The 144,179-nt window shown below is 38.1% G+C and overlaps 1 long non-coding RNA gene and 2 pseudogenes across 1 annotated transcript; 2 read left to right on the top strand and 1 right to left on the bottom strand.

Moving 5' to 3' along the window:
• Positions 1-37,467: 37,467 nt before the first annotated feature.
• LOC138838554 (U6 spliceosomal RNA) lies at positions 37,468-37,564 on the bottom strand (annotated as a pseudogene).
• Positions 37,565-72,926: 35,362 nt separating this feature from the next.
• On the top strand, positions 72,927-115,837 carry LOC138838551 (uncharacterized). Its single transcript, XR_011375657.1, has 3 exons — positions 72,927-73,231; positions 114,854-115,124; positions 115,774-115,837. It is a non-coding gene; the product is annotated as an uncharacterized lncRNA (long non-coding RNA).
• LOC138838553 (U6 spliceosomal RNA) lies at positions 90,577-90,676 on the top strand (annotated as a pseudogene).
• Positions 115,838-144,179: the final 28,342 nt, after the last annotated feature.

Genomic DNA, 144,179 nt, shown 5'->3' with positions numbered 1-144,179 from the left:
AGGGGCCTTATGAGATGTTTCACTGATGGCGATGATGGGCCTATGACATCTCTTCTAGGTTTGCAGAAGCTTGAGAAATCCAAGTGTATGTCAGATATCACAACGCTCCCTGTCATATGGGGTTGGTGAAGGTCATCAGGTTTTGAAATCTTTGACATCTCCTACTTGGGCCCTGGGTGGCTAGGTTTTGGGTTGAACACAGGGCCTGGTTGCTGAGCATGAGCTCAGTGCAGAATCCCAGTGCTTTACCATTTTGTGTCATAGCTTCACTTCTGGTCTGCTTGTGTGTGTGTGTGTGTGTCCATGTGTGTGCACACTTACACCAGTCCTGGAGCTTGAACTCAACACCTGAGTACTGTACCTAGTTTCTGTTGTACAAGGATAGCCCTCTCCCACTTGAGCCACAGAGATACTTCAGGCTTTTTTTTTTCTAGTGATGTGGTCCTGAGAAATCATGCCCATTGTTTCATATATGAAAAGCACTCAGGCACATTCCCAGCCCTCTACTTCAGGTTTGTTAGTTAGTTTCTTTCTTTTTTGTTGTTATCAGTTGCAGGAGTTGAAGTCTAGGCCGGGTGGTGTCCCTGAGCTCTTCAGCTCAAGTCTTGTGCTTTACCACTTGAGCCACAGAGCCACTTCAAGTTTTCTGGTGGTTCATTGAGCTAAGTGTCACAATGACTTTCCTGCCCAGGCTAGCTTTGAACCATGATCCTCAGATCTCATCCTCCTGAGTAGCTAGGATGACCAACATGAGCCTCTAGCACCCAGCTTCCACTTCAGGTTTCTTAGTGATGAATTGGGATATAATCTCATGGGACCTTTTGTGTCAGGGATAGTTTGGAACCCAGATCCTCAGATTTCAGTTTCCTGCGTAGGCAGGATGACATACATTGGCTATAGAACCCTAGGCCATGGCATTCTGCTGCAAGGGGCTCCTTGGCTCCACATGGTGGAGTCCTAGCCATGAGCCCAAGAGGTAAGGGTCAGTGCCTAGGCCCCGAGTTCAAGATTCATGACTGAGGAAAACAAAACAAAACAATTGTCTGCAGGAGAAAACTCACCCACTCTTTAGTAATACATAATTTCGTCCCTGCCATCGGGACATATCTGAGCCTCAATATTCTTGTCTGCATAATCATCTCATTTCAAAGAGACTCACTTACTTCCTGTTAGGGCTGGGTTTTATAGCCCCCGAGCAGCTTGGATGATGCGTGTAAGCCAGCAGCCTCTGGTTCCATGTAGCTGGGTTGCAGCGGCTTACATCTGGCTAAGTCAGGTTAAGTGGCAGTTGTCAGCGCCAGACTCCTAGCTTGCTTTGTGATGAGTTGTTTGAAGTCCTGCCCTTCTGTAGTTGCAGTTAGAACATTCGACCTTTTTTTGCGGCAGTCCTGGGCCTTGAGTAAGGGCTTAGACACTGTCCTTAAGCGTTTGTGCTCCAGGATAATGCTCAATTGATTGAAAGACAGCAGAACTTCTGGGTTTTCTGTTTATATGGCACTGAGGAATCTAACCCAGGGCTTCATGCTTACTAGGTGAGCACTCAACCACCGAGCCCCAGGAGGTATAGAAATTGCATATGAAGAGAGATGTCTGTATATTATTAATTTATAGATAATTACTACCATTTAATACGTATTAAGTTATGTCTCCTTAATGATTTGCCTCTGTAGAACAACTAATAAAACATTAATTAATAATTACTTAATATCCTGTTATTGTTTATAATATATGTATATACATTCATACATATAATTATATTTTATATTTTATAGAATGAGACAGATGTTTATATATAATTAAATTTTGCATCATGTGTTAAAACCAATTATTAGGTATTTAATTATGTCTGCATGTAATTTTTATTCTGTTAATACTTAATAAAATAGTAATTTTACTTAATTCACGTTCTATAACTATTGTGTCTAATTTTATCCCAGAATGATTCACTACTAATTCAATGTGTTTTTCATTTATTGTAGTGACAATCCTTCCGCCTATGACATTTCTTACCTTTATGACATTCTCTTACATAGCATATAGATGTGCATCCAAATTATACATCCTACCTGACACTGAGCACTTTAAAAGAAAAGTAAAACATGTGTCATGCTTGGCTTCTTACTCCAAGATTACATTTTTGGCAGTGCTGGGATCTAAACTCAGGGCCTAGAAGGCTCAATTCATGAATTAGTGACTGCCAGCACAGCAGCCTCTAGCCATATTGCACTTAGTGTACTTATTCATTTTATTTTTATTCATTTATTTACCATTATTTTATTGAATGTTATTACACATGGAATATTTACTACATTCATTGTATAGGATATAAATTTGCCTATGTATGAAACTTCACACCTGACACCCAGGCTTTTCACAGAAAAGGAAAACATGTCACCCTAGTCTTCTTACTCCACGATTCAATTTTTGTGAGTGCTGGCATTTGAACTCACAGCATACATGGATCAATTCATGAGTAGGTGAGTGTCAGCACTCCAGCATGGGGCATATGGAGCTGACAAGCAGGTCCCAGCATCTGAGATCCAGCCCCAGGTATTGACAAAACAAGAACAGATTCACATGCTGATGGTAGTACACAAATAAATATATATCCTTAAAATGTGGCAGAGATGTCTACACATTATTCAGTTATATAGGCTACATTACTACCAATTCTTGGGTATTTATTATGCCTCCATGTAATTATTGTTGTTTTCATCCTTAGTGAATTATTAATTAAATCAACCGCGGTCTCGAAACTATTGCATCCATGTAATTAATAGTACTCTTTGAATGTGTCAAAAAGTATTCATTAAAATCCATTGGCCTCCTAATATCACTCTCTAATTTTATACTAGTATCATTCAACCTTGATATTCATAACCTTCCATCCGTATTCCTATGAATAGGAATGAGACTCTTAGGACCTCCCTCCATTGGTAGGGGTCAGGACCGGGCTTCAAACACAGGTCCTATGTTGCTGTGTTGGTCTATGGCTTCCCTGGCAGCCTGCCAGCCTTCAGCAATGCCAGGTAACAAACAGTTTTCAGCCATGTCATTCAGACCCAGTATGGACAACTTGAAAAAAAAATGTAAAACTGGCAGCCATCTTCAAGTTGCTGGGATTTTTTCTGTGTCATTTTATTTATTTATTTATGTCCTGTCAGCCTTTGAGGCTCAGGAACCCAGGTTTGGATGTGGATCCCATGGCTTCAACACAGCCTAGAGTGATCAAAGGTGAGGCAGCGTTGCCATGCCCTGAGTTGAAGCCCTGTGCTTGACAAAATAAAAATACATACATACAAACATACAAACAAACATACATACATACATACATACATACATACATTTAAAATATTTAAAAAATTATTTGGCTCCTTGGCTTGGAATTCATGCCATTTTCTTCTGCCGGACTTGGGGTTTGAACTCAGGGTTTGAGTAAATCTGCAGCACTGTTGGCGAAGGGAAAGCTCACCATGCTAAAAGACAAGAAAGTCAGGCCTGTTCCCAGGGGCTGAATTCAAGCCCTAGCATCCGAAAAAATAATATTCATATGCATTTTAAATACATGATTTATATTTACATACACATGTTTACTACATATTACAATTAGTGTAGTTATTCATTTTATTTTGTGTTTTACTTATTTCTTATGTATTTTAAAGAGTATGATTAAATGTATAACATTTTTTACATTCTATTACATAGGACATAGATTTGAGTATGTATTATACATCATCCTCAGACCAAGGACTTTCAGTGATAAGGAAAACAAGTGGGACAATTGGTTTCTACCACAAGGATTAAGTTTTTGGTAGTTCTGTGATTTGAACTCTGGGCCTCGAAGGCCCACTTCATGAATGGGTCAATGTTAACACACCAGTCTGATGCAAGTAAAGTTGGCAGGCAAATTTGATGACCTGAGATCAAGCCCTAGGAGTGGCTAATATATAAACAAATAGATGTGTAGATTGCAGTGTGTGTGTGTGTGTGTGTGTGTGTGTGTGTGTGTGTGTGTGTGTATTTACGTATGTATATACATGTATAAATAAATGTATACAGAGACAGATGAACATTTAAGTAGATTCTAGTGTATAACTCTACATGAAGTGATGTTTTATATGTTCTATTACTATAAATTATTTGGTCTAAAATTATGCCTCCATCAATTAATCATGGTAGAAAACTTACAAAGAATTAATTAAATTAATCATTGACCCATATTTATTGCATACAATCTTATTTTAGAATTATTAGCTAATTAATAATTCAATTAGTACATGTCAAACATACTATTAGTTCCTATAGAGAGGAAAGAGTTTTCTAGGATCTTCAGACATGTGTAGGTGGCAGTCCCAGGATCAAACTAAGGGCCTAGGTGTCTGGGTTGGGCTCAGGGTTCACCGACAGACTGGGAGCCTTCGGCCATGTAACTTCACATACAATTTTCGAGCCGAATCATTAAGACCCAGGATGGTCACAGTGCAAACGAAACAAAGGTAAAATGGTTGTGCAAAACTTACTGATTTTTTCCTCCTCCATTTTTGTTGGTTTGATGCATTTTTGCCAGTGTTGGGAGTTGAACTCAGGTCCTAGGAAGCCTGGATCATATGTGGGTGTAAATGCTGCACCCCAGCCTAAGGTAATCATAAGTTAAGACACAATACAGTGCTTCCTTGTGCGAAAGTAGCTCATGGACAGTGCCTAAGCTCACAGTTCAAGCCTCAGAACCTGCCACAAAAAAAGAGCCAGTAAATCCATGTGTCTGTGTATGTATGCATGTATTTTTATCAGTGAACATCTAGAGTTGTTATGAAGAAAGGTTTGAATAGAATGATTTCATAGCACAAAGAGTGCTTTCAAGACAGTGTATGTTCCGGGGCTCCCTTCACTTTTCCCAGTGTAGTCTGAGGGTTTCTGCACACCCAAGGCTGCTGGACGAAGTCTGCCTCATTGTTGTAACAAGCAGACAAAAGGCCTCACTCCTGTACAACAGTATAACAAACAATTCATCCAGGGCAATTAGTGAGGATGAGTGTGGGCAGATTCTGAAGGCCAGGAGAAAAAGGCCTCTTTGTACCCCAAGCTATCTCTCTCCCCAGTGCTCTCTTTTGACAGGAAGCCTTCATTTGTGCCACCTCCTGTGGCAGGTCAAGTTCCCTGGACTTATCCTGTCTTTGTTAGACTATGTTCCTGTGTTGAAACAAATTGCTACAATTAATTCAAGGGTCTTTCTGGCAGACAACAAGTTAGCTGAACCTAATGAAAAGATTCCTAATTGGCAAAGCTGCCTCCCTAGGTTTCCTGAAGCTTGTTAATTCTAAGCACTTGTGCAAAATCAAAACGCTTCCTGTCATCTATGGCTGGTGAAGCTCATCAGGTTTTGAAACCTTTGACCTCTCCTAGTTGGGCCATGGGTGGCTAGGTTTTGTGGTTGAACACAGGGCCATTGTGCTGACCATGAGCTCAGAGCAGAAGCTCTTCGCTTTACCACCATTTGGTGTCACAGTTCCACTTTTGGTATCTGTTTTGTGTTTGTGTGTGTGTGTGTGTCTGTGTGTGTGCGCGCGCGCGTGCACGTGTGCAAACACCAGCCCTGGAGCTTGAACTCAGTACCTGAGCACTGTACCTGAGTTTATCCTGTATAAAGATAGTGCACTACCACATGAGCCACAGAGCCACTTCAGGCTTTTTTTCTAGGAATGTGGTACTGAGGATTCAAACCAAGGGTTTCATACATGCAAAACACTCTATCCCTAAGACACATTACCAGCACTCCACTTCAGGTTTCTTTCTTTTCTTGTAAGTTGGAGGAATTGAAGACTGGGACTGGGTGCTCAAGTCTAGCACTCTACCACTTGAGCTACAGTGCCTCCTCAGGCTTTCTGGTGGTTCACTGGAGAAAGCATCTCAAGGAATCTCCTGCCCAGGCTGGCTTTGAACTGTGATCCTCAGCTCTCAGGTTCCTGAGTAGCTAGGATGACAGGCATGAGTCACCAGTGCCCAGCTTCCACTTCAAGTTTCTAAGTGGTGAATAGAAGATAATAGTCTCATGGGACTTTTGTGTCTGGGATAGTTTGGAACCCAGATCATCAGATTCCTGACCAGGCAGGATGACAGGCCTCAGCTAAAGACACCTAAACTGTGACACTTTGCTGCAAGGGGGTGCTTGGCTCCACGTGGTAGAGCACTAGCCATGAGCACAAGAGGAAAGTCAGCGCCTAGACTCTTAGTTGAAGGTTCATGATGGAGAAAATTAAACCAAAATAATTGTCTATAGGAGACAAGTCACTAGAGTTCAGTACATACATAAATTTGGCTCTTCTTTTGGGGACATATCTGAACCTCAACTTTCTCACCAGCACAATCATCTTACTTGTTGAGCTGTAACAAGGAACAGATGAAAGAAAACCCCCCTTGAAGGACTCAGCACATAGCACCCTGTGAAGGACTCCGCACACAGCATCCCAGGAAGGACTTGTAAACTTCAAATTGAGAAATTGTAATAAAGTGGATTGAAAACTACACGTAAATATTTTCTGAGTCTACACATATAAAAGCACACAAGAAGAAGGGTCTAGTGTGGGCTAGGATGAGATTAAATAGGTTTCCTGTCATAGTTCTACCTTGCCTGAATTGCCTTGTGTTTCCCTTTGTTTCTTACTATAATAAGGCCTGGGACATTGGTTTCGTAGTTTAGCACTGATCCAATGTCTGCAGCATTGAGTGAGGCACTCACACCTCTCATGCCTGAGACCTGAGTCTCTTGAACTTTGAAAACAACACAGGAACATCTTTCTTGTTCCTGAGCCACAGGCCAAGTGAGCTGGCTTGAGCTGTCAGTTACAGTTCCTTGGCGCTCAGAATTGCATTATGAGGGAGGTAGTGTCATCTCTCAGAGCCCAATGTTCTAAGCTGCTTTCTCACATAAGACCATCCCAAAGACAAACTGGAGGCTGAAATCTCCCCTCCCACATCACTTTATACACATATGGACATTGTTAAATCCCAACATCCTCAGCTTGGACTAGATACAGGCATTGTCTCAGTCTCAAAGAGCCCTTTCTAGGTCAGATTCAGGCCTTATTTGTCACTATTCTTCACATCCTGCACAAATCATTTTGCTTCTCAGGGCCCTATCAGCCTGCCATGTGCTTCTTGCCTGTATTCCTAGGACATTGTTAGGTTTTTGTTTCCTAATCTTCTGTTTGCTCTTGAAGCACCTGTGTGCTGTCACTTGGAAAAAAGATAATTACTTAGATGTGGGAAAAATCAAAAAAGTATTGAAAACAAACATTACACATATAGTCAGACATTTTTACAGTTGTACAGTCTTGTAAGACAAGAGTACTTTTGATACTTTTATCATATTTTATGACAGATGGGAAGGGGAGAAGGCAAGAGGTGCTGCATTCTATTCTCATAATTCAATGACTATTATTTTAAAATACTATATTTGAAGGAATGTAATATTTAAAGATAAAAACTGTGCTCCTGTTCTTTTTATAAGCTAGTCGTTTATAAAGCATTCCTCACTAAAGTCTTGTCATCTTTGTCCCATGAACTATCCTCCTCCTTCAAAATAATCAAGGAAAACCCTTCACAAATAAGTGGATTGTTGTCCAATCTCTGGATAAGAATTTAAGATACAACATTGCCTGTGATTTTGTGCGTGTACATGTGTACGGGAGTGTGTGTGTATGTAGGTGAAGGTGTGTCTGTGCATATGGGTGTTTTAGGACTTGAACAGGGACTATATGACAATCCCGAGCATCTTTACCTTGACTGTAGTGCTGTACCAATTGCGCCACAGTTCCAATGCAAGCTTTCCATAGTGAACAGGAGAGGAGAGACTCATAAAAATTCCTGATCAAGCTATCTGAACTAAATCTCACGTCTCAACCTCCTGATTAGGTAGAGTTATAATTATGAGTCTCCAGAACCTGGTGATAAAGCACTGTTACTGGAGAGAGTGGGATTACATGTTTCAGTCCAGCTTCACAACACTCTATATCATGAAACAACAACAGCAAAACCCTATATCAAAATACAATAATAAGATGTAATTAGAATACAATTTAGTGATATAGTCTGCTAGCATAACTTTCAGGAAAAGTTGGTCTTAATGATTTAGCAACACAAAACTAACCAAAATGAGATAAATTCAGTAGATTCTATGAATTTTTTTAAATTCCATCTTAATAATTTCAAAACATTATAAGGAACAAGAAAACATTCATACTTCTAAGGAGAATGTTAAAAAGATAAAAGATGGAAGATTATGAAATGGAATATTCTACACTGCAGGAATATTATTGTCATGGTGAATATATGGTGGTATTGTTATGGTGAATATATGATAATGTTCTTCAGAGGAGCAATAGATAAATATATACTTACTGCACACAGTTTAACTTGTCTATCTCTATCAACTTCCAGTCTTCTAGTGCACATTATCAATGTATTCATGTTTATGGTGTATTCCAAAAAATAACTATCAGAGGCAGGAGTTACCAAAATACATTAGCTTCAATGTTTTAGGAGATAAACGTGTTAATCATATTGACTATTTTATATAAATTAAACATGTAATGTGTTATCATTGTATCTCTAAGTATGTAAAACACTACTTCAAAGTGAAATGAAATACAACAAGGTTTTGAAGGCATATGCCTATAAAGCTAGCTATTTGGGACATCAGTTCATGACCAGTGTAGTTTTACATGCAATGGTCCCCAACCCCTGGCTCTGTGTGATGGGATACATCTATCATCACAGGTCCATGGGGAGCTGAGAGCAGGAGGATTTGAATTTCATGCCATACTTGGCAAGAATTTCCACATGGCTCCATCTCAACCAAAGAAGGTTCAACACTCCCCCACCTAAGTGAAAATAAAAATTAGAGAATCATAGTATAAGAAACAAACAATATTAAAACATTTCAATACAAACCATCATGAACAACACAGATCTAGTGTTTGTTTCTCATACCTGTAATCATAACTATAGCTAGGATTATATATGTGAGCCAGAAGAACTAAGCAGTTCATTATTTTAAAAATGACTATTTGAGCGTCTGCTTTGACTTCGAGTTCTTTGATCTATTTGGAGTTGATTCTGGTGCAGGGGGATATATAAGGATATAGTTTTAGTTTTATACAAGTGATTAACCAATTTTGCCAGCACCATTAACTGAAGAGCCTGTCTTTCTTCCATTGTATTTTTTACCTCCCTTATCGAAGATTAATGACTGTGTCTATAGGTTCATTTCTGGGATATTAATTCTATTCCATTAGTCCTAAAATCTGTTCTTGTGCCAGAACCAAGCTCTTTTGATTACTATGGCTTTGTAGTAGAGATTGAAATTTGGTATTGATATTCCTCCAGCACCATTCTTTCTATTAAGGATCATTTCTGCTATTCGAGGTCTTTTATTGTTCCATATGAATTTTTGGACTGCTTCTTCTATTTTCTTGAAGAATGAGGTTGGAATATGGATATCCCATTGAAATTGTAGATACCCTTGGGAAATATTGACATTTTCGCGATGTTGATCCTTACAATACAGGAGCACGGGAGGTTTTTCCACTTTCTAAGTTCTGTGTTGATTTCCTTTTTCAGTTGTAAAACTTTCATCCTAGACGTCCTTCACTTCTTTGTTTAAGTAAATTCCTAGGTATTTTAATTTTGTGGGGCTATTACAAATGGAGTTGCTTTAATGATTTCAGCCACACTTTTCTCATTGTTGGCATACAGAAAAGCCATTGCTTTTTGAGGGTTAATTTTATACCCTGCCACTTTGCCAAAGATTTCAATCAGCTGAATAATTTGTGAGTGGAGTCCGTGAATAGGAGAAACCTAGGTCTCCTTGGCACAAGCAGAAATTTTCTTAATAGAAACTCAGAAACACAACCATTCAAAGAAAGGTTGGACAAACGGGATTGCATGAAATTGCAGAGATTCTGCATGGCAAAGGGCATATGTAGCAAGATCAATAGAAAGCCCACTACTGGGAGATCTTCACTAGCCATACAACGGACAATGGTCTCATATCTAAAATATACTTGGAACTCAAAAAATTAAATCCCCCAACAACAAGTTCTCAAAGAAACAACTTCCCAATAAATAAGTAGGCTAAGACTTAAAGATAAACTTCTCTGAAGAGGAAAAAAGGATGGCCAATAGACACATGAAGAAATGCTCAACCTCCCTAGCCATCAAAGAAAATCAAATCAAAACAACACTGATACATCCTCCTCACCCCAGTTAGAATGGCTATAATCAAGAGCTCTAATAACAACAGATGCTGGAGTGGATGTGGACAGAAGGGAACCTTACTGCACTGTTGGTGGGAGTGTAAACTTGTTCAACCACTTTGGAAAGTAATATGGAGGTTCCTCAAAAGACTCCACATAGAGCTCACCTATGACTCAACAATCCCACTTATGGGCATTTACCCAAATTTTTACAAACAAGACCACACTAAAGCTACCAGCACAGCTATGTTTATTGCAGTATTATTTACTATAGCTAAGATATAGAACCAACCCAGATGCCCCTTAAAAGATGAATGGATCTAGAGAATGTGGTATATATACACAATGGAATTCTATGCCTCCATCAGAAAGAATGACATTGCCCCATTTTTTAGGAAATATAAAGACTTGGAAAAAATCATATTAAGTGAAGTAAGCCAAGCTAAAGAAACATAGGTCCCAGGGTTTCCCTTATTTGCAATATCTAGTATATGTATGAGTCAAGCAGAAAAGGTCAGATAAGGTGATGCTAGGAAAATGAGCCCTAAGTTATGTATTCAAATGTTTTTTTTTCCTTTCATGCATTCGTTTGTAACACATTTATAAGATTATTTCTTTATTGCTTTGTATGTCCCTCCCCCACAGTATAACCCCTGCTTTCACTATATTTGATGTCGGTATAATTTGTGGAGGGGAAGAGGAAAAACAAGTCGTTTAAATAAGAAAATCTATTCCCTATTTTAAAACATATATCAATTTAGTGGATGTTAGTGTTATCAGTATAAATTATGCATGCATAATATATGTAATGCATTATATTACATAACATATAAATGATATATTTATAATGTATGTATAATTACTGATATTCTATAAATACTATATTTTTAAAACTGGTTTTAGTATTATATTGTGAAGGATACAAAGAATGACAACTTTATTTGAATAAATATATTTGTATGCTTTAGTCACATTATTTTTTTCTGTGTCAGTACTGAGGCTTGAACTATGGTCTGGGTGTTGTCCCTGAGCCATTTAACTCAAACTGGCTTCATATAGCTATATGTAGATTTCAGCCCCTAAGTAGCTGGGATTACAATCATGAGTCATATTATGTTTTTTTTTTAAATTCCATCCTTGGCATGTTCTTACATAATTATTTTTGAATGTTCAATTATATTATGATATTTCATTTCTAAACCAATTCAGAATAAATAACTACTTATTGGGTAAAACTATTTGTTGCAATAGAAATTGTTAGGACCCTACTTTACTATCAATTTTCAAAGATATTGCTAGTTTAATACCTGGACAGACGAGTAGAAAAATTAAATTAAGTGTTCATAATAAATGTACTATATTATATTACATAACATGTAAATGATATATTTATAATATATGCATAATTAAGGATATTCTATAATTACTATAAACATATATGTATAATACTGGTTTTAATATTATACTGTGAAGGATACAAGGAAAGAAAACATCCCTATCTTAACTGTCTCATTTTCATCGGTAGACAAACTATGATATAAAAATATATCTTCAAGAAAGCACACCTCTGAAATCACGTGTTCATCTTCATCGCTATGAACATCTTCTAAGATTGGCTACACTTATCCACTAGCGTCAGTTTACAATCACAAACACTTTGTGATACTTTCTGGATAAAGTTGCTTGTCCTCATTCTCATGAACCTTTCAGTAACTTCAGTGCAGAACATTTTCTCCTGCTTAGCCTGTAGATGATATCATCCTTTGTTATTTCCCATCAAAGAAATTGTGGCTAGCAGGCTTGAGTATTGGTATATTCAGAAGTTCTTTGGTTGTGAATTTTTCCTTTCCTTTCTTGGCAAGTGAGCTGGAATAATGAAAAACATTTAAGGCAATGTGTTTTACTGTAAATAAAAACATACTGATTTGAAAATACTACAAATATTCATTCTTTAAATTTATTTTTAATTCAAACATAATAGGGATGGTTTTAGTGTTGCATGCCTTTAAATCTAGCTATTTAGATGACTGAAAACAGAGGATCATAGTTTCAAGCTAGAATAGGTTAATAGACCATGAGTCACTTATCTTCAACTAAGAACCAAAAAGCTAAAAGTGGAGCTGTGGTTCAAATAGAAGACTGCAAGCCTGAACAAAAAGAAGAGAAAAAGAACCTAGGCCCTAAATTTAAGTCATAGTACTAGCACACATATACCATATAGATATATGGTTCCTAATATATTTGAAACCCGGTCATAGATTAAATATGAAGTGTGAAAAAGTATGTAAGTCGGAAATGACTCCGAGGTATTTTCACAAGACAACTGGAATAGTTATCACTTAATCAAATAGTAATGAGGGATTAGTTTGTAGATAAAGATCAAAGCTCACTTTGGAAACTGTTGAGTTTGTTAAAATCAGTAGCTAGGAGTTGTCAGTAAACAGGATGCTATTAAGCACTGTAATTAAAGAAAGAACAAAGCTGGAGAAAAAACAGAAATAACTACATGTACTCAGTGGTAACAACCATGATAAGGAATATTATAGAACTAAGATAGAAGTAATCCCTGTGATACAATATGTAAAACATGACAAATGAAGATAAACAGTAATAAGTATGCAATGCAGACTTATATGGATAGGTATTTTTAATGTTTAAGGCCTATGAAGTGATTGTGTGATGACCTAAAATTTAAGAAATTGGTAAGGTCAACTATCCCTTGTGCCAACCATAGCTGATAGTTTAAGTAAAACAGGGCCACAATAGTATGTCTTGATTTACCAAAGTGAAAAGAGGCCAATATTTGGAAAACCAATTTTTGGATATGTGGTTGGAGTGACAATTACTGCAGTTTGTTCAAGTATCAGTAGAAGGGTACAGTTTCAGCACAATGACAGAAATCTTTCAGGGATCTGGTAGATTTCCCTCGGTCTTCAATTTTCCTTTTTTTTCTGAGTACCAAAATATCATTACTGGAAGCCAGTCCCAAATTTTGCCTTTGGCAATTTATCAGATATTCAGTCTATCACATGTCCAAATAATAGAGAATGGGAACAGGTCTACATTGAGCACTCACAGGAGACAGACTCTGGAAGTTCTCAGGAAGAGCCTTCTGCAATCGTGGGTTGGATAGAGCTGATTATATACAAAATAGACATCATAGATTGAAAGTATTCTGCTAAATTGACACTTGAGATATTGGATGTTTTAACTGCATTGTATTGATTTTTATGAATCAATTAATTAGATACTTTATACCATGTGATATTTACTAGACAATGAATTGCATGCTTATTGCATTTCCTTTGTATAACATATACTATGTTTTGAAATTTGGTAAAAAAAAAAAAAAAAAAAAGATTAGTCTTTTTATTTTTTTTAATAAGGATTACTCCTAGTTCTCAAGAATGGGGAAATTCTCTGGAACATTGTAACTTCAAGTCATATGATGCCATGTGTCATATCCTATTTTCCTTGTACAGACTTGGTAATAAATTATATGTAATTTATTTTTTCTTTTTATTTATTTTCTATTGCAGCACCTTGATATGTGTAATTAAAACCGTAGTTTTCTTCAAGTATTTCATCTTACACTCAAGTTTTTTTTCTTCGAAGCTTTCTAATAAATATGTAATCTATTCAATTTTGAAAAGTACTGCTGTACCTCCCACTTATTTGTGGCATTTCTGAAACCCTGTGTGTCAGGGTAGATACCTTTGCCTGTAACAAGTATTGTTGAATACATAACATTTGGCTACTTAGAGAACAAAGGATGTGAAGCTACACTAGCCAGATAAAGATCTTCCAGGACAATTCAAGGGCAACTCATGTACTCTCTATGTAGGTGAATAGGGAGCATAGAAAAGAAATTCTTACACTTGAAAATGATTGAGTGTGTGTGCACATAGGTGTTCACTTATTTATCTGTTGCTAGAGTTTTACACTTTCACAGTTTCCAAAATCCAGAGAACCACATCCATGGGCATTGCTTTCCTATGTTGCTCTTTGGGTAATAAGAATGAACCGTGGTATTGTCCTGTGGTAGAGAAATTACTCAGAGATTCAAGTTTTTTTCTTTCAATATGTTGCTTGTTCCTACCTCTAAAATTAGGAAGTCTGTTAATACAAAATATATTTTAAATTATTACATATTTAATACATAACACAATATATAATATATTATATATAATATTCTGACAGTATTATATATTCATAAGGTTAAATATGGCAAACGTATCATTGTCCATACTTTCCTAGCCATGATTAGGTTCAGTAGAGTTAGGTGCATTACATCTCCACAGGGAAAGTCTACTGAAGTTATGATGACCTTGACCTAGATAAGGAGAATTCCTGTAAAAGGAGCCTCTCCTCAATTATGAGAAAAGATAAGTTTGGAAGTTTTTTTTTTGTTTGTTTGTTTGTTTTTATTTTGGCCGGTCAAAAGGCCTGAACTTTGGGACTCGGTACTGCCTTTCACCTCTTCAGCTCAAGGCTAGTGCTCTACCACTCAATCCATAGTACCACTTCTGGCTTTTTCTACTTATGTGGCACTGAAGAATCGAACCCAGGGCCTCATGCATACAAGGCAAGCACTCTACCACTGAGCCACCTTCCCAGCCCAAGTATGGAAGTTTTTGAGAAGAGGGATTTGGCATTTGCTTTGCATCCTTGATTATTAATGAATAGGTATTATTTTACTCCAAATTTCATCTCCTTTTACGTTCGATAAACAGTTACACATGATCATCATTCCATCGCATATCTTTTTTTTTTTTTTTTTTTTTTTTTTTTTTTTTTTTTTTTTTTTTTGTCGGTCGTGGAGCTTGAAATCTGGGCCTGGGCGCTGTCCCTCAGCTCTTCAGCTCAAGGCGAGCGCTCTACCACTTGAGCTACTGTGCCACTTCCGTTTTTCTGGTGGTTTAAGGGAGATAGGAGTCTCACGGTCTCTCCTGCCCGGGCTGGCTTTGAACCGCGATCCTCATATCTCAGCCTCCTTAGTAGCTAGGATTACAGGCGTGAGCCACCAGCGCCCGGCTCCATCGCATATCTTTAAGTCCTTCTTTCATTTCTTTTATCATTATTATTTTGTTGTTGTAGTTTTGCTGATCCTGAAGCTTGAACTCAGGTCCTAGGCAGTGTCCCTGAGCTCAAGGCTAGTACTCTGACACTTGAGCCACAGCACAAATTTTGGGTTTTTCAGCCTTGGCTTGCTTTGAAGCATAATACTCAGATCTCAGCCTCCTGGGTAGCTAGGATTACAGGTGTGAGCCACCAGTGCCCAGCAAGTCCCTCTCTTTTAGATATTATTCTAAAAGCCTCCTGTCCAAGGTCACTCCTAAGAGAGTAAATGGATCTATACCAATAGTTCCTTCAAACTCTTATCTCCTGTTATGTCTATGGTGTGTCTTTTGCCTCGTATCCTAGACCTAATTCACTGTTCTCTTTCCAATCCATGATTCTTGGTGTGTTACTAATAATTACCTAAATTTTGTGTCTATAAACCCTAAATCACTCAACTATTAATTTCATTTAAATTTTTTTCAATATGATTGTTCTTCAGTACAAATCTGAGCTTATACTCACCTCTTCCATCTACCTCTTGGCATGAGCAGAGCCTGGGCCTATTCTACCTCAAATGCAAGAGGTTATCCAAAGACTAGCCTACAGTAATCCTGCCTAGGAGTCCGGACAATGAGTTGAGTGCCTGAAAGAAGCAATGCATTCCTGGCATGGGAAGGGGTGAGAGAGACAACAGCCTAGAGAGCAAACTGACAGTCACAACATTTAACAACTTCTCTTTTGGAGAAACTTACCTCCTGCAAATTGGCAGTGAGAAAACTCACCTAGCGAATTTTCGTATATGAAGGAAGTTGTCATGTTTCACTACACAACTCACTTGTATTCAAAGAGAGGGTCATTCTTTTGTGTCCTCCTTAGGCCCAGTCTCATTTTATCTCCATCTTAGACTTTGCTCATAGTCTGTTCCTTCCAGAAGGTCCTTGATGAAGAAAGTGTGATCTTTTGGCTTCTGACTGGCCCTGTGGGAACTGAGGCCACTTTTAGTTTTGAACCTGTTCTTTCTGACATTGGGAAAGCTCATTCTCTGAATTTTGCCTGAGGGAGTGAGTTTCTCCAATTCCAAAGAGGTCAATAAATATCTGATTCCAAGACCCAAGTCGAAGTCCTTCACCAGATCCTCCAAGCTGGAGTGGATGTTAGCTCAGACTCCAGGACATCCTCATATTTCTCCAGCTCTTTCTCATGAACCAAAAGGTTACAGGAGTTCAGTTCAGAAACAAAGATAAATGAGAATAGCAGAAGAATCATTGGCAGGGGGAGGAATTAAAAACATTGGGGGAAACAAGGGCTCAGAAAATCTAGGATCACTCACATCATTTGGGAATGACATCATAAGATTAGGAAATAAAAGTAATATATTACTACCTAAATTAGTAACTCGTCTATTGTACATCACAACTGTTCTTTCAAAAGGTAGCTGTCCTAGTATTTTGATGAGGGAAATGGAGCACATTCTTTCCTAACTGAGTTCTACTGAGTATCTTCATCCATACCCCAGGTTGTTCTCACTCTCTACTTCTCTGTTACTTTCCTTTGCTGGATTCAATCAATGACACTTGAAAGTGTTATCATCTTCAGACATGTAATTACATTTTCTTCTAATCCATTTGTTATCAAATACAACAAATTATGTGGAAATATATGTCTATGGTAAATTTTCTCCATGGCATATTTATTTGATGATATTAAGTATTATTTTTATAGTTTCAACTTTAAAACTTGAGGAAAATGTTTTGTTACTATTAGCACTAACTATTTGCAATTTTTTTGTATTTTTCCATGTCTGTGTATTTGGTATTAACCTTCTAACATTGTCTTTTTCCCCAACTGTTGCCTTCTTAAAATTTCAAGTTACAAGCTATATATGATGGTCCTGTATGTGTGCAGTGATATATTTAAATTTTGATCTGATATCCACATATTATAGGATATCATCAACCTATTGTAACTGCTCTGAAAATAAATAGGGAGGTCCTCAACTGCATGGATCAACTAGATTTAACAAACATTTACCAAATATTTTGGCCAGCACCCTCAGAATACACGTTTTTCTCAGAAGCACATGGGATATTTTTCAAAGTAGACCACATTTTAGGTCACAAAGCAAACTTCTCTAAATTCAGAAACATTGTACTTTTACCTTGTGTTCTCTCAGACAACAAGGGAATAAAATTAGAACTCAACACCAAAAGCCACCAAAGAAAGTCCTGTAACACATGGAGGCTGAACAACACACTGTTGAATCACCAGTGGGTCATGCAAGTGATTAGAAAGGAAATTCAAATATTCATGATATTCAACAAAAATTAACACACAATTACCAGCTCCTCTGGGAAACATCAAATATAGTACTCAGTGGCAGTTTAGAGCTCTGAGTTCCTACACCAACAAATTGGAGAGATCTGAAGCCAACAATTTAATGAGACATCTGAACGTCCTAGAAAAAGAGCAAAAAGATAAATCCCAGTCCAGGAGACAGAAAGAAATAATTAAAATTACATCAGAATTAAACGAATGAGTTTTAAAAATGATAAAAATAATCAACAAAACAAAAAGTTGGTTCTTTGAAAAAACTAACAAAACTGACAGACCCTTAGCAAAACTTATCAGAAAAAGGAGAGAACACACCCCGGTAAATAAACTCAGAGATGAGAATGGAAACTTCACCACAGAAACAACCAAGATTCAGAACATTATAAGGGAATACTTCTCAAAACTTTACGTTAATAAGTTTGAAAACGTGGCAGAAATGAACCTTTTCCTGGCAGATATCGACATGCCGAAAGTCAACCACAATGAGTTAAGCCAACTTAACAGGCTCATACCAAACATTGAAATAGAAACAGCAGTAAGAGACCTTCCATCTAAGAAAAGCCCAGGACTAGATGGATTTACAGTGGAATTCTACAAGGCCTTCAAAGCAGAGGCCACACCAATAGTCCCTCCAATTCTTCAATGAAATTAAAAGAGAATGTTACCTACCTAACTCATTCTATGAAGCCATGATAACCCTCATCCCCAAACCAGGCAGGGACTCATCAAAGAAAAAGAACTATAAGCCCATTTCTTTGATGAACATTGATGCAAAAGTTCTCAACAAAATTTTGGCCAATCGATTTCAACATTTCATCCAAAAAATCATAAACTGCGATCAAACAATACTCATTTCAGGGATGGAAAGCTGGTTCAATAGAGCAAATTAATTAATATGACTCGTCACATCAACAAACATCAAGGATTAGAACCATATGATTATTTCAATAGATGCAGAAAAAGCATTTGAAAAGATCCAACCAACCCTTTATGATGAAGTTTCTGGAAAAATTAGGAATTTATGGAACATTCCTCAACACAATAAAGGCTGTATATGACAAACCTACAGCAAGCATTACAATTAATGGTGAAAAACTAAAGCGATTTCCTCTTATCTCAGGAATGAAACAAGGATGTCCACTCTCCACTTCTGTTCAATTTAGCATTAGAATGCCTTGCTACAGCAATAAGACAAGATGCAAACATCAAAGGGATCCATATTGGGAAAGATGAAGTAAAAGTCTCCCTCTTTGTAGATGACATGATTTGCTATTTAAAGTATCCCACGGACTCCACTACCAAATTACTGAAGCTGATTCAAAATTTGGCAAAGTAGCAGGGTATAAAATAAACCCTCAATAATCAATGGCTTTTCTGTATGACAACAATGTGAATATCATGGCTGAAATCAGGAAGGCAACTCCATTCATAATAGCCCCACAACAAATAAAAATCCTAGGAATTAACTTAACCAAAAAAGTGAAAGACCTCTATGATGAAAACTTTAAAAACCTTAAAAAGGAAATCAAAAGAGAACTTCGGAAGCAGAAAAACCTCCCATGCTCCTGGATTGGAAGGATCAACATCGTGAAAATGGCAATACTTCCCAAAGCTATCTACAAATTCAATGTGATACATATCAGTATTCCAACCTTATTCGTCAAGGAAATAGAAGAGGCAATCCAAAAATTCATATAGAACAATAAAAAACCCAAATAGCAAAAACAATCCTTAACAGAAAGAACAGTGCTGGAGGAATATCAAAACCAAATTTCAAACTACACTACAAAGCCATAGTAATCAAAACAGCCTGCTACTGGCACAAGAACAGACCTCAGGACCAATGGAATAGAATTGAAAACCCAGAAATGAACCCACACCTAATCTTCGATGAGGGAGCTAAAAAATAGAATGGAAGAAAGACAGCCTCTTCTGTAAAGGGTGCTGGTTAAATTGGTTGATCACTTGTAGAAAACTAAAGCTAGAGCCTTATATAGCATCCTGAACAAGAATCAACACCAAATGTATCAAAGAACTCAGAGTCAAAGCAGACACCCTGAAAACAGTACAGAATGGAATACAAGATGCCCTAGGTCTCCTTGGCACAGGCAGAAATTTTCTTAATAGAAACCCAGAAACACAACAAATCAAAGAAAGCTTGGACAAACGGGATTGCATGAAATCACAGAGCTTCTGCTGGCAAAGGACATAGCTATCCAGATCAATAGAAATCCCAAGGATTTGGAGAAGATCTTCACTAGCCATACAATGGACAAGGGTCTCACATCTAAAATATACCTGAAACTCAAATAATTAAAATGCCCAAATACAAACCCTCAAAGAAACAACTGCCCAATGAATAAGTGAGCTAAAGACTTAAAGAGAAACTTCTCTGAAGAGGAAAGAAGGGTGGCCAATAGACACATGAAGAAATGCACAACCTCCATAGCCGTAAAAGTAATGCAAATCAAAACACCATTGAGATACCACCTCATTCCATTTAGAATGTTTATATTCAAGAATTGTAATAAAAACAGATGCTGGAGGAGATGTGGACAAAAGGCAACCTTACTGCATTGTTGGTGGGAGTGTAAACTTGTTCAACCACTTTGGAAGGTAGTATGGAGGTTCCTCAAAAGACTCCACTTACAGCTCCCCTATGACCCGGCAATCCCACTTTTGTGCATTTACCCAAATGATCACAAACAAAGCTGTCAGCACAACTATGTTTATTGCAGCATTATTTACTGCAGCTAAGATGTGGAACCAACCCAGATACCCCTCAGCAAATGAATGGATCAATAAAATGTGGTATATATACACAATGGAATTCTATGCCTCCATCAGAAAAGATTGTATTGTCCCATTTGTTATGAAATGGAATGACTTGGAAAAAATTATATTAAGTGAAGTAAACCAGGCCCAAAGAAACGTAGGTCCCATGGTTTCCCTTATTTGCAATAACTAATATATGTCTGAGACAAGCAGAAACTGTCAGATAAGTTGATGTTAGGAGAAATTAACTCCAAGATAAGGACTCAAATGTATTTTTTTTCTTGTGATTGTTTTTAACATATGTATAAGGTGATTTCTTTGTTTCTTTGTATGTCCTTCCCCCACGGTAAGGCCTTGATTTCACTGTATTTGATGTTTGTATAATTTCTGGAGGGGAGGGAAAAAACATGTTTAAATAGGGATACAGGTGGACCCATTCCAGCAATGAGATGTACAAGACTTTATGTCGAAAAACAAAATGTACAACTTTGGCTGGGAGGTGGTGTGGGGGAAGATGGGAAGGGATGGAAAGGGGAAACAAACGAGGAGGCAACAACGCTTGATAAGAAATGAACTCATTACATTGCCCATGTAATTGTAACCCCTCTGAAAGGTACGTTCACAATTTTTAAAAAAAGAGGCAAAATATTACCTCTATGGTTTCTTGTGAAAAGACAGAAGAATACAATCAGTTTCTCAAGGAAATTGACCCATAACTCTAGTATTGTCAGTTTCATAAATGATGTAAGAAGACAAGAACAAATTTCAACTCAAAGTGTATGATATAAAATTTACTTTGTCTCCTGTAAACAACCTTTCAATTCTATCTATGTCTTCTTCCCAAAGTGATTGGTATTTTATTCTAATCATAGTTTTAAATTAACTTTAAGTAGCTGTATAGAAATTGCTGTTTGACAAAGTAGTTTATGTATAGTATTTAATGTGGTTTTTTTCTTTACTTTTTTCTTTCCTGGGGTTTGAAATCTGGGTCTGGGCGCTGTCCCTGAGCTCCTTTGGATGAACGCTAGAACTCTTTCACTTGAGGCACAGCAGCACTTTCAGATTTTTCTGAGATTTAATTGGAGATAAGAATATCATGGACTTTCCTGCCAGGGCTGGCTTCAAAACTCATTCCTCAGCCTCCTGAGCATCTAGGATAACAGGCGTGAGCCTCTAGTGCCAGGCTTAATAAAATGCATCATGTTTATTTTTGGCTAATCCTGGGAGTTGAACTCAGGGTCTTGGCAATGTTCTTGAGCTACTTTTCCTCATGCTAGCACTCTATGACTTGTCATAGTGCCAATTACAGATTGTTTTGCTTATGTAGTACTGAGGAATCAAACCCAGGGCTTCACACATGCAAGGCAAACATTGCATGATCTAGAAGTCAGAGAAAAAAAAATGTGTTACCAGGATGAAACAGGTTTGGGATGGGACAAGGGGAAGTAGTGGGTTTAATTATAAAAAGGAAGCATGAGACAGACTCATTTTTGGTAATGAAATGTGTCTGTAAATATGGTATATTCATATAGAGTTGATAAAATTATGTTAGACTTAATATGTGTGCAAAATAATTAAAACTAATGAAGTCTGCATAAAGTACTTGTGAAATATTAATGTCCTACTTGTGATGTCATGCTATAAATATTTAAAGAAACCAGGAAAATTATTCCAGGGATATTTCTGTGTTCTTCTTATAACTTCATAAAGATCCATACTAACCTCAATAGAGTTTAATGATAACTAGAAAACAGAAGTCAATATGGAATGTTTACATTGAAAAATAGTCTGAGTCCAAGCTTGAGCTGAAATATACCCTGCTAATTAGAAGGAAGAGATTTAGAAGACATATCAGGGCCAGTTTTGACAAAAAATAGTGAGAAATTACAAAACCAAAGTAAGTTAGATATAGTGTAATTTCCCTGTTATCTCACGTTTGTGGAAGTCATAGGGAATAGATCATTGCTCACAAGAGGCTTGGCCAGAAAAATAATCTAATGTGGTTAGAGTCTTAGCAACTTCAAGCACCAGTAGTTCCAAAGGAAAAAAAGAAAAAGAAGAAAACAGAAAAGGAAAGGAAAGGACAGAAAAGGAAAATATTTCCATTTCATTCTTAGTTTTATGTCAATGGGTACAAGAATTGAAAATATTTTGTTTAGTTTTTGAGGATTCAGGCCTCTCTATTATGAAAGTATTTATTTCAAGTAACTATTGTATTACTACTACTTATGAAATTATTATTAGGCCTTCTTGGAGATTTAACCCATGGCTTTGTAGATATTAATCTGTTTCTACAACTGAACTGTACCCCAGCTCTCTTGTAAAGTTTAGAAATTGTTTATGAATTTTTGAATAGTATTCTACTTTTCATCTTATCTTTTCTCTCCCACCTTTTCCACTGTGTATTTTAGTTTGTGTTGAAAACTTTCCTCAATTTTATCTTCTAAACTTAGAATGTTGCTGTTGAATTTATAAAGAAGTCGGTTGTTTCTATGACATCTTTTAAAATTATATGCAGATATATGTTCTTCACATGTATGATTGATTATTAAAGTTCATTGCAATAATCAACATTTTATATGGTCACATGCACATACATATTGAGCCATTGTGATCCACTCCTAAGAATAGCTTCCCATCTTCTTGCCATGTGAATGCTTAGAGTGCAGTTAGTTAATCATGTCCAAGAGGAATTATTTGTTGTTTACTATCTATTGGATTAACTTGTAGATTTATGCACATAGTGTAGTTATTTCAAATGAGGAAAACTTTGCAGCATGTATTTAATTGGATCTGGCTTATTTCACTTAATATCGTTTTCCAGTCTTTCCATTTCCTTAGGAATGGGTAATGCCATCTTTCCAAAGGAAGCACAGAATTTCATCAATACAACAGAATTGAAGGCCCAGAAATGAAGCCACTCCTATAGGAACATAATCTTTGATAAGTATGTCAGAAACCCAGGATGGAACAAAGACAGCATCTTCAAAAAATTGTGCTGAGGGGCTGGGAAGGTAGCTCAGTGGTAGAGCGCTTGCCTTGCATGCCTAAGGCCCTGGGTTCGATTCTTCAGCACCACATAAGCAAAAAGAAAAAAGCCAGAAGTGGGGCTGTGGCTCAAGTGGTAGAGCGCTAGCCTTGATCTGAAGAGCTGAGGGATAGCGCCCAGGTCGAGAGTTCAGGCCCCACGACTAGACCCCCAAAAAATTGTGCTGAAAGAATTGTCTGTACACAGAAAACTTTAGTTAGATCCTTATATATTCCCCTGCACCAGAATTGATCCCAAATGGATCGAAGACCTCAATGTAAGTCCGGATAACTTGAGAATATTACAGGAAAGGTTAGGGGAAACACGAGGGCCCCTTGTCACAGGTCAAAACTTGCAAAGTAATTTTGGATAAATGAGATTACATCAAACCAAATCAATCATTTGTCAGACTCAATAGCCATGAAGAAAAAAGAGATAGTGTAGCACAGATTTATTAGAAAGCAAACCTACAGATGAGAGCTTCAGCCAATGCTAAACCCTTACTTCCTTATCTACCTAGGTTATTTGTAATCTGTTTACATGAATATAAGTGTTTTCTTGTGGAGAATAGGAAGACAATGCTAAAATATTGATAGCATGTGAAATGAGCTGTAGCTGACAAAACGGAGGGATTTAGGCAGGGGGTCTAGTTCAAAGCCTTGGCTTGGTGCCAGCTAAATAAGTTATAGCTGCACAAAGGAAGAGGGATAAAATAGGAGTGGTTATAAACAAAAGCACTGGTCTGAAGCCTCAAAATAAGGACCCCAGTCTGTGTGGACCAGTTGCTAACGAGGATGTTTAAAAAAAAAATTAACAAGCACTATTTTAGATTTTTGCAGAGTGGGATAGTGCATAGTCACAGGCAATGTCTGCACTGTCAGGTAGTCCAGTCTGCTCTTTCACATGTTACCCAATAGCCAAGTTTCAACACAAATGACTACAATGAGATTGTACAAATCATACTGTGACTTTTCCCTCTCATGAATCAAAATTCTGTCAAATGATTTCTGTCTGCAAGATGTTTGCACATTTCTCATGATCTTTCCTATTTTGTCTTCATTATTGATGCTCATACTACTTTTTTGTTGTTGTCTTGTGTGTACGTGCCATTTTTAGGGCTTGAACTCAATGTTTAATGGTCTCCTTCATATTTTTTGCTCATGGATGATGACACTCTATTCCTTGAGCCACATTCTCACCTTCTGCTTCTTGTTGGATAATTGGACATAATTTTTTCACATTTTTGTCTGTTTGCACTGACATTGAACTAAAATATTCAGGTCTTAACCTGCTGAGTTTCTAGGATTCTACACACGAACAGCTAACACCAAGCTTTGCTATATTGTTATTTTAATTATGTGTTAGAAGAAAGTGGAAGTATATTTGTGTTAAGTGTGCAATTTTCAAATACAAGTTTGAATCAACTTGATATAATGTAACTTATCAATTTTAACAGTGAAATATATGAATGTTACACATCCTCAAAGAAATATAATTGAAAACAAAAGGCATAATTGTTTTCTTAGAACAAGTAATGGAACCATGAATTTCATTCATATTATAATTCATGTTTTATATAACTTTAATTAGCACCCTTCCATGACTAGGTTCAATTCCTCTGTACCACAGAAAAAGAAAAAGCCAAAAGTGACACTGTGACTTAAGTGATAGAGTGCTAGCCTTGAGCAAAAGAAGCTCAGGAACATGCCCAGAACTTGAGTTCAAACCCCAAGATTTGCAAAAAAAAAAAAAAAAAAAGTGAGCCTGATGAGACGTATTCTTCTGGGAATCAGAGGAGGGCCGAGTTTATAGGTAAGAGGTAGGGTAGAGGGTAGGTGATGGTGGTTAACCTCTGTAAGCTACTCAGGAGGCTGAGATCTGAGGATCCCAACTGCAAGCAGGAAAGTATATATGAGACACTTTTCTCTAATTAAACACACAAAAAGCCAGAAGTAGAGCTGTGGTTTAAGTACTAGAGTGCTAGCCTTGAGCACAAAAGCTCAGGGATCAGGGACTGGGAAGGTGGCTCAGTGGTAGAGCGCTTGCCTTGCATGCCTGAGGCCCTGGGTTCGATTCCTCAGCACCACATAAGAAAAAAGAAAAAAAGCCGGAAGTGGCGCTGTGACTCAAATGGTAGAGTGCTAGCCATGAGCTGAAGAGCTGAGGGACAGCACCCAGGCCTAGAGTTCAGGCCCCACAACTGGACCCCCCCCAAAAAAAGCTCAGGGATCAGATACCATCCAGGCCATGAAATCAAACCCCACAAGCATGCACATGCACACAAACACACACACACACACACACACACACACACACACACACACACACACACACACACACACACACACACACACAAGATAGAGCATTTGCCAGTCAGCCTGCACAAGTTCCATCTCTAGCAACTCAATACTAAAAAAAAAAAGAGGGAGAAGGGAAGGCAAGACTTGCTCCAGGAGGTGATATAAGCAGTGCCATAATTCCACAGGAGTTCTAATGTGTGGATTCAGGACAGAGGGCCTCAGGAAGAAGGTACAGCATGGGCAAAGGTCCTGAGGTGTGGTGTAGAGCAGATGGTATGGGTGGAATGAAGGTTCTATGGCTTCAGGCAAGTATGGCAGGACATTCAAGGCTGAGTCACAGGTAGGGCAGAGGGTGGGGTCCCAGAATGGGGCCCAGAGTGAAGATTAGCTCAGATTTTAACAGGGACCCCATCCATTTCCTGTGGCTGGGAGCTTATTTTTAACAGCTCCTGACACTCAGACCTCCTTTGCACCTTGGATTCAGGGCAAATGCAGGGAATAATGCTTGCTTAAGAAAAGCTTCTAGACCAATGCCACTAGTGGCTCAACCCCTGTAAATCTTAGCTACTCAGGAGACTGAAATAGATATCTTGTGTCAAGCCAGCTCAGGGGAGGAAAGTTAGTGAGACTCTTCTTGCCGATGAAATACCAAAAGCCAGAAATGGAGCTGTGGCTCAAGTGGTAAAGTGCTAACCTTGAGTGAAAAAGTTAAGAGACCAGTGCCCAGACCCTGTGTTCAAGCCCCAGTACTGGCACAGAAAAATAAAGAAAAGCTTTCAGGAGCTCCTAGCCCACTTTGGTGAAAGGTCATATCAGCTGGACACTGGTGGCTCACACCTGTCCTCCTAGTCCTCAGAATTCTGAGATGTGAGGACCACGGTTCAAAGCCAGCCCAAGCAGGAAAGTCCGGGAGACTCTGATCTCCAAGGAACCTCCATAAAACCGGAAGTGGCTCTGTAGCCTAAGTGATAAGCTGAAGAGTTTGGGGACAGTGCCCAGGCCCAGAGTTCAAGCCCCATGACCAACCCCTGGCCTGCTTGTACCTCTCTCTGTGGCTCTAGGCCCACTTTCCAGTGGGCCCCTAAGGGTCTCCCAATTCTAGGTGCCCTACAAGTCTTGAGAGCAGCCTGTTTGGAGGCCATTCCCTACAGAGCAAGACACAGTACCAGAGAAGGGTGGAGCCTTGGGACATGGAGATAATCAGAATGGCATCTGTCATGGATGTAATGTGGATCTGAACAGTAAATTGAAGTCTCAGACCACAGTTCTGAGCCAGGAGGGGCATAAGCTGCAAGATGTCACACCAGGTAATGCCCACTCATGCGGGTATCACAAGAGTGTGAATTTGTCAGGCACACCTTGGGCAGGTGTTGAGTTGGGCTCATGAAAGACTTGTAGTCTCAGGAATCCACAGCCAGCTGGCTGATGCTTGTAGCAGTCGCTGTCTCTGGAGTCCCAGGGCTCAGAGGCCTCCTTTCCTCACCAGTGCTCGTGGGCCGACTACAAATGAGCATCCATTTGGTCCTGTGGCCCAGTGCACAGATGGAGGGACAGGTTCCATGGAACTTACTGCTATGGCCCAGACCCCTCAGCCCAAGAAGGATTTAGGGAGAAACCATTTGATATGCCTGTAGAGTTTACTGTAACAATGCCTCAGGACTGCCCCCAGTTCTAGCTCAGCTCATCATTACCACCTTCCTGTGTATGTGTTGTGTGTGTGTGTGTGTGTGTGTGTGTGTGTGTGTGTGTGTGTGTGTGTGTGTGTGAATGTGTGTCTGCGTGTCTGTGTGTCTGTGTGTGTCTGTGTGTGCACACATAAGCACCTTGGTACTAGGGTTTGACCTCAGGGCCTGGGCTCTGTCCCTCACTTTTTTCATTCAGGACTAGCACTCTACCACTTAAGCCACAAATTTTCTTCCAGGTTTTGGGTGGTTATTTGCAGAAGAGAGTCTCACAGACTTTTCTATCTAGGCTGCCTCTGAATGGCACTCCTCAGGTCTCAGACTCCTGAAGAGCTAGGAGTATGAGAGCATGAGCTATTAGTATCTGGGCACACTTCCTTTCTTGGCTAAAACATACTACCTCTCTCCCAGCTGAGCACCCATCTACAGCTACCCCTCTTACCCCAGGCTTCAGATGAAACATAACCTCCTCCCCTGAGGAAAAAGAATGGGATCAGGTTTGAGTTATATGTTCTTCACACAGTCAGAGGCTGGTGGAAGCTGATGTGGAGGTCAGAGATCTAGGCCAGGGCAAGTAGACAGCTGTTAGAACAGAAGAGATTGGGAAAAGACATCCATGCAGCTGGATGCCAGTGTCTCATGCCTATAATCCTAGCTACTCAAGGCTGAGACCTATGGATCAATCAAGATTCAAAGGTAGCCTGGGCAACTCTTATCTCCAAAGAATCATGAAAAAGATGGGAAGTGGAGCTACTGTAGTTCATGTAGTACAGCACCAACCCTGTGCAAACAAGTTAAAGATACCTAGGATACCACCTAAGCTCTGAGTTTAAGCCCTGGTAAACACACACAGACACACACACACACACACACACACACACACACACACACACACACACACACACACACACACACACACACACACACGCATCCTTAGAAGTTGCCAGTGGCTCATACCAGAAATCCTAACTACTCAAGTGGTTGAGCTCTTAGGGCAGCAACTTGAAGCCAGCCAAGGCAGGAAAGTATGTGAGACTCTTCTGTCTACTCAGCTACTAAAAAAGATGAAAGGTGAGCTGTGGTTCAAGTGTTAGAGTGTTAGCTTTGAACAAAGGAAGCTCAGGGACAGTGCCAAGCTCTGAGTTCCAGCTGTAAGATTTTTTTAAAGACACCCTACACCCCATTCAGGCAATAAATCCCGATTTTGGTCATCCTAGATCTCACCTCTGCTCCTACCACTTCCACAGCACAAGTGGCCGGTGTGTGGCTAGCACTGGGTTAAGAACTTACACAAGGGGGACATAGCCAGATCAAGGATAATGCCCCAGAACATTGAGGCACTGGCCATACCAGTCTCTCATCCCCTAGTTCTCTGGCCCTGGAGCTCAAAGTCTGTGCCTCTGTATTCTGACATTTGGAATTGTCTAGAGGCCCTGCTAGGGTTGGAAGATAGACTTACCTGTGAAAAGATATGTTGACATTTCCTAGACATCGACCAATACTTCCAAGCCACCTTGGCCTCACCTCCCATGTAAACCCTGATCATCCTTTCTGGGTTAGCCTTCAGTCAGCTATCAAGCTCGAGTTGGTCGGAGCCACTGGCAACCACCCTTCCCCCACTCCACTGCCAGACTGCTGAGAGTGGGACGTACAGCCAGAGGCCCAGCTGAGGAAAATGACAGGACATCGCATGACTGACCCTGCCCCCCCAGAGGCAGGGGAGAACATATGCCAGCTGGCCCTGCTGACCCAGAATCCTCTGGAGGTGTACAAAGATATGGACATCCGAATTTGGGCTCCAAAGGAAAAGTGGAATTTTCAGGTCTCTGACAATTTAAGACTCATTACAGATCCTGATCGAGGCTAAAGGCAAGTATGCAATGGAAAAGGGGCACTATCCGAGATTAGGAATAGGCAGACAGGCACTCACAAAGTGGACAAGGGAAAATGAGGCAAACACACACACACACACACACACACACACACACACACACACGCACACACACACACACCAACGGGTAGCCCAAGGCCTCAGGGAGTCCTTGAGCACATGAATATTCCAACCACCGAGAAGATGGCACTATTGTTATAAGAACAACTGTAGACAAAACTCAGAGCCTCTACACATCTGGAATGGCTCCTAACACAGCAGGTCATTTCCTACTGTACACACAGCTTTTTCCAGAATTTATCTTTTATTTGAGTTTTCTCAAGGCTAGCATTATATTGCTTGTACCACAGCTCCATTTCTAGTTTTTGCTGGTTACTTTCAAATCAGAATCTAATGAACTTTTTTTTCTTGGTCTGTTTTCAAACACAATACTCAGATTTCATCTTTCTGATTAACTCGTATTAATGACATGAGCCACTAGTGTGGCTTCTACTTTTTTCTCTATAACTATCTAATGCACATACTTAGATAGTAATGTAAAACTGAGAGTATAGAAGCAAGATGTACAGTGATGATACTGTCCTGTCAGAAATTCATGTTAGTTATGTAAATTTCTTAAGACCATAAACAAAAAATACCATGATACAGTGTAAGAGAACTCACTATTGAACATATGAGCTTTAAGAGCCTTCTAATAGATCCATTATTTATTGTTACCCAACATTATAAAAACTGTATGAGGCATTGGTAAAATAGCAGTCCTATGCATGACTACATAAATTCTTTGTTTTTTAAAAGACACTTGTTTTCATCTAAAAAAGTAGGCCTGTCTATTTTCTTCATATGATTTTGATGAATGAAGGTGCTTAGTGAGAAGGTCAAAATGTATTAGTAGTCCTAAACTATCAATTATCATTTTTTCTTCTTGGAGAATATAATGATCAAAGCAATAGTTCAGAATCAGCAAGCAATAGTTCAGAATCATGCTTCCAGTGCAAGTGGATCACCAGTGAGAAATCCTCAATACCATTTTCCACAAAGTTTTCTCACAGATAAAATCTTCCTGCCTTCTCTAGCTGCTTTACTAGCTTGGACCTATTTCTTCATTGTGCAGGAAAAGTGTGATTCAACTGATTTCAGTCAAATTTTGCTAGAATTACCAAGGATTTACTAAATTACCAAGGATTTCGATTCTTGTCTGTAATTTGGTCAAAGCTATGTCTCTTTATGTAGGCTACTAAAATGTATTTACTAATTCCAAGTAAATATATAAATTCTATTTCCATCTTTTTTAAAAAATAAAATTTTGTTTGCTCTATCAATTGATCAGAGGCATTAATTTAGTGGCTAGCTAGGTCATTGCACATCTGTATCTCTCTTCCTTTCTCTATTTCATGGTTCTCATAGATAATATGATTGCTCCATAATTATCCTAATTTATTTTGCTTTTATATTTTTGGTTGCATCATTTCACTTTTTGCTCTGCCATTTCCCAAACCATTTATATAGAGGGCATTATTTCATATTTTCTCATTCCTAGAATAAGCTGCACTTGAAGACATCACTGGTCCTCATTTTCAGTCTGTACCTTTGAATACGGAGGAACATCTTTCCTCTGTTCTCCATCAATTCCCTACTCTCCAGTTAGAATAATTTCGAATAGTTAAATTGGAAAAAGGATATAAATCAGATATGCAGAAAATTCACTAGATTTTTCTGACCAGTTCAACCTATGTGAACTATTAGGGAAATACATGGAAACTTCATTCCCACTGGCACTCAAAGTCTCTGGTTAGGCAATTCTTAGGAAGATGAGGAACAAGATGAAAAAATAAGGAATGGTATCAATTGCAAGACAAAAATTGGAGAAGGATCCAAGTAAATTTCTTCATTGGGCTGCTGAAAATATTCAGCTTACTACAATGCGGAGACTACTTTCCAAAAAGGCCACTCATGTGAATACTAGGGATGATGATGAGTATACCCCTCTTCATCAGGAAGCCTGCAGTGGACACTTAGACATTGTCCATGAGTTGGTGGCTCAAGTGGCAAATGCAATAACTGTAGATGGCTGTACAACCCTGCACAGTGTATATATGCAGAATAATACCAGAGTGGCTTCTTTCTTACTTCATCATGATACAGATACCAATGCCCAAACTAAAGGCCTCTTGCTGCTGAGAATTGAGATATCAAAGATACAATGGACCTCTGCCGCTGACTGGCTCTGTTGGGACGATGGAGGACACGTAGTGGAGGAACTGGAACAGGTGGGGAGATGGCAAACAGACAACTCACACAGAAGAGGAGTGAATGCTGAGTGTGATTTATTGCAGAGGATAACACGCTTTTATAGCAAAAGTCTCCATGAGAAAGGGCAAAAAGTTACACAATCTTGCTGCAAGGCTTCATTTTTGGGTGTTCACCAGCTGGTCGCCTGATCTTGTTTTTTGGATGACGAGCTATGACAATAGGCACTTGTTTTCGGCTTTACCTCTATTTTTAAGAAATACAATTGGTATTGATGTTTATCACCTATTAACCATTAACCAGAGCACATGGGCAAGGTGCTGGACAGAAAGGCATGAACTCTAGTACTTTATAATTACTTTTGTTTAGTTTTGTACTTTATATGTTTCAAATCTTTTTTAAGCAATTGTACTTCTTTGCCATTCTTTAGAGGGTCCCCAATTTGTGGCCAAAATCATATTTAGTATACTTAGTTAAATCTGGCCATATATCAAATTTAAGCTCATAGTGTCTTTTCTGTAACCCTTTCACATAATCGTTTACTCTTCTCCATAGAGGCCTTAACTGTATCATAAGATCTTTCTTGTTCCTTCTTTGATAGTAAGTACCAAGGAGAGAGACCTAGATCTAGCAAGTCTCTCAGTAAATGAAAGAGAGTAATAGGAAGTTCTTTCTTCGAAGTAGTTTTCCCAACGGTTGCCATCCTTATCATACACACCTGTAAAAGGCTATGGATCTGGGGGAAGTCTTTGGGGTTCTCTAGATAATGGAGGATCGCACCATTTTCCTCTGATAAGCCATTGCCACCTTCCATCTACCAACTTTTTAAGAATCTTATTTAGCTTTTGGTCTAAATATCCCTCTACATCTTTCTTATCTACAGGATATCTATATGAGTCTATTGTATATGCTTTAGGATTAAAGGGAAGTCTCCAGTAGCCATACACTCTTTCTGCTCTAGCCATGCCTACAGCTTCCTGTAAATCTCTTACAAACAATTCCTTCTGCTGAAGTGATGTCATGAAACCCCCAATACTTTTATATTTACTTATGACTTGTCTGATAGCTTCCATAAGAGGGGCTTTTATGGTAGCACTTAACTCTGGTGAGTTATGTTCTCAGGACACTCATCAGATGTTGGAGTCATCAACACTTTTAAGAAAGAGCCTTGAATAAGGGAACATTGAGCATAAGTAAGTAGAACAAGCAGCAGGAACAGTAAAAGATTAATAGGCACTCCTATACAGCAAAGAAAAGAAAACAGGAACAGAAACACATCTTTCCCAGGGGCTTGCCAGCCTTTCCAGGAGGTAGGCCTCTTTGAAGCCCCATTCTCTGAGGTAGAATTCAGTGAAGTCCCATTCTCAGAGATAGGCCTCTTTGAAGCCCCATTCTCTGAGGTAGATTTCGGTGAAGTCCCATTCTAAGAGATAGGCCTCTTTGAAGCCCCATTCTCTGAGGTAGACTTCGGTGAAGTCACATTCTCAGAGATAGGCTTCTGTGAAGCCCCATTCTCAGGTCTGAATGCAGGTGTTCCATGCTAAGCAGACTCCACCGGAGTAGGCATGACATTTGACCCTTTTTTATGTATTAGATGTGCCAGAGAAATTTCTTCTCATATAGAGAAGATGGAGCAGAAGACTAGTTTGAAGAGAACTGGAAAGACAACAAGAATACATATAACAATTAGTATTATGACTCCAAATGTAACCAAGTAGTGCCACCAATCTAAAGGATTAAGACTTTTTAACACTCTCTGTAAGTCTGCTGCCAAAGAATTTATCCCCACGGTTTCCAAATGAGCTTGACTAAGGGCTGAGATGTCTTCCTGTAGCTGTCCTATCTCATGAATTAAGCTATTGTCCTTCCAGATTGTTTGTAAATGCACTTTGGTAACTTCCCAATCTAAGCTCTCATTATAAGGTAATGGGTAACATATTTAAATGACTGATGACATCTAGTTGTCAGCTGGGTTTTTAGATTATTGACTTCAGTCCCTAACTTTAAAACTACTTTTTCCAAAGCCTCTATTTTGTTTTTTGTTTTTTCTTTTTAATTTTGGATCAATAATTTGTTGCTCTGTTAATGTTAGAGAAACATCCTTATTTAACTCATTAACAAAATGTGCCGGGCCTTTTCAACCAGCTTCTACATCTTTCCCCATATAGGTGGTGTTGCGGTTTTTGTTGAATTAGCCTGTGGTGGTGATAGAGAGAGAGTCTTTATCTTCTGCTCCAGTTTTCTCTCCTGATGTATTTTGATTTTCTTCCTGTCTCTTTTTTGGGCCCGAGAAAGGCCTGATGAGTCTGTTTGGGACCCAAATGGGGGATTCCGCATTCTGTGGGAAAACATAAGCATAGCCTCGCCCGGATGTTAACAGGATGTCTGGCCCACGCCAGGTTCCAGTAAGTAGATCCTTCCATTTTAGTAAAGGAAAAGTTGTAGTTTTTTCCATGCCCCAATGTCTCATCATTGGGGTTATTCCTTGCTCATCAGCGTTGAAATGATTAAGAACCAGTAAAGCATGGTTAAAAGTGTAATGGGGGAAGTATTGCTTCTCTCCTCCCTGTCTAATTCTTGACAATTGACTTTTTAAGGACTGATGAGCTCGTTTTATGTTTGCTTGGCCTTGTGGATTATATGGAATCCCTGTTTTGTGCACGATTTTCCATTGTGCACAAAATTTAGCAAAAGCATTGGAGGTGTATGCTGGTCCATTGTCAATTTTTATTCCCTAGGAATTCCTAGGTCTACAAAGGCTTAAACCAAATGTCAAAGAACATCTTTCACAGCCTCTCCAGAATGGGCTGTAGCAACCATAGCATGAGAATAAGTATTTACAGTAACATGGACAAAGGAGAGTTTCCCAAATTTTGTAACATCCATTTGCCACAGAACTCTAGGCTTTAAGCCTCTAGGATTAACTCCCATTTTTTGTGGATGAAAAACTTCCGGGCATGCCTCATATTCCCTTACAATTTGTCTTGCCTGTTCTCAGGACACTTGAAACATCTTTCTTAAGGCATTAGCATTCTGATGGTGTAGTCTATGACTTTCCTGAGCTTCTTCTAAAGCTGACATTACATGACTTTCCTTAGTTAATAAGTCTGCTAACTTGTTCCCTTGAGACAAAGGTACAGGGAGATTACTATGCCCCCTGATGTGTCCCACAAATGCCTTTGTCGTTCTTTGTTGTAATAGCTGTTGTAATTTTATTAATTAGTCTTTTACTTTAGAATGACCAGTAACTAGGGCTGTTTCAATGGCAGGAAACAAGGAAACCACATAGCGGGAATCTGTGTAAAGGTTAAACTCCTCTGAATAATTTTGAAAGGCTAGCAGAACTGCAATAATCTGTTGGGCAGATACAGTTGGGTCAGAAGATATTAATGGTGGTTTTGTACTGCAATAAACCACAGACTTTCCGCTAGAAGATCCATCTGTAAAAATAGTTAATGCCCTGCCCAAAGGTTCTGTAACCAAAACCTTTGGAAATATCACAGGGGTTTCAGTATAAAAATGTAACAAAGGATGTTGGGGCATATGAAAGCTTATTTTACTTGTGTAAGTTAATACAGCAATTTTCCAATCATCATCAAATCGTATCAAATGATCTAACTGTTTCTTATTATAAGGGATAATAATGTTAGGTATTTCTTGGCCAAATAATTCTCTAACTCTTAATCTAGCCTTTAAAATCAAATTCGCACATAAAAAGGGATATGAAGCAACTATTTTTCCCGGGTTATGGGAATAATGGATCCATTCTAGTATCCCATCCTGCCAAAAACATCCTGTGGGAGTATAGCTTGTAGCCAGAATTATAAAGGACCATGATTGTGCAATATTAATTTGCTGTATTTTAGCTGTATTCAATGCTTTTTCTACCAATTTTATACAGGATAAGGCAGCAGGAGTTATTTTCCTGGTAGATTTAGGATTAGGGTCTCCGTCCAACATTTTCATCAAAGGATCTAATTGTCCTGAAGTTATTTTTAAACTAGGCCAAATCCAATTAATATTCCCTAATAATTTTTGGAAATCATTTAATGTTTTTTAGTTTATCTATTCTAATTTGTGTCTTTTGAGACATAATATAATCATGTCCAATCACTTTTCCCAGATAATTTAAAGGTCATTCATGTTGAACTTTATCAGGAGCTATTATCAAACCGAATTTTGTTAATTGTTCTACCATATCTTGTAATATTTTTTCTGTCTTTTCTCTAGTTTCATGGGCCATAAGTATATCATCCATATAATGAATAATATATGCCCCTGGATATTTTTTTCTAATTTGATCTATAGCCCTTTTCACATATTGTTGACATAAGGTAGGGCTGTTTTTCATGCCCTGAGGTAGCACTTTCCATTGGTACCTATTATAATGTTGTTTAAAATTAGCCTAAGGGACACTGAAAGCAAATCTCTTGGAATCTTCTGGTTGTAATTTTATTGTATAAAAGCAATCCTGTACGTATATTATTATTATGTATCTACCATGTGGGACTGCAACAGGAGAGGGTAGACATGGTTGAAGGGCTCCCATGTCATGCATGGCCTCATTAATTGCCCTTAGATCTTGTAATAATCTCCATTTTCCTGACTTCTTTTTTAATTACAAAAAATGGAGTATTCCATGAACTGGTAGTCTTTTCTATTCTTCCCTTGACTCAATTGTTCTTGAACTAAGTCCTGTATGGCTTGAATCTTTTCTTGAGTTAGGGGCCACTGATTAATCCATACAGGATCATCACTTTTCCATATTATTTTGTCAGCATAAAGCTGTTCATCAGTGGCCCCTATGAAAAATTTTGCTCCTTTGATGAGGAGTCTATTTGTCCTATTTTATTTCATGTCTTGCATGATGTCTCTGCCCCATAAAGAAAAGAGCAAGCTGGGGATAACATAAGGTTTGAAGTGGCCTTGCTGCCCTTCACATACCCATTTGAGTCTCTGAGCTGACTAAGCTACATTAGAAGCCCTCCCTAATCCAATTAAGGAAGAAGTCTCTTGCACTGGCCAGGCCATAGGACAATCTTTTACAGCTATACAGGATCTGTCAGCTCCTGTGTCTAAGTGTCCTGTCATTTGTTTTCCATTGACTTTAACGGCCTTGTAAGGCCTTTTATCTGTAATTTCCTGAACCCAGGCTACAGTATCTGTGGTGCCAAACCCTCCTTTTCTGTTTTGAGTCAGTGTGGGATTAGGCAAGTTTAGATATGAGAGTAAAAGTATTTGGGCAATCCTCTGACCTATATTAACTTGAATAGTCTCTTTAGAGACTTTTTCATGACCTTTATAGTGGTAGGACTGTCTGAGTCTATTACACCTGGTAATACCTCAAAATTCTTTTTATAGTTTGAGCCACCAGCGTCTGGCAACACCAATTCTAACTGTAAAAATTCATGAATTCCGTGGAATTCTTCCAATTGAATTGCCTGCATTGGATGTCAAAATGTATTGAAGACTTTTTGTATACATGTATAATGATTTCTGCAGAGTTTGTGAAATTTTATTCAGAAATAATTTTAACTTATCTGTTTAAATGAATAGTACAGAAACTAAAGTATTTCTGGTGATTGTCTGAAAAAGAATATTTTAAAGTATTCTATGTTTGTATAATGTGTCCTTTCAGATTGTATTCCATATAGAAAGTTTTAGATTCCTTTTTTTCCTAGGTCCTAATATTATTTTTCTTTGGGATAAAATGACAATGTTGTTTAATTTCAAAAGTTTTGTAAAGTTTATGTTATGTAAACGCCTTTCTGAGGTGAAGATTTAATACATTGATGTGAAACTAAATTTAATTATATGAATTACGTGTGTTGTTACACTTGTTATTTTGTAATCAACTTTTTAATAACTGTTTTTCATTTCTTGCATCTGAAGAATGAAAAATACAGAATATTTCACAAATTTTCATATCATCCTTGTGCAATTGTCATGTTAATCTCTGTATTGTAATTTGGGAATACATGCTGCTGAAGCATGTAATATCTTCTAAATTTAAGTAGTTAATGATGCAATCTTTATACAGACTTATATCCACGGTTGCCTACTTGTAATAAGGAAACTATATTGTTCCTGACAATGCTACTGATCTTATTTTCCTAAAATTCTGTGAATAGTGGAAAAAATATATTGTTCATCTTAATGCTCACATTTGCAAATTTTTTGTCAATGACAATTTTAAGTCTTTTTCATTTGGAATTTGATCATACTTTCAATAATTTATTGCTAGGTCCAAAGGTGATGGCTTTTTCATGTACTAATTGATCCAACTGAATTAGCTTTGTGGAGCTAATGGATTCAAAGTAAGCCTTGCTTAAGAGCTACTTCTAACCTTCTGCAGTTGACATTTTCCCAAGTGAGGTCTTACTGGCACAAATGGCTACCTGACCCTTTATTCTTCTTTCATGTAGGAAGAGACCAATCAGAATATCTTACCCTGACAGCATAGATTGTTTTACTTGAACAACACTAATCTTAGTTACCAGGGATCATAGAGAGATGAACAGTTCAGTCATAACTGTTCAGACTAGAAGGGATTTTATCAAAATATAATTGTTTATTATATCTAACATTTCAAAAGTAACTAAAGCCAAGAAGGTGAAAAAATTGATCATATTCATGATTACTTAGTATCCTGGCCTGTCTACCATCCTACCAGGCAGGAAGTTACACTACTGCATTTCTATCACCAAATATTTTCATAGTTGCAGGAGAAGTCCAGATGTTTCTTCTCATTATTAGGCCTTAAATTGGTAATGTTTTAATCACAGTGTTTTCTCTTGCCTACAGGCTGTAAATCTACAAATAGTAAAGCTTTAGGTCCAAATCTATCAAACACTGAGGTAGAGATAATGTAATAACACTTTAAAACAGAGTTGCCTTTGATACTGTAACCACAATAGAACAATGCAAAACATGTGTCTTTTTTCTTATATTATATATAGTTATATATTTTATACTTATATGTGCTGATTTTATATTTCACACAATGAAACTTACTAGAATTAGTTGATAATTTCACAAATAAATTAAAATTTATTTATTCAAATAAATAGAATTGGAATATAAATAATTAGGTTTAAAATATATATTAGAATATAAAAAATATCAACGCAGTGTCTTTGGTATAAACTTGTGATACATTCTAACTGTTCTTGGTCTTCTGAATTCACATGGTAAAAAAACAATTTTGTTTTCCCCTAATCTATAAGGGATTTTACTCTGCTTCTCTGTTTATTGTTTTAATTCACTGATCCAAAACTCTTTTTCTCCATATTTCTGAAGCATTCCTACTGATTATGCCCAAATTTTTCTGATAAGATGTCTAACAAATATTATTCTTCTGCACGACCCAATGATTCCTAGGATCCCAGGTACCAGTTACCTGCATCATCAGATAACAACGGCAAGACTTCTCACATAGGCCCATGCAACATGCAACAAAGTAATTGAAGACCCATTTCAATTTCTCATTTCCTATATTTCAGGGCCCCAATTCCTTGAGATGCAGGATTTAGCATTAAGCAATTGTGAAATGCAAGGCAACTTAAAATGAAAGATGAGATCACAAAATTTGAGAGTATGTACTATGATTCAAACATTCAACTTACAGATGGCCAGCCCATATCAGTGAACAAGTTCACAAGGTGTCATAAGATTATTTTTAATACCCCTCCCCTATGATTAATGAAAGATTTTAGTCCAGCATAAGTGGGCCAAAAAATAGTTCCTGGAAGGATAGATCCATAATTTGTCTACCAAGGCCCAGAAAAATTTACTTAGAGTTCAAATATAATTCAGGAAAACATTGAGAAGATCCTTAGTGCTGCAAAACACTGGGACTTCAGTACAACATGGTTCAGTGGTATAAAATGTCACTCTCAAACCAATGATAATCTACATTTAATCGCCTGAAAGTTATTCCTTTACAAATTAACTTTTTAAAATCACATTCGCCAAAATAACATTTGAGAAGTAGATGATACTTAGTGACATTACAAGTTTTTCAAGTGTAGGGAGCAAGTTACAATAGAGTTGAATTATTTACCCAGCACAAATGCCAAACACGTTCAACCATTCATTAAAGTCTAGAAATAGTACCAACCATAATTTGTGTTTTTCAGTAGGAGCCTTCCAGAAATGTGTTAAATAGATCAGCCTGCCAAATTTCAAACCAAAACGTTTGCTAATAAAGTAAATGTCATCATTTAATAAGGTACATTTTAAAACGTCACAAATAGTTGTCCTATCATATGCAATATTATGTTTTCCCTGTCTGTGTAACATAGGGAGAAATATGACTTTAAGTCTTGAATATGGGTACTCATCAGAGATATGACAAACATAAAATCTGTCTTCTATTTCTATCACATTCCTATATAGGAATAAATTTTAGTTTTCTTCTTTTTCCAAAACTTATAGGTAGTAAAAAATAATATACCATGTAAAATAAAACAATCACACCACTGTACAAAGCTATTTATAAAAATTTGTAGCTAGGAGTACATTCTATGCATTTTTAACTTTCTTTTTGACTGAGATTAATCTTCCAAATGGATGAGAATAAAATCATGTTTAGATGCTTCACGTCTCCAGTCTTGCAAATTGTTACTGCAGATGAATGAATTATGGAAATATAAGCTGACATCAGTTCAAGCATATGCAGAATGTAAACTCCATGAAATGTATATAAACCTTTCAATATATTAATAGACAGTTTAACAGGATGAATATCAGGAAGTTGAAAACAGAAAGAAATTATAGTAAAGACATAGAATGAATGAAAAATGAACAAGGGGCAAGTACAGCTAGAATACTCAATGTACACATATGATAAAGGAAGTGGTAAATCTGAAATAAATATTGGAGAAGCATTTGGTTGAGAATGATGGAAGGAGTGACTCTGATCCAAGGGAAATGGACAATTAGATGGATATATTTAATTGTAACATACTTGCACAACCTTTTGAAATTCAGTTTAAAAACACAACAAAAAACAAAAACACACAACAATCACAACCAACCAGAAATCTCTAGAGAGTATGAATATTTCCTCCCAAAATTTTAAGCAGTTAATGAAGGGTAGTCTTGGGAAAAGCAAAGAACGCTGTCCAAAGAGAGAAGTTTGGGATAGGAGAGAATTTTGAACAGATTTAAATAGATTGTCTAAGGTTATGAATCACCTACATCTGCTGCAAAAAGTATCTTTCTTCTAGGAGTTATCTGTCTGAACTGGATAATCCAGTCGTGAGACACACTTGATAGCTTGTGAAGATAGAATAGAAGAAACAAGATCAAGAACGCATTACTCCACTGGAGAGAAAACAATCCTCCATATTTTCTCTAATCTTTCTTCACTACTCTTTCTTCATACTTTTAAGTCAATTGATTTTGAATTATATTTTTCCTTCTTTCTTCTGGCAAAGTAATTGGTCAAAGTAATTCATTAAATATTATTTGCCATTTTCTTCTTTCATGCTGATTAATTGGCCAGGCGAGTCTATTAAACTTCCCTCTTGCATTTGGTTGCCATGAAACAACATCTATGTCAATGAGAAGAAATCTAATGTAAAACTTTGTCTCCAGAAAACAGTCCAAGAAGCTGTAATCACAAACATTTGGCTGTATTTTTTCTTTTTTCTTTTACCTTGAAAGTCTTCTTGTGTCTAAAGTGCCCACAAACATAAGTACTCCATCACTTTTTGGTCCAATCAATTCTAACCTAAAAGATATATTTTGCTAAGAAGATGGTTAGAGGAAACTGAAAAATACTGCACTTTTATCTTCTATCGTAAGACTCTCCTTAGATACCATATCAGGAACAATGAAGTTATTCTATGCAAAATTATTTCAATAGATTATTTTTCTCTTGGTCTTGCATTTGTTCACCAAGATGTATGGAGGAGAGTAGAGTTAAATCACCTATACCTAGAAAGACAGTGTCTGTTACAAAAGGTAAATGCTTCTATGTCCTCCTCTTAGCTCTTGCATGATTTACAATTAATCACAGCATCTTAGCTTCAAGTCTAGTGAAGCTGAAGGATTATATGGGCTCCACCACTGTTACATCTTCATGATTTGTCTTTGAAAACTCTTTAAGTTGCCTCATTTGGATGTGGAATGTATTTTCATGTCTCCATTCAATCTGTTCGGCATTGTAGTGAGCCAAATAGGCTCTGTAAAATCACTTTAGTTAGTAAAAATATTAACACAAGTTAGGGCTGGGAAGTTGGCTCTTTGGTAGAGTGCTTGCCTTGAATGCCTGAGACCCTGGGTTTGATTCCTCAGCACGACATAAGCAAAAAGAAAAAAAGCCGAAAGTGGTGCTGTGGCTCAAGTGGTAGAGCGCTAGCCTTGACCTGAAGACCTGAGGGACCCAGGCCCAGAGTTCAGGCCCCACGACCGGACCCTCCAAAAACTATTAATACAATTTGTATAAAAAGTTTGGATTCCCTTCACTGCTAAAGCCAATATGCTTAGCTAGGGCTTCTAAGAACTATGTTTTCTTACCTTTTCCATTTGCTCAATTCTATTCTGAACCCAAAACATTTTGGCTTATGTAATAAGAGAAGTCTTCACTATCTCATGGTATTAAAGATATTATTTTTCGTGAGCCACTTAGAAATGTGAAATCATTGGTTTGAATTATATAATCAGATTTTTTTCTGTTTCACTGCTTCAAATGCAAAGACATTGTAGAAATTGTTACAAACAGAAATGTGTAAACCCAACACCTTCTTGCATTTTGGAGGGCACTTTCTCCCTGAATATTTTGACTCAAATTATCTTTTTTAGAGAATTACTGTTTGGTAATTAAAGGCAAATTCACAAATTTTGATGTCTTATTTTTTAAGAACTTGAATTTAAATTCCAATACAACCTTGTTTCACACAGTAAGAATATATTTCCTGGTTAAGGATAATTCCAAGGGAACCAACCAGATTTACAGCAACGTTTCTGAGGTTTGTTTAGTGTGAAAAAGAGCCATCTTCACCCACATTGCTTCTTCTCTCCTAAGTGTCCATGGATTTCTTTGCATGAAAGCCTATTGTCCCAGGAAATTTTAAATTTTCTTAATAGGCTAAGTTTTTAAAAATTTTGAACAATTCAAATTTATCTGTCATAACTTTAAAACTCTTGAAATCCCTTTATCAGAACCACGAATTCACCAATCCTAATTCCACCTTTACCATCCAAAAGTTCACATGCTCTTTTCATGATATAGTGTCCATGCAACTATTATTTTCCAGTAGCTTTGTACGGCGTATATATAGCCATATAAGCTGATGCTAAGCAAAATGAATTCCAAGATAGGGAACCAGATTTTTTCATTTGTGGTTGTTGTTTTTGATGAACTATGTGATTTGTTTTCTTTGAGTTTTTCCCCTATAGTTCATTCCTGCTGTATTTGATTTTGTATTGTGTATGCATTCACCTTAAATAGGTAAGGGAAGAGGAAAAGCAAAATGTTGAGACAAAAGACAAAGGGAAAACCAATGTAATAGCAGCACTCACAAGACAATATGTTGGAAATGTACCTTATAACTTGTGAGGGGTGAAGGGGTGAAGGAAAACTGTGAGAAAAATGAAGGAGGGGTAACAAGTTTGAAATGTTTTTTATTCACTACCTTACAATTACTGTAACCTCACTGTATATCAATTTGATAATAATATTGAAAAAATAAGCTGCGTAAAATGTAATTTTACTGTATTGGCACAGTAAATATTATTCTTTATGTATCAATATTTTAAAAATCAATTCTATTTGACATCTAATTAAAATTGATTACCTCTTTTTTATCAGAGGGTCATCAACGTGATTGTTATGCAACTAGAAAATATTTTCATAATATACTTGCCGAATTTTTCAAAAAAGAATGAATTTATTAGTTTCTCATTCTAAAACATCAAAAAACTTTAATGCTATGTAAACCCATAACTTTTAAAATTAAATAATTTGTTAAGAAGACAGAGTATATATTTTCTTCAAAATTCATATGACAAATAACTACTCATAATTACTCATTTTTAAATTCTCAACATTCCATATGTTAGAGATTCATAATAGTACTTTTTTGCATGTTATAAAATTCTGCAATAGATGCAGTTTCCAATGGAGTGTACAGATTGAGAAGTCAATAGAAAAATAGCCACATTCTGGTAGAGAATAAAACTATAAAGCATCTGTAATAATTCGTCAAGAGTAAGCATTATTTTTTATCAGAGTAAGCTGTTATTTCTATGACTATCGATCCCAAGATTTATGCCATGAAGTCGTTCTAGCCCAATAGTTTCCAACTTGTAAGGGGCACCCTAAAATTCCTTAATTCATATCATGAATAGCTTATCTCTATTGTGAAAAATACTACACCTCTGCTAATGTGATGCCCTCCGTGTTCTGGAAAGAACATCACAATAACCTGAGATGCATAATTTTTTCTCCACTGGTATTCTTGAGATCAGATCACTTGCAATTATTATTTATATTTATACTTTTTAAATTATCATAGATATTCAGGAAGCTAAGATTGGAAAATTATGGTTCAAAGCCCACCCTGGCAGGAAGGTTTCATAGAATCTTATATCCAATATACTTCTCCACAAAAGCCAGACACAAGTGGCACTGAGGTTGAAGTGGTAGGGCATGAGCCTTGAGCATAAACAGACTCAGAGACACTGCCCAGGCCAAGAGTTCAAGCTCTAGGCAAACCAATAAAACAAAAACAAAGTTGAGTACAAACCCCAAACCTAGCATTTTTCTCAATGTATACAGAGGCATGTAAATAAGGAAATGGCTTCCTGTGTTACTTAGAGGTTGAAAAAAAGAAGATGTCACACAACTACTCTCTTCATACCATTTTAAACCAAACCCTCAAAAATTGCTGTTTTTCTTTTTTTGCAGGTAAGGGGTAGGTTTATTCAGTAGGCCTGCTGGGACCAGGCAAGGTTGGCACTCCACGTGGCTGGGAATGAGAAAGAGCTGGTAAAGAGAGGAAAGAGCTAGAGCAGAGAGAGCTAGAAAAGAACAGAGAGAGAGAGGTAAAAACAGAGAGAGAGAGCTAGAATAGAACAGAGAAAGAGAGAGCTAGAAATGAACAGAGAGAGCAGAGAGCTAGAAACGAACAGAGAGAGTGCCTGGGCCTGTGCTAGGCCTTATCTAGGATATGGGCGGGGAAAGGTGTGGCCACATCAAATTCAGATGTGACCTCTTCCAGGTGTCACAGATGCCTATGTAACGCAGGTACAGGGTGGAGACTTTGCTGTGAGGAGGGTGGATTCTGCTAGCCATCCAGGAGCAGACCTTACATTCCAGCCTTTTAATAATCTTGAAATAGGGCTACGATTCTCTCTGGCTACTTCCTGCTGATAAGGGGCGTGGACAATAGGGGTAAAAGGCTGGAATTTGGTCCCCTCCCAGAAGGCAGTGAGCAGTAGCTGTCCTTTGGTGGATTGAGTCCTTGGGTGAAGACTGGAGAAGTCTTATGAGCATTGAGCGGCTGGAAAAATAAATACTAAACAGCAAATAAATGGCAAGAGGAAGGACTTGGGGCTGAAAATGTTGGTAGAAATGTCCCTAGCTACTTCTGATATCTGGCGACTAAATAGAGAAGTCAGGTGACAAAGGCAAGAATATAAATTCCTGTTCAGTTAATAGGTAGACAGGTATAAGCATTGGCTGGGTAAGCTTCTTACTTCCACTGACCTCCTGGCTCTGGTTAATTTTAAAAGGGCAGGCACAAAGTAGCTGATGTGATATTATCTCCTCTTAGTCCTCTCCATGTTTCCTTGTTCCCCAGACTGGCTGAGTCTAGGTGCTCGTTGCTGGGATGGCTTCTCCCAGTTGGTATTCAAGATTTGAACTCCATGCCTGGGCACAGTCCCTGAGCACTTCTTCTCAAGGCTAGCACTGAACCATTTGAGTTATAGTATCACTTGCAGAGTTTAGCTGGGAGATGGAGTCTTAGGGATTTTTCAGCCCGAGCTGGCTTTGAACTGAAATCTTTGCCACAAAAGCCCTTTATTATTTCCAATTAAAGCAACAAGGAGATCAAGTAGAATAAGTAGAGCTTACCTGCTCCTATCAAGAACTGACCAACAAATATTCTGCAATGACAAAACTCATTAGATGTGATGAGAATTTTAGCATAGATATGCCCAGTATTTTAGAACCATGTAGTCAGTAGTAGAATACACAACACAAAACAAAAAAGGCAAAACTCAAAACCTAAAATTTTGACAACATTTAGACATCTTTGCTAACAAAGCACATCAGATGGTTGGGGCTCAGTTACCAGGGCCAGAGTAGAGAAGTGGTGTGGACATGGATGTGAAGGCCAGCAATGGTATCGATGCGCTGTTTCCACCACAGACAGACTGGTTCGCAAAAGGCCGTCAGAACTGTGGGTATTCCTCAGAGCTAAAAGGGAAAAAACAAACAAAAAAAAGAAAAAAGAGGGAAAAAAACAGAGAGAAATCCCAGCTATCCTGATTTTAAGCTCTTTATCCGAGTCACGGCACCATTTTAAAAAGAGGTAGCCGAGTAAGAACAGCACCAGCACGCATGTGGTATTCAGGTAAGGGGTAGGTTTATTCAGTAGGCCTGCTGGGACCAGGCAAGGTTGGCACTCCACGTGGCTGGGAATGAGAGAGAGCTGGAAAAGAGAGGAAAGAGCTAGAGCAGAGAGAGCTAGAAAAGAACAGAGAGAGAGAGGTAAGAACAGAGAGAGAGAGCTAGAATAGAACAGAGAGAGAGAGAGAGCTAGAAATGAACAGAGAGAGCAGAGAGCTAGAAATGAACAGAGAGGAAATTGCTGTTTTTCTAAATTTATAAATTGATATCATCCATTTGTTAGCAACTCTGTCTAGATTATTCACATTAACATGGTATACATCAACTGTGGGAATTATCTATTAACTATGTTCTAATTATAACTCTCTTGAAAGAATATTCTAGGAAAATAGAATGCAAGAATCATTTGTGAATTTGTCCATTAATCCCTCTACTTAAAAAGAATTTTGTAGCATCCTATAGAATATAAAATTACAAACAAAACAAAAATACATACTTTAAATCTAAATTCTAATTTAACAAAGTCTACAAAGTACTAAATTAGATGAACTTTGCTATTTCTCCAGACTTAAGCTTTTGTAATCCTTCAACATTTCTTTGGCAGCCAACAGAATAGTGCTTACTTAGTTTTGCAAATTTTTGGATGGAAATAATGAGCCATTCTGCATCTAGAGCATTTAAAACACAAATGAGGATATATATAAGTTGCATTTCAATAGGAAACTTGACTTCTCAAAACATAATGAGAAAATTAGCCCAAAATTCCAACGGTGTATTCCTTTTTTGTTCTTTGGTTTGTTTTATTGAGACAATGATGTTCTACCTGGTCCAGGGAAGGTATCGCAATATAATTGCATTCTCTAATCTCCTCACGAAGTGCTAGAATTCCAGGCTTGTGTCACATTGTCCTGCCATAGTTTATTTACTCTAGAAACAGACTCGCAATTCTGAACTTCTCCTATGATCTTATCCACTAGACTGACTGCTCAGACTGTTTATGTACTATTTTCAAAGATGTTCTAACAATTCACACAAGATATGAACATTTTTATATGCACCTACAGGGTTCCCTGATTAATTCCTCCATGGATCCTATCCCATTAATAATGTTGCTTGACTCTCTTACTATCACTGATTCCTAGCTATGTAATATTCTCAACTTTTTTTGGGGAAAGTTCACTGGAGGGCTTTCTAATATTAAAAATTATCAATTGATTCTAGTCTTACTCAGGACATATTTTCTATTGTTTTCTAACTTTTCTACATATTCTGAGAGTTGTTTCATTTGTCTATTTTTGTGTGCACATGTAAGTCCCGTTGTGTGTATGTGTATGTTTGTATGTATGTATGCAAAAACCTCATGCTCTTATTCAGCAATCTTGATCATGACTAGTATTCCAGCATTTGGCTGTTTAATTATAGGTAGTGTCTCAAAGCCTGTTCTACCCAGGCTGGATGCAAATTGAACTTCTCAGACTCCTTTACCTTTTTAGGTTTTATTTTTCCAGGAGTATCAACTTTTAAACTACAAACACTTTTGTGAGTGTTAAGTCTAACCTGTAGCCCAGATTTTTAACTCAAGAATTAATATAAAGATAGATGAACATATACATTAAATATCTTGAGTATACAATGTTAGAAATGTGGTCCTAAGCTGGGTGTGGTGAGATCTGAGGATTGGGGTTTAAAGCCAGCCCAGGTAGGAAAGTCCTGGAGACTCTTTTCTCCAATAACTACCAGAAAACTGGGAGTGGCACTGTGGCTCAAGTGGAAGAGCACTAGCCTTGAGCTGTGTTCCAGAAGGACAGTGTCCAGTCCCAGATTTCAAGTACCACGACCAACAACTACAAAAAAGAATATAAGAAAAGGAAAAAAAAAGAAATGTGATCTTAGCCACCAGATTCATTGCTAGTATAATTCCTATTTTTTCCAGTTAAGTCTATTCTCTCATACGTGACTTGCATTGGAAACAATCATTCTTCCATTCTCCTTTTTACAAAATTACGTGTTTATAAAGCGTGATTTAGAAAGGATGTGGCTTCATCTTCCACATAGAAGTAATGCTTCTCTATATCACTCCCATAAATCTACATACTGGACTTGGTTTTATTATTTCAATGTTGTCTTATTTGTAGAGTGTTCTATATTTTACTGAAGCCTTTTATATAAACACAGAACTTCTCTTTCCTATTATTGCTATTGTTTCTCTTACTGTTCACTCGTGTACACTTGTGAAGTTAATGCACAGCACATACACTCACAAAAAATTATGAGAACCTTCTCCCATTTAAAATTCACCATAATTTACAGAGCACTTAAGAACTTTGAACAAAATGTACTCATGAAAAAAGTATTCATAAGCAATTTAAATTTCATATTTTCTCCTTACTAAGTTGTCTCTGAAACACGTGTTACCTCATGTCCAAAAGTGTCCTTGTGCTATTTCAATGAAGCCAGAAAACATTCATTTTTTTTCTAGAGCAGCACCATAGATTGTTACTGGAAGTAAGCGGAAGTAACTGTTACTAAATGTGGAAATTGATCTCAGGAGATGAATTGAGCATAGAGGAATGACAAAGTTCAAGTTAACTTTTGCTTTCCTTTTTACTGTAAAAGAAAAGAATTCAAGGCTTGAAGGAAACTTTCTTCCTGACAATTTTGAGTGTGTTCTTTATTCATATAAAACTTTTCTGTAAAGTTGTAGTTGAGAGTATTACAAAAGGAAACAATATGCCATTTGAAGGCCAGCATAACAAAAGGAAATAACTTTGTTTTAAAAATGTTCTACTGCAAATAAACAAAGATATGGAGGTTTTGAAGTGTCTTATGGATGGATGTTTCACTCCTGAGATGATTCTCTTGTTGCAGGAGTCAGTTATCAATTCCTCTAGTCTGGTCCTGAGTTTTCCATAGCAATAAAGATTTCAAAAAAGCAGGATCCAGAGAGTATGATCTGCAAAACCAGCCTCTTATTGGACCACTACTCCTTTAAGGAGAGTCCCAAAGAAATACCCAGGGTTTGTGTTGTTTGCTTGTTTGTTTACTTTGTGCTAGTTCTGGGCCTTGAACTCAGAGGCTGGACCCTGTCCCTGAACAGTTGTCTTTCTTTCCGACCTGCCCCCAAAGCTAGTACACAACTGCTTGAGCCAAAACTCCATTTCTGGTTTTTTGGTGTTTAATTTCAGATAAGAGTATGACAGACTCTCCTGCCTCATTGGCTTTGAACTAAGACAGTAAGAAAGCTAAGTGACAACAACTGTTTGGACTTCTCTTTTGAACCAAGAAATATTAGATGAAGTTTACAATAAAGCTAATATTTGACAATTTTTAAAGAAGAGAATATGTTCATCAAAGAAGCCATAACTTAAATAACTCAGCAAAAGTAGGTGCACTGAATCCTTTGGGAAGATTACTGTTGACTTAATCATTCCTTTGGGGGAAACTTAAAGCCATATTTGCACTTTTTTTTTGATTGTGGGGATTGAACACTGATCCTGGGCACTGTCTCTCAGCTCTTCAGCTCAACTTGAATGTTGTACCACTTTAGCTACAGCACCACTTCTGGGTTTCTGGTGGCTAATTGAAGATAAGTGTTTCATGGACTTTCTTGACCAGGATGGATTTGAATCACAATCCTCTGGTTTTAGCTAGGATTACAGGCAAGAGCCACCAGCACCCGGCTCATATTTGCATTTATGTGCACTTAATGACACTATGTAGACAAAGAATGGAAATTTGAACCAAATGATAACATTGCAGCTTTTCAGAAAAATTGAGGTAGCAATAAATATCTCCTCCTTTTCCATTTTGTTACATTAATGACTCATGAGCTATGGGACCCTTACATTAGCATCCTGTGACATCTGTGTAGGTGTATTTAGTATTAGGAAATGTTCATAGAGAAATATAGAAAGACAGATTTTCAGAAAGCAAAGGATATCAGGTATGAAAGAACAGCATAGAAGGAGACACATTTATCTAACCTAAGAGATTTAGAATGCTAAAACAATGAGGAATAAGCCTAGTTGATAAATAGTTCTTCAATAACCAAAAATGGTTCCCTAGAACTGTTTCTGCTATACCTTAGCTACTATCATTTTTTTCCTTCCATCTGGAGTTATTCCTTCTCTTCTGTCACGACTCTTAATTAGCCTCTGCCTTTTTGGTGCTATGATTGGCCAAAATGTTTTATAAATCTCACTTAAACTACCCTTCTCATTGTGATTAGCAGTGACCCCTCTCAAAATTCTGGAATATGTGAATTTCCAGAATTAATCTACACCTGACATCTAAGCACATTCCTGGCATTAATTGCCCTGACCTAATGAATAAAACTTTTTTTCAACACAGTATCCTAATATAGGTAAAGTACATGAATTAGGGACTATTGTCAAGTATCAGTATGGAAGGAACAATTATATATTCCAAGTTTGGGTTCTTTATTTTGCATTTACTAACTAAATGTTCATTGTTGTTGTTGTTGCACTTGTTGTTTTGGCAGTCCTGAGGCTGAAACTCAGCGCTTGGGAATTATTTCTCAGCTTTTTTTTTTTTTTTTTTTTTTTTGCTCAATTCTAACCCTCTACCACTTGAGGCACAGGACCACTTCCAGTGTTTCTTTTTCTGTTTATGTGTTACTGAGGAATTGAACCCAGGGTTTCATGAATGCTAGGCAATCATTTTACCATGAAGCCACATTCCCAGAACACTACATGACTCTCTTAAGATGGCATTAAATTTTCATTCCATAAGTATGTATCATAATTTTAGCCAGAAATTTTTGCTAGAAAAGGTCTTTGATCACAGTACTGAATCCAGTAAGGCTTGATAGACAATGAATAACTGTCACGGTCTAGCCAGGGCACAGAGGGACTTACCTCATGGAGCTGGTACAACAGACTGAGCGAGACAGCTCCTGACCTACAGCCCACCTCCAGAATGAGAGGGCCACCTTGGTTCCAACCTCATTAGGGATGCTGGGCCAACTCCTCCAGCACCCATTCAATCAGTTCCTGAGAGAGAGAGAGAGAAAAACGAAAGAAAGTCAGAATTACACTTAAGCCAGGTAGCTGTTGCTCAGGCCTGTAATCCTAAGTACAGTGGAGGCAGAGATATGAGGATTGTGGTTTATAGCCAGCCCTGGCAGGAACACCTGTGAGATTCTTATTTCCAAAGAACCACTAGAAAACTGGAAGTGGTCCTGTGACTCAAGTGGTAGAGTGCTAGCTTTGAGCTGAGGAGCTCAGGGAGCTGCCCCAGGCCCAGAGTTCAAGCAAAACGACTGAAAAGAACCACCACAAGATGTAGACTGAATAACACCCATTGTCCTAGGGAGCATGGCAGAGAAGTCAGGCCGAGCTTCCTGTCAGCTGGGAGTCATAAGCAGGTCACCCAGCTTCTCTGTGCCTCAGTTTCCCCAGCTTCAAAACTGAACAAAGTGAAGGATCCCGTTCCTCATGGGGAATGGGTATTAAAGAATGAGAGTCATGTTTTGTTTCATAATCCCATACCTGTCACAACATTAATAATACAAAACCATCTGAGATCTTTCCGGGTATATTCTGTCATATACTCACAGAACTGCTAAGAACCGTATCTGACGGCCCCTCCCTCTGTGCCTGGCCCTGCTCTAGAGATCACTCTGTATTAATCCCTTGTTTTCTCAAAACTGTCCCAGGAGGAGATTGAAGTCCAATGGTTGAGGCCCAACCCAGAGACTCACCTCTGGTCAAAAATGGGCTGCTGTGGACTGAGTTTGTGACAATCCATCTAAACCAATGACTGAGCGTGGCACTACATCTCTACCTTCCCAACTACAGAGGACCGACCCTGGTGGCTCATGCCTGTCATATACAGGAGGACTGTGATCCACCCCAGCCTGAGCATATATTAAGTCTCCATCTCAGAAATGCCCAAGACAGAAAAGCTGGTAAAAGACCTGACTTGCAAGCCTAAAGCCTTGAGATCAAACCCTAATATACCAAAAAGAACCAGAGTCACAGTGCCAGAGGCTCATGCCAATAATCCTAGATACTCAGGAGGTTGAGATCTGAAGATCACAGCTTAAGATTTAAAATAGGGCTCGCCTCGCCCATCAGAGGTCATGATGAAAAGACCGAGAGTCTGACCTATGCTGTTGCACTCCATACTAGCAGGATTCATATCTTTACTAAGTGTTGGACATGCTCTCTGTCCTCCGGGGAAGCCATCCCCTGCAGCTGCACTCCTAGGTCCTCCCAAGCTCCCACTCCCACCAACCAGGCCCAAAGTAGTACACAGTTCCAGGGCACACAGATCCCTTGTTCTTGTAATTCAACAGTGCTGTGTCCCGTTCAAGCATCTCACCCTTCCAGGCTCCCAGACCTCAGCTATGAAGCCCATGTATGCCCAAAAGATAGCAGGTAGAAGTTACCAAAGCATTCAGCCTCCTTGTTACCACTCACTTCTACACACACACACACACACACACACACACACACACACACACACACACACACACACACACACACACACACACACATCCAGACTGGTGACAGAAGACCCATCCATGCAGCACCTGCAATTTGCCAACTGATCACTCACCTGAGCACAGTCAGGCTGTGCAAGGAGAAAGATGATCTCTCTCTCTCTGTCTCTCTGTCTTCAGGTGAAAAGATGATCAAGCACAGAAGACAAGGGTTCACACAGAAAGGGGGGTCTATCTTCTGCATCCAAAGCCTCCCATCCCCAGAAAAAGGGAAAAGACCCCAGAAGGCAGGTGTGGACATGCTGCTCCCCAGCAGGTTCCCACCAGGGAAAGGAAGGGTGCAGATGTGTGTCTGTATGTCTCCCACTGCTCCAGGTCAGGGGCTCTGTGGCATCTACTGCTCACCCAACCCTGCATCTCCCCATTTCCTGGGACACCAGACACTGGATATGGGGATGGGATCCTCGGGTCAACACCCACCCCCACTACTGGGGCACATTTATGGCAGGGCGTGGGCCAGAGAGGAGGCACGGGTCCTGGTCAAGACGGGGGGTGATATGGGGTCGCAGGGATCGGGCCTGTGTGGCCACCACTCACATGTTCTGCTGGTAAAATCTGTTGGCAGCTGCCTCAGGTGGGGCAAGCAGCAATGGCAGTGGTATGGTCGACATCAGGCCCAGAGCAGAGGACAAGGGTGCCAGGACCAGGTCAGGGCAACAAGCTAGCTAGAGGTGGACCATTGCAGACATTGTCTGAGGAATCCAAGAGGCAACATGGGTTTTAGCCAGCAGCACCAGGTTTGAAATGCTGTGCCACAGGGAAGGGGAGGATGGGGCTGGAGAGCAGGTGGGCACATGGTGAGCCTGACAAAGGCCTCTCCTCCTAGGCCTCGAGTCTCTTGCTCATCACTCAGCTACCTCTACCTCAACTGCTGGTAGTGGTGTCAACCAACAGACGGAATCCCAGTGCTACTGGGTAGAATGGAATGTGGGCATGGCCACCATTCTTATATCCCTTTGGTCAGAAAGAACCATGAAAGAATGAGGGTGTGGCCGGAATCCTGTGATGCAGGCAGAATGGGTGGAGTCAAGATGATGGCAGCCCCTTTCCCAGGGAACTCTGTTCAATCCACTTGGGGACAAGAAGGTTACCTGCTTTAGCCGGATGGCTGGACAGATTGTGGTGTATGTCTGTTTGTTCCCAGTCCCAGACCTTGAACTCAGGATCTGGGCACAGTCTATGAGCTGCTTTTGATCAAGGCTAGCCCTCTACCAATGGAGCTACATGGCTTTACTTCTAGTTTTGTTGGCACAATTTGGACAGGAGTCTCAAGGACTTTCCTGCCTAGGGTGACTTTGACCATGATCCTCCTATCACAGCCTTGTAAGTATCAAGGAGGACTGCTGAGAGCATTTTTATATCATTAACATTTTGACAACTGAAATCTGTTAGGAACTTTAGCACTTGTGAAAAAAAATGGCCTTTGTGTCATCACAGTTCATTTGCGTATGTCATTGTGATTTCATTCTCATATCCACACTATAAACTCATGGCAATTAAGATCTGACTTGCCACTGTGACATCACAAACCCTTTGTGACATCATCACCAATGTGACATCAGACTATCATAATGACACATTCAGCTCATGGTGATATCACCAAGCTACACTGACATCATGGCATTATGACATTGCATTGCCATTTTGCTGTCATAGACACATTGTGAATGTATATCCTATTATTTCATTCTATTTTAAATGTGGCAGATCAGTTGATATCAGAAACATATTGTGACCTCATAACCATTTAACATTATAAACCCTGTGTGGCGTCATATCCAGTATGATATCACATTGTTGTTATGATATCTTTAGCTTATGGTGACATCACAAAATGACAATGACATTATAGCATTTGCCATTATGTCATTGTGACATCATAGTCACATTATGAATGTATTTGAAATGTGGCAGGTGTGTGGATATCAGAAACTCATTGTGATGTCATAACCTTTGTGACATTAATATCCCTTTGTGACATCAATTTGGCAATGTGACATCACAATGGCAATGTGATGCTTCTAACGCACCATGATATCACAATGGTGATGAACTCACAATGGTTTTCTGATATCAACCAACATGCCACATTAGATATAGAATCAAATAACATAAAGGGCAAACACAACGTGTCTATGATATCAGAATGACAATATAATGTTACAGTGCTATGATGTCATTGTAGTTTTACATGTCAAAATGAGCTGATGTTGTCATAATGGCAACATGATGTCACAATTATGATGATGTCAGAAAGAATTTTTTTTGTATTTTAATGGTATGTCTGATGTCAGTTGTCATTAGTTCCCCATGAGGATATGAATACAAAAAATGTTCTGTGATGTCATAGAGGCCATGTGTGTTTCCAAAGGTGGTAAGAGGTCATAATAGCTTTGGAAGGCACACTGTGATTCATAATATCACAATGGAAATGAGATGTCCCATTGGGTTTTTGATGAGGTCACAATGGTTTTGTGATGTCACAGTTTATAATATCAGAATGATATATCCAATTTCAATTACTCTTAATTCAATATGAGGATACTAGGTGATAGATGAAGCTTCATAGTATGAGGTCATACTATGTGAAAACCCAATGGGACACTGATTTCACAATGACAATGTGATATCTCAACATCATGTTATAATAATGTTTTGATGCCACAATTGGTGACACCATACTGATGAGGAGGTCACAATAGATTTGAGATGTCCCAAGGAGTTGGTGATGTCACAATGGCATGTGGGACCTCAGTTGTCATACACCATGAGTGTATGGGTTTGGGAAGGGATTCTGATGCCCCAAAGTATATGTAGTCAAAAAGGTGAAGCACTAACAGTTCTGAGATGTCACAAAGTGACACAATTGTTATGATGTCCAGTGGTGTAATATCATGATGTTACACTGGATTTTAGATATCTCATGTCATATCTGAAATATGAAGTCAAACAGATTTTCAAATCACAAAGGGCCTAAAATATCACAATGACATGTCACAAATGTTGTGAGGACAGGAGAAGTATCTGATGTCACAGTGGGTTAGTGATATAACAAAGGTAATGTGGTATGACAAAGAGATTTTGATGTCACAAAGGAAGTGAGTTCACAATGTTTTCCTGATATCAACCCATATGGCACATTTGAAATAGATTGAAATGAAAAAATGGCATTCACAATGGGTCTATGACATCAAAGTGACAATGTGATGACAAGGCAGCAATGTTTGATAAGATATGTACTCATTACCTTAGTCATGTAACTCTAATCCCTCTGTACAATATATTTAAAAAATTTACAGAAGAAAAAAAAGAAAAAAATGGTATAGTGTCATTGGGGTTTGGTGTTATCACAATGAGAATATGGTGTCATGATGACAATGTGATTTCACAGCTGTAATTATTGCACAAAATATTTGTGTTGATACAATGCTATGTGTGATCAAAATTTTCACTATGAGAATATGGGTACACAAAGGGTCTGTGAGGCCACAGAGGTCATGTGTTTTTTTAAATGTGATAAGACTTAACAATTGCTTTGTGATGTCACAGTGTGATTGTGAAGGCACAACAATAATGTGATGTCACAATGAGTTTGTGATGTCACAGTGGTGATGAGATCACAATGAGTTTGTGATGTCACTATGAGTTTGTATTATTACAAAGACATGTCCAATTTCAATTTCTACTAGTTCACAATGAGGATCAATTTCAAAGAAAGAATCTTAAGATCCAAAGACCATGAGTTTTTAGTCATAACTTGTGTGATATGCTGCCCTTAGGATATTTTAGGCCTTTAGTAAGCTTATATTGTTTTCAAACTCATAATAGTTCAGGTATGACATATGATATCAGAAATTGACTCTGAAATTATGAATATTGTGACATCCCATTGATAGACATCCAGACCATGGTGTCACATTGTGAACTCACAAATCTGTTAGGATTTCATTACATTTGTCTCAACACATGACTTTGGTGACTACACAGTCCCTTTGTGAACTCATATCCTCATTGTGAATTAATGATATTTGAGAATCGACATGCCATTGTGACATTTCCAACCAATTGTGACAGCACAAACCTATTAGAGTACATTGTGATCTATTAGCGATTGTGGTAGCACAATACCTTTGTGACCCTACGTTTCCATAGTAATATCACTAATCCACTGTGAAATTCCAATCCTCTCATACCCAATCCAGTTATGAAATGTGATACCCGAAACCAGTGTGACATTTAGATCATGGTGACATCACACTGATAGATAATATGAGCATTTGTCACATTCTGATAACACGCACATTAGGATTTCATCACTTTTGAGACAACGCATGCCTTTGGAGACATCACAGTCCCTTTGTGAGCACATATACTCATTGTGAGTTGAAAATTGAGATCACATGTGTCATTTTGATGTCACCAACCCATTGTGACATCACCTCTTATAAACTCTTTACTAGTGTGGCATCACCAATTGTGGTATCAAAACATTTTTAAGTCATCATATTGCAACATCACATTGCCATAGTGATATCACTGTTCCATTGTGTTTTCAATAACCTAGTATGTCTTCATAGCATTTTAGAAAATTCAGGGCCTTTTATATTTGTCTTCTTCTGTGAACTCTTATCCTCATTGTGAAATAGTAGCAACTGAAATTGGGCATGTGATTATGAGATGTGACTTCACAAAACTTTGATTTCATCACCAGTGTGACATCACAAACCCATTGTGAGCTTTTATAGATATTTGACATCACTATCACATTGTAAAATCCCAAACTTATTAGGACCTCTTAGCACCTTTGAAAAACACATGGCCTTTGTGACATCAAAGTCCCTTTGTGTAACTATACCCTCATTATGAACTGACAATTGATATCAGACATGCCATTTTAACATCATGAACAATTTGTGACAGCACCAGTGTGACATAACATTCTAATTATAACAGCATCAACTACTTTTGACATCAGAAAAATATAACAAGATAGTATTATGAGATCACATTGTCATTGTGATTTTATAAACAGATTGTGAATGCCTGTTTTTATTCTTTTTTGTTGTGGTAGTTGATCATGGGACTTGAACTCTGGGCATGGGTGCTGTCCCTACTCTACAGCTCTAGGCGAGCACTCTATCACTCGAGCCACAGCACCACTTCTGGTTTTCTAGTGGTTTTTATTGGAGATAAGAGGCACATGGACTTTCTAGCCTGAGGTGACTTTAAACTGCAATCCTCAGATCTCAGCCTCCTGAGTAGCTGGGATTGCAGGCATGAGCCACCCCTGCCAGGCTTTGTCATTCTATTTAAAATTTGACATGTGTGTTGATATCAGAAACATAATGTGACCTCATAACCGTTGTAACATCATAAATCAGCAGTGACATCAAATTGTCATTATGACACCATCAGCTCATTGTGACATCACCAAATGACAATGGCATCATAGCATGATAAATCACAGTGACATAGTTATGTCATAGACATAACAGTGTGAAGGCTTATTCTGTGAATTCATTCTATTTCAGAAAGCCATTTGACCATATAACCATTGTGATATCACAATCCTTTGTGACATCACATTGCCATTGTGACATCATTAACCTGCTGTGCCATCACAAACCAGTCCTGTCCTTATAAGTTTTGTGACATTGTCATATGTTAGACCCTTTGTGAGCTCATAATCTGTTTTCAATCTCATATTTCTGATATGACATGTGATATCAGAAATCCCCTGTGACATCATACTGGCAGACATCATGACCATTGTGTCACATTGTGACATTACAAACCTGTGAGAATGGCATCATATTTGTGACAACACATGCCTTTGGAGGCATTACAGTCCCTTCTTGAACTTATATATTCATTTCCAATTAATGACCATTGAAATCTGCCATCTGACATCATGAACCCATTGTGACATCACAAATTTATTGTGACCTCATCACGAGAATGGCATCAAGAAATAATTCTAGTATCAAAGCATTATTTTGACATGATATTGTGGTATTGCCGTTGTGATATCACTGTCCCATTGTGTTTTTACAAACCTATATGGCCACATCACATCTTAGAAAATTCGTGGCCTTTGAGACTTCAAGCTCTTTCTGTGAACTCATGTACTTATAACCTCTAAGACAAGGAGACAAACCATGTAGTCACATTTAATATAATAAAACAATTTACAATAGCAAGAGGACTGAGATTACCTTATGCTGGCCTGGATTGCCAGGTCCAAAAGCAGCCTTGAACACCAAACCTGAGACCTCCAATGGGCAGCCCAATCCTTTCTTAATTGGTCTGCAAACCACCGGCCAAAAAATTATGATCTCCGAATCTCCAACCTCAATGGGCAAGGCTTTTTTACTTTTTCATTCCTCCCTCCTTCACTACAGACCTGTCCTTCCTTCCTGGTCATTCCCTTTTTCCCTTCCACCATTTCCTTATTCTCTTCAGGTGTCTCCCGTCTCCACAGGCCTGCTCTACTCTGACCCAGTGACCACTTGCCAAACTTCTGCTCTCTTTCATCTTCCTCTCTTCTCAGGTTTTTTCCTTCCTGTTGTCTCATCACTTTCTACCATCCAGGTAGCTCCCATTTTTATCCCCACTTCCAATGCTCTGAAAATGCAACCTATATATAGGTTGTACCCCTCCTCTAACGGCTCTCCTGCCTAACAATTTTTAATCGTCTCTTCCTAATCTGCCCAATGCTCAATCACTTCTTGACAGCTCACCATGTGAGGCCTGACACCTCCACCTTTGGCGGCATTCCCCACATTCTCCTGTGGGCCAGGCCAAGAATTTACAATGATTATATGCTCCTACAGATAATTCTGGCAACACTGGTTATTACAGTATCCTAATAATGAATTAGAAGAAATTGAAGTTGTATATATCATTTTATATTAAAACTTGATGAGATATCACTAATGCATTGTGACCTCATCACAGCGGTGACATCACAAACTCATTGTGATATCACATTGCCATTGTGCCACCATGATCATATTGTGACATCCCAATCCTATTATGACCTCAGAAGCTTTGAAAGCATGGCTTTTGTTTCATCACAGGCCCTTTGTGTACCCATATCCTCATTTTGAGCTGAGATCAGACATGCCATTTTAACATCGCAAAACTTTTGTGACATCATCACCAGTGTAACATTACATTGTTATTATGACACCATCAGACCATTGTGACATCATAAAACAACAATGACTTCATAGCATTATGACATCACATACCCATTGTGATGTCACAGATACATTGGAATGCCTATTCTGTGATTTAATTCTATTTCAAATGTGGCAGGTGGGTTGATATCAGAAATAGATTGTGACAACCTAACCATTATGACATCACAATACCTTGATGACACCACATTGCCATTATGATATCACTAACCCACTGTGACATCACAAAACTGTCCTATCCTCATAAATGTTTTGACATGCTGCCAGTGTGATCTCTGGCCTCCCTGAGCTAATAATTGTTTAATTCATAATACATCAGGTATGACATGTGATATCAGAAATCCAGTGTGACATCACAACTACTGTGACAACACATTGCCAGATGTCATGAACATTGAGTCACATTGTGACATCACAAACCTGTTGAGACTCATTATACTTGTGCCAACATATGCCTTCGGATACATTATCCCTTGTGAACTTATATATTCATTGTCAATTAGAGACCTAGCATGAGATTGTAACATCACTATCCCATTGTGAAATCACAAATCTATATGACCTCATCACCTATATGGCATTACCAACTATTTGTGACTTCAAAATAATACTATCTCATGTAATGGTAACTTTATATTGCCAATGGGATATCTCTGTCGCATCGCTTTTCCACCAATCTCCTATGTACTCATAATATTTTACAAAATTCATGGCCTTTCTGACTTCTAGCTCCTTATGTGAACAACTATCTTCATTGTGATCTAGTAATATCACCATTATGGTGATATAACAAATTCATAGTGACATCACTATCGAAGTGTGACCTTATCCCCACTGTGACATCACAAACCCTTTGTGACATCATAGTTCCACAGTGATATCCCAATCACCTTGTGATATACCAAACCTGTTGTGATCTCTTAGCACCTTTGAAAAAGCACATAGTGTTTGTGACATCACAGTCCCTTTGGGTAATTATATCCTCATTGTGAGCAAAGGACAACTGATATCAGACAGGCCGTTTTACCATTACAAATGATTTGTGACATCATCTCCAGAGTGAGATCACATTGTTTTTAGGATAACATCAGCCCATTGTGACATCCCAAAATGACAATGACATCATAGCATTATGACATCACATTTTCATTGTGAGGTCATAGAGACAATGTGCTTGCCTATTCTGTGATTTCATTCTATCTCAAATGTGTCATATAGTTTGATTTCAGAAACCCATTGCGACCACATCACCATTGTGACAATACAATCCCTTTGCGACCTCATATGGACATTGTGATATCATTAATGCAATGTAACATCACAAACCTGCCTTGTCCTCATAAATTTTGTAACAAGCGACTACCTTGACTTGGGCTGGATGCCCAGAGCTAAATTCAGCCACAACCATGAACCCTCAGAACTCCAAACAGAAGCCCAGCCATTTGTTAACTATTCTGCAAACAACCATCCCCCAAAATAATGATCTCCAAAACTCCACACTTCAAAGGACAAGGCTTTTGCCATGCTCTTCATCCTCCTTCTCTCCAGACTTGTCCTACATTTCAGGTCTTTTCATTTTTTCCTTCCACCATTCCCTTCTTCTCTTCAGGCTGCTCTACGATTGACAGTCCTGCCCTGCCATATCCAGGTGGCCAGCTGCCATCCTTCACCTCCTGCTCTCCCTCAATTTCCTCTCCTCCCAGGTCTTTACCTTCCTACATGCTCATCACTTCTTTCCTTCCAGGCCTTTCCTCTTTTTCTCCATTCCCTTCTTCTCTTCAGGCTGCTCTACGATTGACAGTCCTGCCCTGCCATATCCAGGTGGCCAGCTGCCATCCTTCACCTCCTGCTCTCCCTCAATTTCCTCTCCTCCCAGGTCTTTACCTTCCTACATGCTCATCACTTCTTTCCTTCCAGGCCTTTCCTCTTTTTCTCTCCCTTTCTGTTGCTCTGAAACTGCAGCCTATATATAGGCTGGGCCCTTCCACCACTGCGATGTTTTCTGCATAACAGTTTTCAATCATTACTTCCCAAATGTTCATGCCCAATGACTTCTTGGTAGCTCACCATGTGGCGCTTGACATCCTATCTCCTTTAGCAGCATGCCCTGCCCCCTCCAGTGGCATTCAGCCACCCTCTCTGGTGGTCGAAACCAAGAGGCCATGATGAATGTCTGTTCCCGTGGATTATAAGGGAACTGCTGGTTTTTACCGTGTCCTCATGGTGCTCTAGTAGCAATTGAAATTGGACAAATAATTGTGATATTAAAAGTCGTGGCATAACTAATCCATTATGATCTCATCACCAGTGAGACATCACAAACACATTGTGACATCACATTGCTGGTTTGACACCAGGATCACATTGTGTCATCTCAAATCTATTATGACCTCTTATATCCTTTGATAAAATACATAGCTTTGTGAAATCACATTCCCTTTGTGTACTCAAATCCCCACTGAAATATTGACAATTGAGAATCAGACAAGACATTTTAACATCAAAAACAGTTTGTGAGTTCATCACAATTGTGACATCACTTTGTCATTTTGACAACATCTGCTCATTGGGAAATCACAAAACTAAAATGATATGATAGATTTAGATCTTCACATTGTCCTTGTGACATCATAGACACATTATGAATGCCTTTTCTGTGATTTCATTCTATTTAAAATACGGCCTATAAGTTGATATCATAAAGAAATAGTGAACTCATAACCATTGTTACATTACAATCCCTTTTTACATCAGGTTGCCACTGTAATATCACAATAACCACATATCACAATATCACATAACACCCCGTGACATCACAAACCTATCCAGTCATCATAAATTTTGTGATATGCTGCAATTGTAATTCTAAGGCCTTTTTGTCCTCATAATCTCTTGTTGACCTCATTAAATTTCACATATGACATTTTTAAAAATTAATTTTAATTTTTATTTTTTGTGAACATATTGTACAGAGGGGTAAGATACATGGGCAAGATAATGAGTACATTTTGTATCAAGCATTGCAGCCTCCTCCTTCGTTTACCCTTCACATCCCAGCCTCTCCCCACACCCCACCCAACCCGGCCTCCCCCCCCAGCCCCCGCACAAAATTTGTAAAGTTCGTTTATGACATGACAACTTGTAATTCTAATAGTTGCATCAGGCCCACCTAAATACTTAACCGACTTGTTTTTCCCCATCTCCTCCACAAATTATACCGACATCAAAAATAGTGAAAGCAGGGGTTGTACTGTGGTGGAGGGACATACAAAGCTACCAGGAAATAATCTTATGAATGAGTTAGAAACAAATGCATGAAAGGAAAAAAAAATTTAAATACTTATCTAAGGGTTCATTTTCCTAACATCACATTATCTGACCATTTCTGCTTGCCTGGGCTGGGAAGTTGGCTCAGTGGTAGAGCTCTTGCCTTGAATGCTTGAGGCCCTGAGTTCGATTCCTCAGCACCACATAAGCAAAAAGGAAAAAGCTGGAAATGGCACTGTGGCTCAAGTGGTAGAGCGTTAGCCTTGAGCTGAAGAGCTGAGGGACAGCGCCCAGGCCCAGAGTTCAGGCCCCACAACCGGACCGCCCCCCAAAAATATAAATAAGGGAAATATTGAAAATAAGGGAAACCATGGACCTTTGTTTCTTTAGGCTTAGCTTACTTCATTCAATATAATTTTTTCCAAGCCTTTCCATTTCCTAACAAATGGGGAAATGTCATTCTTTCTGATGGAGGCATAGAATTCCATTGTGTATATATACCACATTTTCTTGATCCATTCATATAATGAGGGGCATCAGGGTTGGTTCCAGATCTTAGCTATGGAAATAATGCTGCAATAAACATATTTGTGCTGGTAGCTTTAGTGTGGTCTTGTTTGAAAACATTTGGGTAAATGCCCCAAAGTGGGATTGCTGGGTCATAGGGGAGCTCTATGTGAAGTTTTTTCAGGAAACTCCATACTGCTTTCCAAAGTGGTTGAACAAGTTTACACACCCACCAACAATGAAGTAAGGTTCCCTTCTGTCCACATCACCTCCAGCATCTGTTGTTAGAGTTCTTGATTATAGACATTCTAGCTAGGGTGAGGTGGTACCTCAATGTTGTTTTGATTTGTATTTCTTTTATGGCTAGCGAGGCTGAGCAATTCTTCATGTGTCTGTTGGATATCCTTCTTTCTTCTTCACAGAAGTTTCTCTTCAAGACTTTAGCCCACTTATTTATTGGGCAGTTGTTTCTTTGAGGATTTGCTGTTGGGGGATTTAATTGTTTGAGCTCCAAGTATATTTTAGATATGAGACCCTTGTCCATTGTATGGCAGGTGAAGATATTTTCCCAATCTGTGGGCTTTCTCTTGATCTTGCTAGCTATGTCCTTTGCCATGCAGAAGCTCTGCAACTTCATTCAATCCCATGTGTCCAACCTTTCTTTGATTGGCTGTGTTTCTGGGTCTCTATTAAGAAAATTTCATCCTCAGCAAACGAGGCCTATGGTTTCTCCTATTCCATCCTGTAAAGTTTTCAGAGTGTCTGCTTTGACTCCAAGTTCTTTGATCCTTTTGGAGTTAATTCTGGTGCTGGGTGATATATAAGGATCTAGTTTTAGTATTCTACAAATAGTTAAGCAATTTTGCCAGCACCATTTACTGAAAAGGCTGTCTTTCTTCCATTCTATTATTTTCGCTACCTTATCGAAGATTAGTTGGCTATAGGTCTGTAGGTTCATTTCGGAGATTTCAATTCTATTCCATTGGTCCTGAGGTCTGTTCTTGTGCCAGTACCAAGCTGTTTTGATTACTATGGCTTTATAGTAGAGTTTGAAATTCGGTATTGATATTCCTCCAGCAGTGTTCTTTCCGTTGAGGAGCCTTTTTGCTATCCGGGGTCTTTTATTGTTCCATATGATTTTTTGGATTGCCTCTTCTATTTCCTTGAAGAATGAGGGTGGAATTTTGATAGGTTTCACGTTGAATTTGTAGATAGCCTTGGGAAGTATTGCCATTTTCACAATGTTAATCTTTCCAATCCAGGTGCATGGGAGGTTTTGCCATTTTCTAAGTTCTGTTTTGATTTCCTTTTTCAAGATTTTAAAGTTTTCATCATAGAGATTCCTCACTTCTTTGGTTAAGTTAATTCCTAGGTATTTTATTTTTTGAGGGGCTATTACAAATGGAGTTACTTTCCTAATTTCAGCCACACTTTTCTCATTGTTGGCATACAGAAAATCATTGATTTTTGAGGGTTAATTTTATACCCTACTACTTTGACAAAGTTTTGAATCATCTTGAGTATTTTGGCAATGGAATCCATGGGATTTTTAAATACAAGATCATTTCATCCGCAAAGAGAGAGAGCTTTATTTCTTCTTTCCCTATTTGGATCCCCTTTTAGTTTGCATCTTGTCTTATTGCTGTAGCACGGCATTCTAATTCTAGATTGAAGAGAAGTGGAGAGAGTGGACATCCTTGTTTTGTTCCTGAGATTAGAAGATATGGCTTTACTTTTTCCCCATTAAGTATAATGCTGGCTGTAGGTTTGTCATATACAGCCTTTATTGTTTTGAGAAATGTTCCATGGATTCCTAATTTTTCCCAAACCTTCATCATAAAGGTGTGTTGGATCTTGTCGAGTGCTTTTTCTGCGTCTATTGAAATAACCATGTGGTTCTTATTCTTGCTCCCGTTGATGTGATGAATAATATTAATTGATTCGCATATATTGGACCAGCTTTGCATCCCAGAAATGAATCCTGTTTGATTGTGGTGTATGATTTTTTGGATCAATTGTTGAAGTCGATTGGCCAAAATTTTGTTGAGAATTTTTGCATCAGTGTTCATCAAAGAAATAGGTCTATAGTTCTCTTTCTTTCACGAGTCCCTGCCTCGTTTTGGGATGAGGGTTATGATGTCTTCATAGAATGTGTTCGGTAGTGAACTTTCTCTTTCAATTTCATTGAAGAGTTGGAGGAGTATTGCTGTGAGCTCTGCTTTGATGGCCTTGTAAAATTCCGGTGTAAAACCATCTGGTCTTGGCGTTTTCTTAGCTGGGAGGCCTCTTATTGCTTTTTCTATTTCAATGCTTGATATGGGCCTGTTAAGATGGTTTAACTTATCTTGGTTTAGTTTTGGCATGTCAATATTTGCTAGGAAAAGGTCCATTTCTGTCAAGTTCTCAAACTTATTAGCATAAAGTTTTGAGAAGTATCCCTTATAATGTTCTGAATCTTGGTTGTTTCCATGGTGATGTTTCCATTCTCATCTCTGAGTTTAGTTATTTGGATGTGTTCTCTTCTTTTTCTGGTAAGATTTGCTAGGGGTCTGTCAATTTTGTTAATTTTTTCGAAGAACCAACTCTTTTTTTTGTTGATTCTTTGTATAGGTTTTTTGGATTCTAATTCATTTAATTCTGATTTAATTTTAATTATTTCTTTCCATCTACTGGATTGAAGTTTATCTTACTGCTCTTTTTCAAGGAGGTTTAGATGTGTCATTAAATTGTTGGTTTCAGATATCTCCAATTTGTTGATGTAGGAGCTCAGAGGTATAAACTTGTCTCTGAATACTGCCTTTACTATGTCCCAGAAGAGCTGGTAATTTGTGTGTTCATTTTTGTTGAATAGTATGAGCATTTGAATTTCCTTTCTAATATCTTCCATGACCCACTCGTGATTCAGCAGTGTGTTGTTCATCCTCCATATGTTACCGGACTTTCTTTGGTGGCTTTTGGTGTTGAGTTCTAATTTTATTCCCTTGTGTTCAGAGAGAATGTAAGGTATAACTTCAATGTTTCTGAATTTAGACAAGTTTCCTTTGTGGCCTAAAATGTGGTCAATTTTTAGAAAATGTTCCATGTGGTGCTGGGAAAAACGTGTATTCTGATGCTGCTGGGTGAAATGTTCGGTAGATGTCTGTTAAATCTAGTTGATCTATGCAGCTGTTTAGATCTGCGGTTTCTCTATTGAGTTTTTGCCAAGTTCATGTATCTAGTGGGGAGAGTGGTGTGTCAAAATCCCCAACAATTAATGTCTTTGGATCTATGTGGACATTGAGAGAAAGTAGTGTTTCTTGGATAAATTTGAGTTCTCCATTGTTTGGTGAATAGATATTTAGAATTGTAATATCGTCCTGAAGGAGAGATCCATTAATTAGTATGTAGCGACCATCCTTATCTCTTCTCACGAATTTTAATTTGAAGTCTATTTTATGTGATATTAGGATTGCAACTCCCTCCTGTTTATGGGGGCTGTTTGCTTGGTAGATTTTGCTCCACCCTTTAACATTGAAAATGTGTTTGTTTTTATGGGCAAGATGTGATTCCTGATAGCAGCAGATTGAAGGAACTTCTTTTTTAAACCAACTAGACAGTCTATGTTCCTTAATTGGAAAGTTATGTCCGTTAACGTTAATAGATAGGACTGAGAGGTATTTGGGAGTTACTGCCATGTTATCCACCTTCTTGGGGGTTGCGAAAACTGTGTTCTTCCTATGGTTCTTGGATTCTCCGTTTGGGTGCAGGTTCTTGGCCTTTATTGTGGTCTTGTTGGCTTTCTTTGTGTAGGACATCTTTAAGAATCTTTTGTAGGGCTGATTTTGTGGAGATGTATTGTTTCAATTTTTCTTTGCTATCGAAGGTTTTTATTTGGCCTTCAGTTATGAAGGAGAGTTTAGCTGGGTACAGTATTCTTGGTTGATAATTGTTTGGTTTTAGGGCATGGCATACATCATTCCAGGCTCTTCTTGCTTTGATTGTCTCTGCTGAGAAATCTGAGGTGATTCTAATTGATTTCCCTTTATTGGGGATTAATCTTTTCTCCTTGTCAGCTTTAAGGATCCTTTCCTTGGTCTGAGTTGATCTTGTGTGGATTATAATGTGACCGTGGAATGTCCTATTCTGGTCTGGTCTATTTGGGGTTCTAAAAGCTTCTTGTATCTGAATAGGCCTATCTTTTTGCATGTTTGGGAAGTTCTCTGCTAGGATCCTGTTAAACAAATTTCCTAGACCATTAACTTCTGTTTCTAGGTGCTCCTCTACAACCATTATCCTTAGATTAGGTCTTCTGATGGTTTCTTCAAGTGTTGGATAGATCTATCATATTTCTGGGACTTGTCTTGGATGGTTGTATGTTCTTTCTCTGTAATATCTAGGCTGTCTTCAATCCCTGAGATTCGGTCTTCTGCATGGTCTAACCTTCTGTCAAGACTTTCTACTTTGTTTTTTATCTCTTTTCCTTCTAATTGGTCAGGTTTCATTGCTTCAAATTCTTTGTTAAAGCTTTGTTTTAGATCTTGCATGAACTTCTTTACTTCCTTAATTTGGTGTTCAGTGCTTATTCTCAAATCACTTAGTCGTTTGGTTATGGTTTCCTTGGACTCCAATTCTTTCTGTTGGTTTCCGTTCAGCATTCCCTTTGTGGTCTCCCTGTCTTCCTTCAGCTCTTTGATAATGGATTCCATGAATGCCTTTAGTGATCTTTTTTTATTCTTTTCCTGCTCTCTCAATTCCTGTATTACTCTTTGATTAGCTTCCTCCCGTTCATGGTATTCCTGTAGTTTTCTTTGAGTGTTCTCAGCCTGCTCACGCCATTCCTCCCTTTGTGTTTGAGTATTCTCAAGCTGCTCACGCAAATCCTGTATGTTTTTGAGTAGCTTCCTCACACTTATGATATTCCTGTATAAACTTTTCGATTGCCTCCTCTCTCTCCTTATCATGCTCATACAGAGTCCTTTGTAAGTTTTCAATCTTTTCATTTATCATGTTTGCCAACAGTGTTTGTAGAGCTATTTGGGAACTCTCCTCTGGATTATTCATTATCTGTTCTGTCCCATGATTATCAAGATTGAGAATTGAGATACCCGGACTTGCCATTTTTCTTGCGTTTTTCCAGCTTACTCTGCCCATTTGAGATGAAAATAGCACCAGTTTTGTGCTAGAACAATATCCTAAGGCAAGCATCCACCAAAGTCTGAATTTGCACAGTCAATAGTCTACAGATACAATCTAGTTCAACAGATACATCTATTCAATATCAAACAACTATATGTTAATGGGCTACGAACCGCAAAGAAGAATTTGGAAAACCAGAAATTATTAGGGTTAGGGAGCAATATGTGTAAAAAATAGGAATAGATTGATGTGGGAAGTCACAGGGAGTGTTAACTAAATCCTAATCTCAAAGCAGGAAATAGGTTGGGTAGGATGAAAGTAGAAAGAGAGAGAAAAAATGAAGAAAGGGAAATGGAAAAGAAAAGAGACCAGAAAAAATAGAAAAATAAAAATTAATAATATTATGCCAGAATTCGACAAGAATCTATTTAGAGAAGAATGTGAATATAATGAGAGAAGGGGAGGGATATAAAGGAGATGTGAAAACTTAAAAATAAAATGCTTAAAATATTATGTAGGTATAATGAAGTGTTACTGCTATTAAGGAATTTAAGTCTCAGAGGCATTGAATTGAGTAATAAATTTGTGGATTAAGTGTGTACACAATGGAAGATATTGTCTAATAGTCATCTACAGGTTTATCTGAGGATGTGCAGGACAAGAATTAAGTCATATAAAGAAGAACAAAAGAGAGGAAAAGGTGAAAAGGATAAGAAATGAAGAAAAAAAGATCAGAAGTTCAGTAGAGCTAAACAAAAACCAAAAAGATAATTAAAAAAGAAAAAAAAAAGAGAAAGAAATCAAAAAAGAAGAAAAAATGCACACACGTCTCCCTAAAATAAAAATTGTAAGAGGGAAAAAAATATTGTGGAAAACATTTTTTTTTCAATCAAGGCAAAAATTAATGATTAAAAAAAGTTTTAGAAATGAAATTTTTTTAAGATAAGGTACCAAAAAAAAAAGAAAGTAAAAAAAAAAAGTTCTTTGATTTTTGGGGGAGGGGTGGGAAAAATCCTGTATCTCCCTTGTGTCCATAACCAGCCTCTTGTTGGAGTCTTTTGTCTGCTTTTGGTCCTTTGGCTTGGTTGGTTACTTAAGTCAGTTTATTCGAACAGGCAGAAAAATGCTCTGGTTTACCCAGGATTTTGTGATCCTCCTCCCAGGCTAGTTCAATGGGAGTCAGATCTGCTTTGAGTATCACAAAAGAGGGAGATGCAATGATGAGGCTAGGTTCTGGGTAGAGTTGAGGCCTTTCAACAAACAGTAGATTTTCCTGGTGGCTAGTTTGTGAAAGATTCACAGAGCCCAGCCTGGAGCCATTCTCAGGGTTTCTGTTTACTGGATTTCAATTGATTGTCGAGGCTGCTAAAGGGAGGGGCAGCCTCTGACTCTGATTACCCAGTGAAGAATGCCATTACTAGGGCTGGCACCCAAGCTGAGTGACTTTTCCCTGGGTGGAGCTGAGTCTGGCAGGTCACGCCTCCGTTAAGTTCTTGTGACCTGCTAAATGATTCATTTTATTCCAAGGCTTGAGTTGGAGCTCTTTGTCAGTATCCAAGATGGAGGTCTCCAGTACGGGATGGGAGGGGTGGCATTCCTTCCTCTTTTCCCTGAGAAGGAGTGAGGACATCAGGCTTCTACTCATGCCGAGTCTTGGTTCCTGGATCGTCTCTGGTCTGTGAACTGCAGGATGAATATGTCTGCTCCTTGTCGGTTCTTGCTGGTTTTGAGTAGAATCCGTTCACCCGCTGCGTCTGGCTCCTTCGTCCCGGACTCTCTGTTGCTCGGGTATGGCGCCTGTGGTTGCAGCTGCCACCGCTGCCGCCACTGCGGCGGCTGCTGGCAAGAGCTGAGATCTGTCTCCTTGCCTGGATTTTCCTGCTCTGGCCTGACTCTCTGTCCTGTGATGGCACACTTGGTGTGATTCTCTGGCTTAGGACTGTTCACTGGAACTCTAAAACTTCTTTCTATGGGAGAGCTTGTTTAGACTCCAGCTTCTCCGCCATCTTCCCAGGTCTGACTTTCTTATCTTCATGTACAGTGATCTTCTCCTTCATCAACATTGCTGCAGATTTACCCAGATCCTGAATTCAAATTTAAAGCCTGGAAGATTAAACATCACGAATTGCAAGCCAGGGAGCTAATTTTTTTTTTTACTTTTCTCAGTATGTGCTTGAAGTCAGATTGTGGCAACTCTGCCTCAAATTGGATCACCCTATGCTGGGGCACAGCCACTAGACCTACAACTGCTTCTGGGATCCTAGACCCTCAGGTCTTGCAGGGAAAGCAATGCACAGAAAAACTGTGGCATTTTTATGTTTTCTTCCTTTGCACGGTGACCCTCATGGGTCTGAATGACACTGTTGCAAAGGGTACTTCACCTTGCATTGCTGAAAGCTGCCCACGTGGCAACATAGGCCCTGATTTCAAATCCCCCTCCTAACACCAACCAATGGCAGGAGATACTAAGAAAATTGTTCCCAACCATAGGAAGAACAATGGAATTTTATCAATGTCAATGTTCAATGAGTTGATCATGAATGATGCTACTATAAATTTAGGCAGCATAATTTCAAGAGGCTAATTGATTTTTATTTAATATTTTGAAGCATAAAAAGAATATTATTACTTACAGGAATGCAATAATTTCAGGACACTGATTGATTTCATTAATAGTATAAGGATGAAAACAATAATATTAATTACATGGACGCATGATTAATACCCAGGAATTGGTAGGAATGTAGTCTATATAACTGAATAATATATAGACATCTTTAACACTCTATATAAATACATATTTATTAGCATACTTCCATCTGCAGGTCAATCTGTACTTATTTTGCTAACACCTGGGGCTTGATCTCAGGCCCTAAGAATAGCCTTTCAGCTCAATTTGCCCCAGGATGGCGTGCTGACACTCACCCATTCATGAATTGGGCCTTGTAGGCTTGTAGGCCATGAGTTCAGTTGCCAGCACTCCCCAAAAAGGAATTGTGGAGTAAGAAGTCCTGAATGTCAGGTATGAAGTGGAACACATATGCAGACCTATATCTTATGTAATCAATGTTTTATGTGCCATAATAGTCAAAATAAATCGTCAATACATGAATAAAACAAACAAAATAACTGCACTGAATGCAATATGGAGTCAACATATGTATGTAAATATGAATCATATATGTAAATTGTACATGAATAGGATGTTTTCTAGTGGTGGGGATCTATTTCAGGCCTAAAGAACCGACTTGAATTTCTTGACTTCAAGGAGGCCAGCTTCCCCTTCCCACACAGTGCAACAGAGTTACCAAGATCATAGGTTCCAATCCCGACAGTCCTGACAGAAAAATGCCACCTTTATATTATGTAATAGTATAGTAATTCTTAGGTATTTCATGATTCCTCCATTTTATGAATGTGATTGTTTAAATGCTTCATAAAGCATTAACTAACATCGATCAGTTTCCTATTAAATAATTCTTTATAATTTTATCCTAGAATCATTCAAGAACTGCTCTTTCAATCATGACATACATCATATTCTATTGGTAATCATATGGAGAGGAATAAGTTTCTTAGGATCTCTTTCCATTTTGAGGTGGCTGGACCAGGATTCCAACTGTGGGCTATAGCTCCCACCACTTAAACCCGAGGATAGGGAACTCATCAGTCTGTCCAAGAACACCAGTAAGACAAATGATTAGGCTGGCACCAGTGGCCCTCAGCAGTCTTCCTTGATACTTACAAGGCTGTGATGAGAGGATCATGGTCGAAGTCACCCTAGGCAGGAAAGTCCAACTTCAGTGCCAACAAAGCCAGAATCCCTGTGGCTCCAGTGTGGAAGGCCAGCCTTGAGCAAAAGCAGCTCACAGACTGTGCCCATATCCTCAGTTCATGGTCTGGGACTGGGAACAAACAGCCATACACAATGATCTGTGCAGCCATGCGGCTAAAGCAGGTCACCCTCTTGTCTCCAACTGAATTGGACATTGTTCCCTGGGAAAAGGGCTGGGGGAGCTGCTATCTTCTTGACTCTGCCCATGCTGTTTGCATCACAGGATTCTGGCCACACCCCCATTCTTTCATTGTTCTTTCTGACCAATGAGATACAAGAATGGTGGCCATGCCCACATTGAATGCTGCCTGGTAGCACCAGGATTCCCTCTGTTAGTTTACACCACTACCAGCAGTTGAGGAAGGTATAGATGGCTGAGTGGTGAGAAGAGGCATTAGGCGACTGGAATATAGAAGGAAATTGAGATGCCTGCCTAGTCCCCAGCCCCCTCCCGCCTTCCCAAGGTTCAGAAATTCAAACCAGGCAATGGCACACTGCCAGGCTGTGTAAAGCCCCAAATTGGTCAATGGCCTTGGTTCTCTGAGGCCATGTGTCTGCAATGCCGCTGCCATTCCCGCTTGCCCCACCTGGAGCAGCCTCAAGCAACTTCTCCCAGGAGCACATGTGAGTGGCTGCCCCAAAACCACCCCTACCCTGGGTCAGACACCCCTCTGAGGGCACCAAGACCCGCTACTTGTTTCCTCTCCCTGGCTCTGAGGAGCCACCTTTCTGTTTTGGGCATTTCTGAAACAGAGCCTCTATATGCTCTGGCTGGGCTGGATTGATGTCCTCCTATCTGTGACAGGTATGCTCCACTGGGCCTGGTCATCTGTAGTTGGGGTGGTAGACATGTAGCAACATGCACAGTCATCGATTTAGATGGATTATCTCAAAAATTTAGTCCACAGCAGCCTATTCTTTTTTTTTAATTGTGAAAATACTGTCCAGAGGGGTTAAAATTACATGGGCAAGATATGAGTACATATCTTATCAAGCATTATAGCCTCCTCTTTTGTTTCCCCTTGCCATCCCATCCTCCCCCCACACTCGACCCTCCCCATCCCCCTACCAGAGTTGTCAAGTTCATTTTCGACATACCACTTCTACGTCTCATTGTTATAATGGGTCCAAATTTAATCCCTATTTCAACGATTTGTTTTTTCCCTTCCCCTCCATAAATTATAACAACATCAAATACAGTCAAAGAAGGGATTATACCGTGGGGGAGAGATATAAAAAGCAACAAATAAATAATCTTATGAATGTACTAGAAACAATCGTATGAAAGAAAAAAATTGAATAGATATCTTAGGGTTCTTTTCACTAACATGAATTTATCTGAACTTTTATGCTTGACTCAGATATATACTAGTTATTGCAGATAAGGGAAAACATGGGACCTATGTTTCGTTGGTTCTGGCTTACTTCACTTAATATAATTTTTTCCAAGTCTTTCCATTTCCTAACAAATAGAGCAATGTCATTCATTCTGATGCAGGCATAGAATTCAATTGTGTATATATAACCCATTTTTTTGATCCATTCATCTACCGAAGGGCATCTGGGTTGCTTCCATATCTTAGCTATGATAAAAAAGGCTGCAATAAACATAGTTGTGCTGGTAGCTTTAGTGTGGTCTTCTTTGTAAACATTTGGGTAAGTGCCCAAAAGTGCGATTGTTGGATCAAAGGGGAACTCTATGTTGAGTGCTTTGAGGAACCTCCATAAAGCTTTCAAAAGTGGTTGAACAAATTTACACTCCCACCAACAATGAAGTAAAGTTCCCTTCTGTCCACATCCCCTCCAGAATCTGTTATCAGACTTCTTCAGTATAGCCATTCTAACTGGGGTGAGGTGGTATCTCAATGTTGATTTGATTTGCATTTCTTTTATGGCTAGAGAGTTTGAGCATTTCTTCATTTGTCTATTGGCCATCCTTCTTTCTTCTTCAGTGAAGTTTCTCTTTAAGGCTTTAGCCTTATTTATTGGGCAGTTTCTTTGAGGATTTGTTGTTGGGGGATTTAATTTTTTGTTTTCCAAGTATATTTTAGATATGAGACCCTTGTCTCTAGTATGGCTAGTGAAGATTTTCTCCCAATCCGTGGGCTTTCTATTGATCTTGCTAGCTATGTCCTTTGCCATGCAGAAGCTCTGCAACTTCGTGGAATCCCATTTGTCCAACCTTTCTTTGATTTCTTGTGTTTCTGGGTCTCTATTAAAAAAAATTCAACCTGTGCCAAGGAGACCAAGGGTTTCTCCTATTCCATCCTGTAATGTTTTCAGAGTGTCTGCTTTGACTCCGAGGTCTTTGATCCATTTGGAGTTGATTCTGGTGCAGGGTGATATATAAGGATCTAGCTTTAGTTTTCTACAAGTAGTTAAGCAATTTTGCCAGCACCATTTACTGAAGAGGCTGTCTTTCTTCCATTCTATTATTTTAGCTCCCTTATCGAAGAGTAGTTGGCTATATGTCTGTAGGTTCATTTCTGGGTTTTCAATTCTATTCCATTGGTCCTGAAGTCTATTCTTATGCCAGTACTAAGCTGTTTTGATTACAATTGCTTTGTAGTAGAGTTTGAAATTTTGGTATGATATTCCTCCAGCACAGTTTTTTTCTGTTGAGGATCGTTTTGCTATTCGGGGTCTTTTATTGTCCTCTATGAATTATTGGTTTGCCTCTTCTATTTCCTTGAAAAATGAGGTTGGAATATTGATAGGTATCACACTGAATTTGTAGAGAGCCTTGTGAAGGATTGCAATTTTCACGATGTTGGTCTTTCCAATCCATGAGCATGGGAGTTTTTGGCACTTTCTAAGATCTCTTTTGATTTCCTTTTTCAGGTTTTTAAAATTTTCATCATAGAGTTCCTTCACTTCTTTGGTTAAGTTATTTCCTAGGTATTTTATTTTTTGTGGGGCTATTACGAATGGAGATGCTTTCCTAATTTCAGCCACACTTTTCTCATTGTTGGTATATAGAAAATCCATTGATTTTGAGGGGTTAATTTTATACCCTACTACTTTGACAAAGTTTTGAATCAGCTTGAGTAATTTGGGAGTGGAGTCTATTGGATTCCTTAAATACAAGATCATGACATCTGCAAAGACGTAGAGTTTTACTTCTTCTTTCCCTATTTGGATCCCCTTTACGTTTGCATCTTGTCTTATTCCTGTAGCTAGGCATTCTAATACTAAATTGAAGAGAAGAGGAGAGAGTGGACCTTCTTGTCTCGTTCCTGAGTTAAGAGGAAATGGCTTTACTTTTTCACCATTAAGTATAATGCTGGCTGTAGGTTTGTCATATATAGTCTTTATTGTATTGAGCAAAGTTCCATGGATTCCTAATTTTTCCAGAACCATCATCATAAAGGGGCGTTGGATCTTGTCAAATGCTTTTTCTGCATCTATTGAGATAACCAGGTGTTTCTTATCTTTGCTCCTGTTGATGTGATGAATTATATTAATTGATTTGCGTATATTGACCCAGCTTTGCATCCCTGAAATGAATCCTGTTTGATCATGGTCTAGAATTTTTTGGATGAATTGTTGAATTTGATTGGCCAACATTTTGTTGAGAAGTTTTGCATCAATGTTCATCAAATAAATGGGTCTATAGTTATTTTTCTGTGATGTGTCCCTGCCTGGTTTGGGCATGAGGGTTATTATGGCTTCATAGAATGAGTTCAGTAGTGAACTTTCTCTTTCAATTTCATTGAAGATTTGGAGGAGTATTGGTGTGAGCTGTGTTTTTAAGGGCTTATAGAATTATGCTGTAAAACCATCTGGTCCTGGGCTTTTCTTAGATGGGAGGTGTGTTATTGATGTTTCTATTTCAGTGCTTGATATGGGCCTGTTAAGATGGTATAACTCAGCTTGGTTTAGTTTTGGCATGTCAATATTTGCTAGGAAAAGGTCCATTTTTGCCAAGTTCTCAAACTTATTAGCATAAAGTTTTGCGAAGTATTCCCTTATAATGTTCTGAATCTTGGTTGTTTCTGTGGTGATGTTTCCATTCTCATCTCTGAGTTTATTTATTTGGGTGTGTTCTTTTCTTTTTCTTATAAGATTTGCTAAGAGTCTTTCAATTTTGTTAATATTTTGGAAGTAACAAATCTTTGTTTTGTTGATTCTTTCTATGATTTTTTTTGGATTCTAATTCATTTAATTATGATTTAATTTTAATTATTTCTTACCATCTACTGGATTGGGGATCATCTTGCTGCTCTTTTTCAAGGAGACTCAGATGTCTCATTAAATGGTTGGTTTCAGATTTCTCCAATTTGTTGATGTATGAACTCAGAGCTGTAAACTTTCCTGTGAGTACTGCCTGTGCTGTGTCCCAAAGGAGCTGGTAATTTGTGTGTTTATCAGCATTTGAATTTCTTTTCTAATCTTTTCCATGACCCACTCGTGATTCAGCAGTGTGTTGTTCCAGTGTGTTACAGGATTTTCTCTGGTGGCTTTTCCTGTTGAGTTTTAATTTTTTACCCTTGTGGCCTGAGAGAATGCAAGGTATTACTTCAATGTTTCTGAAAAGAGATAAATAAGTACCCACACATATACCCCTAAAATAAAAATTATGAGAGGAAGAAAAAAATTAAAGTAAAAAATTAAAAATTAAAAAACAACTTTTAGAAAAAAATTATAAAAGGTACAAAAAAAGAGTTCTTTGATTTTTTTGTGGGGGATGGGAAGATCCTGTATCTTCCTTGTGTTCTTAACCTGTCTCTTGTTGGAGACTCTAGTCTACTTGTGTTTGATTTTCCTGTGGCTTGAATGGTTTCTTAAGTCAGTTTGAGAAGGCAGAAAAATCACAGGAGACGATTCTTGACCACAGGTGAAGCTCTGGGTAGGTTCGTAACAATCAGACCTCATTCTCCTCACAGGACAATTGTGAGGAAACAAGGGATTTATACAGAGGGATCTCTGGAGCATGGCTAGGAACAGAGGGAGTAGTCTTCAGATAAGGTTCTCGGCAATTCTGTGAGGAAATGACAGGAAGATAGCAGGAAAGGGCTCAGGCGGGGCCTGTTATTAATTGTGCAACAGATGTGGGATTATGAAACAAACATGGCTCTCTCTCATCATTACCCTATCCCCATGAGGAAGCGGATCATTCACTGTGTTGAGTTTTGCAGCTGGAGATTCCAAGGCAGAGAGAAGCCAGGTGACCTACTTATGACTTCAACTTCAAAGGAAGCTCTGCCTGACTTTGCTACCATGCTCCGTAGGACAATGGGTGCTATTCAGTCTGCTTCTTGTGGTAGGAAGTCCACTTCTTGTCAGTCGTGGAGCTAGAACTCTAGGCATGGGCGATGTTCCCAAAAGCCTCAGCAAAAGGCTAGTGTTCTACCACTTGAACCCACAACACTACTTTTGATTTTCTGGTGGTTCTTTGGAGATAAGATTCTCACAGACGTTCCTGCCTGGGCTGGTTATGAACCATGATCCTCATATCTCAGGTTCCTGTGTAGTTAGGATTAGAATTCTGAGCCACTGGCACCAGACTTAATTGTAATTCTGACTTTTCTCTCTCTCTCTTTCACAAGAACTGGTCACATGGGTGCTGGAGGAGGGGGCCCAGCATCCCCATGTGGCTGGAACCCAAGGTTGGTCCTCTCATTCTGGAGGTTGGCTGTGGGTCAGGAGCTCTCGCCTCAGCTTGTTGAAACAGCTCCATGAGATATGCCCTTCTGTTATCTGGCTAGACCGTAACAGTTATTCATTGTCCATCCAGCCTTACTAGACTTATTGTATTGTATTGCTTTCTACATCATTTTCTAGCACCTGGCCAAAATTATGATACGTAGTTACAGAATGAAAATGTAATGCAATCTTAAGAAAGTTATTTAGGGCTCTGTTAATGTGGCTTCATGGTACGGTGATTTCCTAGCATCCATGAAACCCTGGGTTCAATTCCTTAGTTACACACACACACACACAAAACCACTGGAAGTGGTGTTGTGCCTCAAATGATAGAGAGCTAGCATTGAGCAAGAAAAAAAAAAGCTCAGGAATATTCCCTACCCCTGAGTTTATGCCCCTCGACTGGCAAAAAGAACAAAAACAAATCAAATCAAAACAAAACAAAAACATTCAGTTAGTAAATGCAAAATAAATAAACCACACTTGGAATATATAATTGCTCCTTCCATACTGACACCTGACAACAGTTCCTAATTCATGTACTTTACTTATATTAGGATACTGTGTTGAAAAAAGTCTTGTTCATTAAGTCACAGCAATTAATGCCAGGGATGTGCTTAGATGTCAGGTAACGTTTAATTCTGGAAATTCAACCATTCCTGGATTTGTGTCGTCACTGCTAATCACAAAGAGAATGGTAGGCTATGTGTGATTTTGAAATCTTTTTGGTCAATTATGGCACCAAAAATGCAGAGGCTAATTAATAGTTGTGAAAGAAAATAAGGAATATATAACTCCAGATAGAAGGAATAAATGATAGTAATTAAGGTATACCAGAAACTGTTCTTGAGAACCATTTTTGGTTATTGTAGAACTAGTTGTCAGCTAGGCTGTTCCTCATTGCCTTTAGCATTCTAAATCTCTTAGGCTAGCTCTTAATCTCTGTGTGATAAATGTATCTCCTTCTATGCTATTCTTTCATACCTTATCTCCTTTGCTTTCTAAAAATCTTATTCTTTCTATATTTCTCTATGAACATTTCCTGATACTAAATACACCTATACAGATGGCAGAGGATGCTAATGAAAGGGTCCCAAAAATCATCAGTCATTAACGTAACAAAATGGAAAAGAGGACATATTTATTGCTACTTCAATTTTTCTGAAATGCTGCAATATCATTTGGTTAAAATTTCCATTCTTTGTCTACACAGTGTCATTCAGTACACATAAATGCAAATATGAGCAGGAGTTGGTTTACTCCTGTAATCCTAGCTACTCAGGAGGTTGAGACCAGAAGATTGTGGTTCAAAGCCAGCCTGGTCAGGAAAGTCCACGAGACCCTAACCTTCAATTAACCACCAGAAACCCGGAGGTGGTGCTCTAGCTTAGCACCCAGGATCCGAGTTCAAGCCCCACAACCAACAAAAAAGGTGAAATATAACTTTAAGTTTCCCCAAAAGGAATGACAAGTTCAATAATCTTCCCAAACAAAAAAATTCCAAAATGATTCAGTGCACCTACTTTTGCTGAGTTATGTTTTGGATTCTTTTCTGGACATATGCTCTAAAAACAAATCATTTAACTAGGGATACAGGTGGACCCATTTCAACAATGAGATGTACAAGTCGTTATGTTGAAAAACGAACTTTACAACGTTGGTGGGCGGGAGGATCGGGTATGGGGAGGGGGGAATATGGGAAGGGATGGGAAGGGGAAACAAAGAGGAGGCAACAATGATTGATAAGAAATGTACTCGTTATCTTGCCCATGTAATTGTAACTCCTCTGTACGGTATGCTCACAATAATAAAGAAAAAAATTGTAAAATATTAGCTTTACAATAAACATCTAATATTTCTCATTTGAAAAGAGAAGTCTATACAGTTGATGTCACTTGGCTTTCTTACTACCTTAGTTTAAAGCCAAACCAGCTAGGAGATTCTGTCAAACTCTTATTTGTAATTACACAGCAAAAAAGCCAGAAGTGGAATTTTGGTTCAAGCAGTAGAGTACTAGCTTTGGGGGTAGGTGAGCAGGAAAGAAAACTGTTCAGGGACAGGGTTCAGCCTCTAGGTTCAAGCCCCAGAACCAACACAAGCTAAACACAAAAGCAAACAAAAAACCAGATATTTCATTGGGACCCTCCTTAAAGGAGTATTGGTCTGAGAAGTGGCTCCTTTTGCTGATCATATACACTGGATGCTTTTTTTGGAATCCTTACTGCTCTGGAGAACTCAGGACTAAACTAAAGTAATTCATAACTGACTTCTGCAACAAAAGAATCATCTCAGGGGTGAAATATCCATGCAAAAAACACTATAGCAGTAGAATTTTTTGGGGGTCCAGTCTTGGGCCTGAACTCTGGGCCTGGGCGCTTTACCTCAGCTCTTCAACTCAAGGCTAGCGCTCTACCACTTGAGCCACAGCACCACTTCTGGCTTATTTTTGCTTATGTGGTGCTGAGGAACCTAACCCAGGGCCTCAGGCATGCAAGGCAAGTGCTCTACCACAGAGCCAACTTCCCAGCCCCAGCAGAAGAACATATTTAAAACAACGTTATTTCTTTTTGTTCTATGCTGGCCATCAAATGGCACATTTTATCTTTTTGTAATACTCTCAACTACAAGTTTACAGAAAAATTATATATAAGTAAAAACACACTAGAAAAAGTCAGGGACAGAGTTTCCTTCAAGCCTCGGATTCTCTTCTTTTACAGTAAAAAGGAAAGCACAAGTTAACTTGAACTTTGTCAATCCTCTATGTTCCATTCCTCTACTGGGATCAGTTTCCATATCCAGTAACAGTTACTTCCAGGAACAATCTATGGTGCTGCTTGAGGTATAATGAATGATTTCTGGCTTCACCGAAATAACACAAGAACACATTTGGACCTGATGTAACACGTGTTTCAGAGACAACTTAGTAAAGAGAAAATATAAAATTTATATTTTTTATAAATACATTATGCATGAGTATATTGAATTCAAACTTTGTAAATTCTCTGTAAATTGAGGCGAATTTTAAAGAGGAAGAAGGTTCCTAGATCATTTTTTGTGAGTATATGTGCTGCACATTATTTCCCAAGTGTACATGAATTTGTTAACTCGTGTTAACTATAGCAATAATAAGAGAAAGAGAAATTCTGTGTTTAAGTATAAGGGTTCAATACACTATAGAAGACTCTACAAATAAGACCACATTGAAACAATAAAGCCAAGTCCAGTATGTAGATTTATGAGAGTGATATAGAGAAAGCATTACTCCTACGTGGAACACGAAGTATGAGGCCACTCCCTTCCTAATCACGCTTGCTAATGACACAACTTTGTAGAAATTAGAATGGAAGAATAATTCTGTTTCCAATGCAAGTCAGATATAAGAGCATGGATTTAATAAGGAAAAAATTCCATCTTGAGAGAGTAGGGATTATACTAGCCATCAACTGGTGGATAAGATCACATTTTTTTCTTTCCTTTACTTATATATTTTTTGTTGGTGGTGGTCTTGGCACTTGAATTCTGGGCCTGGGCACTGTCCCTCTGCTATTCCGCTCAAGGCTAATGCTCTACCACTATAGCCACAGTGAGGCTTCCAGTTTTCTTGCAGTAAATTGGAGAAAAGAGTCTTCTGGACTTTCCTACCTGGGCTGGATTTGAACCCCAATACTCAGATCTCACCACCACCCAGCTTAGGATCACATTTCTAACAGTGTACATTCAGCATATGTATTGTGTATATTCATCTATCTTTATATGAATTCTTGAGTTAAAAATCTGGGCTACAGCTTAGACTTTACACTCACAAAAATGTTTGTAGTTTACAAGTTGTTTCTACTGGATAAATGAAACCTAAGTATGTAAAGGAGTCTGGGAAGTTCAAATTGCATCCAGCCTGGGCAGAACAGTGTTTGAGACACTATCTATAATTAACCAGCCAAAAGCTAGATTGGAAGAATGGCTCAGGTGATGGAATAACAGTCATGAGCAAGAATGATGAATAAGAGCTTGAGGCTTTTGCATACATACATATAAACATACACATACACACAGAGGCACTTATATGTGCACACACACATACACAAATGAAGCAACTCTCAGAATACGTAGAAAAGTTAGAAAACAATAGAAAGTATGTCCTGAGTGAGACTAGAATCAAGTGATAATTTTTAAAATTAGAAAATCCTAAAGTGAACTTTCTTCAAAAAAGTTTGAGAATATTACATAAGTAGGGACCAGAGATAGTAAGAGAGTCAAGTAATCAATATTAAAGGGATAGGATCCATGGAGGAATGAATCAGAGACCCGGCAGGTGCATTTGAAAATGTTCATACCCTGTGTCAAATGTTAGAACATCTTTGAAAATAGTGCATGAACAGTCTGAAAAGTCTAGTGGATAATATCACTGGTGAAGTTCAGAATTGATAGTCTGTATCTAGATTAAATAAACCAAGAAGGGGCTGGGAAGGTGGCTCAGTGGTAGAGTGCTTGCCTCGCATGCATGAAGCCCTGGGTTTGATTCCTCAGCACCACATAAGCAAAAAGAAAAAAGCCAGAAGTGGCTCTGTGGCTCAAGTGGTAGAGCACTAGCCTTGAGCTGAAGAGCTGAGGGACAGCATCAAGGCCCAAATTTCAGGCCCCATTACCGGACCCAAAAATAAATAAACAAACAAACAGATAAATAAATAAACCAAGAAACTATGGTGGGGCAATGTGATACAAGCCTTGAATTCTAGCACTCAAACTGACAGGAGATTAGAGACTGGAATTGCTACTGATACCTTCCCTGGACCAGGTAGTATAATTTTGTCTTAATAAAACAAACCAAACAAGAATGGAATACACAGTTGGAAATTTGGACTAATTTTTTCATTATGTTTTGAAAAGCCAAGTTTTCTATTGAAATACAACTGGTATAGAATCCCCAATTGTGTTTTATTTTTTTTAACTCTTTTAAAAAAAATTTTTTTTGGTTCCGGTTGTGGGGCCTGAACTCTGGGCCTGGGCACTGTGCCTCATCTCTTCAGCTCAAGGCTAGCGCTCTACAACTTGAGCAACAGCGCCACTTCCAGCATTTTTTCTTTTTGCTTATGTTGTGCTGAGGAATTGAACCCAGGGCCTCATGCATTCGAGGCAAGTGCTCTACCACTAAGCCACCTTCCCAGCCCCTCCTCAGTTGTGTTTTAAATGCGCTCTTCATTACAGAACATTCCTAGATGCAAATTGGTTCATGATTCCCATCCAAAATTTGCAAAAGTAAGTAATCATCATTCTGTTAGATTCCAAGGAAAGGATGAAGGATTACAAAAGCTTAAGCCTGGAGCAATAGCAAAGATCACCTAATGTAGGTCTTTATAGATCTTGCTAAATTGGAGTTTAGACTTCAAAAAATATTTTGGTTTCGTTTGTAATTTCATATTCTATAGGATACTACAAAATTCTTTTTAGGTAGAGGGTTTAATTGACAAATTTACAGGTGTTTCTTTCATTCTATTTACCTAGCATATTGTTTCAAGTGAGTTATAAGGAGAAGTCAGTTAATAAATAATTCTAACTGTTCATGTAGAAAATGATAATGTGAATAATTTAGACCGAGTTGCCAAGAAATTGATGATATTAATTTATAAATTTAGAAAAAGCAATTTTTGAGGCTTTAATATAACAGTATGAAGAGAATAATTGTGTGACATCTTCTTTCTTCTACCTGTATGTAACACAGGAAGCAATTTCCTTAATTACGTGCCTCTGTATACAGTGAGAAAAATGCTAGGATTTGGGTTTGTTTTTATTTTTTTTTGTTTTATTGCTTTGTCATAGGGCTTGAACTCTGGACCTGGACACTGTCTCTGAGCCTGTTAAGCTCAAGGCTTGTGCCTTACCACTTCAACCTCAGTACCACTTGTGTCTGGCTTTTGCTGAGAAGTTTATTGGAGATAAGAATCTAGGGATCCTTCCTGCCTGGTTGGGCTTTGAACTGTAATCTTCCAATCTTAGCATCCTGAATATCTATGATAGTAAAAAAGTATAAATATAAATAATATTTGCAAGAATACCAGTGGAGGAAAAATGATGCAACCCAGTATGTTGTGGTGTTCTTTCCAGAACACGGAGGGCATCACATTAGCAAGGTGTAATATTTTCCCCAATAAAGATAAGCGATTTGTGATGTGAATTAAGGGAATTTTGAGGTTCACCCTACAAGTTGGAAACTGTTGGTCTAGGATGACTTTATGGCATAAATTTGGGATTGATGGTCATAGAAATAATAGCTTAATCTGATAAATTGCTTACTCTTGAAGAATTAATTATAACCGATGCTTTATAGTTTTATCCTATACCAGAATGTGGCTATTTTTCTGTTCACTTCTCAATCTGTAACACCCCATTGGAAAATGCATCTATTGCAGAATTACATAACATGCAAACAGGTACTATTTTGAATCTCTCAGGTATGGAATGTTGAGAATTTGAAAGTGAGTAGTTATTAGTCATAGGAATTTTGAAGAACACACATATTTTGTCCTCTTAACAACTAATTTACTTTTAAAAGTTATGGGTTTCTATAGAATTAAATGGTTTTCGGTTTTAGTATGAGAAAGTACTAATTTATTCTTTTTTGAAAATATTGGCAAGTATATTGTGAAAAGATTATCTAGTTGGTTAACATTCAAGTTGATGGCCCTCTGATAAAGAAGGGGTAATTAATTCAAATTATATGCCAAATAGTACTGAATTTTTAAAAAGTTACTACATAAAGAATAATATTTACTATACCAATACAATGAAATTTTATTTCATACAGCTTATTTTTTAAATTTAATTTTAATGTGAAAGTGATGTGCAGTGGGTTAGCAATTGTAAGGCAGTGAATGCATAACTTTTCAAACTTGTTATGCCCTCTCTCATTTTTTCTCACATTTTTCCTTCACACCCAAACCCCTCACAAGTTGTAATGTACATTTCCAACATATTGTCTTCTGAGTATTTCTAATGCATTGGTTTGCTTTTTGTCCTTTATCTTGCCATTTTGTTGTTTCTCTTCCCTTCCCTAATTAAGGTAAATGTATACACAAAATGTACCAAAATCAAACACAGTAGGAGTTATACCATAGGGGAAAAACCCAAGGAAAATAGAAATCACATAGTACATTAAAAACAACAACTGCAAATAAATATCTCTTTCCATATCTTGGAGTTCATTTTGCTCAGCATCAGCTTATATGTTCATATATATGCATAACAAAGCCACTGGAAAATAATGGTTTTATGGATACTATATCTTGAAAACAACATGTTAACTGTTTTTGATGGTAAACGTGGAATTAGGATTGGTAAATTTGCGATTCTGATAAAAGAATTTCAAAAGTGTTTTAAAATTAAGACAGGTAAATTTTAATTTTTCTAACTTTTAACTTAGCCTATTAAGAAATTTTAAAATTGCCTGGGAACATAGGCTTTCATGCAAAGAAATCCATGGAGACTTAGCTGAGAGGGAGCAATGTGGGTAAGGTGGCTCATTTTCACAGTAAACAAACAAACCTCACAAACCTTGCTGTAAATCCTGTAGGTTCCCATGAGAATTGTCCTTACCCAGGAAATATACACTTACTGTGTGAAACAAGGTTGTAGTGGAATTTAAATTCAAAGTTTTTTTTTTAAAATATAAGACATCAAAATTTGTGAATTGACCTTTAATTACTAAACAGTAATTCTCTTAAAAAGATTATTTGGGTCAAAATATTTAGGGAGAAAGTGTCCTCCACAATGAAATAACGTATTGAGTTTACACTTCTCTGTTTTAATACTTTCCACAATGTCTGCATGTGAAGCACTGAAACACAGAAAAAAATCTGATTGGATACTTCAAACCAGTGATTTCACATTTCTAAGTAGCTCAAAAATATAATATCCTTATTAACATGAGATAGTGAATACTTCTTTTATTACATAAGCCAAAAAGTTTGGGGATCAGAAAAGAATTGAGCAAATAGAAAAGGTAAGAAAACACGTTATTAGAAGCCCTAGCTAAGCGTTTTGGTTTCAGCAGTGGAGGGGGCCAAAACTTTTTTATATAGTGATATAGATTGTGTTAATGTTTTTGCTACCTAACGTGATTTTACTGAGCTTATTTGGCTGAGTATAATGCAGAACAAATTGAATGAAGACATGAAAATAAATTCCACCTCCAAATAAAAGAGTTTTCAAAGAGAAACCATGAAGATGTAGCATTGGGGACGCATTATAGTGCTTCAGCTTCACTAGAATTGAAGCCAGGAACCTGTGATTAATTAGAAATCAGGCAAGAGCTAAGAAGAGGACATAGAAGTAGGACATAGAAGTATTGTCCTTTGTAACAGACAATATCATCCAAGGAATTGGTGATTTAACTCTCTTCTTCTCCATACATCTTGTTGAGCAAATACAAGACCAAGAGGAAAATAACCTATTGAAATAATTTTGCAAAGAATAACTTCATTGTTCCTGATATTGTATCTAAGGAGATTCTTAAGAGAGAAGATAAAAGTTTTATGAGAGAAGATAAAAGTGGAGTATTCTTAGGTTTCCAAGCATCTTGTTAGCAAAATATCTTTGAGGTTACAAGTGATTGAACCAAAATGTGTTGGAATATTTATTTTTGTCGGCACTTTAGACACAAGAAGATTTCAAGGTAAAAGGAAAAAGAAAAAATTATAGCTAAATATTTGTGATTATAGGTTCTTTGAATGGATTTTTGGAGACAAAGTTTTGCATTAGCGTTGGTCCTCATTAACATAGTTGTTGGATTTTCGTGGCAACCAAATGAAAAGGGGAAGTTTAATGGACTCGCTTGAATAAGTAAACAACATGATAGAAAATAATGGCAAATAATATTTAATGAATTATTTTGAACAATTACTTTGTGAGAACAAAGAAGGAAAGATATAATTCAAAATCACTTGACGTTATTAAAAGTATGAAAATGGAGTAGTGAGGAGATTGAGAGAAAACAGAGAGGACTGTTTTCTCTCCAGTGGAGGAATAGGTTTTTGATCTTGTTTCTTCCATTCTGTCTTCACAAGCTATCAAGTGTGACTCAGGATTGGAGTATCCAGTTCAGACAAAGAGCACTCGCAGAAGAAAATATTTGCAGAAGATATAGGTGATTTATAACCTTAGACAATCTTTTTAAATCTAGTCAAAATCCTTCCCTACCCCAAACTGCCCTCTTTGAACAGTTTGTTTGCTTTTCCAAAGACTGCCCTTCATTAACTGCTTAAAATTTTGAGAGGTCATATTCATACTCTCTAGAGATTGCTGTTTGGTTGTCATTTTTGTGTGTTTTTGTTTGTTGTTTTTTTTAACTGAATTTCAAAAGGTTGTGCAAGTGTTTTACAATTAAATATGTCCATCAAATTGTCTAATGCTCCTGGATCAGAATCACTCCTTCTATCAATGTCAACCAACTCTTTCTCCAAGATTGAGTTCAGGTTTAGCACTTCCTTCATTACATATGTACATTGAGTATACTAGCTGTACTTGCCCCTTGTTCCATTTTTCATTCATTCTATTTTTTTACTATTGTTCCTCTCTGGTTTCAATTTCCTGATAGTCATTCTGTTAAAGTGCCTGTTAATACTTTGAAAAGTTTATATACATTCCATGGAGTTTCACTCCCACATATACTTGAACTGATGTCAGCTTATATTTCCATAATTCATTCATCTGCAATAGCAATTTGCAGACTGGAGATGTGAAGCACTTAGACATGATTTTATTCGCGTTCATTTGGAAGATTAATCTTTAGTCAACAAGAAAATTTAAAAATGGCTTAGAATTTATTTCTAACTACCAGTTATTATAAATGGCTTTGTACAATGGTGTATGATTATTTTATTTTACATAGGATAATTTCTTCTACTACCTATAAGTTTTGGAAAAAGAAGAAAACTAAAATTTACTACTTAGAGGAATATGACAGAAATAAAAGACAGATTTTATTTTTGTCACATCTCTCATCAGTACCCATATTCAAAACTTAAAGTCATATTTCTTACTATGTTAGACAGATAGGGAAAATATAAAACAACACATGATAAGGCAACTATTAGTCACTTTTTAAAATGTACTTTCTTATGTGATAAAAATTTACTTTATTAGCTAATATTTGGGTTTGAAATATGGGAGGCTGATCTATTTAACACATTTCTGGAAGGCACCTACTGAACAACACAAATGGTGGGGAGTACTATTTCTACATTTTGATGAATGGTTGAACTTGTTTGCTATTGGTGCTGGGTACGTAAATCAACTCTATTGTAACTAGCTCCCTACACTTGAAAACCTTGTAATGTCACTATCATCTACTTGTAAAGTGTTATTTTGGCAAATGTGATTTTAAATAGTTTATTTGAAAATGAATATACTTTCAGGAGATTAAATATAGGTTATCTTTGGTTTGAGAATGACAACATTTTTTTATACTACAGAACCTAGTTTTACTGAAGTACCAGTGTTTTGAAGCACTAAGGATATTATCAATTAATGTTTTTCTAAATTATATTTGACCTCTAAATCAAGTATTCCTAGTTTGGTAGGCCACTTATGGATCTAACATTACAGAAACTATTTTTTGGCTGCACTGAAATCTTTCATTAATCATTAGGAGAGGGGTATTAAAAATAATCTTGTTCATTTGTAATTTTGTTCACTCATATGGGCTGGTCATCTGTAAATTGAAAGTTTGAATTACAGTACTTTCTCTCTGATTTTGTGGTCTCATCTTTCATTTTAACTTGCCTTCCATTTCACAATTAAATTCTGCTACTTCTTGTAAGGAATTGGGGTCCTGAAATATTATAGGAAATGAGAAATTGAGATGTCTTCAATTATTTTCTGTTGGCATGTTGCATGGGCCTATGTGAGAAGTCTTGCCCTTGTTTTCTGATGATACAGATAACTGGGAACTGGTATCCTCGGATCCGTGGGTCCTTCAAAAGAATAATAGCTTTTAGACATCATATCAGCAAAATTTGGGTATAATCAGTAAGAACGTTTCAGAAATATGGAGAAAAACACTTTGGGACCAGCGAGTTAAAACAATAAACAGAGCATCAGAGTAAAATCCGTTATAGATTAGCAGAAAACAATACTGTTATTTTACCATGTGAATTCAGAAAATCACGAACACTTAGAACGTATCACAAGTTTATACCGAAGATATTGCATTAATACTTTTTATATTCTAATATATATCCTAAATCTAATTATTTATATTCCATTCTATTTATTGGAATAAATGTCAATATATTTGTCAAATTATCAATTCTAGTAAGATTCACTGTGTGAAATTTAAAATCAGCACATATTTTATATTTATAAATATAAAATATATAAGTATATATAATATAAAAATTGTTTTGCATTGTTGTGTTGTGGTTAGGGAATCAAAGGCAACTCTGTTTTAAAGTATTATTCCATTATCTCTACCTCAGTGTTTGGTAGAGTTAGACTTCAAGCTTTACCATTTGTAGATTTACAGCCTAGAGGCAAGAGGAAACACTGTGATTAAAACATTACCAATTTAAGGCCTAATATCGAGGAGAAACATATGGACTTTTCCAGGAGCTATGGAAATATTTGGTGATAGAGAGTCAGTAGTGTAAGTTCCTGCTTGGTTGGATGATAGACAGGCCAGGACAGTAGGTAATCATGCGTATGAAAATTTTTTCACCTTCTTGGCTTTAGCTACTTTTGAAATGATAGGTATAATAAACAATTATATTTTGATAAAATACCTTCCATTCTGAACAATTTGGTCTGAACTGTTAATCTCTCTATGATCCCTTGTAACTAAGATTAGTTTTGTTCCAGTAAGACAATCTATGCTGTCAGGGTAAGATATTCTGGTTGGTCTGTTCCTACAAGGAAGAAGGGTAAAGGTTCAGGTAGACATTTGTCCCAGCAAGACCTCATTTGGGAAAGTTTAAGCTGCGGAAGTTTAGAAGTAGCTCTCAAGCAAGGCTTAGTTTGAACCCATTAGCTCTACAAAGCTAACTCAGTTGATAAATAAGTACTTGAAAAGCCATCACCTTTGGTCTTAGCTTTAAAGGCTTCAAAGTATGATCAAATTTAAAATGAAAACGACAAAATAGTCATTGACAAAACAATTGTAAATATAAGCAATCGACCAAATGATATAAGCTTTTCCACTATACACAGAATTTTAGAGAAACAAGATCAATCGCATTTTAAGGAACAATAAGGGTTCCTTGTTACAAATAGGCAACCATGGATATATGCCTGTATAAAGATTGCATCATTAAGTACTTAAATTTAGAGGGTACTACATGCTTCAGCAGCAGGTCTACCCAAATTACAATACCACAGAGATTAACATGGCACTTGCACAAGGATGATATGAAAATTTGTGAAGTATTCCATATTTTTCATTCTTCTGATGCAAGAAATATAAAAACAGTTATTAAAAAGTTGATTACAAAAATACAAGTGTAACAATACATGCAATTCATAGAATTAAAGGTTAGTTTGACATCAGTGTATTAAATCTTCACCTTAGAAAGGCCTTTACATAGCATAATCTTTACAAAACTTGAAATTAGATAACATTGTCATGTTATCCCAAAGAAATAAAATAATATAAGGACCTAGGAAAAAAGGAATCTTAAACTTCTTCTATATGGAATGCAATCTGAAAGGACACATTTATTAATGAAACTATACATTATATAAAAATGTAGAATTCAAAGTATTATATATAGGGGCGAATGAAATAGATTATGGATATTGTACAAACATAGATATACTTTTTTCCTAAAAGCACCAGGAACATCTTTAGTTCCTATACTATTCATTTCAACAGATAAGTTAAAATTATTTCTGATTAAAAAATCACAAACTCTGCAGAAATCATTATAGATGTATACAAAAAATTCTTGAATATATTTTGACATCAGAGTCAGGCAATTCACTTGGAAGAATACCATGGAATCCATGAATTTTTAAAGTAAGATATTGCTGTTGCTTTGTATTGTGAAAAAAATGGTAGGGCCACAAAGGATGGACTGGCATTTTTGAAATTTAATAAACTTAACCAAAACATTAGGACTTATGAAAACAATTTGTACAGCCTTCCACAACTTCAAAGAGGTAGTGATACATACTTATCCTTTTGGCAATATTAAATGCAGTTTCTTCCAAGCTGTTCTTCAAACTTGGTTTGATATAATGGTTCAACAGAGTACCTATTCGATTTCTATTTCCAGCAGCAACATGCAAGGCGGACAAGAGGCCTTTAGTTTGGGGATTGGTATCTGCCACTCTGGTATTATTCCACATATAAGCGCTGTGCAGGGGTGTCAGCCATTTAGAGTTATTGCATGAATATCTGCCTTGAGCTACCAACTCATGGACAATGTCTAAATGTCCACTCTAGGCTTCCATATGAAGAGGGGTATACTCATACTCATCCCTAGTATTCATTTGGGTGGCCTTTTTGGAAAGTAGTCTTCACACCATAGTAAGCGGATTAATTTTGGCATCCCAAAGAAGAAATTTGCTTGGATCCTACTCCATTTTTTTCTTGAAATTGATACAATTCCTCACTCTTTCATCTTGTTCCTTGTCTGAACATGAGGACCTTTGGTGTCTTCATGTGCAGCTTATTCTAGGAATGAGAAAATAGGAAACAATGCCTTCTTTGTAAATGATTTGAGAAATATCATGTTATAGTGTAAGAGAACTCACTATTCAACATATGGGCTTTAAGAGTTTTCTAGTAGCTTTCTAATGTTGGTATCCAACATTAGAAAAAATGTATAATGCAGTAGTAAAATAGAAGTCCTTGGTATGACTACCTAAATTCTTGTTTTTTTAAAGACACTTGTTTTCATCTAAAAATAGGCCTGTCTATTTCCTTCAAGTGATTTTGATGATTGAAGATGCTTAATGAGAAGTCAAAATGTATTAGTAGTCCTTTACTATCAATGAAATTTCACTTTTTCTTCTTGGAAAATATAATGATCAAAGCAATAGTTCAGAATCAGCAAGCAATAGTTCAGAATCATGCTTCAAGTGCAAGTGAATCACCAGTAAGTAATCCTTGATTCCATTTTCCACAAAGTTTTGTCACAGATACAATCTCCCTGCCTTCTGTAGCTGCTTTCCTAGCCTGGACCTATTCCTTCATTGTACAGGAAAATTTTGGATACTGGTGGAGATGCCACTATTATTTCCCAAAAATATTGGCCACCAAGTTGGCCCCTTACCTCGTCCCTAACTGACCTTAAAGGCATAGGGCAGTCAAAAAACCCTTTGGTAAGCTCCAGGGTTCTTAATTGGACTGACAAAGAGGGCAATAAGGGAACTGTTACTCCTTTTGTTGTTCCTGACCTCCCTGTTAACCTATGGGGCCGGGATATCTTGACCCAGATGAAAGTTATCCTTGCTAGTCCCAATTCTGTGGTTACACATCAAATGCTCCGTATGGATTTTGTCCCTGGTACGGGTCTTGGAAAATCAGGAGAAGGAATCGTTGAGCCCATCCAAGCTACCCAAAAAACAGATAAACATGGGCTTGGGTATTCGGATTTTTAGTATCGGCCCCTGACCCTCCTGTGCCCCATGCAGATAAAATCATTTGGGTGGATCAGTGGCCCTTTACCCAAGAAAAATTGGAGGCAGCCTCCATGTTAGTACAGGAACAGTTGGTGGCAGGCCATATAGAGCCATCTACTTCACCATGGAATACTCCTATTTTTGTTATAAAGAAAAAATCAGGCAAATGGCGCCTTTTACAAGATCTACGCGCCGTTAATAAAGCTATGCGTCCAATGGGAGCACTACAGCCAGGCATTCCCACACCGGTGGCTATTCCTAGGGACTATTACAAAATGGTTATTGATTTAAAAGATTGTTTTTTTTTAACCATTCCCCTACATCCTGAGGACATACCCTATTTTGCCTTTAGCCTTCCTCGCATTAACTTTCAAGGCCCCATGCAAAGATTTCAATGGAAGGTACTTCCCCAATAGCCCTAGCCTTTGTCAAAAATATGTTGCCCAGGCAGTGGACCCTGTGAGAAAACGATGGCAGCGCGTCTATATATTACATTATATGGATGACATGTTGCTTGCTGCACCTGACACCCACGAACTTAGAAACTGCTATTTAGACCTTTATAAAGCCCTTACTGCCCTGGGACTACAGGTTGCCCCCGATAAAGTTCAAACACAGGATCCCTATACTTATTTGGGTCTAGAACTCCAAAATAATCAAATTCGGGTTCCTCAAATTCAACTTCGTTTAGACCATCTTCACACCCTTAATGATCTTCAAAAGTTGCTTGGAGATATTCAATGGCTTAGGCCATACCTAAGGTTGCCCACCAGCGTGCTTTTGCCTCTTAATGAGATTTTAAAAGGGGATTCTGACCCCTCCTCTCCTCTCAAGCTTACTCCCAATGCACGAAATGCCTTAAGCCAAGTTACTGAGGCCATCGCCCAGCATTTTGTTACACAGATTTCCTATAATCTTCCTCTGGTCTTAATTATTTTACATACCCCTCATACACCCACAGGATTGTTTTGGCAACAGATTCCCCACTCCAATAATAAGGCCAGCCCCCTGCTTTTGGTCCATTTACCCACCACATCCCCCAAGGTTATTGCTGTTTACCCTGCCCAGGTAGCCTCTATCATTATCAAAGTTCACTTGCTCTCTCGACAATATGTCGGCAAGGACCCTGATACAATTTTAATTCCATACACCAAAGACCAGAGTCAATTTTTACTTCAGACTGGGGATGAATGGGGCATCGCCCTGTCAGGATTTTTAGGACTAATTGACAATCATCTCCCCAATGATCCCCTTTTACACTTCGCCCAGCTATATCCATTTGTTTTTCCCAATGTTACTCAAAAGACTCCCATTCCTCAAGCCCTCACTGTCTTTACAGATGGCTCAAGCAATGGCCGTGCAGCCTTCATTGTTAACAACCATACCACCACCTTTGATGCCCCTTACCAATCAGCCTAGCTTGTGGAGTTATTCGCTATAACACAGGTTTTTATGACGTTTTTTGATAAGCCTATTAATATTTATACAGATAGTGCTTACATTGCTCATTCTGTTCTCTTGCTAGAAATTTTACCCGCTATTAAAGTTTCCTCCAATGCAGCATTTTTATTTACTCAGCTTCAACAGCTAATTCAGGCCAGGAGACATCCATTTTTTCTGGGACACATTAGGGCACATTCTGATCTCCCTGGCCCTCTTACACAGGGTAACGCTCAAGCTGATGCGGCCACTCATTCCATTTTTCCCATTTTTGTTGAGCCTGTACAAAAGGCTACAGAATTACATAATCTTCACCATCTAAATTCCCAGAGTCTTCGATTGCTTTGTAAAATTACTAGAGAGCAAGCACGGGAGATAGTAAAGGCATGCCCTGCCTGTGTTGTCTCCCTTCCTGTACAACATCTGGGTGTTAACCCCCGTGGACTGCTACCTAATCAAATCTGGCAAATGGATGTTACCCATTTTCCTGAATTTGGAAAAACAAGATATATACATGTCTCCATAGACACATTTAGCGGGTTTGTTTTTGCTTCACCACACTCAGGAGAAACTGCCAAAAATGTTCTCTCTCACCTTGTTTTAGCCTTTTCTGTAATGGGAAAACCAGCCCACATAAAGACAGACAATGGCCCTGCCTATACCAGTGCCAAGTTTAAACAGTTTTGTGCTATTTTTCAGATTTATCATACTACTGGGATTCACTATAACCCCCAAGGTCAGGGCATCGTAGAACGAGCCCACCACACCCTAACAACCTGGCTTACTCACCTCAAAGCCTCTGCCTTTTCATTTTCCACTCCTAGGGATCGCCTTAGTCACACATTGTTCTCCCTTAATTTTCTAACTCTGGACAATGAAGGCCACTCGGCAGCTGACAGGCATTGGCACCCATCTTCCAGTTCTGCCTGCCCGTCTGTCATGTGGCGAGACCCCCTTACAGGCAAATGGAAGGGCCCAGATCCTGTTCTTATCTGGGGGTGAGGTTCACCCTGTATTTTAGATCAAGAACAAGCAGCCCCAAGGTGGCTGCCAGAACGCTTGATAAAACAGGTTAATGGCTTACCACAACCCAGGGGAAACCTTCCCCCTGAGGATGATGCCTTTTCTCTTGCAGATGCAGCTAGAACTCCAGACATGGACCATCCTGTTTAAATTTATTAAATAATAGATTAATCTCTTGGTTTCTAAGCCCATACAGGTTCATCACCATCGCCTTGATATGGCAGACGCAGCATTGAGATCTAGAAATTAGTGTTTTTGCCATGAGCTTGTTCCAGTGGGAAACAGCCCCCCTTCTTTTTCTTATTTAGAAAACTCTTCTTATTCATAACTCCTGACCATTCAACAGGCAAGGCCTATTGCCATAAATAGGTTCGCCCCTCCTCCTATAGGCCCCTCCACTTGGGGGAGGATGCACCTATGGGAGGAAGAAAAAATGCTCTAATCAAGGGTGCAGGTAAGACTGCAGGGGGATGGATCCGCAAGATCCCAAAACCAAGACCCCTGAGTGGCAAGCTCTGGTGCATGATGGTTGGCATGCATACCCACAAGCCATCTCCTCAAAAAACATGCCAAGGCCTGTAAAATTCCCCTCCCCGAATGAGGACGCTTGCTCAGAGCAGAGAAAAACCCTGCCCCTTAGAGGAACAGAGCCTCTGTCACCCCCTCAAAAAGAGCACCAACAATTGATGGTCAATTTTCTAAATAAGAAAGGGGGAGATGTTGTGAGCCCTGCAGGGAGTCTATTTGCATGATAGGCTTGACTATCTCACTGGAACATCAGGAGGCTGTTCACAGAATCTGGTCTTTTCATCCTGCCCCATACAAATACCAGTAGCTGCTTACAACCACCTTTTCACCCCCCTGTAGCTGCTAACGACCACCTTTTCACTGCCCTAAGCAAGCATCCTGCAGCTGCTATGCCCAATGAAAAAGCTTCCTTATTCTAAGCATATAAATACCCCTATGTAAAAAATAAAATTTGGCAGCTTGATCAGAATCCTTGTCTTGCTGTCGTTCGTGTCTCTTGTCCCTTCATTCCTTCTCCCTTAGGTTCACCGCCCTCGTTGAAGTCCTGCGGGTCGGGACAATTCATCTTCCATTCAACAAGTAGTAATGTGTAACAATTCCCTTTGTTTTGCTCCTTATTAAATTTGTTTCCATTTTATTTCATAAGGAAGGATGATTTCATAAATCTATTGTAGATGCAAAAATATGTCAATTTATTTCTAACTGTATGCAATGATTTATACATACACATATATTACACAGGTTACAATGATAATTTATAAGTTCTGTTACTATACAATTTACTGAATTATTAAAAACGTCGAAGGCTCATGCCTGGAATCCTGGTTACTCAGGAGGATAAGATCTGACGATCATGTTTTGAAGCCATCCTGCGCAGGAAAGTCCATGCGCCTCTTATCTCCAAACAACCAACAGAAAATCAGAATTGGAACTGTGGCTCAATGTATTAGAGTGGTAACCTTGAGAGAAAAAGCTCAAGGACATCACCCAGGCTTTTAGTTCAAGAACTACAATCTACCCAAAAAAATCTAATTTACACCTCTGTAAGTAGAGTATTTCCATCACCCAAATGTACATCCATGCTCATTTGCAAGGTAACTCTGTTTTATCTCAAGTACCACTAAATATTATCACTAAAGTAGCATTACAACGTGGGTTCATTCTATCTCTCTAATGGATTTTTCTCCACTCAAATACTCAAGTATTACAATTGTTCTAATTATTTAAATCATAGCTTTTTTTTTACCCCTAATACTAGAGTTTGATTGAGTGTTTTGTGCATCTTAAATGGATGTTCTTACCACTTTGTCATGCCGCCAGCCCTAAGTTATCCTGATTATTTTTCAGCTAGAAACTGGCTTCCTAGTTGTGTATTAACTTGGTCTCAGTGCACTTGATGTTATTCTTCCTGGAATTTAGAATAACAGGTGCATGGCATTGTGTACAGAACTTTCTGTTCAGTCTGGGCTTTAGCCACTATCCTCCCAACAGTGCACTCCCATGTAGTCACAAATTTCATAAGCTTGTCATAGCTGATTTTTTTAAATCTTTCATTTCCTGCAGGTTCTTGAGTACTGAATTAATTTTTGTTTTCTTGGGTTGTTTTGTTTCATTTGAATCTATGTGTTGAGTTGTTCCTCACTTTTCCTTTTGTTTCTTTCCCTCAAGTTCTTACCTAAAGTGCTAAGAAACCAATTCTTCTTTTTCAAGATAGTCAGTGTGAACATTATTTATTCCAAAGCAATTTCAGTATCTATGAATGGTATACACATGCTAAGCGCAGACTTTGGCATACACAGATAGATCATGAAATATATGAAGAAAATAAAACTACAGATGAATACCAGGAGGAGAATAAGCTATTATTAATTGTTTGACAGAGGTTTCTCTTCTAGTGAAAGAAATATATTGCTTGATGCAGGATTTCAAAAAATCATTTTGCTAGGAGGAACCTAAACAATCATCTAATACTATAGACTTGAGAGTGATGAATTGACTTCCTGAATAATTTACTTTTGGGACAAATAAAAGCAGGCTTCCAAAAAGAGAGTAGATTTTAGAGAAACATGATGAATAGGTCCTTAGCTGATTTTGTTAATTTGTGAACTAATAGAGGGAAATAAAGTACAGCAAGGTAAAAAAAAATAAATAACTTCACATTGAAATATTCATTTGTGTTTGTATATGTGTGCATGCATGTACGAGTACGCACACGAACATGTGCATATGCTCATGCATGCATTCATCATTCTTGAGGCTTGATAGTCCCTGGGAACTATTCCTCAACTTCCGTGCCCAAGGATAGTGGTCTACTACTTCAGCCACTGCTACAATTCTGTTGTGTTTTTTTTTTAATAGATAATCGCTTGTATTTTCATGATTGAACCGTGGTCTTCAGATCTCAGACTCCCGAGTAGCTAGCTAAGCTTATTCAGCCTCTGAGTAGCTAGTTAAAATTCTACCTATCCTCTGTGCTTCACTGCTCCTGAGGCATTCACAAGCCTAAGTCATATATATGTCTACTTGCTTTAAAAATATTCTTAGTGTTTGGCACCAGGGTATCACATGTGTACTCTTAACTACTTAGGAGACTTGAGGACAGAACCCAGGCCAAAATTTAGTGGACTTATTTCTCAATCTATAGCTGGGTGAATTGGATCATTTCCACCATCCTGCACTATCTAGAAACTAAGATTGGAAGGACTGAGGATCCAGGCCAGGCAAGGTAGCAAGCTAGAAAAGTTGGTGTGCAACTCTGATGCCATTGATGATGGGAAGGCTAAAAGGACAGATCAGGTGCATGTTCTTGTGGAAAGGGAACCACTATCCTAAAATTAACCACATATATGATGCCAGCCTGCAAGAACAATATACCCAAAGTTGAAATCCCCACATTTTCCACAACCAAAATAAGTATATACATTAACATCCAAAAACGTAATAAATCTGTTCTTTGTTCTAATTTCAGCTTTGTCTGATTATCATATGATGTGACAGAATAATTTCTTCATTAAACTTATGACAATTTAAAAAGACCTTGAAAATTCTTTCTCACTTATTAAGTGCAAATGAATGGAAATTGCCTCATTTCTTACATATTTGATTACCACTATAAATTTGTCATATGATTATTATTAATAGTAATATATTCTGATTTATTACTTTACTTTGTAACAGTTTTTAAACTTTTTGCTTCTCTGCTGAAGTTGAAGCATTTAAATAGTATCATCAAAATATATTCCTTGGATATTTAGGGGAGTTTTTTACAATGTTTTTAACCAATGGCTTCTAAGAATTCTTAATTGATATATTATTTGGTTTATTTTTAATTTCAAATTAATTTTATTGTAATGATAATGTACACAGGGGTTACAGTTACATAAATGAGGTAATGAGTACATTTCTTCGGGAAGGAACATTGTTATATATTCCAACGATATTTTTGTACACTCAAAACAAGAACTATTGATGCTTTTGCTGTTGCTATTGATCAATGGGTACTTTTGCTTTTTTTGTTCAAGCATTTTTTATTATAAAATTGATATACAGAGCGTTTACACTTAATTAAGTCAACTGAAGAGTATACTTCATTTTCTTTTCTTTTTTTTTGGGGGGGGGGGTCCGGTTGTGGGGCCTGAAGTCTGGGCCTGAGCCCTGTCCCTCAGCTCTTCAGCTCAAGGCTAGCGCTTGAGCCACTTGAGCCAAAGCACCACTTCCGGCTTTTTTTCTTTTTGCTTTTGTGGTGCTGAGGAATCGAACCCAGGGCGTCATGCTTGCAAGGCAAGTGCTCTACAACTGAGCTACCTTCCCAGCCCCTACTTCATTTTATTTTCTAAATTTCAAATTTTGAGCTTAAATGTTTCCTTTTGTGTCTTTTTTTTTTTTTTTTGTCGGTCATGGGGCTTGAACTCTGGGCCTGGGCGCTGTCCCTCAGCTCTTCAGCTCAAGGCGAGCGCTCTACCACTTGAGCTACAGCGCCACTTCCGGTTTTCTGGTGGTTTATTGGAGATAGGAGTCTCACGGTCTCTCCTGCCCGGGCTGGATTTGAACCGCGATCCTTAGATCTCAGCCTCCTGAGTAGCTAGGATTACAGGCGTGAGCCACCAGTGCCCGGCTCCTTTTGTTTCTTTAGAGTAATTCTTTTTTCAAAGTTTAAGATCAGTTAATTTAATTTTGCATGATTTTTACACATGTAAATTATTCAGACACATATATTTTGCTTTTATAGTATTTAACATGTGGCTATTTAAAAATTAATTTCTTAATTTTATATGGTTAGTGAATCTAAATACATTTATTTTTTTATAGTATAAAAATATTTGTCCAGGTAACAAATACTTACAGTATTTTTAAGAAGCACATACTTTACTAAGAAATGCTTCATTACTTGGTCACTTTTTGGAAGTACTTTTACTTGAACTAAAAAAAGAACTTTGAGCTCGGCATGGTGATTTGTGACATCCATTTTCTAGCTATGGTGGGAAGTGTAAATAGAGTTTGTAATTCGGGAGAGACTGGGAAACTATGAGACCTTAGTGTAAAACTATTCAGAGTGAAATGATTATGGATATAGCCATCCCTAGCGTTATATACAGTACCTCGCTATCATATTCTAAATCTTGAGTTCAAACACCAGTAATATCAATCATTTATTAAAATAAAAGGACACATGTTTCAAAATGTTTATTATTTAAAACTTACTTGCGAAAGTTCTCATGTCTTCTATTAATTTTCAATTTACTTAATCTATTAAAATCCAAGTATATTGTGACTATTTTCTTTCTACTAAACTTTTAAATACTACGAGCAATATTATTATTTCATATATTAACATACTTTTACTGTTTGTGATAATTTCATCTGTTTAATATGATAATATCAATATTGCAAATGTGTGTATGTGGTGTGTGTGTGTGTGTGTGTGTGTGTGTGTTTATGTGGTTTTTGTGTGTGTGTGTGTGTGTGTGCTTTGTGTGTACTTTGTAATGCTTGGGAGTTCACACCATTGCTTCACATATGCAAAGCCAATGGTTTACCACTGAGCTATACTGTGTAGTTATAATCCAAATAGTGTTTTAAACCATGACTTTCATTCCTATTATGCTTTTTCAAAATTATATATGATAACATGTGATCCATATTCTATCCACGCTAGCAATTTTTATTGTAATTTAGAATATTTCCACTTCCAAACTCTTGTGTTTGTTATTGATAAAGGTTTTACTTTGCTTCTTTTCTCTCCATTCCTTTTCCCTTTAGAGTTTAACTATTCTCTCTCTTATTTCTTTGAAAATTATCATATTCCTATTACAACATGTATATACAACGCTTTAATTTCTATTTTAATTTTTCCCATTTCCACTGATTTTAGTACCAGCTATTAGATGGATTAAAAAGAAACTTCTCTCAGGACACTTTATTTTTCTCCTTCTCTTCTCTGAAGTCTTTCTGGTTTTTGAAACATAATAGCAATCACATATAGCTCCTATGTGGTCCATCATTCTTACTCCTCTCACTTTCCTCTGTTGTCTTTGTACAACTCAAGTTGTTATCATTCAGCTTTGTTATGCTTCAGTGTTATCTAAATCTTAACTAATTCCTGAGGTAATTTTAGTTGTTTCAAGTATTCTCTGAAGACATTTTTCTATATATAATATCTGGGGTCTTGTGTTTTTTGAAGGTACAAAATATGAGTGACTATCAAACATCTAGATATCTCTGTAGAATATTGGTCCACCTGCTCATTAAACTCCTATGTAAATTCAAGGAATACAGGTCAGTCAGAACAATCTTGTAAAATGGTGTAGCTTTATCCTTCATACTAGCTTTGAATCTTTCTATCATGTTTAGTAGTGAAGACAACATAGTTCTACTACAAGAGCAGACACATAGAAGAATGTAACAGATTTGTTAAAAATAAATTCTCAGTTGTATGGTCAATAGATTTTGAAAACTATCCTATGACTTAATGAAATAAAAATAGAATCTTAAATGGGTGTATTGGCACTATTTTCTTTTGGGATTTACAGAATGATCTTAGACTACTACCTCAATCCATTTTTTTGTTTCTTTTTTTTTTTTTTTGTCACTCATGGGGCTGGAACTCTGGGCTCAGGCTCTGGACTTTCCTGCCCAGGCTGGCTTTAAACCGTGGTCCTTAGATCTCAGACTCCTGCCTAGCTAGGATTACAGGAGGGACCTACAGGCGCCTGGCCTACCTCAATCCTTATACAAAAATTTATAATAAAAAAGATTATCAAACTAAATGTGAAATGTAAAAACCTATAAGAGATAAACGTAAAAATTCATGACATTGTATGAGTAAAGATTTCTAATGGAAATCATTAGTGGCTAAAGAAAGGCAAGAATATACTGGATTATATCAAGTGATAGCATTTCATAATTCAAGGGACACTATACTCATAATTCAAAGGACACTATAAACGAAGTGAAACTTATCCAACAGATAGAGGGAACATATTTGCTAATGCTACAATGTGAATGCTACAATGATTCTGAATCTTAAATATTTTTATATCTTCTAATTCCATATAATTTTTCCTGAATGGGATATTTCTTTAAAGACCATGTGTAAATTAATAGTCAATAGGAGGAGCATATGAAATAAGTTACTCTTTAGTATCTAAGAAAAAAGACAAAGAAAACTCACTAGTATGACCCTAACATAAAAAGGTGACACAAAATAAAGTAATGCATTTGTGGAGAAATTGATAAACTCCTCATAATGATCGATTTTTATAATACTTTTAGCAAGCAAGTTTTCAAGTCGTAAAGGTCAAAAAGAATTGTATATTCATTACACTTCTATGCATTAAAGAGAAGTAAAAAACGTGTTTCGAAAGGGAATTGTAGTTCATTGACAGTGCACTTGAAAATATGTGTGAGACTCTGGAAAAAATCCCCAAAAATCAAATTTTAAAGGACACACTATAGAGGATGTACGCTGGACAAATTCCTGTAAGTGAATTTTATATCTATTTTAATGTCTGTTCTAAAATTTATAGCATTTCTATTTGAAGAAATGCAAGTTCGTGAAAATTAGGCTTTGAAAACCTATGAAGGTACAATTCACTTCCAAAGCACTAAAATGTATACAATAAAAGGAGATAATATATTGCAAGTTAATTACATGTGATCCTAAGCAGGATGCCAGTGGCTCACACCTGTAATCCTAGCTAATCAGGAGGCTGAGATCTGAGGATTGCAGTTCAAATCCAGCATGAGTAGGAAAGTTTCTGAGGCACTTATCTCGAATTAACCACCAGAAAACTAGAAGTGGTACTGTGGCTCAAGAGGTACAGCACAAGCTTTGAGCTGAAGACTAGATGGACAGTGCCCAGGCATGGAGTTCAAGCCCCACTACCATCAAAAGAAAAAGAAAAGAAAAAGAAAAAGAAAAAGAAATATGATCTTAGCCAACAGTTCATTGCTAGAATAATTTCTGCTCTCTCAACATGGCCTTTTTTTTCCCCAGTTTAGTCCATGGTCTTATATATGACTTGCTTGGAACCAGAATTATTCTTCCATTCAAGTTTTTACAAATTTGCATGATTAGCTACCATGATTTAGAGCTAGTAGAAGAAAGACAGTGGCCTCATCCTTCATGTTCCATTTAGGAGTAATGCTTTCTCTATGTCACTCACATAGGTCTAAATACTGGCCTTGGCTTTATTGTTTCAAAGTTGTCTTATTTGCAGAGTCTTCTATAGTTTATTGAACCATTATACTTAAACACAGAACTTCTCTTTCTCCTATTCCTATTGTTTCTCCTACTGTTAATTTATGTACACTTGGGTAATAATGCACAACACAAACACTGACCAAAAATGTTTCTGAGAACCTACTTCCCACTTAAAATTGGTCTTAATTTACAGAACATTTAGGAAATTTGAACTTAATGTACTCCAGGATAATTTTTTCATGTTTTTTTTTAATTGTGAAAATGGTAGACAGAGGGATTAGAGTTACATAAGTAAGTTAGTGAGTACATTATCTAACGAACATTGTTACCTCCTCTTTTGTTTTTCCCTGCCATCCCTTTTCTCACCACCGCCCCAATTCTCACCTTTCATTCCCAACTAGTAAAGTTCATTTTCAACATAGTGTCTTGTTCATCTCATTGTAACAATGGGTCATACTGTGTACTTCTTTCAGCATTTTATTTCCCTTCCCCTCCCCATATTAGAAATTTGTATATGCAAGTTGGAGCTCACAGACCTCAAATACAGTGGAAATGGGTTATACCGTGGAGGAAGAAAATAGAAGAGAAACAAAAAAATCACATAATATATGGTAGATTGGTAGTTGGAGTGGCTTTGCTAGGACATGTTAGCTTGGTGAGGAGAGGAAGAAGTCTCGAGTCCCACCCAAACAGAAAATGAAAAATGAGATAACCAATGGCTGAAGAATTTCAAGAACAAAGGCAGGGACTGATAGTTAACCTCTAGGGGCAGTGAGGGCAGCAAGGCTGGGCCTGTGGTTGTCATGCCTCTCTCGATGCCCTTGGAAGTGAGGGCCAGCTCTGCTGTGGGCTAGGCCTGGCTCTTGCCTTAAGCAGGCACCAGGCAGGAATTGTCAGCACAGCTTCAGGCTGCCCCAAGGAGGTGGCCTGTTGTGGGTGCTGTAGCCTGGGCAGGTGCTAGGAGGATATACTCAGCAGGGCAGAGGAAACAAGGCTGGTAGGTTCCGCTCCAGCCCAGCCAAGCTCAGGGCCACTTGGGAAGTTCCAGCTCTGGATCAGGACCAGGAACTGCTCCCCAGACAAGTAGGACCTCTGGGGACCTGTGCAGTGGCCGCCACGTGTGGGTTGTGAACCTCCTTAGAATGGCCGAGGAGTCTCAATGGAGACGTGCATTTGCTTCTGTGCCTCTCCCATCTTCAGGATTCCTGCTCTCCTCCTGCCTCCTGCCATGTGCAACTACAGGAGTCAATTTCTCCAATCCACTGAGAGGCCATCCCGGAGATGTTCACAGGACTTTCCAGGCTGCTTCACCATGCATGCAGGGCTCACAGGGTGCCATCCTCCAGGCAAAGTTTACCACCATTTCAGCTTGGCCACCCCTGCCTAGAGGACCACAAACTGCATTGTTACACATAAATCCTGGGGTACACAAGGCCATCCTGCAGTCTAAGGCATCCTTTCCTTCCACCTGCACAGATGTGGAGCAGCTGTGGAGCCAACTGCAACATCATGATTGATTATCTGAAAAGAAGAGGAAAAAAGCTTCATTGTTCCAGATACAGCTGCCCCTGTGGTTCTCTGTGTACACTAGCCTTGTGCTTAGATAAGGATCCCCAAAGACCACCATGGAGCCAGTTCTTATGTGACCACATTAGAGTCATTTATTGCAAGGTCGAGCCTGGACTCACGACTGTCACCATTGCAGTGGGTCAGAGTTGAGATCCCCGACCCTTCTGTTAACTGGGTAATCTTATAACAATCTTATTGGCTAGCGAGTGCAGGCTAAGCAATAATCAATACTTTGTGGAGGAGAAGGGGAAAAAAAACAAATCGTTTAAATAGGGGTACAGGTGGACCCATTGCAACAATGAGATGTACAAGTTCTTATGGAGAAAAATGAACTTTACAACTTTGGTGAGGGGAAGGGGGGAGGAAGATTCGATGGGGGGTCGGGGGGACAATGGGAAGGGATGGGAGGGGGAAACAAAGGAGGAGGCAAAAATTGCTTGATAAGAAATGTACTCATTATCTTGCCCATGTAACTGTAGCTCCTCTGTACAGTATTTCCACAATAAAAAAGTAAAAAAATTAAAAAATTAAAAATAATCTGTAACTTTAGGTACTTCTTGTCATCCACTGATGGCTATTGCTAGGGGAGTTATGGGCAGAACTTTATTGTGACATTTCACGGTTTTTCCAGGAACCTGAGTTTTAACTTTCAGTAAATGACTAATTTCAATGGGTACTTTCAGTAAAGGCCTTCACAATGGATAGTTCCTGAGTATTCAGTGTCTAAGTCCAGAATGCCTGTGCTTTGGCAAAGATCTCTCACTAGCGGTGTGTGTGTGTGTGTGTGTGTGTGTGTGTGTGTGTGTGTGTGTGTGTGTGTGTGTGTGTGTGTGTGTGTGTCTGTGTGTCTGTGTGTCTGTGTGTGTGTCTGTGTGTGTGTCTGTGTGTGTGTCTTTGTGTGTTGTGTGAGAGAGTCAGACACAGCTGAGGTTTGGGGTAAAATTCTCCTTCCCTTCAGCATTGAGTTTTGGTATCTATTGTTTGTCCCACCTCCCCAATTTTGAGTTCTAAAGTTGTCCTTCTAAATACTTTTATCCTTTGATCTTCTTGATATTCAGATTCCTAAGGTCTGCTTGTGAACTTCAACATTTGCTTCATTAAGGTGATGCCTTTCTTCCATCTTTTATGAAGCCCGTTGCTCTCTTTAAATGCAGTGTATACTGTGTTAGTGGTTTTACTTAGCCCAGACTGTGGTGGCCCAGGCTCTGACTGTTAATTCTGAGATTAGTTTAGGCCAATATGAGATATTATATTTCAGTTTATCAATGAAAGAAGTTCAGCATCTTTATTGAAACAATTTCCTGGCTGTAAATACAAACAAAAACATCCAGTGATATAAATGTACAATCTGTTGTTTTTAGTTAATTGTGCACCACTGTAATGAAAAAAAAAACTTTTTACTAACTGAAATGTGTATTTGTAATGGGAAAAAATCAAATGTTATAAATCTTAAAAATTGATCAAATACCAAAGAAAAAGAAAGACACTAATCAGGAATGAAGTACAAATGTAAGTGTTTAATAAATAAATGAAATTTTTGAGATTCATATCTACATAACAAATACGAAGGAAAATAAAGAGGAAAGTCACTGAGATCCTATCTTACACACCAGAATAGCTACCACCACTCAAATAAATAAACTGCTGGAGAGGTAAATAAATCAGGAAGTATATTTGGTTTTGTGCCATTGTAAACTAGTGCAACCCATAGGGATATCTTAATGGAAGTTTACACAATACCAAAAAGACAGATATGTTGATGACCTTTACTGCAATTGGATACATATTGAAGGAATATGAATCAACATGAACATACATGTTCATGGCATTAATATTCTATATCAACCAAGCTGTGTAATCAACCTAGATGCACCAGAAAGAGGGAATGAAGAAAATGTGCTATTCATAGCTATAAACATGTTCTGGTATATGAGAAGTGAATGTTTCTACTGTATCATTGCTAAATATTTTGAATATATACCTAATCCTAATTTCACTAATTTTTGTGGCATTGTGTTTTTGCTTTAATGAGGAACATCCATATTGATTTTCAGACCAATTACAATAGGTTGAAGATTTCCTATAATATGTAGATATTAGATCAAAGTTTAAATATATCAATGAACACATAGAGGACCATCATATATAGTTTATAATTTGAAGCAATTTTAAGAAGGCAACAGTTGGGGGAAAAGATGATGTTAGAAACTTAAAATATACACAGACATGGGAAAATACCAAAAAATGTGCAACTAATTACTGCTAATAGTAGAATATTTTTCTCAAGTATTAACAATGAAACTATTAAAATAATACTTAATAACATCAAATAAATATGCCATAGAAGAAAATGTACCATAGATATATGTTTCCCCATAATTTGTTTTACTTTATAACAAATGGATTAGAAGATGCTAACACATTCAAGTGTCATTGATTGAATGCAGCAAAGGAAAGTAAGAGAGAAGTAGAGAGTAAGAACAACCTGTGGTATGGATAAAGATACTCAGTAGAACTTTGTAAGGAAAGAATGTGCTCTGTTTTCCTGATCAAAATAGAGCTAGGACAGCTAACTTTTGACAGAACACTTATAATGTAGAGTAGTGGAGTTAGTAATTTAGGTAGTAATTTATTACATTTATTCCCTACTCTTATGATGTGATTCCCTAATGATGTGAGTGATACTAGATTTTCTTTTTTTGGGGGAGCGGTGTCCGGTCCTGGGGCCTGAACTCTGGCCTGGGCACTGTCCCTCAGCTCTTCAGCTCAAAGCTAGCGCTCTACCACTTGAGCCACAGCACCACTTCCAGCTTTATTCTTTTTGCTTATGTGGTGCAGAGGAATCGAACCCAGGGCCTCAGGCATGCAAGGCAAGCGCTCTACCACTGAGCAACCTTCCCAGCCCCCTGATTCTATATTTTCTGAGCCTTTTTTTTCACCCAGAATCTCTAAATTCCTCACCCTGCCAATGGTTCTTCTGCTTCTCTCATTTCTCCTTGTTTCTGAACTAAACTCCTGTAACCTTTTGGTTCATGAGAAAGAGCTGGAGAAATAGGAGGATGGCTTGGAGTCAGAGCTTGGAGGATCTGGTAAAGGACTTTCACCTGGGTCTCAGAATCAGATATTAATTGACCTCTTTGGAAATGGAGATACTCACTCACTCAGGCAGAATCTGTCATTCCTTGACTTTCTCTGAAGAAAGGGCACAATACTATGGCACAATTCAGAGAATGAGCTTTCCCATTGTCAGAAGGAACAGGTTGAAAACTAAAAGTGGCTTCAGGTCCCGAAGGGCCAGTCAGAAGCCAAGAGATCACACTTTCCTCCTCATTAGGGACCTTCTGGTAGGAATAGAGTCTGAGCAAAGTCTGACATAAACTGAGACTGGGCCTAAGGTGGAAACAAAAGAATGACCCTCTCTTTGATTACAAGGGAGTTATATAGTGAGACATGACAACTTCCTTCATATAAGAAAATTAAAGTTATCTCACTGCCACTTTGCAGGAGATCAGTTTCCCCAAAGTAGAAGTTGTTAAATGTTGTGACTGCCAGTTTGCTCTGTAGGCTGTTGTCACTCTCACCCCTTCTCATGTCAGGAATGCATTGCTTCTTTCAGGCACTCTACTACCTGTACTGACTCCTAGGCAGGAATACTGTAGGCTGTTCTTTGGCTAACCTCTTGCATTTAAAGTAGATTAGGCACAGGCTCTGCTATGCCAAGAGGTAGATGCAAGAGGTGAATAAAAGCTCAGATTTGTACAGAACCATGATCATATTGAAAAAAATTAAATTAAATTAATAGTTGAATAATTTAGGGTTTATAGCCACAAAATTTGGGTAATTATTAGTAATACATCTAGAATCATGGATTAGGAAGAGAACTGTGAAGTAGGTTCAGGATACAATGGAAAAGACACACCATAGCCATAACAGGAGATGAGAGTATGAAGGAACTATTGGCATAGGTCCATTCATTATCTTAGGAGTGACCTTGGATAAGAGGCTTTTAGAATAATATCTAAGAGGGACTTGCTGGGCACTGGTGGCTCACACCTGTAATCCTAGCTACCTGGGAGGATGAGATCTGAGTATTATGATTCAAAGCATTCCCAGGCAGAAAAAGCCAGAAGTGGTGCTGTGGTTCAAGTGGTAGAGCACGAGCCTTGAGCTCAGGGACAATGCCTAGGGTTCGATTCTTCAGTGCCACATAAGCAAAAAAAAAGCCAGAAGTGCTTTTATGGGTGAGTGGTAGGGAACTAGCCTTGAATTGAAGAGGTGAGGGACAGTGCTCAGGCCCAGAGTTCAGGCTCCTTGTCCACCTAAATAAAAACAAAAAAATAAAATAAAAAAACTTCCAAACTTATTTTTTCTCATAATTGAAGAGAGGCTCCTCTTACAGAAATTCTCCTTATCTAGCTCAAGGTCATCAAAACTTCAGTAGACTTTTCCTGTTGAGATGTAATGCACCTAACTCTAATGAACCTAATCATGGCTGGGAAAGTATGGTCATAGATACGTTTGTTGTATTTTTCCTTATGAATATATAATACTCAGTTATTATATATAATATATATTATAATATAGAATACATTATACATTGTATAAATAGATTAAATAGATCATAACATGTATTATGTATTAACAGACTTCCTCATTTTAGATGTAGGAACAGGCAACATATTGAAAGAAAAATGTTTGAATCTCTGAGTTATTTCTCTACCACAGGACAATACCAGGTTTCATTCTTATTACCCAAAGAGCAACATAGGAAAACGATGCCCATGGATGTGGTTCTCTGGATTTTGGATATATATATAATGAATAATATTGAATATGTAAAACTATAACAACAGATAAATAAGTGAATACCTATGTGCACACACTCCCAGTCACATTCATGTATAAGACTTTCTTTTCTATGCTCTTATTCACCTACACAGAGAGTACATGAGTTGCCCTTGAATTGTCCTGGAAGTTCTTTATTGGGATACTGTAACTTCACATCCTTTGTTCCCTAAGTAGTCAGATGCTATGTATTCAATAACAAAACTGTTACAAGCAAAAGTATCCACGCTGACACACAGAGGAACTTGGATTTCAGAAATGCCACAAATAAGTGGGAGGTACAGCAGTACTTTTCAAAATTGAATAGACTACATATTTATTAGAAAGCTTATGAGAAAAAATCATCAGCGTAGGATGATACACTTGAAGAAAACTACAGTTTAAATTACATATAGCCGGGGGCTGCAATAGACAATAAATAAGAATTTTTAAAAAAATAAATTACATATGACATCAAATTACAAAGTTCCAGGGCATTTCCCTACTCTTGAAAACTAGAGTAAAACATATTAAAAGTAAATAAATGAAAAGACAAATGTTTTATACCAAATTTCAAAACATACTATATGTTATACAAAGGAAATGCGATAAACATGCATTTTACAGTCTATTAAAATAATGTGGCATGAAGAATCTGATTAACTGATTCATAAAAGTCAATACAATGCAGTTAAAACATCCGATATCTCAAGTGTTAACTTAGCAGAATACTTTCCATCTATGGTGTCTATTTTGCATATCATCCAGCCCTATCCATCCCACAATGGCAGAAGGCTTTTCCTGAGAAAGTCCAGAGACCTGTCTACTGTGAGTGCTCAATGTAAACCTGTTCCAATTCTCTTTTATTTGGGCATGTGATAGACTGACTATCTGTTAACTTGCCAAAGGCACAATTTGGACAGGCTTCCAGTAGTGATATTTTAGCTCTCAGAAAAAAAGGGAAATTGAAGACAGAGGGAAAGTCTACCAGATCCCTGAAAGATTTCTATCATTGTGCTAAACCTGTAGCTTTCTACTGACAGTTGAACAAACTGCAGTAATTGCCACTCCAACCACAGGTCCAAAAAGTGGCTTTCCAAATATTGGCCTATTTTCACTTTGGTAAATCAAGACACACTATTGTGGCCCCGTTTTACTTAAACTATCAGCTATGGTTGTCCCAAAGGATAGTTGAACTTAAGAATTTCTTAAATTTTAGGTCATCACACAATCACTTCATAGCCCTTAAACATTAAAAATACCTACCCATATAAGTCTGCATTACATAATTATTACTGTTTTTCTTCATTTGTCATGATTTACATATTTGTGTATCCCGGGGCTTAGCTCTGTAATATTCCTTCTCATGTTTTTTACCACTGAGTACAGTAATTATTTCTGTATTTTTCTCCATCTCTGTTTACATTAATTCAAGTCCTTAATAGCATCCTGTCTACTGACAACTCGTAACTACTGATTTTAACAAACACAAAATGTCCCAAGTGAGCTTTGATCTCTATCTACAAACCAATACCTCATTACTATTTGATTAAGTGATAACTCTTCCAGCTGTCTTCTCAAAATACCTTGGAGTCATTTCAGACTTACAAACTTTTTCACACCTCATATTTATTCTATGACCAGGTTTCGACAAATTAACTCACTGTATATTTTAGGAAGAATATATATATATATATGTGTATACACACACACACACACACACACACACACACACACACACACACACACACACATATATGGTATATGAGTGCTAGTACAATGACTAAAATTTGCAGCCTAGGTTCTTTTATTTTTATTTTTTGGGGGGGTTCCGGTTGTGGGGCCTGCACTCTGGGCATGGGTGCTGTCCCTCAGCTCTTCAGCTCAAGGATAGTGCTCTACCACTTGAGCCACAGCACACTTTCAACTTTTTTCTTTTTGCTTATGTGGTGCTGAGGAATTGATCCCAGGACTTCATGCATTCAAAGCAAGCGCTCTATCACTGAGCCACCTTCCCAGGTCCTTACTTTTCTTTTTGGTTCAGTCTTTATTTGGTATAAAGATCACCTACAATATCATTACCCACACCCTTTTAATTTAAAAATATGTATATTCTGTAACAATGTTATTGCCATTATAACCATAATTAGGAAGATAAAGTAGGTTCATCTGCTCCATACATCTTGAAAGGTAATGAGGGTGAAACTTACAGAATATCCTCAGATATGCCTGGTGGAAACCTGGATTTGAATTATGGTTCTACAGCTGATCCGTATTGGGTACTTGGGAAATTTGTTTGGTCTTGTTGCCTACTTCTGTTTTTAATAAAATACTTAATTCATTTCCTAACTGGAAGAACTATCTTGAGCACTAAAATTACCCTAATGCAGGTGCAGTGCTTGGAATGGTGTCTGCACATTGTGTAGTAGGTCCCAAAGAAGTCAGTTTCTATCAACATTGTCAGAGCATCCTTCCTGAAGGCCTTAATATATACCCAACTGATGTTAATATCTGTGAAAACTTATCTTTACTAAAAAGGTCTTGTCTTCATATGAAACAATTAAAGTAATGTTGGGGCTGTCCTGTGGCTTTTATTCTGAAGGAGGTTTGCCTAAATTTTATTCTTACTCTATTAGTAGTAGCAGTAGCATTCTTTAGTGCTACCCTTCATTTTTCTAGTTCTGTGTTCCATTTGGAATACTATTGTAACTTAGTTTATAATCTTTGTTATTAGAATAAATAAACTACAACTGCTGAAGTTTTAAATAAAGAGACAATTGTAGGTGTGCATTACATTTTATGTGCTTAATACTTTCCTGAAATTATTCCTTTTAGGTTATATATCCCTAACAAACTATTTTTAAGATTTCTTATATGATTTATGGATTTATTTTATGATTCTTATATGATTTCTTAGAGATCCATAAATAAAACATCTCAGAACAGGACAAAAGAAGGTAAGAAGTTATAAAAATACTATTATGGGGGCTGGGAAGGTGGCTCAGTGGTAGAGTGCTTGCCTTGCATGCATGAGGCCCTGGGTTCGATTCTTCAGCACCACATAAGCAAAAAGAAAAAAGCCGGAAGGGGTGCTGTGGCTCAATGGTAGAGCGCTAGCCTTGAGCTGAAGAGCTGAGGGACAGTGCCCAGGCCCAGAGTTCAGGCCCCACGACCGGACCCAAAAAAATATACTATTATGGTGTCTTAATGCTAAGTGTAAAGAACATGTAACAAAACAGTTGGAAGATTCATTTGCTCTTTTTTCTATTCTTTCACCCTTCATTGTAGAAACTTTCTCACTATGAAGTGCCAAGTCGTCTGGACATTTCAAGCATTGTCTCAGTGACAGAAGTGATGGGATTAGGACATGTGCTCCTATGACTTGCTTTTAGGAAGTTCACAATAAAGCAATACCAGTACATTTTAAGAAACTTTTCTGAGAGATGTGCATTGACTTCCTCAATTGCCAAAATTAAATTCATATATCAAAACATCAAATTACTTACATTGTAATATATGCAGTTCAACTGGCATTACTAACACTTCCATAAATCAAATGCAAACTAAAAGCTCTATATCAAAAACCAACATCTAAGGCAGTGTTGAAAATACAAGAAGAAATACAATAAATCTAATAGAGTGAGATCTTTAACACTGGCAAGAGCAATGATAGCTGAATTTTTAACCAAGCTTGGAAAGTTCAGGTGTCCATTAATTATTTTATTAGTGTTGCGGAGTTGACCTTGGTATTAAGATTAGAGGTAAAATTCAAAGACAGCTAAGGTTGCTGCAGTATTGTAGGTCTATACAGTGTGACCCTCCCTGATAATGGTAAAGCACAGAGTAGAAGCTAAGTCAATAAAATGTATAGGAAAGATTTTCCACTGAGAATAATTGCAGGTGGTGATCATCACTCTTGCATTGAAAATGTACAGCCCATCATTCTACTTTAAACTCTAGAATATTTCTGATCTGAAGACAATTATAACACACCAATGTGCTGTGAGTGCTGAGCAGTTTAGGTGTGTATTACTGTAATATATGTAAAATCTTTAGAGGTATGGAGTGACCTGACCTTCAAACTTCATTCTGTGTTGTTAAGTTTCATGGAAAAATGTTCACAATTATGCAATTCACACTCATCTAAGTCTGAATCAGGCAACTGAGATAAGACATTTGAGTCAAGCGGAAAACGTCAGATAATGTGATGTTAGGAAAATGAACCCTTAAATATGTATTTTAATGTTTTCGTTTCTTTCATGCATGTGTTTCTAACGCATTTATAAGATTATTTCTTTGTTGCTTTGTATGTCCCTCCCCCACAGTGTAACCCCCGCTTTCACTATATTTGATGTCAGTATAATATGTGGAGTAGATGGGGACAAACAAGTTGTTTAAGGATTCAGGTGGACCTGTTGCAACAATGAGAAGTACAAAATGTCATGTCAAAACCAACTTTACAATGTCGGTGTGGGGGGGGGGAGGGGGGTATAATTGGGTGGGGGGAGGGGGGAGGCTGGGAAGGGAGGTGAAGGGTAAACAAAGGAGGAGGCTGCAATGCTTGGTAAGAAATGTATGCAATATCCTGCCCATGTAATTGTAGCCCCTCTGTACAGTATGTTCTCAAATAAAATAAAATAAAATTAAATTAAAAAAAAATAACAAACAAAAAAAAAAAAGACATTTGGGTCATCACTCCAGTGACGTGGTTTGTGACCTATGAAATAAATAACATTATTTCACAATGTATATGTGTTTCTGAAAATTTATGCAATACCAAATACCAAATGTACAAAAGGGACAATTGTCCATCTCTTATATATATCCGAAGTAAAGATACACTTGAACTATACTTTCTTGTTAGAGGATCACAGAATGACTGCTGATATTTGGTTTCTTTCCAGGTGCTCCTATACATTTGTGAATCTTCTCTGAGGAAGTGTTTTCCATAGTTTGTTTTGAGGTGTTCCGAATATCAGTACTGTCACTAACCACAACCATGAAACAGCAAAGATGATGGGATACCTGGCCAAAGAACTGAGAAATCACAGGAAGTTATAGGAAAGAAGACACCAGAGGACCCAAAGCCTCATTGCCAGCTTCTGGATCGCCAAATCCTGTTTAAAATGCTTTATATTCATTCTACTACAGGGGTGGGGTAATGAGAGGCTACAGGTATGTCCACAAACTGAGGCATCAATCTAGTTTGTGGTTACAACCATTAACTGAGGTATTGTTTGTATACATAGTGATAATTGAATCCCTTATTTTTAAGGAGCAGAAGGGAGCAATAATCATTACAACCATAGCACAGACATCCATCTTGTTTCCAAAGTCTTAAACTTTTACTTTCCAACAGCTCTAACTTAAATACTTTTGAGGTAATAACCCATACCCCTGTCTTCCCTTAACTGTTTGACCTTTCCAGAGCACAAGCTCACAGCCTTTTGATTGCTGTTTGAGATGGCTTCCCAATATATCCCTTTCCAGGTATAACAGTTTGACTCTAGAATCCCTCACAAGTACTATTACAGATGGGTTATTTTGAAAGGGATATTTTTTTCTAGGATAGGTTCACTTTTTAAAATTTTATTTTATTTAAAGGTACTATACAGAGTGGTTATAGTTACATGAGTAAGGTACATTCCTTGATGAATATTGTTACCCACTCCATTGTTGTTCTCTTATCCTTTCCCACCCTCAACCATACCCCCCACCCCAAAGTTGTAAAGTCCATTGCTGGTATATTGTCTTGTGAATATCATTGTTGTAATGGGTCACTTCTTTCATCATTATGTTATTTCCCTTTCCTTCTCCAAATCAGATAATGTATATACAAGATGGAAGGTACCAGAATCAAGACAGAGATGTCCAGAGATAAATCAAAGACAAATGAAATAAAATAAGATCTAGTTACACTTCTTTACCGACATCAAGGTTGATATCTGAAAAAAAAGTAATTGTTGTTTCCATGTCTTGGAGTCCATTTCAATTAGCATCATTTTGTATGGTCAAATGTACATAGCTCTAGAGCCAGCAATCCCATTCATGGGCATTTGTGGAAATTATCTCTAGATAGCTAATGGATGAAAAATGGATTGAAAATAGCAAAGGAAAACAAATCAACATTCAGCTATTATGATTTTATAATTCTAATATGAAAGAACTGAAGCTTTTGTTTAATGAAGAAGAAAGTTTAGCCTGTAATTTCAATGCAAGGTATCAGTTGTAATGAGTCTAAAGTCTTTCCCTCAAAGATATCCAAGAGTAATATACTCATCCTCTGAAGAGTAAATAAGTAATTATTTATTTAGCTTTGCTTAATATTAATTTACATGTAGAAAATAAGTTAAAATATCTTCTCAGGCTGGGAAGATGGCTCAGTGGTAGTGTTTGCATGCAAGAGTCCCTGGGTTCAATTCTTCAGTACCACATAAGCAAAAGAAAAAACCCAGAAGTGACACTGTGGCTCAAGTGGTAGAGCGCTAAACTTGAGCTGAAGAGCTGAAGGACAACCACCATGTCCATAGTTCAAGCCCCACGACCGGACTCCAAAAAATAAAACACTAAAACTACCAGCACAAGTATGTTTTTGGCAGCATTATTACCATATCTAAGATATGGAACCAGTCCAGATGCCCCTCAGTAGATGAATGGATCAGGAAAATGTGGTATATATACACAATGGAGTTTCATGCTTCTATGAGAAAGAATTACATAGCCCCTTTCTTAAGAAAATGGAAAGACTTGGAAAAAAATCATTATGTGAAGAAAGCTAGACTCAAAAAACATAGGCTCTATGGTTTACCTCATTTTTATTAATTAATATATGCTTAGGATAGTCCTAGCAGATAGTTTCATTTTTTACACTCTTAATATTTGCTGTTTGTGTGTGTGTGTGTGTGTGTGTGTGTGTGTGTGCGTGCGCGCGTGTGTGCAGTAATGAAACTGACTCAGAGCCTCAAAATCTTGCTTGTTTTTTTCACTCATGACTGACTGAATCTGTACTATTTTAACCAAGGTTTCACTATGTGTTTGATTGAACAATTGAACATAAATATCTCGTGGATTGCTACACCAGCCATCTGTGAACCATGGTCTTACAATCTCAGCCTCATGAGATGAGATACTGGCATCTAGCTCTATTGCCAAGTGTCATTTTTCATTTTGTTTTCTTTTGTTTTTGTTGTTTTTGTGCATCCAAAATCTGTATGGGAAACAAATCATTTATAATCAGGACTATTCACATAAAATTGTGTGTTGTTTAAAGATTACCTTAATAATGTAATCCTTTTGCATCCACATTATGTGATTTGATTTTTTGAACTCTATTGTTGCAGTCAAGTCAATTATATATAATTTGAATCTTCTTGTCTTGGTTTTAGAGGGTGTTAGGTGTTTAAAAACAGAATTTATCAAGGTTTAACTCTACACTACTGAAGCAGGACCTTTATTATTACTCAATGTCCTGTAAATCATAAGTTTATTGTAGGGAGCCGAGGCGAGACTCCGCCCAATCCCTTGCAGTTTTGAGGATTACCACTCCAGACAGTGCTTGGCGGGACGCCTGGGCTGTGCGCGTGCGCGAGCCCGGTAGTGTCCCCAGCCAATCCCATGACACCTGGTGACGGTAAAAGGCAGGCGACCAACAATAGAAAAGACCCGTGTTCGAATTCCCTATATAAGCGGCTGTATTTCGGGTGCACGCTCTCTCGTGCCCAAGCTCTCCTACAACTAAAAGGCTCTCCAATAAAGCGTGATCTGAGAAGACTCCTGGAGTGGTGGTCGTTTTTCCTCGCTGGTCGAGTAGGCAGTCGCTACAACTGGTGCCGAAACCCGGGAACGAACCTGGGACGGGACCCGCGCGAGAGGCCGAATTGGAGCCAGAACTCAACACGCGGAGAGGAGACGTTGGTAAATATCCCCCGGTATGCTGTTCACTGTAGATTTAGATATTTATTGGTTGCTTGCATTGCTTCTTCCCTTGTGGCTTGTCTTTTTGATGGTGCGCACTTGCCTCGAGGAGGGAGGGTTTGATTTAATCCAGGAAGGACGCAAAGTACTAACGCAGCATCAGGATAGTCTATCAGAGTCAGTATACAGTAATGGGGAGGAAAAGAGGCCTAAAAGAAAAAGGGAAAAAAGACAGAAGGATCCTAAAGAATTGAAGCGAGAGGGGCTGCAGCCCTCACAAAAGGAGAAGGGTTTTAGGGAGGGGGTCTCATGGAGACCTCCGTGCCCTTCTTTAAAAGCAAACCGGTTCTCAGCCCTACATGTGGAAGGGCGGGACCAAGAATATAGTAATCTTGTGAGTGACTCAGAGGAAGAAATGTTAGAGGAGGAGGGAGAACAGCTCGATCCAGCTGATAGTGAAGACTTAGAAGAGGCTGCGGCGGAGCACGTGGCAGACAGATATGGAGGGTGGCGCCCCCTAGGGGTGGGAGTACCGCAGCAGCCAGGAAGAGGAAACGGAGCTGCCCCTCACCCGTCGGCCCCCCCGCCGTGCCCGCCGGCAGGGAAGAGACACTTTATAAAAGGCAGCACCTGGTCGCCGTTAGCGGCCGCTTTTCCAGTCTTTGAAAATCCAATTACTAATGAGAGAATTCTTGAGCCGGTTTCCCACTCCCAGTTAAAAGATTTAGTTGAGGCAGTCAGGACTTATGGGGTGACGGCCAATTATACCACTGCCTTGCTTCAAAGGCTAACTATTAATGCTATCATTCTGTGGGAGCAAAAACTGTTCAATATTTTCCTGAATTAGTGGCTAAACAGGCAATTTTGATCTGAGAAAAATAAAAATAAAAATAAAAAAATAAAAATAAAAAAAAAATTTAAAAAAAACAGGCAATTTTGGGTATGAAGTATTGTTTAATGCACTTTGCAAAAATTCCAGATAAATTAATTATTCCATACACCCGTGAGCAAGTTGAAATTTTAGCAGCCACAATGGATATGTGGGCAATTCTTGTTTGCTCATTTCCAAATGTAATTGATAATCATTATCCTAAGCATCCTCTGCTTGCCATAGTTAACAAAAATTTAGTGTATTTTCCTGTTGTCACTTCAAAGGAGCCCTTGGTTGATGCTCTAACCATCTTTACGGATGGATCAAAATCTGGACAAGGTGCCTTTTTTGTTCAAGGACACAAACAGCCGGTAGTTTTTAATTTTCGGCCGAATGTCCCACAGGCTGTTGAATGTTTAATTGTGCTTGAAGTTTTTAAAAGATTTGATCAACCTTTTAACTTATTTTCTGATTCATTATATGTTGTAAATGCCATTGCTTCTCTTGAAGTTGCTGCTTCAATTAAGCAGGCCAGTACAATTTCTAATGTTTTGTTACAGATTCAATCCCTTATCTTAAACAGAAAACATCCTTTTTATATTGGACATATTCGTGCCCACTCTATGTTGCCGGGCCCGATGGCAAAGTGTAATGATTTGGTGGACCAGGCAACTCGGGCTATGGCTCTGGTCGCTGCTGATCCTGTAGAATTGGCAAAAGACTTTCATAGATTGTATCATGTACCTGCTAATACCCTTAGGAAAAGATATAATTTGTCCAGGCATGTGGCAAGAGATATTGTTAAAGCCTGTAAATCTTGTGTTACCTTTCTTCATCCTCCCCATGTGGGGGTAAACCCCAGGGGGTTGAGACCAAACGCCCTATGGCAAATGGATGTTACTCATCTGACGGAATTTGGTAAGTTGAAATATTTACATGTGTCTGTGGACACCTTTTCTGGTGTCATTCATGCCACACCTTTGGCAGGAGAAAAGGTGTCTCACGTCAGAATACACTGCTTAGAAGCTTGGGCAGCTTGGGGAAAGCCCTTTAGACTCAAGACGGATAATGGCCCTGCTTATACTTCCCATGGTTTTCGCGCCTTTTGCGCACAAATGCAGGTTGCCCACACCACCGGATTGCCCTACAATCCTCAAGGACAAGGTATAGTGGAAAGAGCTAATAGAAGCATAAAAGAAATGCTTCAAAAACAAAAAGGGGGAGTTGCTGAGTCCGCGTCCCCCAGGGAAAGACTTTCTCTTGCGCTCTTTACCCTTAATTTTTTAATTCTAAATGACAACGATCAGTCTGCCGCAGATCGGCATATGACAAGAGACTCCATGGATACTAAAGACATGGTTATGTGGAAGGATGTTATTAATAATAAATGGTATGGACCGGATCCGGTAATAATGAGATCCAGGGGAGCTGTTTGTGTTTTTCCACAGAGTCAAGAAGTACCTCACTGGGTGCCAACGAGACTGACCAGGCCAGTGGAGACTGCAGAAGAACCCCATCTTGAAGATGCCATCCACTCGTCTCCTGATACAGCTGATCTTCCTGCTGTTAGCAACAGTGCTAATAGCAATCCCTGTGATAGCTAAACCGATGATGCTGTGGGCTGTCACAATTTACTGACTGGATTGCCTCTGCAGTGTCCTTTGTCAAAGAGCGGGTGGGAGTCGGAATGTTTTTAGCCTGCTGCTTGGGAGGATGCGTGGTCTGCCTATGGTTGGTCTGTCGCCTTTGAGCCCAAACCAGAAGGGACAAGGTTGTTATCTTGCAAGCATTAGCCACTTTGGAGAGTGGATCCTCACCCCAGATTTGGCTGTCGGCCCTAAGAGGCAGTTAAGCCTTACCATTCTGCATAGCCTTAGCACCCCGAGGGATCAGGGGATCCCATTGCACCGGGACAGGTATGCAATTTGCAATTTGGGACAGGGTGCAAGGCAAGTGCACTGCACTTGAGGAGATGGTTCTCATCTCCTCAAGAAGAGCATGCTGGGTTGCAAGTGGGTTGATGCCCAAGATCCCACCTCTGCAAAAAAGGCATCGGACGGGCCTGGTCATCACTGGGGAAGGCGCCCCTCAGGCGAAGGCCAGTGCAAGGTCCTCTCATTAATGTCTTAGACAGAGGCCCAACCTCTACTCTTACCTGTTGCCATAAAACAAAGAAGGGGGAACTGTAGGGAGCCGAGGCGAGACTCCGCCCACTCCCTTGCAGTTTTGAGGATTACCACTCCAGACAGTGCTTGGCGGGCCGCCTGGGCTGTGCGCGTGCGCGAGCCCGGTAGTGTCCCCAGCCAATCCCATGACACCTGGTGACGGTAAAAGGCAGGCGACCAACAATAGAAAAGACCCGTGTTCGAATTCCCTATATAAGCGGCTGTATTTCGGGTGCACGCTCTCTCGCGCCCAAGCTCTCCTACAACTAAAAGGCTCTCCAATAAAGCGTGATCTGAGAAGACTCCTGGAGTGGTGGTCGTTTTTCCTCGCTGGTCGAGTAGGCGGTCGCTACAGTTTATCACTACTTGAGGCACCATATGAGCACACATAGTTTCCTATAATACCTACAAATATTTTAGACCTCAATGCCATGCAATGCACACTTCTGTCAAATATGCAAGGGCATTCTTTGTGATTCTCCATGGATTTTCACTGTTCTTTTCTCTATTCTCCAGTGCTAAGTCATGTGATGGTCATGTTGATTTTCTCCCCTCTTATATTCATCATTGTATCTTGGGAACTACTGGTATGCATTACTGTACTTCTGTCCATTCTCCTTGTGCTTCGGCTTGTACCCCTCTGACCTCGAAGGGCTAAGAATTGGGGATATTTGCTTTACTCTTTATCTCAGACATCTATCTCTACTTTCTAGAAATACATTCATTGAATTCCTTCTGTAAAGTCTAATGTCTTGAAAATTATTACTGCATTTTCATGGCTTTGTTATTTGGCATTAGGGAAGAACATAGATCAGTACTGTAACTTAGGTAAAAGATTATTGCAATCATGCTTCAATAGATATTCTTCATTGGATAATGTGTATTTCAAGGTCTGCCTGCCTGCTTCTTTTTTTTGTTTATTTTTCAATGTAGTCTTTTCTTCTGGAAAATATTTATGTGCCTAGTGAAGATCAATTCTTACTGTAACTATTCATTAATTTTCTTCCAACCTCATTTCACAGATCCCTCTGAGTTTCTTCAGGGTCTGTATAGTGCTTCACATTTTTAAATATGTTTTAACATCGATGCATCCAATGATGAAGACACATTCCTTAAGTCACCATTTTGATGACTGAAAAGAAACCATGCTGCAATCTCACTATATGGCAATTTTCTGGTTTTAAATTCTTTTAGATTAAAATTGATGCTGGACAACAAATATTCTGTGTACAATTTTATATTTTCCTAATTATTTTAATATACTTCCAATATTATATAAAGTTAAAACATTATCACTTACTTAGTTTTAGGATTTCTAAAACGGTCAGAGTAAAAGTTCTATTCATTCACAATTTTAAGATAATAGAGTGTCCATTATGACCAAGTGAGATATTTAAAAATTTTTTTTGGAGTCCTTAAAGGTTGTGCTGGGGAATCCAGTCCAGTGCTTCATATTTCTTAGTCTACTGTAGGCCTCTGAGCCTGATGTGACCTGTGGTTTTATTTTCACTCAACAGGAATTTTTAAAAATTCAATAGAAATTATTACTTGCTTACTTTCTCCAATATCTCTCGCATACATAAAAGTAATATAATTCTACACTGACTGAAAATGGTGTTCCTATTAGAGTAATTTTTTATTTTTTGTAGCCCCACGCTTTACTAAATCTTGTCCCTTTCCTATCTCCCCTTCCCATAAAACTTGACTGGATCCACTGGAAACCCTCTTCCAGTCAGCCTGGTCCTTAAAAAGCCCAACCTTAACTAACCTACCCCCTGGTAGTCCTGCTATAAACTTTCAAAGGCCTGACTGCAACCAGAATCCTTCCTGAAAGTCCTCCCCTGCTACAGGGAAATCCTTCTTCCACTCCACCCCTTCCTGGAATCCCTGCTCTTCACCACCAGAAACCAAGCCACATCCATATCTCCTCCTAATATCCACCTTGCTGCACCAAGAACCCCGCCTACATTGGGCTCCTCCCTCTAATCCTAACTTCATCCACCAGATACCCTGTAGCTAACTACTCTATTCCCTCAGAGTCCCATTGTTCCCATATTCTATTACTTCCAAGCTCCTCCCGTCCCTTTCATACCCCACTCCCAACCAAACTTCTCCCTCGACCCCTCCTGGTTTCATCAGAAACTGGATCCATAACTAGTCTAAGTAGCCGAAATTTTCAAGCCCAGCCCTAAACCTACCTCTTCCCACAATTCCCTTCATGCTATACCAAAAACCCTCCACCTCTCTATAACTGCCCTTGTAGCCCCGTCTTAATTGACCAGAAGCTTCTCACACAGCCCATCTCCTGCTTGGAAAGCCAGCCCTGCTTCACTATAGGCCTCTCTACCTCCCATATCTACACTCTCAATGGCTTCATTGTTCCCGTGATGAATCTTCCCCTTATTGGCTCCTCCCACAGAGCCACACCCTACTCAACCCTGCCCATAATTACTCTACACCTTTGTAGACCTTCCACTCCTTCTCAAAATCCTTCTTCCAATTAACCCCATGGCTCCAAGCCCTGACCTGTTCTAGAAAACCCCCACCACACTATCCCATCTCTCTATACCCTCATTGCTCCACTGCAAACTACTGCATCTGTTGGCCTCCCTCTGGAAGCCTCACCAGGCTCAACTGTAAATCCCTGTCCCTTTATAATCCCTTTTTGAAAGTTGCCTTGCCCCACTGGAAACCCTGTCCAAGTCTAATGTCCTGCCTTGCAACACTGAAATCCCCACCCAAACTTACTGCTCTTTTCGAAGTGGTAACTGGCTACACCAGAAACCCTGTCCTAACTAGTGTAGTCCACTGGATCCTATCTCTGCTCTCACAAAGCTCTGGTCCTAAAAAATTCCTCTATACATTGTTACTACATCCTGCTCTGCCAGAAACCCCACCTCCACCATAACACACTTCCCAAAGGCCCGCCCCTTACTAGCCCACTTCTTTCTAGCACCACTCTGCCCTCTCACAGACCTTGAAAAGCCTCTCCCTCATAGCTCTGCATTCCTGCACCAGAATCCCCACCTTTTGTCAGCCTCTTGCCTTCATTATCTTCCCTGCCTTATGGGAAACCTCAACCTACATATCACACCAGGGCTCACAGTGCTACACCAAAACCCCTCCTCTAAGTAACCTCCTCCTCTGTAGCCTTGTTCTTCCTTTTCAAAGCTCTGCCCCAAACAGCCTCTTCCCCAGTGACCTTGCCTTCTTCCACTCAAAACCCATCCACCTAACAGTCTCCATCCTAAAGTCCCACCTACTCCACAAGAGACCCTGCTCCTAACAAGTCTACTCTTTCCTGTCCCCTCCCTGCTGTCTCAAAGCCTTACACAGACTGGCTTTGACCCTCAAAACCCTGCCCTGCTTTACCACAGAGGCTGTGCCAATACCAACTCCTCCCTTGAACCAGACAGGGCTCCACCAGAAACCCCACACCACCTCATCCTTGAAGTTCCCACCTAGGAACATTTATTACAAAAGTGATTTTATAATGGTCACAGAATTCATACTAGTCCATATGATAAGAAAGAAGTATTGACAAAATACAACAAAAATTAGATAGCTATTAGATGCCTTAGTCTAGTTTGGGGTTCTGTTAACAGGCAGATTCACATTGTGTGAAAATGTGTGAAGATGATTCCTCTAACTGGAAAGCATTCTTTGAAGCATCAGTAAGGTTTCATGAGTGATCATTTTATTTCTAGAATTTTCGTCCACATTTGTGTCCATTAACTTATAAATATAAGTTATTTTAAATCCTCTGGTTTATTTGAGGAAAGAGTATTAAGATGTAAAAAGATGACTTTCAAATCATCTCTCTAATGAATAATTTTGGACTTACTTACTTTACTATGTACTAGAATTTTTAGTAACAGAAATTCTCTACCAGAAACCCCTTTGAATTTCCTACTTCCACTAAAGTGCCCTTTGGAAAAGATTGAAGTGAGATTATACAGGTAGAATGTCAGAAATAAAAACGTATTTGAGATCATAACAAAATCATGATAAAGACCCTACCCAATGTGGTTTAAATTTTCTAATGAAAGGAACGTAAGCATATTTAACTGCAGACTTTCTGAAGACTAGAAGACAAAAATATAGGAAATTTCCTCCTATACCACGGTTCTGAAAACAAAACAAAACCAAGGAAAGACAACATAATGAAACAGAAGGGAATGAGAAACTTGTACATGTGATATAGAATGTAAAGATACACTGAATCAGGTAAAAATAATTTTGGACACAATACCTGGTTGTTCAATATATTTCATTGTATATATTGTTCCTTTTTAACCTGTGACATAATATAGGTCTCAGCAGAGATCTGTCAAGGTAATTGTGTAGTTAGTCAATTTCATCATTGCAAGATCATCAGGATGATAAACTCCCACACACCTTAACATACCTGCAATAGCTCTAGACATACATTCCTATTGGTCCAACAGTGTAGGGCAGACCTGTATTTAACCCAAGTTTTGTATGCGGTATGCTATATTTTTTTTCAGGCTTGATACAAAATGTCTCTGCCCAGAATTAAATGAAGGCATTTATAGCTAAAATGATTAGGGTCATTGTTAACATCTAAAGCACGCTGAGGTTTTTCTTTATACCTCTCCTTTTCCCTTTCTTTCTTCCTCCCTTTCTTTCTTCCTCCCTTTCTTTCTTACTCTCTATCTTTCTTTTCTTTTCTTTTCTTTCTTCCTCTCTTTCTTTTCTTTTCTTTCCTTTCTTTCTTTCTTTCTTTCTTTCTTTCTTTCTTTCTTTCTTTCTTTCTTTCTTTCTTTCTTTCTTTCTTTCTTTCTTTCTTTCTTTCTTTCTTTCTTTCTTCCCTTTTCTTTCCTCTTTTAGGAAATGAGTATGAATTTAAATATTTTGTTTGCTGAACAAGTATTCTACCATTAGAATAATCCTTTTTCGATTTATTTACTTTGTTCATAGGTTATCCATTTTGCTGAGGGCTGAACACAGGCTAAGTTCCTCACCTCTGTCTGCCAAGTAGCGGGGATCGCAAATGCATTCCAACATGCGAACCTTTAGGATGATATGAGACTCTTATTACTTTCCTTGCACACTGGTTCTGATCTGTGATCCTCTCAAATTCTACCTCTTCAATTAGTGATGTGAGTTCCAGTAGCCTGCCCTCAGTTTAGATCGTCTAAATGAATTATTGAAGGCAATTTCACTTTAATCTCTTTTTGGCCAGTCCAGGGGCTGTTATAGTTTTATTTCTAGACAAATTTTGAGTATATACGCACATTAGCGTTAAAATATTACTTTGTTCCCTTCTTTTCCTTTTTAATTTTCTTGGTCAAGGGGCTTGAATTCTGGGTCTGGGCGCTGTCCCTGGCTGGTCAGATCAAGGCTAGCATGTTACCACTTGAGCCACAGTGCTACTTCTGGTTTTCTGGTGGTTAATTTGAAGTAAGAGTGTCATGGATTTCCTGCCAGGACTAGCTTTGAATTACTATCCTCAGATCTCAGCTCCTGAGTAGCTAGGATTCCAGGCATGAGCCACTGGCACCCAGCTAAAAATGTTACTTATTTTAAGTTCTGTGTTTCAGTTGAGGGAGTAACCTAAGTGTGTAGAAATTTAACTTTCAAGTTACCTCTCTAAGTAATTTCAGAGTTTCATTTTCATATTCATTGCAGTTATTAATAACAAAAACTCCCAAAGTAACAGAATAATCCTTCATTTTCTCCTTCCCATAGGTACTATTGGAAGAGAGTAAGTGAGATCTTAGACAATATGTACTTGAAATTATAAAAAAAGTTATATTGATGATACATAAAGAGCCAGATAACACAACGTGCTTTGCATTTTCTAAAGAAAGGAATGTCATGAAAGTATACTTATTGGCAGGCTTTTCACCTGTAAAACAAAGAAAAAACAATTTCATAAAAAAGCTGTAGGGGATCAGCAGCCATGTAAGTGTGATATAGCATTGGAGACTACGAAATGAACTGGTTCAGGTAAAGTAATACTTTGGAAAAGTTATCTGTTCACTAAATTTATTCATTATATTTTTTTATTTTTATTTACCTGTCACTTACTATATAAATGCATACATGTGTGTGCAATATATATATCAGCACTATCTGTCCAGTGAAGTGTATGGTTATGTATGTTTAGGTAATTTCATCATGTCAAGTCCATCAAAAAGATGGACTTCCATAAACCTTAACAACCCTGCAACACCACTGCACATGCAAACTTAAGTGTTCACCATTGTAAGCTAGACCTGTGTTTTACCAAAGCTTTATATATATGGTGTTAATTTTTCATTTAGTCTTGACATAAAATGTGTGTGCTCCTAGAAATAAATGATGGCATTTATAACTACAATAATTTAGTGTAAATCTTTACAATGAACACATGCTCAGTTTGAGTCGTTCTTTCTTTCCTTGTCTTATTTTATCTTTAGGAAGTTGATTTGAGTTTTGATGTTGTTTGCTATATAAGTATTCCACCACTGGAGTCACTCCACCACTCCTTTCTAGTTTAAGTTACTTTACGCATAGAGTAGCAATTTTTGCACCCAGTCCAAAAAGCAGGGATCAGGATTGCATTCCAATATCCCTACCTAGTAGGTTGATATGGCTGATACTTTCCTTCCTAGACCTATTCAGAACTGTGATCCACTCAAATTCTACCACTTTAGTTAATTTTGTGAGCTCCTGTTCTCCCTCCTTCTAGAAGATAGGACAGACATAAATAATTACAGGTAATTTGAGTGAATCATTGGCTAATATAAGTGATTTGATATTAAAGTGTAGGGTAAGTTTGAAAGTATAATCACAGTAGTCAGATATTTTGCTAAGTAATTTTGTTTCACATTAACAACACATCTTGACCAGAATTAAGGACTTACTTTTGCTGTCTGTCTAGTTGTATGTCATTTGGTAAAAAAAACTTCATGTCTTCCATGTGGGATAAAGAACTTTGAATGGTCTCATGTGCTGGTTCACATCTATAATCATGGTCAGCAATCAGAAATAAATAGATCACAATTTGAACATAGCCTAACCAAAAATTTAAGAAGTCCCAATCTCAATAAACTAGTGGATCATGTTGAATCATGCTGCCATTAATCTCAGCACCACAAGAAGCTAAGTCTCTGCCTTGTAACTATTTCACTTGAGTAACTGGGACTCTTGGAGGCAGTCACCTCTACGGATGCAGAATCTGGGCTGAGATTTAGCAAGAGGAGGGAGGAGTCTGCCCCACCTTCCCAGTGTGAACCTCACAGAATGAAGTGAGCATGCTTGCTTTCCTCCTCAAAACGGCTTGAGATGCCATGCTGCTGAGTGTTCATTATTTGATTCCAGTGACCTGTGGTAGAAGTAGAAGGAAACATTAAATAAATTTCACATATGCCAATTGAGCTGCTCTCCCAGCCTGTGAGTTCAACTCAGCAAGTGTTCATTATTTGAGAGTTGAGAATGCTGAGGCAGGGGAGAGAGGGAGGGTGAGTGAAAGAGAGGAGAGATAGAGAAAGAGCTGGGTGCTGGTGGATCACACCTGTAATCCTAGCTACTCAGTACGCTGAGATCTGAAGATTGCAGTTCAAAGCCAGCCTGGGCAGGAAAGTCCGTGAAACCAATATCTCCAATAAACCACTCAAAAACCAGAAGTGGTGCTGTGGCTCAAGCAGTAGAGTGCTTGACTTGAGCTCAAGATCTGAGGGACAGTGCCCAAGCCCAGAGTTCAAACCCTACGACCAACCAATAAAACAAAAAAGAGAGAGGGGAGGGAGAAAAGAAAGGAAGGAAGGAAGGAAGGAAGGAAGGAAGGAAGGAAGGAAGGAAGGAAGAAAGGAAGAAAGAAAGAAATTAAGAACATGATTGAGAATGAATTGTTTGGAGTCAGGAGTCATATGTCAGAAGTACTACCTGTATTTGTTGTTAGGTCTGCCCCAGGTCATGCAGACCCTATGCAGCCACTTCTTGGCTAAGTTTCAACCCTTTATGTGTTGCCTAGTATCTGGCACACCTGGAGGCAGCCACCTCCCCATCCTGTTAAGTCACAACCTGGTCAGCCTCTGGTCCCACTTTCTATCTGACCAGAAGTGAGTCCCAGAACTTGAAGTCACATCCAGATCCAGTGTGGCCAGAGTTTCCCCCAAACGGCCACACCTCATCTGGTTCTTCACATAGATACATCCTTGCCAGAGGTTGGATCGCCCCATTTTTTTTACATGCATTTCCACCATGTATGGCATAGGCAGCAGTTCAGTAAATAAACTTCTTTACCTGACTGAAAACCCTGTGGTGTTCTCTTCATTGGCTACCTAATGAAACTCACCTAATTAATATACTTTACACTTCAGAGTTTCTAGTTATGAATCCATAGATATTTTTGTGACACATGTGAGATCAGTATCTACAAAACATATTTACTAACATCATTTAACAGTATAATTGTGCCTAGAATCTTTAATAGCAGCTTAATTAATGATAATGTCTATTTTGTTTGCTTTGCTTTGCTTTGTTTTTGCTTAAAGTAATAGAAGAGTTGGTGAGACAATCTGTGTGAAGACTCAGGGTCTGTGTTGGAGGGGCAGAATGATGCTGGCTCCGGCCTCAGGATTATCTGAGGACTGTGTTTGTGTATGTGGAAAGCACTTGGCATGCCGGCCTAGAGAGGGAACATGTTCTCTCTCCCTATCTCAAAGCTATCATGTCTCAAAGCTGAGGAAGTAGCTCTTCTGCTTACTTACGCATAGACAAACAGCTAGTCAAGCATTTTCCAGAGTACAGGGAAATGGTTTGAGCTTGCTTTTAAATAGTTTAGATAAAAATATACAAAGACTTATCTCATAGTTTAAGCAAAATTGTATCTGTTGAAATTCTTTGTGTGAATGTCTCCTGAATAAATCTTGGCAAAGATAATACTTGCTTGTCTTTAAATACCCACTAACAATAAAGCACAGCATGCAGTGGCAATTGCTGTTTGCACTCTGCAACCCCTGTATCCGCGTGATTTTGCGACCCTTACCCAGGAACCCCAATGCCTGAGACGTTGACAACTGGCACACAAACAGGGACCCTGCAGTGTTGAATACAGGAAGGGATATTCAGGTAAGTACTTTTAATTACAGGGTGATGGAACAAGTTAAGTCTACTCCGTACTTACACATGCTAAAATATTTACTTGCTGCTTATGGTGTAACTATTTTTTCTTTTGACATAGAAATGTGTATTAATGTAGTTAGGGAATGGAATCCTTGGTTCCCCGTTGATGGGGCATTAGATGTTGATAAATGGAAAAGAGTAAAGTATTGTAGAAAGAGATGTTCGAGAAGGGGAAAGGATTCCTGTTAGATTTTGGTCCATTTGGGCTATTTTACATACCCTTTTTAAAGCTTTAAATGAGAAAAGATTAATAGCGGACTTAAAGAAAGAGGCAGCGCCTTCTATTGTAGGTTTACTATTGGACTCGGAGGTTAAGGACGCAGTAGATAAGGCTGCATCACAATTACGAGAAAAAACAAGAGGTAAAGAAAGCTGAAAATGAACAAACTGAAAGCGTAAATAGAATGTCTGAGCAAATGGAATTGATTTTATCAAGATTACTACATATGGAGTTAGAAATTAGCAGAGTGAAAGGATAATCTGAGAAGGTGAAAGTAAAACAGCCTTCCTCTCCTCAGCTTGCGGAAGCAATTTTTACCGCATCACTCCTTCACAAAACAGAAGGCTCAGTGAGTTTGATGAAGAAATGCCTATTTTTCCTTATCCTGTAATTTGACCACCTCCTATGAATGGTATAGCTCAACCAACCAGATATGAGGGTGTTGCTGTCGATGATATTGGTAAACTTAACAATCAGTGACTTATGGTCCTCAGTCTCATTATGTTAAGGAATTACTTAATGGGCTTGCCCGATAATTTTGCTCCCGAGGATTGGAAAATGCTTTGTAGAGCCTTGCTTAAGGAACCTGAATACCTACAATGGCAAATGTAGTTTACTGAGTTATATACAGAAAGAACTAGACAAAATGCACAGAGCAATAATCCACGCCTGCAGATCATAACCTGTCCTATGTTGAGGGGAACAAATCCATATGCAGATGCTCATATGCAAGTGAACTCTCCTGAAGAGATCCATGAGCAGTTATGAGACATAGGTATTGAGGCATGGGGGAGGATTCGGCTGGTAGGAGAGCATTACGGCTCCTGGACTAAAGTAATTCAAAAACTTAATAAACCCTATGTTGAATTTTTATCACGATTGACACTGACCTTGGAACATACTGTTGTGGGAGAGGCTGCACTGCAACAACTACTAGGCATGTTGGCTTATTAGAATGCTAATGAGGACTGTAAACGAGCCCTATTGCCTATTAAAGAATCTGGGGATGTAAATACATATTTAAGGGCGTGTAGAGACATTACATCCGAATCCCGGCATTTGCAGTTGTTTGCTGAAACTATGCCCACTACTGGCATGCTTTACAAACCATCTAATCTAAAATGTTTTGGATGTGGTCAAATGGGACATATAAAGAAGAACTGTAAAAAGGCTACTGATGTTAACAAGAGAGGACCAGAAATTTGCCCTAAATATAAAAAGTAAAGCACTGGGCAAGAGTGTGTAGATAAAAAAATAGACAATAAAGGAATTCCTATAAAAATGCTTACCCTATTCAGGGAAACTCTCCATCTGGCCAGCCCCGGGACCCAGGATTAATAACTGAGGGTAGCCAACCATTTTTCTTCCTCGTCCCTGCCACAGCCCACAGCACCGCAATGGACATGCCAATTCATTCATCTACTGAGAGGCATATTGGTTTAAAACATGCTTGCATGTAAGTATCAATTATGGTCATTCAAAAATGACAGATGTCACCTCCCCAGACATACTAAAATCATGATTTCTAAGTAGGATAGGATTTTATGGTGGTACAAGTGTTGAGATATATGGATGAGTCTAATGTGTATCTTGCACTGAATTAGGCAGGAAGATATCCAATATCATATGGGATAAAAAAAAATGGTAGTAAGAAGATATTCCCTTGAGAAAGATATAGGAGGCTGACAGAAGTATGGAGAAATTCAGATAATTTTGAAGGATTTAGAAATGCAAGCTCAAGTATGTCTCTTTAAGTGGAAGGGCAAAAGAAGGTTAAGAGAAGAAAATAACTGAAAGCAGATCATTGTCCCAACGTAGAGTATAAAAAAAACATAACCGATAACTTCCAAGTTAAAGAGAGACCAATATAATTCGTCCCACTTAATTTAGATACATGCAAAATATTTACTTTGCTTTTTCCCACTTTAATGCTCCAAAATAAATGAAAACTTATAAGAAACGTTATGTGATTGTCGTTACTTCAACCTGAACACTAATTGTGATGAGCCCTCTTTTTCTCAGTATGCTCTTGGAAAATACTCCCTAAATTGATGATGTTGTGACTGATTAGAGAGTCAGTGTATCAGGTTTCAACTTGTATGATAATCCCAGAATAGTTTAATGCAGTTTTTTCTCAAGGTATACAAGTATATTGTCTGACGCTGTATTTTGAACACACCTTCACACCTGAGCACATTATTTGAAATTGTACATCAGCATTTCCTTGGCACATTCTATTTTGTGCCTTTGTTTTTTTGCATGTTCCTTTTGATTGCTCTATTTCCATTTCATCTGTACAAACTGCTAAGAACATTGTCCAGCTACCACTTCTTGTTTGCAAACACCGAGTCTATTTATGGAGGTACTTTGTCCATGTTAACCAATAGGGTAGTACTCACTCTCTGAGGATAAAAGTTCCACAGTGTAACTCTATGCCAACATTAGAAGATGTAGAATTTAAGGCATTTTGAGACAAACGGTGATATTTGAATTGAAAGGCTTCTTAGAGACATTTTCTTGGAGCTCATTAGTTCTTCTAAGGTCAGAATAAAAACATTTGTTCCCAACATTTAAAATAAAAAGGATCTGTTGAATTAATGGATCTAGAATTTTATGGCTTCACATTCATATCTCAAAATTTCATCAATATGAATTACATCTCTACCAGTTCACCAAAACACTGTTCGTATTGAACTTGTCTATGTCCTTTTAGTTTTCAAATCCAAATAACATATTTCCTTCAATGTCTCTGTAAGAGTTTTGACCTTTTCTTCCTGCAAATTCTTTCTTTTCTTTTCTTCTGTAAATCTATTTCTATTACTTTTTTGTTTCCTTATGTCTTTCTTCCAATCTTGTCCACACTGGTGCTCACATTGCTACACTTATGTCATAACTTTTTCTTCTTCTTCCCTTTAATAATGCCCCCAATTTTTATCATTCTTTTTCATATTCATGGTCATGGATATTTTGATGATATCTAAACAGATCAATCTTTACATCTGTTTAATATAAACGTTAGAACTATCAGAGTTTTTTCCCCTAAATTGATCATTTTCACCTGTAATCCTTATCACCAAGAACATGACTAACACATTTGCCTGGCCATAGATGTAGAACCCTTTAGATTCCTTGTTACCCTTCTTCTCCCACCCATTATATAAGAGGAATGATCAAGGTTTTCTCATTTCTGTTGCTAATTTGATTTCTTTTTTTTGTTTTTGTTTTTGTTGGTCATGGTGCTGGAACTCTGGGCCTGTGTGCTGTCCCTGTGCTCTTCAGCTCAAGGCAAGCACTCTAACTCTTGAGCTACAGCACCACTTTTGGGTTTTCTAGTGGTTTTCTTTTTACTTTCCTAGCGAGTCCATTAAACTTCCCTCTTGAATTCGGTTGTCATGAATACCCAACTTCTATGTTAATGAGGACAAACTCTAATGTAAAACTTTGTCTCCAAAAACCAGTCCAAGAAGATGTGATCACAAATATTTGACTATACTTTTTTCTTTTTTTTAACCTTGAAAGTCTTCTTGTGTCTCAATTGCCAACAAAAATAAGTATTCCACCACTTTTGGGTTCAATCGTTTCTAACATCAAAGACATATTTTGGTAACAAGATGCTTAGAGGAAACCAAAGTATACTCCACTTTTTGTCTTTTCTATTAAGTCTCTTCTTAGATATAATATCAGGAAAAGTGAAGTTATTCTTTGCAAAATTATTTCAATAGATTATTTTTCTCTTGGTCTTGCATTTGTTCAACAAGTTGTATCGAGGAGAATAGAGTTAAATCATCCATACCTTGGATGACAGTGTCTGTTACAAAGGACAATGCTTCTATGTCCTACTTCTATGTCCTCCTCTTAGCTCTTTCCTGATTTCCAAAGAATCACAGCTTCATGGTTTCAAGTTTAGTGAAGCTGAAGGAATATACGGCCTCCCCCATTGCTCCATCTTCATTGTTTCTCATTTAAAACTCTTTTAAGTTGCCTCATTGGGATGTGTAATTTATTTTCATGTCTTCATTCAATCTGTTCTTTATTGTAGTGAGGCAAATAGGCTCTGTAAAATAACTTTAGGTAGCTAAAATATTAAGAGAATCTATATCAAAAAGTTTTGGTCTCTCTCCACTGTTGAAGCCAATATGCTTAGCTCGGGTTCTAAAAAGAGATTTCTTACATTTTTCATTTCCTCAATTCTTTTTGATCCCAAAAATTTTTGGCTTATGTAATAAGAGAAGTGTTCACTATCTCATCTTAATAAGGATATTATTTTTTGTGAGCCACTTAGAAATGTGAAATCATTGGTTTGAATTATCCTATCAGATGTTTTTTCTGTGTTTCAGTGCTTCATGTGCAAGACATTGTGGAAAGAATTACAAACAGAAACATGTAAACCCAATACATTCTTTCATTGTTCAGGACACTTTCTCTCTAAATATTTTGACTCAAAATATATTTTTCAGAGAATTACAGTTTGGTAATTAAAGGTCAATTCACAAATTTTGATGTCTTTTTTTTTTTTTAAAGAACTTTGAATTTAAATTCCACTACAACCTTGTTTCACAAACTGAAAATATATTTCCTGGGTAAGGACATTTTCAAGGGAACCTACATGATTTCCAGCAAGTTTTCTGAGGTTTATTGGTTTGTTTGTTTGTTTGTTTAATGAGCCATCTTCACCCACATTGCTCTCTCTCCACTAAGTCTCCATGGATTTCTTTGCATGAAAGCCTCTTTTCCCAGGCAATTTTAAAATTTCTTAATAGGCTAAGTTGTTAAAAATGCTGAAGAATTAAAATTTACCTGTCATAATTGTAAAACTCTTTTGAAATTCCTTTATCAGAATCGTGAATTCACCAATCCCAATTCCACCTTTACCATCAGAAACAGTTAACCTTGTTTTCATGACATAGTGTCCATGCAACGATTCTTTTCCAGTGGCTTTGTTATGCATATATATTAACATATAAGCTGATGCAGAGCAAATTGAACTCCAAGATATGAAAACAGAGGCTTTTTTTCTTTTTGCGGTTGCTGTTTTTAAGGTAGTATATGATTTCTATTTTGTTTTGGGTTTTCTCCCTATGGTTTATCCCCCTGATTTTGGTACCCTGTATTTTGTGTATACATTTACCTTAATTAGGGAATGGAAGAGGAAAAACAAAATGGTGAGAAAAAAGACAAAAGGGCAAACCAATTGAATAGCAATGCTCACAAGACAATATATGAGAAATGTACATATCAACTTGTGAGAGGTATTGAGGAGAAGGAAGACTGTGAGAAAAATGAGGGAGGAGGTAACAAGTATGAAAAGTTATGTATTAACTACTTTACAATTACTGACCGGATCATTGCAAGATAATGTTAAAGCATGCATAGATGCCTCACCAGCAGTCACTCAAGGAATGGCATATGCTGCAGCAATGAAAGGAGAACCATTCAGTTCTTATGAACAAAAATTACATAAGACACGACCTCAGGCCAGAAATTGGGTCTGTTTCTCATATGGCCAGTCAGAACACATGAGTAAAGATTTTCAAGAAAAGCAAAATAAACCTAGTAACAATAAAAAGGATAAAGTGCCTGGACTTTGTCCACGATGAAAGAAAGGCAATCATTGGAAAAATGAGTGTAGATCAAAATATCATAAGGATAGAATTCTCCTAATAGCAGAAGAAAGGAGACAAAAAACAAGAAGAGGGGTGCTCCCTCTGCCCCTTAAATGAAAGAGGGGAAACACCTACGGTTACACAAAAATCCCCTAAGGGATCAGTTCCATTAAATCCCTTGTCTCCTCCATTTACAGTATGGGATTTGCCAAGAGCTACTCCAGGAAGTGCAGGGTTTGATCTGGCAGCAGAAAGAGATTACATCATCTCTATCATGCATGATGTTCAGCTAATAGAAACTCAAGTTTATGGTTCTGTAATTGAAGGAACTGTGGGCTTGATAAATGGTAGAAGCTCAAATTATAATAAAACTTTGAGGTATTACCCGGAGTAGTTGATGAAGATTACCAAGGGGAAATTAACGTAACCGTAAGGTCTTTAAAAAATATGCAAATACATATGGATCAAAGATTAGCTCAAATCTTAATTTTAAATTATGTCCATCTTCCAAATCAAATCCTAAAACAAGATCGAGGTACAGGAGGTTTCAGTTCCACAGAAACTGTGGCCTGGGTACAATCTATTTCTAAGGATTGACCCATGAAAACTATAAAAGTGGATAGAAAGCCTATTAAAGGTCTCTTGGACACAGGGGCAGATCCAACATGTATTTCAGGAAAAGACTGACCCTCATCCTGGCCAATTATGAAGACAGAATCTACATTAATGGGGTTGGGTATGGCTAACAATGTTGCTCAAAGTTCAAAAATTTTAAAGTGGGAGTGTGAAAATAGATTTGGAAACTTTCAACCTTATATTATATCTTCTTTGCCCTTACATTATGGGGCAGAGACATTTTGCAAAACATTGAACTAAAATTCGTTACTGCAGATTCCTTTACTGTACAAAATTTTTCATAGGGGCCGCTGATGAGAAGTTTGCTGATGCAATATCATGGAAAAATGATCAGCCTGTGTGGGTTGATCAGTGGTCCCTAACTCAAGAGAAGATACAGGCTGTAGGACAATTGGTAAATGAGCAAATACAGAAAGGATATTTAGAGGAATCCAATAGCCCTTGGAATACTCCAATTTTTGTAATTAAAAAGAAATCTGGGTAATGGATGTTGTTACAAGACCTCAGAGCCATTAATAACACCATGTATGACATGGGGGCTCTTCAGCCAAGACTTCCATTTCCTGTGGCTGTTCCTAAAGGACATTATATAATAATCATTTATTTTCAGGATTCTTAAACAATAAAATCGGATCCTAATGATTTTCAAAGTTTTGCATTTCATGTGCCCTCATGTAATTTGAAAAGGCCCCGGCAGAGATATCAGTGGAAGAACTTGCCACAAGGCATGAAAAATTCCCGTACATTGTGTCAAAAATTTGTGGATAAAGCTTTACAAAAAACTAGGGAAGAGTTTTCTAATGCTTATATAAATTCATTATATGGACGATATTTTAATAGCTACTGAAAGTAAACATTTAACAGAACAAATTTTAACAATTAACCATTGAGCAATTAACCAACTTTGGTTTGCATATTTTCCAGATAAAATTCAACATAATAAACCTTTAAATTATTTAGGAAAAATAATACATCATGTCACAAAAATGAGTATTAGGCTAGATAAATTAAAAACATTAAATGATTTTCAAAAATTACTAGGAAACATAAATTGGGTTAGACCCTACTTGAAAATTACCACAGGAGAATTACACCCATTGTTTGAAGCCTGAAAAGGGGATTCTAATCCTAAATCTAAGAGACAATTCACTCCAATAATGTTAGAAAAATTTCATTGGTGGAAGAAAAGTTACAAGCAAAAGTGGTCCAATTGGACTATAATAAAGACTGGGATATTATAATATTAAAGACATCTTATATAAGATGTTTATGGCAAGATGGAGTCCTGGAATGGCTTCACTTGCCTCACAGTCAGACAAGAATGATAGCTTCTTATGTATATTTGTGCAGCCAACTCATTGTCAAGGCAAGGAGTAGATCCTGAGAGTTACTTTAGAAAGAAATGTATAAAATAATTATAACTTGTAATAAAAAACAATTAAAATATTATTACAGAATGATGAGAATTGGAAATTAGCATTACTAAATTATACAGGACAAATAAAATTTCATGTTCCTCCACATCTTTCATTAAAATTTGTGGAAGAGGGAAAAACCATATTTCCATTAGTGGTAACAACACTTTTCGAAGGAGCTCTAACAGTTTTTACTGATGGGTTCTCAAATGGAACTTCGGTTGTATACATTCCAGACCACTTCCCTATTATTAAAAGGGATCTGACATTTCAGAGCAACAGGCGGAAATTATTGCTGTAATTTTAGCTTTAACCATATTTCCCCAGCAGCATAACATTTACACAGACTCTAAGCATGTGGTTAACTTTTTTCCTACCATAGAGACAGCTCTTTTATCAGGACAATCAAAAATTATAGACTTGTTACAACAGTTACAAAAATTAATTCAACTTAGAAAAGAAAAATTATTTATAGAAAACATAAGAGACATACAAATTTACCAGGTCATCTTTCATTTGGAAATATGATGGCTAACTTATTAACTAGAGAAACCATCATGCTTTATTTATAATTAATCACCTTAATACTAATCAACAAAATCTTACACTTATGCAAAAACATTGGAGCGAAATTGGATTTAAAGTTCAGCCAAAAGTTAAAAGGAAAGATTTGCTCACAGGCACCTGATGTATTAATCACCTCGGGAAGAGGGTATACATGTGTGTTTCCACAGGAGCCGAGTCACCCATCTGGAATCGCAACCGACTTGTGTGCCCTACAAAAATAAGAGAAACCCAGGAAAAAAAAAAACAAAACAGAAGATGCAAATGAAGAAAGCGATGGCAAAGCTCAAAAGTCTTCACCTTTCTCCTCAACAGGCGAAGACAACAAAAGAAGCCCAACCACCAACCTGGGAATAAATTAAGAAGCTCACCCATTCTGCGGAGGAGATTGTTGTTTCTACAGGAAAGACTATCACTGTTGAAAATACGTTTCTTGCTATGCTTGCCATTATTGCTGTGCAGGCAGTGTCTGTTTCAGCAGAACAATACTGGACATATGTTCCTAATCCTCCTCTTCTACATCCTGTAGGATGGGGTGGGGGGATGAGGATATAATACAAGTAATGACAAATAATAGTGACCTGTTACTGGATTTGGAGGACTATTCTAATTTTCATATGACTTCTCAAACAATTAATTATGAAGGAATGACAGATACCACTCCAATTTGCATAACGGTATCAGGAGAAAATCTCCACAGGTGTTTGCCTATAAACTATAGAACTTTTTTGACTGATACCCTTGATCAGTCCAATGATAAAAAGTTCAAAAAAAGATTGATGTGGGAAATTGCCATGACATTAGATTTTCATACTTATAACGAATCCTTTTTCATTCCCAAGAGGAATATACATTTAGATAACTGCCTACAAAAATATCATGACAAAGATCAGTTTGGGGATGTATTAATTACCTCACCGAAATGGTGAGAATGTGGATTTCAAAAGGCCTCTTTTTACAATCCTTTGGGGCACCAGATAGTATTATTGATTTTTCCATTACTAACCCCGATTATGATTATGCCACCTACTTAAAACATAATTCAGGAAAGTTTAATGGCTATGCTCCTGATAGGCACGGGGAACCCCTGAAAAGTTGGCTCACTCCAGCGTGGGTGGCTTCCGTTTTGGTGAGTCACCCTCCCTTTCACAATAAAATGGGCATTCATCTGTATTTGTTTAGACTTTTTGCAGCAACAAACATGATTTTACTGAAAAAGCCCAAAGAAACTAAGAGTACTGCAATTGGGGTAAGAGCATGTGTAGATTATCGTATGGGAATTTTAGCTAGAAAACTAGATAATTTAATCATTATTATTCAAGGAAAATCTTATTATATTAGCTGTAAGGATTATATTTTTACTAATTGTCTTACTTCTTCTCTGGATAAAACATATTCTGGATTTGTTATTTTAAAAAGACGTTCATATGTAATGTTATGTGTAGATCTATAAAATGACCCTTAGTTTAAAAATTCTGCTTTACAAATGCTGAAAATTCTGTATATTGTGTTTCAGCCAAAATGCTTTGTTGCGGCCTTGATTTTAGGAATAAGTGCTTTATTAACAATAATTAGCTCTTTAGCAATTTCTACAGCAGCCTTAGTAAATGAAGTAAACACTGATCATTTTGTTACTGATTTAAACAAATATGTTTCATTAGCCCTAGCAGAACAACAAATTATAGATAAAAAGTTAGAAATGAAAATAAATGCTCTGGAGGAAGTGGTTCTGGCTATAGGTCAGGAAGTTAAAAATTTAAAAACACAACTCTCAGTTAAATGTCATGCTAGTTTTAAATATATCTGTGTTACTGTTCTAAAATATAACATTTCTTTTAATTGGAATGCCACCAAAAATCATTGGTTAGCAGTCTGGAGAGATAAAGAAATCTCTCATGTTATGGAGGCTTACAGGATAAAATTACAGCAGTTAGTAAAGCTCATTTAGATGTAAAAAGTTTACAATCTTTGGCAGCATTATTTAAGCATAAGGTGGAGGCCCTCAATCCTCTGGATTGGATTAATGTAATAATTATAATTACCATTGTCAGATCAATTCTCCCAATTCTTATTCTTATATTTCCAGTCATTTTCCGGATGATCTTTAGATTTATGTCTTCTGTGCACCAAGACATTCATGAGCTTCAATTAAAAAATAAAAAAGGAAGAAATGCCATGATACCTCCTGCTGAATCTGCATGAGAGATCACACCAGACAAAGCATAAGCTTCATGGAAGCATGCTTGCAGGAAGGGGGTGTTGGTTCAAGGCTTCCTATATACTTGGCTGCACCTTTATTGCCTCTACCTTTATTCTAACTATATTCTTCTTGGCTGTACATTTGTTTCCTTTATTCTCATTTTGGCTATTTTTCTATTGATCCACGAAGAGAGCATGTGAAGCCACTTACCCTCGTGCCTATCCTTGATCTTCTCTGCTCTCTCTCTCTAATTCTACTCCTCTTGCAGGCCGCCTCACATCCTCTGCGCATGTACACCTACCCCTGGGAGACCCTGGCCACAGCTGACTACACAGTGAGGCCCCGGGACCCTGGCTCCTCCTCACCTCTGCCCAGTCCCCTCTTCCCCTTGGCTCTGCCCCCTACCCTTGCACACAAGAGCAGCCCTGACTGGGCCCTAAGCCTTCCAGGCCACGGTAATTACAGCCTCAGCTCAGCTCTGCAATCCCCGCCAACCCTAGCACTTGCTCAGGGGATCGAATCTCCCCTCAGCCCCACCACTAGAGGAGACTCCTCCAAGCCTCTCCACTCCACATATCAAGAACGTGCACAGTGACCCAGTTAGAGAGAGAGACAGAGAGAGAGAGACTGAGAGACTGAGAGAGATTGTTGGGGAAAACTACCTCTCAAGGACTCAGAACATAGCACCCTTTGAGATGACTCAGCACACAGCATACTTCAAAAAACAGCACAAAGCACACTAAGAAAAAGAGTCAGCACAATGTGTCCTTTGAAGGACTTAGCATATAGTAGCCTTTGGGATGACTCAGCACACAGCACCCTTTGAAGGAGGGAGTCCATAGCACGCTGTGTATAGGACTCAGTGCGTGGCATGCTTTGAAAAACTCAGCACGTAGCAGTCTTTCCCAGGACTCAGCATATAGCACCCTGTGTTATGACTATTTAAATACGTATACTTCAGCAGAAAAGCAACATGTTTAACAACTGTTACAAATAAAGTAATAAATCAGAATATATTACTATACTAATCATTGAATGGATTTTTAGTGGCAGTCAAATATGTAAGAAAAGAGGTAATATACCATTCGTTTGCACTTAATAAGTGAGAAAGAATTTTCTAGTTCTTTTAAAATATATCATAAGTTTAATGAAGAAACTATTCTGCCATGTCATATGATAATCAGATAAAGATGATATTAGAGCAAAAAACAGATTGTACTAAGTTTTGGGATGTTAATGTATGTATTTATTTTGGTTTTGGAAAATTGTGAGGATTTCAAATTGGGGTATTGTTCTTGCTAGGCTGGCATTATATCAGTGGTTAATTTTAGGATAAGGGTTCCCTTTCCACAAGAACATGCACCTGATCTGTCCTTTTAAGTTTCCCATCATCAATGGCATCAGAGTTGCACACCAACTTGTCTAGCTTCCTGGATCCTGCAGTCCTTCCAATCTTAGTCTCTAGATAGTGCACGATGGTGGAAATGATCCAATGCACCCAGCTATAGATTGAGAAGGAACTCCCCTAAAATTTGGCCTGGTTTCTGTTCTCAAGCCTCCTATGTAGTTAAGAGTACAGATTGGAGCCCCTGGTGCCAAACAGTAACAGTATTTTTAAAGCAATTAGACATTTATATGACAGGTTTGTGATTACCTCAGAAAAAGAATAAAAAAGCAATGAAGCATAGAGGACAAACAGAATTTTAGCGAGCTACTCAGAGGGTGAATCAGCTTAGCTAGCTACTCTGGAGGCCGAGATCTGAAAACCACTTTTCAAAGCCAGTACAATCATGAAAAAACATGTGATTATCTCCAAAAAACCAGAAGTGCAGCAGTGGCTCAAGAGCACTACCTTGGGCACAGATGCTTAGAGCAGGAATGATGAATGCATGCATGAGCACATGAACATTCATGTGTGTGTACAGTCACGTGTGCGCACACACACACACACAAATGAGTATTTCAATGCAGAGTTCTTTATTTGGTTTTTTTTTTTTTACCTTGCTTTACTTTATTTCCCTGTATTAGTTCACAAATGAACAAAATCAGCTAAGCACCTATTTACATACAACTCATCATGTTTCTCTAAAGTCTACTCTCTTTTTGGCCGCCTGCTCTATTTGACCCAAAAGTAAATTATTCAAGAGATCAATTCATCTCCCTGATCTCTGTAATGTTAGATGATTGTTTAAGTTCTTTCTAGCAATATAATTTTGTGAAATCATACATCAAGCAGCATATTTCTTTCATGAAATGGGAAGCATCTGGAAAAAAATAAACTGTAGGTTTTACTCCTCCTGGCAAGCGTCTGGAAATTTATTATCTTCATATAATCCATGATATGTCTGTGTATGCCAAAAACGGCTGTGAAGATAAAAAGACCCTTCTAAACACATAGAATTCGTATACCATTAATAGGTATGAAGGTTTTTTTTTTATTATTCTGAAAATACCATACAGAAGAGTTTCAATTACATGGGCAAGATAATGAGTACATTTCTTATCAAGCATTGTTGCCTCCTCTTTTGTTTCCACTTCCTATCACTTTCCATCTCATCCCTCCTGCCCCTCCCCCCGATTATGCCCCACCTTGCGAAAATTTTAAAGTTCATTTTTCGACAAAACATCTTGTATATCTCATTGTTACAATGGATCCAACTCTATCCTTTTTTTTAAAAGATTTGTTTTTTCCCTTCCCCTCCACAAACTATACCAACATATAATACAGTGAAAACAGGAGCTTTATGGTGGGGAAGGGACATACAAAGCAACAAAAATTCATCTTATAAATATGTTAGAAACAATCGCATGAAAGAAAAAATATTTGAATGCTTATCTTGGGGTACATTTCACCTAACATCAACGAATCTTACCTTTTCTGCTTGTCTCAGACATATCCTATTTATTACCAATAAGGGAAACCATGGGGCCTAAGTGTACTTGGGCTTGGCTTACTTCACTTAATATAATTTTTCCCAAGACTTTCATTTTCCTAACAATGGGGCAATGTCATTCTTTCTGATGGAGGCAAAAAATTCCATTGTGTATATATACCACAATTTATTGATCCATTCATCTATGGAGGGGCATGTGGGTTGGTTCCAGGCTTAGCTATGGTAAATAATGTTGCCATAAACATAGTTGTGCTGGGAACTTTAGTGTGGTCTTCTTTGTGATCATTTGCGTAAATGCCCAAAAGTGTGATTGCTGGGTCATAGGGAAGCTCCATATGAAGTCTTTTGAGGAACCTCCATACCCTTTCCAAGGTGGTTGAACAAGTTTACAATACCACCAACAATGCAGTAGGGTTCCCCTATCAACATCTCCTCCTGCATCTGTTGTTATTAGAGTTCTTGATTATAGCCATTCTAACTGGGGTGAGGTGGTATCTCAATGTTGTTTTGATTTGCAATTTTTATAGCTAGGGAGGTTGAGCATTTCTTCATGTGTCTATTGGCCATCTTTCCTTCCTCTTCAGAGTAGTTTCTCTTTAAGCCTTTAGATCAC

This window comes from Dipodomys merriami, unplaced genomic scaffold (genome assembly GCF_024711535.1).
Source record: "Dipodomys merriami isolate MVZ:Mamm:240054 unplaced genomic scaffold, mDipMer1.0.p SCAF_282, whole genome shotgun sequence".
NCBI classification, from domain to species: domain Eukaryota; kingdom Metazoa; phylum Chordata; class Mammalia; order Rodentia; family Heteromyidae; genus Dipodomys; species Dipodomys merriami.
Note: the sequence above shows the minus strand (reverse complement) of the source record. Positions and strands in the feature narration are given on the sequence as shown.